At 37.6% G+C, this 123221-nt stretch overlaps 8 protein-coding genes and 1 pseudogene across 17 annotated transcripts in view; 4 read left to right on the forward strand and 5 right to left on the reverse strand.

Moving 5' to 3' along the window:
• Window positions 1-4990: 4990 nt before the first annotated feature.
• Window positions 4991-25989, reverse strand: flii (FLII actin remodeling protein). Its single transcript, XM_051716408.1, has 30 exons — window positions 25873-25989; window positions 24925-25035; window positions 24732-24803; window positions 23216-23296; window positions 22868-22953; window positions 20219-20380; window positions 19963-20066; window positions 19656-19831; window positions 19313-19470; window positions 18466-18550; window positions 18086-18233; window positions 16849-16985; window positions 16513-16725; window positions 15419-15598; window positions 15225-15307; window positions 15059-15133; window positions 14893-14976; window positions 14644-14815; window positions 14434-14538; window positions 12269-12460; window positions 11989-12177; window positions 11324-11463; window positions 11039-11246; window positions 7552-7706; window positions 7414-7474; window positions 7173-7301; window positions 6973-7079; window positions 6774-6879; window positions 6630-6695; window positions 4991-6537 (listed from the first exon to the last, which is right to left on the reverse strand). Exons 1-30 carry the CDS (start codon window positions 25933-25935, stop codon window positions 6403-6405), a joined length of 3783 nt encoding a protein of 1260 aa, XP_051572368.1. The 5' UTR covers window positions 25936-25989; the 3' UTR covers window positions 4991-6402.
• Window positions 25990-28624: 2635 nt separating this feature from the next.
• LOC127452246 (DNA topoisomerase 3-alpha-like) lies at window positions 28625-36300 on the reverse strand (annotated as a pseudogene).
• A 2699-nt stretch (window positions 36301-38999) lies between these two features.
• On the forward strand, window positions 39000-42981 carry LOC127451680 (guanine nucleotide exchange protein smcr8a-like). The gene is made up of 2 exons (XM_051716547.1): window positions 39000-41579; window positions 41766-42981. Exons 1-2 carry the CDS (start codon window positions 39418-39420, stop codon window positions 42214-42216), a joined length of 2613 nt encoding a protein of 870 aa, XP_051572507.1. The 5' UTR covers window positions 39000-39417; the 3' UTR covers window positions 42217-42981.
• A 138-nt stretch (window positions 42982-43119) lies between these two features.
• LOC127451681 (serine hydroxymethyltransferase, cytosolic-like) lies at window positions 43120-59719 on the reverse strand. 4 transcript variants are annotated; one of them, XM_051716552.1, is made up of 13 exons: window positions 59592-59610; window positions 58554-58920; window positions 54993-55089; window positions 54683-54828; window positions 54418-54533; window positions 54150-54310; window positions 49546-49627; window positions 48856-49068; window positions 48648-48761; window positions 46197-46319; window positions 45933-46049; window positions 45697-45807; window positions 43120-45302 (listed from the first exon to the last, which is right to left on the reverse strand). In XM_051716552.1, the coding sequence occupies exons 3-13, from the start codon at window positions 55077-55079 to the stop codon at window positions 45130-45132; spliced, it is 1443 nt and encodes a 480-aa protein (XP_051572512.1). In that variant the 5' UTR covers window positions 55080-55089; window positions 58554-58920; window positions 59592-59610; the 3' UTR covers window positions 43120-45129. The 4 variants fall into 4 exon arrangements, with proteins under 4 accessions (XP_051572512.1, XP_051572510.1, XP_051572511.1 ...); XM_051716550.1 differs by lacking the exon at window positions 58554-58920 and having other exon boundaries at window positions 54993-55132; window positions 59592-59719; XM_051716551.1 differs by lacking the exon at window positions 58554-58920 and having other exon boundaries at window positions 59592-59675.
• A 1150-nt stretch (window positions 59720-60869) lies between these two features.
• On the reverse strand, window positions 60870-66173 carry LOC127452035 (28 kDa heat- and acid-stable phosphoprotein-like). Its single transcript, XM_051717165.1, has 6 exons — window positions 65804-66173; window positions 65447-65538; window positions 62374-62463; window positions 61843-61961; window positions 61484-61635; window positions 60870-61394 (listed from the first exon to the last, which is right to left on the reverse strand). Exons 1-6 carry the CDS (start codon window positions 65814-65816, stop codon window positions 61330-61332), a joined length of 531 nt encoding a protein of 176 aa, XP_051573125.1. The 5' UTR covers window positions 65817-66173; the 3' UTR covers window positions 60870-61329.
• A 137-nt stretch (window positions 66174-66310) lies between these two features.
• LOC127452036 (protein BUD31 homolog) lies at window positions 66311-67932 on the forward strand. Its single transcript, XM_051717166.1, has 4 exons — window positions 66311-66520; window positions 66764-66886; window positions 67385-67551; window positions 67705-67932. The coding sequence occupies exons 1-4, from the start codon at window positions 66427-66429 to the stop codon at window positions 67753-67755; spliced, it is 435 nt and encodes a 144-aa protein (XP_051573126.1). The 5' UTR covers window positions 66311-66426; the 3' UTR covers window positions 67756-67932.
• Window positions 67933-70215: 2283 nt separating this feature from the next.
• On the forward strand, window positions 70216-75412 carry LOC127451947 (cleavage and polyadenylation specificity factor subunit 4-like). 2 transcript variants are annotated; one of them, XM_051717033.1, is made up of 8 exons: window positions 70216-70616; window positions 70725-70775; window positions 70878-71030; window positions 73158-73253; window positions 73421-73514; window positions 74036-74108; window positions 74196-74366; window positions 74459-75412. In XM_051717033.1, the coding sequence occupies exons 1-8, from the start codon at window positions 70514-70516 to the stop codon at window positions 74525-74527; spliced, it is 810 nt and encodes a 269-aa protein (XP_051572993.1). In that variant the 5' UTR covers window positions 70216-70513; the 3' UTR covers window positions 74528-75412. The 2 variants fall into 2 exon arrangements, with proteins under 2 accessions (XP_051572993.1, XP_051572995.1); XM_051717035.1 differs by having other exon boundaries at window positions 74199-74366.
• An 862-nt stretch (window positions 75413-76274) lies between these two features.
• Window positions 76275-77611, reverse strand: LOC127451948 (ATP synthase subunit f, mitochondrial-like). The gene is made up of 4 exons (XM_051717036.1): window positions 77529-77611; window positions 76779-76886; window positions 76524-76640; window positions 76275-76420 (listed from the first exon to the last, which is right to left on the reverse strand). The coding sequence occupies exons 1-4, from the start codon at window positions 77542-77544 to the stop codon at window positions 76392-76394; spliced, it is 270 nt and encodes an 89-aa protein (XP_051572996.1). The 5' UTR covers window positions 77545-77611; the 3' UTR covers window positions 76275-76391.
• A 13480-nt stretch (window positions 77612-91091) lies between these two features.
• The window catches only part of LOC127452032 (equilibrative nucleoside transporter 4-like), a 36343-nt gene continuing 4213 nt past the window's right edge, over window positions 91092-123221 (forward strand). Inside the window, exons 1-9 of one of the 6 annotated variants that reach the window (XM_051717158.1) lie at window positions 91092-91320; window positions 98008-98140; window positions 104790-105030; window positions 107018-107149; window positions 111459-111572; window positions 112811-112939; window positions 113083-113157; window positions 120039-120295; window positions 123180-123221. The exon at window positions 123180-123221 is cut by the window's right edge and continues 82 nt beyond it. In XM_051717158.1, the coding sequence (XP_051573118.1) occupies window positions 104868-105030; window positions 107018-107149; window positions 111459-111572; window positions 112811-112939; window positions 113083-113157; window positions 120039-120295; window positions 123180-123221 (912 nt within the window). In that variant the 5' untranslated portion in view covers window positions 91092-91320; window positions 98008-98140; window positions 104790-104867. Of the gene's footprint in view, window positions 91321-91439; window positions 91755-98007; window positions 98141-104789; window positions 105031-107017; window positions 107150-111458; window positions 111573-112810; window positions 112940-113082; window positions 113158-120038; window positions 120296-123179 lie in introns of those variants that run through there. The other 5 variants (XM_051717156.1, XM_051717161.1, XM_051717160.1 and 2 more) reach the window with 5 other exon arrangements.

A 123221-nucleotide genomic window follows, 5' to 3' on the forward strand; every position in this document is an offset into this window, starting at 1 on the left:
TCACAAAAATGTTTGCTGAACAGAACTGAAAATGGGAACGAAATCCCTTTCAGTTGTTCCAGAGTGAAAACATAATTTTTAAATGCTGTTAACTGGTTAAAAACTAGGTAATTTTGTTCAGATAATTTTTTCATGAAACCAAAGACAAAACGGTTTATTACAGTAAATTTTACAAGCCAGTGCTTTGATTCTGATGGAAACTGCTGGTTTAAAAACCAATGTTCAAAAAAATGTAAATGATTCTGCCAGCAAAAGATGACGTTTAGTCCAAACGCACCAATACAGTGTGCACATGCATGCAGGAGTGAGAGATTTAGGCTATTAATTGATCTTAGGACAAATGAATATTGTTAAGATTTGAAATATTTTTGGGGATATATTTCATATTAAGAATACATTTATTGAAAAGACATTACTTTATATAGGCTACTGTATACTATGCTTATGATTTCTGTCCTGAAAATTCCCCCACATGGAAAAAAATCAAATAGCTTATTTTTTCTTATTTTGGGTGAGGCCAGTCCCTTATTTTGAGCTTGTTTTTTAAAAACAGGTGCCTTGCTCCTCTTGAGATCTAGCAACACTGCAACTGAGTACTGTTATTTTATAAAGAACATTATTAACCGTTTTTTTTCCCAGTTCTAACTGGTTACAATTTGAAAAGGAGGCTGCAAAAAAATACAGTTTCTGCACAGAACACACTAAAAAGTAAATATTTAATTGTTGGTCCCTGGTAAATATAATACACATATCACTTGCATGCAATAACAGTAGTGAGTCTGCAACCCATTGACATCACCAAACTCTTGGTATCGTCCTTTGCCAAGCTTTTAATGCAGCCATTTTTAGCTGTTGCTTGTTTTGGGGAGTTTCTGCCTTTAGTCTCTTCTCATCATGCATGTTCAATAGGACTTAAATCAGGAGCCTAAAATCTTCAATTTTTTCCCTGATGAACTCCTTAGCTGCATTAGCAGTGTGTTTTTGGTCATTGTCCTGTTGCAGTATGAAGCACCACGCATGAGTCTGGTGGCATTTTCTTGTACACTGGTAATATGCTTCTGTACACTTCTCAAATAATTTTGCTCATGCCATTATTCATTACATCATCAATAAAGATGCATGAGCCTGTTCCAGTGGCAGCCATGCATGCCAATGCCATGACACTACCACCACCATGCTTTACAAATGTTCCTTTTTTTTTCTCCACATTTTTGCCTTCCCATCACTTTGATAAAGGTTAATCTTCATTTCATCTTTCTATAAAACTCTATTCCAAAACTGTACTGGCTCATCTCTTTACTTTTTTTGAGGATTCGAATCTTTCTGTTTTCTTTGCTGAGGTATACATCTTGCTGTTTTGCTTCTGTAATTCTACGGTCAAAGTCTCCTGCGAACAGTAGATTGTGAGACTATCACCGCAGCATTCTGGAGGTTGTTGGTGATTTCTCTGCCACTTATTTTAGGGTTCTTTTTCAAAGCTCTAGTCATTCATCTGTCATCGACTGCTGTTTTTCTCGGCTGACTTGGTTGCTGCTGATTGCTGAAGACACCAGTGGTTTCTTTCTTTTTCAGGACATTCAAGACTGTTGATTTGGCTATTCCCAACTTTTGTACTATAGTTCTGAGTTCCACTTTTCGTTTAGCATCCCTATCACTTGCTTTTCTTTCACATTCTGTTGCGCTTGCTTATGTCTACTGACACCAAATGCAGACCCCAAAAGCAAAATCAAAAGATAGAACTGAGACTACACATTCCCTACTATTTTATGTTTGAACAAGTTAATGCAACAGGAAACACCTGATCAGCTAATTATCCCAATACTTATGCTCACATTAAATGGGGGGCTGGAACTCAAATAGTGCTGTAATTTTTAGTTGGTAAAACATATACATGGTGGCCAAAAATATTGGCACCCTTGGTAAATATGAGCAAAGAAGGCTGTGAAAAAAAATCTGCATTGTTTATTTTGATCTTTCATTCAAAACAATCACAAAAATCTAACCTTTAATTGAAGTAAAACAGTTGAAAGAGGGGAAATATCTCATTATTAAATAAATATTTTTCTCCAAAACACGTTGGCCACAATTATTGGCATCCCTAGAAATTCTTATGAGTAAAATATATCTTAAGTATATTCCCATTCATATTTTACATTTTTTAGTAACCTGGGTGACAAGGAACATGAAATTGTTCAGCCATGACTTCTTGTTTCACAGGGGTATAAATATGAGGTAACACACAGGCCAAATTCCGTTAATCATCAATCACAGTGGGTTAGACTAAAAAGTATAGTTCTGATGTGCGGCAAAAGGTTGTTGAGCTTCACAAAATGGGAAATGGCTATAAGAAAATAGCTAAAGCATTGAAAACACCCATTTCCACTATCAGGGCAATAATTAACAAGTTCCAACCAACTGGAGTCAAATCGGCCTGGAAGAGGACATGTGTCTATATTGTCTCCATGCACAGTGAGGAGGATGGTTGAAGTGGCCAAAGAATCTCCAAGGATCACACCTGGAGAATTGCAGAAATTAGTTGGGTCTTGGGGTCAGAAAGTCTCCAAAACTACAATCAGACTTCACCTACATCACAACAAATTGTTTTGAGAGGATTTCAAGAAAAAAGCTTCTGCTCTCATCCAACAACAAACTCAAGCATCTTCAGTTTGCAACACTACTAGAACTTCAAATGCAACCGGGTTATGTGGTCAGATGAAACAAACAAACAAACAAAAAAAAGCTTTTTGGCAGCAAACACTAGAGATGGTTTTGGCGCACACAGAGATGAAGAAGTGCCCAATGCCCACGGTTAAATGTGGAGCTGGATCTTTAATGTTGTGGGGCTGTTTTTCTGCCAGGGGTTCTGGACATCTTGTTCGGATAAATAGCATCACAGACTCAAATATAGAAATCAAATATCAACTTATAAAAAAATCAAAACCTGACTGCCTCTGCCAGAAAGCTTACAGTGGGCCCTGGTTGGATCTTTCAGCAGGACAGTGATCCAAAACAAACATCAAAATCAACACAAAAATGGTTCACTGACCACAAAATCAAGGTTCTGCCATGGCCATCCCACTCCCCTGACCTGAACCTCATAGAAAACCTGTGGGGTGAACTGAAGAGGAGAGTTCACCAACATAGAGATCTGAATTTGAAGGATCTGGAGAGATTCTGTATGGATGAATGGTCTCAGATCCCTTGCCAGGTGTTCTCCAACCTCATTAGGCATTACAGGAGAAGACTCAGAGCTGTTATATTGGCAAAGGGAGGTTGCAAAAAGTATTGAATAAAAGGGTGCCAATAATTATGGCCAATGCGTTTTGGAAAAAAATATTTATTTAATAATTTCCTATTTCAATTGTTTTACTTCAATTAAAAGTTAGATTTTTGTGATTGTTTTGAATGAAAGATCAAAATAAACAATGCAGATTTTTTTTTTCACAGACTTCTTTGCTCATATTTACCAAGGGTGCCAATATTTTGGCCACAATTGTATGTATTGAAACAGCCAGAAAAAAAAAAAGGTGAAATTCTGTACTTTTGCCTCATTTTCATCTTTTAATCAAATTTACAGATGCCTTGAGTGTACAGCAAAAAGAACAATTTTGTCTTTACTGTTCCAATACATAGGAGGGTACAGTATTACTTAAAGAATTATAATTATATACTTAAAGGGATAGTTCACTCAAAATGAAAATTTTCTCTGATCATTTACTCACCCTCATGACATCTCAGTGTATGACTGACTTTCTTTTGCTGAACACAAACAAGATTTTTAGAAGAATATCTCAGCTCTGTTGGTCTATTCAATGCAAGTAAATGGTGGCCAGAACTTTGAAGGTCCAAAAAGCACATAAAGGCAGCATAAAATAATCCATAAGACTCCTGCGGTTTAATCCATATTTTCAGAACAGCAATATAATAGGTGTGAGTGAGAAACAAATCAATATTTAAGTCCTTTTTTATTATATTCACTTTAACATTGACTTTATGCTCTTACATTTTTGTTTTTGGTGATTCAGATTCTTTGTTCATATTGCCACCCACTGGGCAGAGAGGAGAATTTATAGTAAAAAAAAAAAAAAAAATAAGACTTAAATATTTATCTGTTTCTCACCCACACCTATTAAATCACTTCTGAAGATATAGATTTAACCAATGGAGTCGTATGGATTACTTGTATGCTGTCTTTATATGCTTTTTGGACCTTAAAAGTTCTGGCCACCATTCACTTGCATTGTAAGGACCTACAGAGCTGAGATATTCTTCTAAAAATTATTTTTGTTTAGCAGAAGAAAGTAATGCACATCTGGGATGACTCAAGGGTGAGTAAATGATGAGTGAATTTTCCTTTTTGCGTGAACTATCCCTTTAAATTTAGGCTTGTGCTGTAACTAAAGTGCCCTAAACTTGTTTATGTCACCTTTACATTGTTCACAATCTCTGAAAAGGTGTAATTTGAGCGTTTACACTAAATACTTTATAACAGTAATATATTTAGTAATGTAATAATTTAAAAGATTATTTTGCATGATCACTGGTGTACAAAATGTTTAGTATGCATAATACATTCTTTTGATAGTGACTGAAAATGAAAATCATTTAACACAATTAAAAATGAATATTTCAATGATTTGGCTCAGGCTTTACTGTTGCCAAATTCCATCTTGCAAACCTATAAACCTCTATGGTGAGATAAAGCTTAGCTCCACAAAACCATGAGTTTGGCCCCCCAAATATTTGACCCACCATACATCTTAGACCAGGAGCCGAGCCTGAAATTGATTCCTTTACCAAAATCAGCATATTGCTAAAATACCCTACACTGACTGCACAACCTATTAGTAGATACATTAAAATTAGGTTCAAATGCTTTTGCTTTCACAGTTCTCCTGAGACACTCAGGATATACCACAAAAAATAATAATAATAAAACAAAAGAAAATAGTTTGAGTGCAATTAAAAAAATACTCCCATGTAATCATACAGCGGTGCAATGAAACTTTATTCAATACAAAATACATAAATAGAGCATCTGCAGGTGAAATCGGTGGCAGAAAATATTTGTCCACATAGAAACACATTTATATATGCAGACAAAAAAGCTGCTATGACAAAAAGAAACGGAAAAAGGCAGCTCACTATAAACTGCGAATATGTATTATTCACCTCTATCAATCCCTTTTATGATAGCCATAAGAAATGGGACTAGCATAATTAAAACAACATTTCTTTCCTTTGCTAAACAAATTTCCCTATCCAAGATCAACAAAAATTCAGTATTCAAAAAAACTATGTAGTTCACACACAGGGGACTATAAACATTTTGATAAAACAGTGCCAGCTTTATAGCAGACATAAGCCCCGCTAAACCAAAAACCTATAGAAAATGCATGTGAAGTCTCTATAACAAATCATAGGGTGCACTGTTGTATTATTACTACTGGATTGCCATTCATTACAATTACAGATCAGCCCAGACTTGGACGTGTTGGGTAGTTTAAGGGCATGTAATTATCAAAGAACATCCCACAAAGACTGTGCAATTCTCTATTCCATCAGCGTTGGCATCAGAGTCAACATCCCAAAGGTAAAGCAATGAAACAGACATTCAAAGGCAACTAACAAATCTGATGTGAGTGGCACCAATTCAGATATTTTTTTAGATGAAATCTGAAACATTTACATGGGTGTTGTGCTTTCAATAGCTGAAAGTCTTTGCAGTCAATAGTTATGATATGCGTCTAGTGCATAAGCAAGTTTTGCTCAAACAAATTATATTAGGAGTCTTCTTTAAAATAACATATGCAAAGAAGATTGTAAAGAGATATAACAATTCACAACACTTGTGCAGCCAGATGGTTAAAAAGAAAAAACACACACATATATATATATAAACTCTCCCTTAGAACAGATATGTTCTTCCTAAAACCATCCCTTAAAGAATACAGCATTTTTATCTTACAAGGTAAGGCTTACCTAAATGCTGTATCATTAAAATGGATAGTTCACCTAAAAATTAAAATTCTTTCTTTCATGGAACACAAAAGGAGATGTTAGGTATAATGAATGCCGGAGTCATCATTCGCTTTAATTGTATGGAAAAAAAGACTATATGAAAATGAATAGTGACTATGGGTTGGTTTTGTTGTGTTTGGAATGACATGAGGGTGACAGATCAGGCTGCAGAATTTTCATTTTTGGGTGCACTATTCCTTTAAACTCTGATTTTAAACCTACACGTAAAGGTTTAAGATTAGCAATTATATTTGTGAGCTTTACAAAGAGTCGCAGTGCACAGTGATAATGGAGGGTCTGTTATGAGAGATGTAGTTTTCTGAACTCTAATGCATGTGGATGTGTTGCATTCAGACAGAATCTGTGAGGTGCAAGGCTAGTTTATGCAGGTGCAGTCTTGAAGGTGCTCCAGGCATGGAAACAACGTGTAAAACAGTGAGGCTCGTTGCCTTTGCGCACCAGGCGCAGTTTTCTTGGGTGCTCTGAATCCTTAGACCTCATGTGTTGAATATAGACCTAATTAAAGGGTAAAACAATGTTAAGCATGTACAGGAAATGCCACGGTGTTGATGTTTAATAAAACTGTCCTTCAGTCTGTCAATTATTACCTGACAAGCCTTCAGGCTCAGTTTGATCTCCACTTGGCTTGTCTGTGTGCCAACCCACATGTAAACCTGGAAATCAAGGTAAAGAACCTCAGTAACAAACTCACTGGCATGATATTGTGTTTGGCTGTAAGCACAAAGCTCTACCTCTTTTCCATTGTCCAGAAGCATGATATCATCATCGGCCAGGTCATCTTGACAGAAGTCAGAGCATTTCTCCGATACAGCAAAGTAACCTTTCTCATTAGAACACCTTACATAAGAGGACAGATCTATTATCTTCACATGCAACAATAACAGATAGAGAGACAAAATAAAAGTTGTTTTTCTGAAACTAAATCCTTACCTAAACAGTCTGGCATATTTCATGTACTCTGCATCTTCATCGTAAGGCTTCTGTGAGCCAATGCCAACCCAGAAGAAATTTTCTGGCTCCTCCCCTTCATTTATCACCTGAATAAAGGAGAAAAAAAATGTTCAGTATTACAAATAGGCTTCATATAAAGCTCACAGAACTTAATTTTGGCAAAAGAGTATGTACCATACCTGTTTGCTGTATGACTCATCAAACATGGTGTTCATGATGTCCTCTGACAGTTTAGCTTCATCTGGGTCTGCTGCTCTGCCAACCCACGTGTACACTATTCCCTGGTTATCTGTACTTTCAAATGGCACCTAAACAAATGAACATAATGTTAAGTGATTCACAGCTGATGAATAATAGCAAGTATAAATTTTGTTTCACTTATTATTTGATGGCTTATTTGAGTACACACTATCACTTTACCTTCAATATGAAGCAGAATTCAGAGTTGAGGTTACTGGAATCAGTGGCTATTTGAATAGTCCTAAAACAAAATAAAGAGAGTTATAACTTGTACATTTTTGCCATTAAGTTGAAAAAATACCATCTAGGCATTGTTACCTGGTGCACAGTGCACTTCCATTCGTCCTGATGTGGTATAAGCTTGGTTGCACACTGTCCACCTTTAGCTTCCTCTTGCCTTTGTGGATGATGAACTTCCTCTTAAAGTGTGACAAGAACTTGAGGTTCTCCTGTTGCTGGGTCATTCTCACAACCTGGAACAAATAGATGACAACATTTAAAGGAATACTCCAGATTCAATACAAGTTAAGCTAATTTCGACATCATTTGTGGCATAATGTTGATTACCACAAAAAATTATTGACTCGTCCGTCCTTTTCTTTAAAAAAAAACAAAAGTAATAGAAATGCATCCAGGACTGTCTATAAACTAAACGAGACACTATTTATCAGTTCAACATTAAGAAATTAATTAATTAATTAATGTTGTGATTTACAAGTATAATAATGTCACATTTATGACAAATTACATAGATACATATGATGATTACATAATTAACCCTTTAAGCTCTGAGGGTGTTTTTAAAGATCTCCTGTTTCAGTGGCATTACCAAAATTCAAGGTTTAAAACTCAACCAAAAAAAAAAAAAAAAAAAAAAAAAAACGAGGGTCAATTGTTTGGTATCATTTTAAAGAAAACTTTTACGTTTTTTTTTTTTTTAATGATATAGATTATGATAAATTCTGAGACTCTCTGCAATAAAAAAATAAAAAATAAAAAAAAAAAGATCCCAAAAATGTACTTTTCTTTTCTGATTTGACATTACATATCTCAGGGTGTAAATAAGGTTACTATGAAAAACTTTGTTCCCAATCATGTCACCTGTAACAGAGTAAAATTTTGTGTTGATATGATAAAGCAATGAAAAGTTATAGCATTACAAAAATAATTTATCCTAGTGTACAAAAGCCTCTCCAAACAAATAAAACAATAAATGTACATAAGAACAAATTACACAGCAATGAATAAAACATGCAGGCATGAGTAACGAGATATCATTCAGTTCCATTCTGTGTCATTTGAGCCATCATTGAGTCCGTGTCATGTACTTGGTGCCATCTCCTGGTGGCCAAATTAGAGTATAATTAGTATAATTAGAGTGAACTATCCTCTCTGCCCATATTTGGATGACTTCCACCTCTGGTTGCAGCGATCTAAATCCAAATACGATTGGTTTAACGTTCCATGATGCTGGAGAACATACTACATCATTTCCGATGAAGTGATTGAATCCAGGAAAGCTAACATGTTTTTAGCCATATAGCACATTATGTGCTGTGTACACATTGTGCTTCACGTGAATTATCTAATGATCTGTCCATCCAATTATGTTATGTGTGGGCTCATTTTAAAGAATCCCCTCCTCTAAGTAATGGTATGTGATATTTTATGTTCCGTTTACTTTTCGTAAAGTTATAGACGAAAACGCGGCATATTTGTAACACCAGTTTACATGTAACATGTACAGTTGAAGTCAGAAGTTTACATACACCTTAGCCAAAAACATTTAAACTCAGTTTTTCACAATTAATCGTAGAAAATATTGCCTGTCTTAGGCCAGTTAAGATCACTACTTTATTTTAAGAATGTGAAATGTCAGGATAATAGTAGAGAGAATTATTTATTTCAGCTTTTATTTCTTTCATCAGATTCCCAGTGGATCAGAAGTTTACATACACTTTGTTAGTATTTGGTAGCATTGCCTTTAAATTGTTTAACTTGGGTCAGACATTTTGTGTAGCCTTCCACAAGCTTCTCGCAATAAGTTGCTGGAATTTTGGCCCATTCCTCCAGACAGAACTGGTGTAACTGAGACAGGTTTGTTGGCCTCCTTGCTCACAAACGCTTTTTCAGTTCTGCCCACAAATTTTCTATCAGATTGAGGTCAGGGCTTTGTGATGGCCACTCCAATACCTTGACTTTGTTGTCCTTAAGCCATTTTGCCACAACTTGAGGAATGCTTGGGGTCATTGTCCATTTGGAAGACCCATTTGCAAACGAGCTTTAACTTCCTGGCTGATGTCTTGAGATGCTGCTTCAATATATCCACATAATTTTCTTTCCTCATGATGCCATCTATTTTGTGAAGTGCACCAGTCCCTCCTGCAGCAAAGCACCCCCACGACATGATGCTGCCACCCCCATGCTTCACGGTTGGGATGGTGTTCTTCGGCTTGCAAGCCTCACCCTTTTTCTTCCAAACATAACAATGGTCATTATGGCCAAACAGTTAAATTTTTGTTTCATCAGACAATGAGGACATTTCTCCAAAGAGTAAGATCTTTGTCTTATTGTGCACTTGCAAACTGTAGTCTGGCTTTTTTATGGCAGTTTAGGAGCAGTGGCTTCTTTCTTGCTGAGCAGCCTTTCAGGTTATGTCTATATAGGACTTGTTTCACTGTGGCTATAGATACTTGTCTACCTGTTTCCTCCAGCATCTTCACAAGGTCCTTTGCTGTTGTTCTGGGACTGATTTGCACTTTTTGCACCAAATTACGTTCATCTCTAGGAGACAGAATGCTTCTCCTTCCTGAGCGGTATGATGGCTGTATGGTCCCATGGTGTTTATACTTGCATACTATTGTTTGTACAGATGAACTTGGTACCTTCAGGCATTTGGAAATTGCTCCCAAGGATGAACCAGACATGTGGATGTCCACAATTTATTTTCTGAGGTCTTGGCTGATTTCTTTTGATTTTCCCATTATGTCAAGCAAAGAGGCACTGAGTTTGAAAGTAAGCTTTAAAATACATCCACAGGTACACCTCCAATTCAGTACACCTCCTATCAGAAGATAATTGTCTAAAGGCTTGAAATCATTTTCTGGAATTTTCCAAGCTGCTTAAAGGCACAGTTAACATAGTGTATGTAAACTTCTGACCCACTGGAATTGTGATATAGTCAATTAAAAGTGAAACAATCTGTCTGTAAACAATTGTTGGAAAAATTACTCATCATGCACAAAGTAGATGTCCTAAACGACTTGCCAAAACAATAGTTTGCTAATATGAAATCTGTGGAGTGATTAAAAAATTAGTTTTAATGATTTCAACCTAAGTGTATGTAAACTTCTGACTTCAACTGTATGTCAAATACAAGCTGTAAAATACAAGTACTTAGCTATGTATTCACTATATTTTTGTCTTTGAGTAAAACAAATAGGCTGGTTGCATTCTACTCATTGAGTGCTTTCTAATGACATAGGACACATGGCTGTTTGATATTTTTAACGATTACAATAAAATGTGCAGTGCAAAATTATTAATACATTCTAAAAATGGAGCACTTGTTCAGTTTTGGTCATACTGCCTACATGCATTGTAAAGTACAGCTTCTAAGCTTTAAAACGATACCTATTTTGTGTTGGTCAAGACTGTAGTTATTAATATTTTGATTAAAAAAAAAAGAAAAATCTCAGCGGGCTTGCCGGCAGGGGCCCATCTGAGCTTAAAGGGTTAAGGCAACATACATCACTGCAATTAAATGAAAATGAGATACATCACATTAACTCCAAGTATGCAGTACCTCTAGTTTGCCTGGGAACAAGCTCTCAAACTTCTTCTGCAAGCTGAAAGTGAAGGTCAGCCAGCCCATGTTGGAAGCCTCACGGCCTTGCCAGAAGTAAACCACACACTGGAAGTCTTCCTCAGTCTGTTTTTCTTCATCCTCTCCTCCTTCTGCTTTCACTTTGTCTTTCTCTTGATCATCCTCATATTCCACAGGCACCCAGTACCTGAGACAGATGCAACCATTCCATCAGAACATATGTTACAGAAGTATAAATGGAAATAGTAAAGGGCCTTGACCAACCTGCACAGAAATACATAGCAGTCCTGAGTGTGAAAGTGACCGAACTCCTCCTCTGGCAAACGGGCAAACTTCTTCCCCTCCAGAACAAATCCCTCCATGCCATCCAAGTCCTCATTCCACTCCTCCATCATCTGCTCCGCCTATCAGAATTACGACAAATCCAAAAAGACACAATGGATGAATTTACAGCATAGAATCAAAGATTCAGAATCATCTTTCTAAAGAGGGTAAGCAGATCAATTCAAACATGAAGATCTGACCATTTAAAAACATTACAAGGCCCTCATGACGTGCATTACAAAATACTGGTGGTACTTGTGCAGTGTAGAAACTAGGTTCTGATTAAATTGTGAGTGACTGGAAGTGATTTTTATGGCATTTCTACACAGTCGCTTATGTTTTCTCAGTGGCTGTTTAGTGGTCCAAGTCAGATTGTTTAGAAACACTTCTAGATAGCACCTCTCCTCAACAAGCCTTGAGGCAATTTGAGGCATCATATCATTAATATTCTTATGAGGTATCAAATGGTGCGGGAAGAGTTACGTGCCCAAGTTTATTTGAACTTAACCCCGAGTATGAGCAACAGTAATAGTGATGCTTGCCATAGGCACCACTAATTAAAAGATGTAATTAATTAGCTGTAATGCTGACAGCTGAGACCTCACCTCTGTGAGGGGCATGGGTGGCTGTCTAGGCAGAAACAGAGCTGTTAGATCAGCTTTCATCTGGTCCTTCTGCTCTGCATCCTTCTTCACCTTTCCAGACAAGCCCTCATTTTGCTTCACACTCTCTGCATTCCTTGTATAGTCCACCTTCAACACGTCATCCCAGTTCTTGAACTTGGATTTGAAGACCTGTTGAGTGCAACATCAAAAGGTGAAATTAGAGCAGAGGGCATCATGCCATTTAAAAGGTTAATTGTAAATTGAGGTCTAACATTTTTACCTGGCACTCAGTGCCCTCCAGATTACGGATGACCACGGCGTGTTTTGGTCGATGGAGCATACTGCACACCTCTTGGCCCAGTTTCAATGCAGCTGCCCTAACAAGACGTGGGGACTTGCGGCCAATCCAGATGAAGACGTCAGACCAGCAATCTAAGATGTAGACACCTTTAGTGTCCAAGAGACCTTGTACCTAAAATAAATAAAACACAAACACAATTTAGTACATTCAATTACAATGACTAATCCATATAAAAAAAAAAAAAAAATCGAATTAACATTCAACATTATAATGTAAAATTATTTATTTCCCACTGGTGTTTTTTTTCCTGATCTAAATGTTTTCAGATTTTTCCTCACAATGTTTATATTTCCTTACTGCTACCACTGATAATTTTGATGTAATTTCTGCGACACTAGCGCCACCGAACAGAATTTACAAAAATAAATGTTTTCAAAACAGCTTTCTGATTATGTCCCTCGCCTGCAGTTGTTCAAACAATCAGATAGTCCCGCCACCAACTCACACCACTGGTTGATTAACGTTAATGGGGCGAGTCTCTCAAAACAAACACAGGAATTTTTATAGCGCCACAGAGACACAGTGTTTAAAGTTTTTGTGAAAATTAACCTCTGAATGGCTTACTTAAAGTTGTCTCAGCATATTAAGCTAGGATAGAAGAAAGTCCTTTAAGGGTGCTTTCACACTTGGTTTGTTTGCTTGGGCCAAACCAGAGATCATTTCCTCCCCCTCCTGCTACCCCCGTTGGTCTCTGTTCACATCATATTATTTGGGTCCGAACCACGGTCCGATTACATCATCAACGTGAGTACAAGCGGCAGCTGTTTACCACTGTAACTAGGTAACAACTCAAGAAGACGTCAGCATCACTGTGTTAAGTGAAATGTATTAAGCCCCGTACAAACATGCAGCGACTTTATCACTTGATGTCGCTAGTCTCTATACTATAAAGTCGCTGGTGGGCATTCTTACTGCTGTCACTCTAACGTTATTGGTGGACTGCACGTCTGGCCATGTCTTTTGAAAATATGATCACAGATGATATGTACTGTCGGTAAAACTAAGATTTATTTCTAATTTGACAATGAATCGGTTTTCTTGTCCCTAAAATGCACATTCTGCAGGAGAGAGTGCTTTTATGAAATGAAGTAGTGCTCATTGCATCGTATCATTAATAAAAGATGAACGATCTATCAATGTACGAATCAAACTCACTCAGACTGCCAACAGTTTCTTTCCCACCCTTCATTTTTTATTATATCCATGTATGTTGTTACAAACAAATCATAGAACAGTGAAATCGCTTACAGAAACATTAAAACGCTGCTCTGTCTTGCCAGCACTCAACTCCTTTATCTCAAAGGAGACGGATGACATGAGCTCCACTGAACACACACTCTTCCCTCCTATTGGTTGTTGCTCCCGAAAGTTAAAGTTATCAAGTTAAACTTTTCTCAACTTTGTCGTTTTGCTTGCCACATCCACATCTAGTCACCAGAGGTTGCTGTCGCTCGTGTAGCTAGAAGTCACCACCTCTCATTGAAAATGAATGAGATGAGGTCGCTTTGTTGCTGGAAGTCGCTGCAAGCGTGTATGGGTCTTTAAAGTTAGTCCGTTTGGATTTACCACGAAAATTTGCCATGCACAGAACGACACGTGTTTGTCTCCCACGGATGCACTGAAAGTGCAATGATGTGATGAATATTAGCGTTTGTCTGCCATGAGCCCACGAATGTGAGCTGCTCTCTGAAGGGGATTTTTTGGAGACAAGCAGGTATGAGAAATGCATTATACCACAATAATTGTGATCGCAAGCCTGCTAAGATGCGAATTATATTGTGTTCATTTCACCAGCTTACCACCCCAGAGTTCGCATAAACTGTACCCCAGAATACCTTTCAAGCAGACACGGTTGCGTTTCGTGGGTGCGCTCTTGACTTTGGAAAAAAGCATTCACATTATCCAAACAAACTGAACTTTGACGTCATTCGACCCTGGGTGTGCACCAAATGTGCTAGTGTAAAAGCAACCCAACAAAGAAAAAGTTGTGGGGGGGGTATGTACTTTGTTTTGAACTGATTATTCAATAAGACAATTGTTCACCAAAACAAAACAAAAAAATCCAAGTCTAAACTTGGCATTACCAGTCTCTGCTCTGGAACCACATCAAGTTTGAGCTTATCTTTGTGCTCAACGGAGAGTTTGTAGTTGATCTGAGGAAGTTCAAGGTATCCCAAACCCAAGCCAACCTAACAAATCAAAAAAGTACAATATATTTTACACTACTGGTTTTTAGAACAAATGCACAACTTCATTCTTCAACTTCAAACAAATCATACACAATGTTCCCTGACCTTGTAGAGCTTGGGTCGAATAGGAGTAAAGTCATCTGGGACATGCTTCTTGATTTCCTCTGGCTGTCCCCCAAGAATTTCCCAGAATTCTGGAGGTTCGTGATTCTGCATCAACGTTGTGATCTCTGCTTTGCTTTTTCGCTCATTTTTGTTGATCTTTTCAGCAAATAACCTGTAAATGACACACTATTACAAATTTGAACCATGGGGGTGGGGGGCAAACATAGAGCTGAGTTATTTGTAAGCTACCTTGATTTGGTAGTAGCACCAAGAGTTGCATTGCCTCCTCTCCAAACAAATATTTCAAGACCAGCGTCCAGCAAAAAGACATATCTACAAAGAGAAAAGGAATCGGGGGTAAAACATGTGACCACTCCTTTCTAAATATGTAATAGAGCAGAGCAGGTGAACTCACCGTGGGTCAAGCGATGATCCTTTCACAGGCACAGATTCTAATCTGATGTTCTTTTTTCCATACACCCTGTACAGCCTGCCCAAAACATATAACAAACAAGATTAGAGTGAGTCAGATCAGGGACGAGCTTAAAAGATTGTCCTGCATGTTGTTTTTGGTGGGGCACCTGGTCGGGTATTGCGTGTCCTCTACTGTGAAAAATCCACTGACGGTACCACCCTCAATGTAAGAGATTGCATTGTCAAACACCTAAAATGACACAGTACAGAAAAAATTTAGCTAGACATCTATTATAATGCGGCAGGTTTAACTGACCTTACAAGGCATATTGTGCTGGTAAATGTTGTTTATTTTACTGACCGCAAGGAATTCTTCGCTTTCGTCTCCCATCTCCTCTCTGATCGTCCTGCCATCAGCACCCAAATAATTACGAAGATTGACAGCATGGATGGCAGAGCCTGCTTTCTTATCAAGGGTAGCTTCCTGCCCGATCCAGTAATAGATGTGCCAGTTCAAGGCTCCATTGTCATCCAAGAAAGTCTGTAAAAAAATATGGAACTTATAAGGCATTACATGGAAGAAGGGCTACATACTGGAAGCAAACATAGTAATTTAGAGAAAGGACTTATTAAGGCTATTGAGAAAAATAAATAAATAAAAATAGATTTTTAAATTTTCTCAATGTGAATGGTGCCTGTCTGCACAAATCATAGCTGCCATGATGTTGTAGTTGGACTGACTACGTTCCAGTATTTCCTGATCCATTTATCGCTTTCTAGGGCGCTACTTGGGTATTATTGGTGGTTACCAAAAGTGGTTTCTAGGGGCCTGGGTAGCTCAGCGAGTATTGACACTGACTACCACCCCTGGAGTCACGAGTTCGAATCCAGGGTGTGCTGAGTGACTCCAGCCAGGTCTCCTAAGCAACCAAATTGGCCCTGTTACTAGGGAGCGTAGAGTCACGATTAGTGGTTCTTGCTCCCAATGGGGCAATTGGTAAGTTGTGCATAGATCACGGAGTAGCATGAGCCTCCACATGCGGAGTCTCAGCGGTGTGCACAATGAGCCACGTGAGAAGATGCGTGGATTGGCGGTCTCAGAAGCGGAGGCAACTGAGACTTGATCCTCCACCACCCGGATTGAGGTGAGTAACTGCGCCACCATGAGGACCTACTAAGTAGTGGACATTAGGCATTCCAAATTGGGCGAAAAGGGGATAAAAAGTATAAAAAATAAAATAAAATGAAAAGTGGTTTCTAGGCGGATGTTTAATTCCCTGAGTCAAAAGAGCCATACCTAAAATCTCTATGAAATGCTGGTCACTAGATAGGTGTGTGGCCCATTTTCAATGCAAGTCTATGGGATTATTTTTCCATTCACTATATCATTTGGGCAAATGAACGATATCAAAAGAATATTCATCAGTGAAAATTAACAAAATTCACAGGGCTGACCTTAAGAACAATGTAACAGTCAGCCTCATAGAACTTTCCATGGAAGGCCTCGTCCACCTGCATCGGCACAAAGTTCTCTATCTGCCAAACTGTAACACCTGGAATCTGCCCCACATCCTCCATAAAGAACTCAGAGTAATCCAGCTGAGGTTTCTCCAGGTTTTTGTCCCAGCGCTTGGTTTTCAGGTCAGAGTATTTCAAGTCACCATTCTCCTGAAAGACAAGAGACACATGAATGCAAGAGATTATTGGAAATGTACTAATAACTTCATCTTCACTGGACCAGGTAAATAGATTCAAGAATGGATTCACAGTAAAACTCTGCTGTTCTCTTACCGCAATAGATTTGTTCTTCTCCTGAGCCACGTCTGACATTCCCTTCAGCACCTGTTTAGCCTGATCATCATCCTGAGACGAGTCCTTCCGTCTCCTCAGCCTCATTTTCCTGGCCATATGGTCTCTTGGGCTATTTCCTGTATAACATAAAAAGATTAATGCTTCACTTTGAGCTGCTTTACAATGTCATATTTTCAGGTAAATTTAACAAATGTTTAAAAGTCATTAGCTTGCATTGGTGATGGTGTGAGAGCTCAATCAGTCGCGGCTCTTCAGAGGAGGCAAAGGAGGTCGAGCCACCTCAAAAATGTTTTCAAAATGAACGCAACAATAAAAGTGATCAAATAATCAGTTGTTTCATTAATTAACCTACTCAGATGTATAACTCAGATGCCTTAAATTCAAAATATATATATAATAAATATTCTCTTTTATTTTTTCTTTCATGCACAGTTGCATGTGTGTTTTAATCACTGTATGAACTGGTATGAATGCCAGGAGGCTGATGGCATAAAGCCTCGTCGTTAGTAAACGGAACAATCAAAATGGATATTCAAATGATGCAACGTCATCTGCTTCCATCAAAAATGTAGTGAAAAAATGCAAAATGGATGCAAAATAAAATGTTTGTCCTTCCGCATTATCAAATGTAACCATTCAAGCCAATCAGCTTTCAGTATCCCATTAATCCGTCATTAAATCTGCTTGTGGTAAACGTGACGTGTAAAATTTGCCAATAAAATAAACGTTATTGGAGCATCTAAAACACATAAAACACTGAACAACAGGATCATATATAAATTCGACTCAATGAAGCAGTGGAAGATTGAGTTCCTCTGCACATCCTGTATTTGGTGAGTACTGTAGATTTTATTGTATAAGGAATTTGGCACTATTCATTTACAAATGTTTGCATTAATCGTAGTCTCTAAATGGAACTGTGCGATTTGTTCGACTTGTTTACTGAATTGACAAGTGTTGGGTTGGTGATCGGAAAGATTATAACACATTTGTAGTTACCAAGACTCTCTGAAGTTATCAGGGAGAGGAGATCATTGGTGCACGGGAACACAATTACCAGCAGAAAGATTTATATTTAAATCCACTGCAATCTTTTATTGGTTTGATCTTTTAATACTGATTTACGTATTTGCCTCCCAAGAAAATTTCCTCACAGACCGCCAATGCCCATAATACCAATGGTAACAACAAATATAATATATTTCATATATTCTACCTCCACCGGCTGCTGCCACAGTGGCCGGGGATGCACCAGCCAACCGTAGCTGGTTCTGCAAGGAGAAGTCTATGTTGTACCACTCAGCTGTCCTGTCTACTGGTTTAGGGGGCATGACCAGATTTGGATTCTCACGAACATCCAAAACCTAAGGGCAAAACATCACAGCATCATCTCATTACAGTATATAAATAACTGAACAGCCAATAAAGCCACATACTTCTACTCTTCTTAGAAGCTTTTCAAAAGGAGAGCTTACAACAACCTATTCAAATGTGCTTCTACTTTCCACCTGAAAAATTAACAGGTTGCATTCAAATAATAAATAAGCAATAGTTAATGCTCTTCCCAATAAGGTTTATTCCATGACCAGTTCTTACTTCCAATTCAGTCAGGAAATGGATGGCCTCTGGTAATGTCACCAGCCGGTTCTTGTTCAAGACCAGCTTCTTCAATTTCCCACACCTGAGGAAAACAAAGGCCAAACATTAAAAGAATAGTTCATCCAAGAATGCAAATTGTCTCATCATTTACTCACCCTCATGCCACCCCAGATGACTTTATTTCTTCTGCAGAACACAAAGATTTTTAGAAGAATATTTTAGCTCTGTAGTTCCATAAAATACAAGTCAACAGGGTCCAAAACTTTGAAGCTCAAAAAGCACATAAAGGTAGCATACAAGTAATCCATACGACTCCAGTGGTTAAATCTAAATTTTCATAAGCAATATGCTAGATGTTGTTGAGAAACATATCAATATTTAAGTCCGTTTTTACTATAGATTCCTGCAAAGTAGGTGGCGATTTGCACAAAGAATGTGAATCACCAAAACCAAAAGAACTCTTAGGAGAAAAGAGTGCTTAGGAGGGCTGTTTGAAAGTGGAGATTTATAGTAAAAAAGGACTCTCATCCACACCTATCATATCGCATCTGAAGATATAGATTTAACCAATGGAGTTGTATGGATTACATTTATGTGCATTTATGTGCTTTTTGAACATTCAAAGGTCTGCCCACCATAAACTTGCATTGTATGGACCTACAGAGCTGAAATATTCTTCTAAAAACCTTCATTTGTGTTCAGCAGAAGAAAGAAAGTCATACACATCTAGGATGGCATGAGGGAATTTTTATTTTTGGGTGAACTATTCCTTTAACATTAGATATAACATACATTAAGTCAGTCTTATATTAAATGTGTAACCACCAAGCATGTGGATTCTCACCTGCACAGTCCCTCTGGAACAAGCTCCAAATTATTATTTGCGGCCATGAATTCTACCAGGTTGGACAATTTTCCCACACCAGAGGGAAGTCCATCAAAATCAAGCTTGTTTGAGTTCACATACAGCTTCTTCAATTTGGACAGCTTGCAAATGGCAGACTAGACATCACATTAATCAAATGAGAATGAAGACTAGCTAGATTAGCATCAAGATTATCTCAATCCATAATTGTAACATTGGCAAAACTACTAATGTGATGAAGTATTATCTCATATGGTGCACAAAAGAACTTTTAGGGCCAGCTGCTATGTTAGTCTTTTTCACTCTAAGTGCCAATACTTACAGGCAGGGATGTGAGCTGGTTCCTAGAAAGGTTGAGAGTTTCGAGCTTGGTCCACTGGTCTATACACAATGATAGCTCTGTTATCTGATTGCTGCTCAGATTGAGCCGTTTTAGATTTGGCAGGGAATACAAGCACTCTGGCATCCGAGCCAGATCATTGCAGGACAGGTCCACGTCTACACAGAAACGTACAAGATGATGATCACTGATTACTTTTCAATTAAACAATAATTACAGCCACCAATAAAAGCTTTTACTGTTTGACCGAGAGAACTCTCGATGTGCAGAGAACCCTCTAGATCTCCACCTGCTAGATTGGCGAGACCCTCTAAACTTGTCGGCATATTATTCTGGGTACGCTGTGTGTTCCTTAAATGAAGGGTTTGAAGTGCCACCATAGCAGGTAACTGCCTGTTGCAAGAGGGGAAAAAGAAATTAACAGATTTAAGACAGGGTTTATTGGCTCAATGCCAATAACAAGATATCATCTGAATTGAATGTACGCCACTATATCAGGAGGAAAGTTAATGAATCTTGAGGTATAAATTACCTTACTGTCTTACCTCAGTTGTGCATGCATAAGTGGATTATTATTGAGTATTAGGGTCTGCAAATGGACCAAGCGTCTCATCTGTGGAGGCAGACTGTCCAAATTATTGTTACTAAGGTCCAAGTAGAGCAGATCGGTGAGGTTAATGAACAGCTGATTTGGTATGTTATCAATGCTGTGGGAAAGAATAAACAGGAGAGAACTGTATCAGATTACACATATCTTCACAGAAATTCACTGGCAACAGTTATGATAAAAAAATAAATAAAAATAAAATAACCTTGGGATGTACATTTTGGTGGAGTACTTCATAGATACATCACAGTACTTGGTGTAGTATGTGGCAATAGAGTTCAATTCAGTCTGTGCTATTTTTTGTGTCTGTTGGCTAGCGATACGAAAGAGATCACCACACATGCTCTGCCGCTCTCATCCAAAAAAACATCAGTAACACAAGAACACTTAAAAGTACTTTCCCCAACTCTGCGAATTATTAAATAGAATACCTGTTTCACCAGACTTGCGCTTGCCACGCAATGTCATTTTTAACTGGAAATGTTGTCTATATCGAGACATCAAATATACTATGTATGAGGGAAATTTAAACTAATATGATGGATAAAAGTAGACCATGATTGAAATTTTACAACTCAGTCTGTCAGATATTTGTTGTGCAACCTCTGTATGTGACCTGTAAAGCTGCCACTTGCGTGTCAATGGCAAAAAAGTCAGAAAATACAATGAACAAGAAAACAAGTGAGGCCATGTGAGGGGAGAACGAAGCCATGCATCTCTATTCATATACTATCCATACTAAATATTATGTAACAAGCACAAAACCTCAGCCAAAGGAGAGATTGTAATACACCTGGGCACAGCAGGAGAACTGAAAAGTGTGAAGTTTAGTTCATTTTTGTATTTATTTTTATATTTTATGGCCATTTTTACATGTATTAATCTTACAATTAATGTTAAATATGTCCTCTTTTTGGACAACCACAATATGGTCACACAAGTTTAAGCAAAAACCAATCGACACACTAACCAATGTGCACAAGTGTTGTGTGCATGACTAAGTTTTTACATGAAAAGCAGAGAATAATCGGATAAGTCTCACGTAAATGCAGTTTTCATGCATTCTGGATTTTTTTTTTTTTTTTAAATAAGCTGATTTTGGGTAGTTATTTTGTATTGGTGTACATGTAAAGACACTTACACTGGCGGCCAAAAGTTTGGAATAATGTACAGATTTTGCTCTTATGGAAAGAAATTGGTACTTTTATTCACCAAAGTGGCATTCAACTGATCACAATGTATAGTCAGGACATTAATAACGTGAAACATTATTATTACAATTAAAAAAAAAAAATAAAAAAAATTCAGAACTTCTTAAACTACTACAGAGTTCTCATCAAAAAATCCTCCATGTGCAGCAATGACAGCTTTGCAGATCCTTGACATTCTAGCTGTCAGTTTGTCCAGATACTCAGGTGACATTTCACCCCACACTTCCTGTAGCACTTGCCATAGATGTGGCTGTCTCGTCGGGCACTTCTCACGCACATTACAGTCTAGCTGATCCCCAAAAGCTCAATGGGGTTAAGATCCATAACACTCTTTTCCAATTATCTGTTGTTCAATGTCTGTTTCTTTGCCCACTCTAACCTATTCTTTGCAATTCTTCCGATAAGGCCTGCACCCCTGAGTCTTCTCTTTACTGTTGTACATGAAACTGGTGTTGAGCGAGTAGAATTCAATGAAGCTGTCAGCTGAGGACATGTGAGGTGTCTATTTCTCAAACAAGAGACTCTGATGTACTTATCCTCTTGTTTAGTTGTACATCTGGGCCTTCCACATCTCTTTCTGTCCTTGTTAGAGCCAGTTGTCCTTTGTCTTTGAAGACTGTAGTGTACACTTTTGTATGTAACCTTCAGTTTTTGGCAATTTCAAGAATTGTATAGCCTTCATTCCTCAAAACAATGATTGACTAATGAGTTTCAAAGCTGTTTCTTTTTTGCCATGTTTGACCTAATATTGACCTTAAGACATGCCAGTCTATTGCATACCGGGGAAACTCAAAAACAAACACAAAGACAATGTTAAGCTTCCTTTAATGAACCAATTAGCTTTCAACTGTGTTTGATGTAATTTCAAGTGATTTTCTAGCACCAAATTAGCAATTTAGCATGATTACTCATGGATAAGGTGTTGGAGTGATGGCTGCTGGAAATGGGGTCTGTCTAGATTTGATCAAAAATAACTTTTTATGAAATAGTGACGGTGCTGTTTTTTTTTCATCAGTAATGTCCTGACTATACTCTGTGATCAATTGAATGCCACTTCGTGAATTAAAGTACCAATTTCCTTCCAAAACTGCAAAAACTGTATATTATTCCAAACTTTTGGCCACCAGTGTAAGTGTCAAGTTAAAAATAGCAGCACATCTCAAGAGCCCTGTGTTCAGTTACATTCCATTCCATCAACAGTGCTTCATCTAGCTGTTATTGACCCACAAGATACCACCCAAAATGCCACTGTTACAAAAAAAAAAAAAAAAAAAAAAAAAAAAAAAAAACATGCAATAATTGTGTTGTCATGATCAATCACTGCTGTCACTTATGTAATCGTGTCCAACCCTACGCTCAAAACAAACAGACAGTACCTATTGTGACTGAGGTTTAAGACCAACATGTTCCTGGAGTTCTCCAAGTCCCTTGGAATCTCAGTTAGTTGGTTGTAGCTCAGGTCCTGGAGAGCAGAGGGAATTACATGTAAACATGGGTCCTTGAACATGTCTCTTTAACCATTTTAATGGCACATAGTCCAGTGTTTGTCATATTAAAATAGCTCCAATAAGAATAAATAAGATTTTCCAAGGAAGAAACATAACAGTTTATGTAAAATTCAACTATGCCTGTAATTTTGCACTTAACTAAGAAATATAACCCATCCTTTCAAAAGAGAGATAAACATTTAGACTACCAAAAGAGAAGAGTAATTCTCTACATACCAGCACAGAAAGATCGTCCAGCTGAAAAATGTCATCAGGAACTCCAGAGTTTTTTAGGTTGTTTGCTCTAGCCACAACTGCCTACGGCAAAACGACAAGGACATATTACACACTTTTCACAACATACAGTGGCAAGAAAAAGTATGTAAACCCTTTGGAATGACCTGCATTTGTGTATAAATTTGTCTTAAAATTTGGGTTGATCTTCATCTAAGTTACAATAATAAACAAACACAATCTGTTTTAACTAATAACACACAAAGTATTGCATTGTTCTTGTACATTTTGAATACATCATTCAAACATTCACAGTGTAGGTTGGAAAAAGTGTGTGAACCCCAAGGCTAATGATGTCAACAAAAGCTGATTAGAGTCAGGAGTTGGCACACCTGGCATCCAATTAATGAAACGAGATTGGAGGTGTGGGTTAGAGCTAGTTTGACTTATAAAAAAAGAACTCAAACATTTTGAGTTTGCTATTTACAAGAAGCATCTGCTGACATGGACCATACCTCACAAACAAGAGACCTCAGAAGACCTACGATCAAGAATGGTTGCTTTGCATAAAGCTGGAAAGGGTTACAAAGTTATTTCTAAGAGCTTAGATATTCATCTGTCCACAGTTAGTCAAATCGTTTATAAATGTTGTAGTACTGTGGCTACTCTCCTTAGAAGTGGCTGTCCAGCCAAGATGACTCAATGGGCACACAGCAGAATGCTCAATGAGGTAAAAAAACAACCCTAGAGTGACAGCTGAAGACTTGAAGGAATCACTGAAACAGGTTAACATCTCTGTTCATGAGTCTACTATACGAAAAACATTAAACAGGCATGGTGTCCATGGCAGGACACTACGAAGGAAGCCGCTGCTTGCCAACAAAAACCTTGCAGTGCGCCTGAAGTTTGCCTAAGACCACCTTGACATTTCCACAATGCTACTGGGAAAATTGTGGACCGATGAAACTTGGCTGGAAAAAAAGATGCTGTGGAAAGTCCCCCAAGAGAGCCGTTCACACCAGACATCCTAAAGGCCAAAGTATACTTTGCGGATACCTCCGCGCACAGTATGTGCGACACAAATTGCAGGCACGATCTGATCCGGAACACGCAAAATCTAAGTATACCTGGGTCTTAAGAATATGGCTAAGCTGAAGCAGTTCTGTAAGAAAGAATGGTCCAAAAGTCCCTCTGAACGTTGTGCAGGTCTAATCAGCAGCTACCGGAAACACTTTGTTGAGGTTATCCAAGAGTTCACTTACCTTTTCCACAGCACTGTGAATGTTTAATGGGATGTGTTCAATAAAGACATAGTTATAATTGTTTGTGTGTTGTTAGCTCAAGCACATTGTGTTTGTCTATACTTGTGACATTGATGAAGATGAGATCACATTTTATGACCAATAAATGCAGAAAACCAGCTAATTTCAAAGGGTTCACATAATTTTTCTTGTCACTGTATGAAAATAGCTACATATAAGTATGTGATGTATTTCACAAAACTGTTGATCATATTTACCCTCAGGTTGGGAAGACTTGACAATTCTCCATGCAGGGTTGTGAGGTTGTTGTGACTCACTGACAAATGTTCCTGATTTGATGTAAAAGAGGGAGAGTAAAAAAAGACCCCGGACAGAACATCAGTAATTTGACAATGTATGTAAAATACTAAACTGTGGCTTAGACAGTTATAATAGACAAAAATTCATCACCAGTTTCTGTAAGGAGGCCAATTCCTCTGGAAGATAGCAAAGCCCGGTTCTGTTCAGCTTGAGCCATCGCAAGCTGGTCATAGACTTGACATGCTCAGGAAAATAGCCCCCCTATTTAAAAACACAGAAGATAAACTGCAGGACTACAGCTAGAAATTAGCATGCATTTGACTGAGTTTTAATTCTGATTGCGAGTCATGTATTTACAGATAGAGTCTGCTACAGTGATGTAATTTAGTCTCAAATCTGAATTATGAGCAACACCAAGCTAAACTTGGTACAATGATGTCACTTCCCTTCCCAACGAGAAACAAAAACGCCTTGGAGATTATGGGGTGTGTGTTTGCTATGACAACAAGATGAGTGTGAAGCAGAAAGCTCCATGTTCTCACACAAGCAGGGTGATATGCATTTTAAAGATGAGTAGATCTGACTGAAGTGGGTTTAGATAAGAAAAAGATTTACCCAAGTACTTGTCAGCTAGAAAGGCCAAAGTGACTCATACCAAGTGAAAGACTTCTGTAACAAATCCCTCCTCTCCATTTCCATATTGTGTCTAAACATGTGGGAATTCTTATAGTTTACTCAGTCGTGGCTAAAAGAAGCTCCTTCCTAACTTGCATGCGTTGAGAGACACTGTGCTAACAACGCAGTTCTTTTACCGACACTAAAAACCTCACAACAAGCATTACAAAGTGGCCGCTAACAAACTTCTATTAATTTCCTCTCCCCGTCGCTTGATTGACCGCACCATATTTTGACAACTCGCGAGCTAACGCCCAGTGTTCCGCTCTGCTAACCCGCTAGCACTGCTAGCTCAACACCATCTCAACCTGCGCTGACAAACTAACCACCCTACTTCACCTTCTCCTCGCATGAGTGAAATATTTATTGACAGTTCACTAAGAATACTCCGTAGATATAGCGGTCCTGATGCAGAACGCTTACCTTAAAGTCATTCCCACTCAAGTCTACTCCCCTGATGAAGGGGAGAACTCCGGTCGCGGCCATGTCTAATTCAGGATATGACAGCAGTCGCAGCCTATTTTTGTTTGAGCTGAAGAATTTGACTCAAGCGGCCGATGGTGGAACACACAACACCCCCGCTCAGATGGTACAGCCCACTAACTGTAAAAGGGATAGTTCACCCAAAAATGGAAATTCATGCCATAACTGATGTGTGTGACTTTCTTTCTTCTGCTGAACACAAAGACATTTAGAAGAATATTTCAGCTCTGTAGATCCTTACAATGCAAGTGAATGGAGACCAGACCTTTGAAGCTCCAAAAATCACATAAAGTGGTTGTTGATGTAGAAAGCGGAGGCACGTGGAGACAAAAATGGAGGGGAAATTGTAACCAAGACAAAAAATGACCAAAACGGCAATTGCGAGTGGGGTGTCCAATTGGGTGGGCAGGCTTCGGGCCATGGTGGCCCGAAGCCTGCCATGGTGCCCCCCACCATAGCTCCGCCCTTGGGGCACAGACAGAGGCTACAAGAGTCCAGCATGGATAAAATCCCAGATTCATTTTATTGTCCAACCAAAATCCCAATGATAATTTGGTGCATTATGCTGGACTTTTAACTCTAAACAAGCCCAAAACACACAAGGGACTCTTATTTTGAAATGACAGAGACTGTGCTATGTTAAAATGCTCTGTTTTGAAGTATTTACCAAATTAATCTTTTTATCGCCTATATAGACTATTCACCAGATGAGGTTTAATGAGGAATAAGGTTTATTATTTTTCATAAGATATGAAGTTGGAGACACAATGTATGTGCTGATAGGGCACGCTTCCACGTAGTCACATATTTCTTTGCATGCCCTCGCTTCAATTTAAAACACTTGATTATCGAATCAAAACAGCTCCGTCCACAAAGGAATAATAAAAAACTATCGGTAACTATCGGCATAGATTTTGGCCGATAACAGATAGTTTCAAAAAGCAACTATCGGCACTGATTAATCGGTAAAACCGATATTTAAAGGCAGAAATGTGAAGCTTGTAATTTTACATTAATTCTTCTGTTAACACCTGTGTATTAATAGAGCTGCAAAGTTGTTTAAATCATTTTTACAGTCATTTATGTTTAATGTTATATGATCATGGCAACCAAGTAGTAAACTGTATATAACTTTACACAGAAAAGGTAAACAAGCAATTTTGTCACAGTAATATCATATTATTTACATCTTGTGGCTATACTTTTGAAACTGTGAGTATTTTAACATTTACAGATTGGCCCCATTCAGTTTCATTGTAAGTGCCTCAATGTAACCCAGATTTTCCCTATTTTTAAAATGTTGATTGAGCTTAAAGGAATATTCCGGGTTCATTAGAAGTTAAAGGCAATTGACAGCATTTGTGGCATAATGTTGATTACCACAAAAACTATTTTCAACTCGTCTCTCCTTTTCTTTAAAAAAAAAAGAAAAAGAAAAAAAGGAAAAATGGAGGTTACAGTGAGGCACTTACAATGGAAGTGAATGGGGCCAATTTTTGGAGGGTTTAAATACAGAAATGTGAAGCTTATAATTTTATAAAAGCACTTTCATTAATTCTTCTGTTTAAACTCATGTATTATTTGAGCTGTAAAGTTTAAATCATAAGCTTTACAGTTGTTTTAGGGTTTGTTGATATCGTCATGGCAACAAAATTGGCTATAACTTTACACAGAAGAGGTTAAAAAGTGATTTTATCACACCAAAATCATATTAACATGCATATTGTTTATGTCTTGTGGCTTTACTTTTGAAACAGTGAGTATTTTAACATTTACATATTGGCCCAATTCACTTCCATTGTAAGTATCTTACTGTAACCCAAACTTTTCTTTCTTTTTTTTCTTTTTTTTTTTTTAAAAAGGAGGGATATGTCAAAATTTATTTTTGTGGTAATCAACATTATGCCACAAATGCTGTCGATTGAGCTTAACTTGTATTGACCCTAGAACATTCCTTTAATTTAATTTAACCACAAAATGAATTGGCTGTTGAACCATCACCACTGGGTATGTGACAAAACAACCAGGAAACGGTTTTGCATGGTTATTTGGTTAAAGCTCTGATTTTTTATAGAAAGGTCAATACGTTGCAACCAGACTGTAGGGCATACAATAAGAACAAAACAATTTACTTATAAACCTTATTCACAGTAGTGCCATTTTTGAGGGGAATGAAAATGAGGCTGTGAGGGATAGACTTCCCAGTCTCTTAAATGACATGCACTGTATAAAAATATCAAACATCTAATTTTCCAAAACTCATGTTGTCTGGAGTTTTGTGTTTACTTAAGTTTCTTGGAAAGATAATTTTTAATGTTTCGTCAATGGAATGATCCAAAAACACTTTAAACAACTGAAACAACCAATTGAGGAGACTGTACATCTGTCCCTCACAGCCTCGTTGTCATCCCCATCAAAAATCAAAGATGGCACTGCTGTGAATAAGGTCAATTGGATAAATTACTTAACAAAAAAAAAAAATTACATTTAAAAACAACTTTATTTTACAAAAACATTTTATTCTATACAAAACTTTGCGTCTCTTAAGATAAAAAACTAATGATTATTTTTTTACAAATAAATAAATATATATATATATATATATATATATATATATATATATATATATATATATATATATATATATATATATATATATATATATAAATTCTAACACTTTTTTTTAGTGGCCCTGAGGACAGGTGACCCGGGTATGACCGGGCTCATGGCATATTCCACAAGTTCTCTGCCTTTTAGCAGCAGGAGGTTTATTTGAGGCGGCACTGGCCTTTTTGTTTCCACCAAGTTTACCACCATTTCCTTCAGAAAAACTGTGGCTGAAAAAGAGATCAAAAGGAAAATTAACAACAAAGACAATATTGAAGATAAAGTTCACAATAGTAATATCTACATATCTTTGAACCATCTGTATAAAACAATTTCTAGCTGCTCTTTCCCTCCTCTCACACAAACAAGGTCCTAACCAGGCACAACATTTTGAGTTTCCAGTGGCAAGTAATTTCTATCCACACTGAAAGCTAAAACATAGAGTGATGCAACATAATCAGAAGCATTGGCCAAATAACTTTGTGCCTGGTTAGGACATGAGGCTTACACAGGTCAAACTAGAATGCAAGAATGACCCTTTTCAAGATACTCTGATTTTATTTTCTGTTCACATGAATAACAGACTCTAGTGTACCTGGAGACACATTCTCGTTTGCCGACTGGAAGAACCTACACTGCTGATCACATGGTTTTCCACAGGTGTGGAACATTCAGCCCTTGTTTGGCCCATCTTTCATGACAGTCCTAGTAACTGCAGGCTCATTTCAGTTGCACATAATTTCCCCCTCATCAACCCCAGATCCTCTGCTGTTCTGCCTTTGCTGAGGTACATTTCACGCTGAGGCCGGCTGATCGCCCCATAGAAAGAACTTACAATCCCCTGTGTTACACTTGTAAAACTGCTAACAGTTAGAAGAACTGCATCCTGAACACAATTACACACAATGGCATCGGCCTGGTCTGAAGCTGGTGGTGGTACTGCCCATGGAGGTGACAGACTGGCTGGTGGCCTATTGCTGTCGTTTCGGTGTCGTGGTGCTGGAGTTCTGATGTTCTCCACCCTGGTTGGAGGTGCTGAAATGGTTCTAGGTACATGAGGCTGATGGGAAACTGAGTTGTTATTAGTCCGATAACCAGAATCTCAATCTCCTCCTCTGAGATGCTTAAAATCCTCCAATGCATCTGACAAATTCAAAGGGCATCATGGGTGGAAGACTTCCCATCTTAAATTTAAACTTCAGTCTGTCAAGGATTTAAGTAAAAACATCAGAATCAGAATCATCAGTCAACATTAAATAAAAATTTAAACCTGTTTAATTTCTTAATACCCATTCCTGGCACGATTAATCTGTACACTCACAAAAAAAGTTTGTCTTCGTAACCTTTTGCCAAAATGTAATTTCTCTGAATCTGAAATTACTTTCCTTTTCAGCTCCGTCACCAATCATACTTATGAATCAATCCCTACCTTAAACAACCTGGCTCGATTCTAGTATGTAATGCAATTATGGTATTGTAAGGGGGTTTAGAGGAAAGGAGGAGGCGAGAACCGGCTTGACAACTTAAATAATAATTTATTAACCAAAAACCCCAACCAAAAACACACAACTAAAAACACAGCACAGCTGTCTGTAATTCTCTCTCTCTCGAACTGTCGTCCCCGGCCGCCTTTATCCCTCGCGCGCCCCATCAGGCTGATTGGGGACCGGGTGTGTCTCATTCCAGCCCGGCCCCGCCCTCCTCGGCTCCACAGGTATGTTTTCGCAATTCAGTCCCACCCTATTTTTTTCTCATTGAACATCCTGTTTCACTCACATTGCAGAAATAAAATGGGTTGTGTGGCGGGGTGAGCAAGAGACAGACACAGTGTGTGTGTGTGTTGCGTCAAGCCTCGGAGAGGCATTTATTGGAAATAATAATAAAAATAACATGACCATAAAAGGGGAATAATACAGTGTCCAGGGGGAATAGTGTTCATAACAAAGGGGGAATCTGGCATCCTCGTGGTGAGACGGGGCTCCGTGAAGGGTGCAGTAGCGTCCATGGAATGGCCCAGGCATGAGCTGGGTCTGTCAGCCACACACACTCCCCTCCAGGGTCCACAGCACGAGGGGCGGCGGTGTCCTTGGCGGCCTGACTTCCCAGGCCCGTGGCAGGTGAGAGGGGAAGGTGGCCCAGCCTCTAGCCCGTCGGCCACGACGTGTGCAGTTCTCCCCCGGCAACTCATTTATTCCGTCCGGGGGTCCGCATCATCTCGTCCAAACCCTCCCAGCTCTGGTCCTGGGCGTGCAAGAATGCCAGTGTGAGCACACATGGAGATTTGAAGTCGGCTCCCGGAGAAGAGGTGCGCTCTGCGTTTTAAAGACAGCGATGAAGCATTATTCACATCAGGTGTGCTTCATTCACCACTGTCAGAATGAGGCTTATTAATTATGCACCTCTTCTTACTCTCCTGCCCAACTCCCATCGTGAGCCTGGCTGAAGGGCAGCCCTAAGAGATGGGGCGACGTCGACGAGCCGGAGGGGCGGATCATTCTGCCACAGTTGCGAATAATGGTTTTATGGTGACTTTATTTATTTTACTCTATTGTGACACAAGTGGTTCACAATATGAAAGTGATTACAAAGCTAAATAAGAACCACAATCCTTACATGTGCACAGGATGTGGACGGCACCTGGGACAGATGCTCTCCTCTCTGCTGACCAGTACTGTGTCTGGAAACCACACGGCTGCTTTGCAAGCAGGATATCTCAGACATGAGAGCAACATCCTGCAAAGAGTAATACAGGTAGAGAGGTTCAGAAAATGAGTTAATAAAATTAATGTCCACTTTAATTTCACATCGCTTCAACCTTGACCTTCCAAAGTATTAAACTGGCACATGGTGTTGACTCACCCTTTGCTGTCTTTCTTCTTCTTCAACAACATGTCACACTGTGGACACTTTCGAACTGGTAATGGTAACTCCATTTCTCCTTGCTCTTGTTCTGTAAACTCCTGAGCCAGACCCAAATAATTGGACAAAGCCTCATCCAATCTGCAGATAATGTAACATCTATAAAACTGAATTCAATTTGTAGGTTAAATTATTACAGCACCTACTAGTACACTAGTAAAACTGGAACAAACAAACAATAGAACTGTATTGATCTAATAGTCAGACGCCCTGTTAACACCTGGTATTAAGATGTGTTTTGGGCCATTACATTTGAAAAAGGATGACACTAAAGGAGTAAACAGGGTCCAAAACTTTTTGAGATTTGTCCACTTCAACCACATTTGGGTTTGTAGTGGAAATGCTCATCCTTTCAAACAACAGCAAAGCAGCACCCCTCATCTGTCAATCAACCGCTGTGTTAAAACGAGAGGTTAAAGGAATAGATCACACAAAAATGAAAATTCTCACTATTTACTCACCCTCATGACATCCCAGATGTGTATGACTTCTTTCTTCTGCTGAACACAAACAAAGATTTTTAGAAGAATATTTCAGCTCTGTAGGTCCATTCAATGCAAGTGAATGGTGACTAGAACTTTAAAGGTCCAAAAAGCACATACAGACAGTATAAAAGTAATCCATATGACTCCAGTGGTTAAAACCATTTCTTCAGAAGCGATATGATTGGTTTGGTTGAGTTCAATATTTAATTACTTTTTTAATATACAGTGCATTCAGAAAGTATTCAGACCCCTTCATTTTTTTCACATTTTGTTATGTTGCAGCCTTAGGCTAAAATGCTTTAACTTTGCAAATGTATTAAAAAGAAAAAACTTAATTATCACACTGACATCAATATTCAGATCCTTTGCTATGACAATTGAAATTTAGCTCAGGTGCATCCCATTTCTCTGGATCATGTTCGAGATGTTTCTACACTTTAATTTGAGTCCATCTATTGCAAATTCAATTGATTGGACATGATTTGGAAAGGCACACAACTTTCTATATAAGGTCTCACAGCTGAAAATGCACATCAGAGCAAAAACCAAGCCATGAGGTCAAAGGAACTGCCTGAAACATGATTGTGTCGAGGCACAGATCTGGGGAAGGCCACAAAAAAATATTTGGCAGCATTGAAAGTTCCCAGGAGTAGTGGTTTTCAACCTTTTTGACTCCAAGGCCCCTCACTGTCCAAGACAGTATTTGAAGGCCCCCTCGCCCGAAACTAGACGTGTCTGATTAAAATAATTAATCATGGATAATTTGATTCTATAAGTTTCAGAAAGAGTTTATACTTTGTAGGCATACATCTTAAAGTATTTTTTAGCATTTTAATTAAGTTGAATTATTTTAATTATTTTAATATTTCTTATTTTAAATTCATTTTAAGTCAACTTGAGGCCCCCTTGGAAGTGTGCTAAGGCCCACTAATGGGTCTAGGCACCCTGGTTGAGAACCACTGCCTAAGGGCACATAATTCTTAAATGGAAGAAGTTTGAAACAACCAGGACTCCTTCGAGCTGGCCGCCCGGCCAAACTGAGCAATCGGGGGAGAAGGCCCTTGGTAAGAGAGGTGACCAAGAACCCTATGGTCATTCTGGTTGAGCATGTGTGGAGATGGGAGAAACTTGCAGAAGGACAACCATCACTACAACACTCCACCGATCTGGTCTTTATGGCAGAGTGGCCAGACGGAAGCCTCTCCTCAGTGCAAGACACATAAAGCACCTAAAGGACTCTCAGACTGTGAGAAACAAGATTCTCTGGTCTGATGTAACAAACATTGAACTGTTTGGCCTCAATTCCAAGTGCATGTCTTGAGGAAACCAGGCACCGCTCATCACCTGCACAATACCATCCCAACGGTGAAGCATGGTGGTGGTAGCATCATACTGTGGGGGTGTTTTTCAACGGCAGGGACTGGAGGACTGGTCAGGGTTGAAGGAGAGCTGAACGCAGCAAAATACAGAGATATCCTTAATAAAAATCTAGTCTAGAGCACTCAGGACCTCAGACTGGGCCGAAGGTTTACCTTCCAACAGAACAATGACCCTAAGCACACAGCCAAGATAACACAAGAGTGGCTTATGGACATCTCTGTGAATGTCCTTGAGTGGCCCAGCCAGAGCCCGGACTTGAACACAATCGAATATCTCTGGAGAGACCTGAAAATGGCTGTCCACCGACGGTCCCCATCCAACATGACAGAGCTTAAGAGGATCTGCAGAGAAGAATGGCAGAAAATCCCCAAATCCAGGTGTGCAAAGCTTGTCGCATCATACCCAAAAAGACTTGTAAAGAGGCTGTAATCACTGCCAAAGGTGCTTCAACTAAGTACTTAGTTAAGAGTCTAAATTATTATGTCAGTGTGGTATTTCAGTTTTTCTTTTTAATAAATTTGCAAAGTTATCAAGAATCTGGTTTTTGCTTTGTCATTATGGGGTATGGAGTGTTGATTGAGGTAAAAAAAAAAAAAAATGTATTGCTGCAACATACAAAATGTCAAAAAAATGAAGGGATCTGAATACTTTCTGAATGCACTGTAAATTATCCTCCCTGCCCAACAGATGACGATATGCACAAAGAATGTGAAAATGCCAAAAATAAGTGGAGATTTACAGAAAACAATAGCTTAAACATGGATCTGTTTCTCATACACACTTATCATATCACTTCTAAAGACATAGATTAAGCCACTGGAGTCATATGGATTACTTTTATGCTGCATTTCTGTGCTTTTTGGAGCTTCAACGTTCTGTCAACCATTCACTAAAAATCTTAATTTGTGTTCAGCAGAAGACAGACAGACACATCTGGGATGGCATGAGGATGAATAAATTATGAGAGAATTTAAATTTTTGACCTATTCCTTTAAATTGTGCCAGTTACGTGTGACCTTCCTATCTGAAAAATTTTAAAAGTGCACACATATACATGCACAAGACTTCACAGAACTTCTTCAGTGTGCCTGATATCAACATGCAGTGACAAAGATGTGAGTAACACACATTGAAGCTCAGTTAATACAGGTATTCCACTAAAATTATTGTGAACTCTGCTCTAAACGTCATGTATTTGCTTAGATTAAATCCAAGTATAACTGGGAAAAACAGTGCAGCGATTTTTTTCCGTATTTCTTTTTCATCTTTTTTTCTCCTCAATTTGGAATGCCCAATTCCCAATTCGCTCTAAGTCCTCATGGTGGCGTAGTGACTCGCCTTAATCCGGGTGGCAGAGGACGAATCTCAGTTGCCTCCGCACATCTTATCACGTGGTTTGTTGAGCGCGTTACCGTGGAAACATAGCGCGTGTGGAGGCTTCACGCTATTCTCCATGGCATCCACGCACAACTCACCACGCACCCCACTGATAGCGAGAACCACACATTATAGCAACCACGAGGAGGTTACCCCATGTGACTCTACCCTCCCTAGCAACCGGGCCAATTTGGTTGCTTAGGAGACCTGGCTGGAGTCACTCAGCACACCCTGGATTCGAACTCGCAACACCAAGGGTGGTAGTCAGTGTCTTTACTCGCTGAGCTACCCAGACCCCTGTATTTCTTTTTCATCTTCGACTTTTTTGCACTTTATCACGCAGTAATACACTGAGTCCATTTACATGCACAGCCATACGCTGACAACTCCCAAAAATCAGCATTTTAAAAACAAAAACAAAGCAAGAATACTACGTATATAATCAAGTTATCCTCTGCTTTTTATGTGCATGTAAACGTGCTCATTGACGTAGTGATTGATGCATGTCATCATGAAATCAAAGACCATCCCCTGGAAATCCAAACATGAGTGGTCAAAAGAGACGCACATTACGAGCAAGCCTGAACAGTGAAGTGTCTTGCCTGTCCACTTGTGATCAGATCGCCCAACTGCTTAATACTGGTGTAAACAGGGCCTAACAGACCTGTGCAAAGTTATTCAAATTGAAATGAAGCTATGTTATGTTTAGACTCACTTCTTTGCCTTCCTCACAGACTCAATAAAGACAGCTTTGTATTTTGCCACATGATAAATAAGGACAGAAGCTTTGTCCTTCTGCCCCTCTGACAGAAGTTTAAGGTCTGCCTCCAGTTCTGCTCTCAGGTCTGGCTTTGACAACTCATACCCCATAGAGTTGTACCCTGAAACAAAGTGACACTCAGTGAAATAATGCACAAATATAGAAGACTCAAGTTACTAATATTAGGGATCTTGATACCTTCAATGAGACCCATGCTGAGCTCTCCAGGAAGGAACCTCTGGTCAGCAGTCAGCCCTACATATATGCAGCTCTTTATGGTCTCAATGTGTTCAACATGTGTTGTATCTGTACCTGCAAATATTACTTGGGTGAGCTTCTTAAAAATAACTCCAATCCAAAAATGATGTTCTTATTTAATACAAGGAATCACTTCACTAATTGAATTCACTACCTATGCCATGCTTTTCCATGAGAGAAATCAAATCAGCTTCTGTCAGAAGTTGTGGTGGACTGGTCTGTCCTTCCAACATCTCAATTGCTGTGGGCTGGAAGATTGTGTCAGGCCTATATAATGGAATAACCTAACAAAAATAATAATAATAATCAAAACAAAATGGTACATTAGCTGTTGAGTAACTGAAGTCTTTACAAATTTGAACACAATACATGCAACTATAAAATATTTGTTAGTACTCACCTTATTGTACCACTTGTCATAGGGGTACACCTCCAGATAATTCGTGCAATGACCGTCAGTCCACTAGTGGAGAATCTCTTCTCAGCAATTTCAATGGTCACCATTTGACCTTGAGCATCTTTGGAACAGCAGGCCAGAAAGTGACACACAATGAACTCATACAACCGTTTTTCATTTTTCATTTTCATTTTGAAAACTCAAATTTCACTGAAAGAGACTAAGCAAGATTTCTTTTGCAACTAGCTTATTAGTTCAAGTCATCATGGTTCTTGTAGAGAGGTTGCTCACCTGTAAACTGTTGGTATATTTGGTGGAATTAATGGGGGGATGGGCCTGGTCTGATTTGTATCCATTTCAAGGTGTCGGCCCACCGTTGTCCAAAATTCGCTGAGCAAAATTTCCCCATTCATTATCGTGTATATATATATACATACTGGCGGCCAAAAGTTTAGAATAATGTACATATTTTGCTGTTTCAGAAGGAAATTGGTAATTTAATTCACCAAAGTGGCATTCAACTGATCAAAGTATAGTCAGGACATTACTGATGTAAAAAAACAGCACCATCACTATTTCAAAAAAGTAATTTTTGATCAAATCTAGACATGCCCCGTTTCCAGCAGCCATCACTCCAACACCTCATCCTTGAGTAATCATGCTAAATTGCTAATTTGGTGCTAGAAAACCACTTGCCATTATATCAGTCACAGTTGAAAGCTCTTTGGTTTGTTAAATGAAGCTTAACATTGTCTTTGTGTTTGTTTTTGAGTTGCCACAGTATGCAATAGACTGGCATGTCTTAAGGTCAATATTAGGTCAAACATGGCAAAAAAGAAACAGCTTTCTCTAGAAACTCATCAGTCTATCATTGTTTTGAAGAATGAAGGCTATCCAGTGCTTGAAATTGTCAAAAAACCGAAGGTTACATACAAAGGTGTACACTGCAGTCTTCAAAGACAAAGGACAACTGGCTCTAACAAGGACAGAAAGAGATGTGGAAGGCCAGATGTACAACTAAACAAGAGGATAAGTACATCAGATTCTCTAGTTTGAGAAATAGACACCTCACATGTCCTCAGCTGACAGCTTCATTGAATTCTACCCGCTCAACACCAGTTTCGTACAACAGTAAAGAGAAGACTCAGGGGTGCAGGCCTTATGGGAAGAATTGCAAAGAAAAAGCCACTTTTGAATCAGAAAAACAAAAAGAAAAGGTTAGAGTGGACAAACAAACAGACATTGAACAACAGATAACTGGAAAAGAGTGTTATGGATCTTAACTCCATTGAGCTTTTGTGGGATCAGCTAGACTGTAAGGTGCGTGAGAAGTGCCCAACAAGACAGCCACATCTATGGCAAGTGCTACAGGAAGTGTGGGGTGAAATGTCACCTGAGTATCTGGACAAACTGACAACTAGAATGCCAAGGATCTGCAAAGCCGTCATTGCTGCACGTGGAGGATTTTTTGATGAGAACTCTGTAGTAGTTTAAGAAGTTCTGAAAAAAATAAAAATACAAAAAAAATAAAATAAAATAAAATTGTAATAGTAATTTTTCACGTTATTAATGTCCACTCTTTAACAAGCGCGAGCGCTTTGAGTGAGAAGGGAACAAAGTCCCTCTGGAAGAGAATGTATGAGGTACATTTTAGGAGAGTTATATAGATGTAAAGGGAAAAGAAAATAGATTTTACAGGTGTACTTTTAGTCTAATACTTTATTTGAATTATATATTAATATAATAATACATATGATATACTCTGCACCCATCTACTGAGGTACTTCAACTTGGGAATTAGCATTACTTGCGTTTGATCATCATATTTACGGGCAAATTGGCGTCATTTATTTTTTTTTTTAGACATTTCCTTTGAAGTAAAGTATTGTGGGTTGTGAGTGCCCACGAAGGATACACCTCATGCATCCTCTGAATTCCCATGAAAGAATGTAGCATTCGAAGGCTGCATTCGAAGTGTCCTAATCGCTTTTATGAAACGAGACAGTCTCGATGACGTATGCGGCCGAGAAATGCGACCTCCGGAGGATGCATCCTACCAAACGAGACACAGCCAAGGTTAGCATAGCAATGCATAAAGAGGCGGTCCCATAAACATTTTTTTAGGCGGTAATCTGGCGAGGACACAGAGGCCATTTTTTTTAATGAATGTCTTTGAAGGAGCTTCATAACGCTGAATAAACTCCTTTTGTGAGGAAACAGTTAATCAATTAATGAACTGGCCACCTGTGCTAATCTTCGACATGTTTTACAGTTAATAATCCCTTTGGAATGAACTATGTATTGAGTTTACTACTATAAAGTGGCTGTTTTATAAGAGAATACACGGACAATTTTGCGACAGGTAGCTGTCAGTTTACGGCTCTCCCCATTCATTTGTGTGGTATCCGCAAACGGGGACTTACTGTCGTAACACGATAGTTAACCGTTACGCTCTCTACAATGATAGTGGTTGTAGAAGATCTCTATCTGTATTTCCACTTTGGTATATCTCAACGAAACGTACTAAATGAACTATACAAATTATATATATATATATATATATATATATATATATATATATATATATATATATATATATATATATATATATATACTCTTTTTGTTTTTGTTTTTTATATATAAGAACGCTTTACAAGGATTGTAAAACGGCACGAATAACATGTCATTTTCCTTTTCGAGCGCGTCATAACAAACACACGTCTGCGTCACAAAACTGTGAGAGCTGCCTACCTAGACAGCATTTTGAGCATCAAATGTGTGTGAGTTGCAACGCTCCAATGAGGCTCTAACATGTTGTCTAGGAGGGCAGCTATTTCGGTTTTGAGCCACAGCCACTTCCTCATCAGACCAGTCACGTGGGAATGTTACGCTCGTTTAAATACGACTGCTGTTCTAGGATGTTGGTTTATTGAGCAGCTAGGCAACAGTGTAACAGCATAGATGTCCGATTATAAATTGTTTTACATGAGCGGCGGTCATCGACAGATGCATCAGACTGATGGCAGGTAACGTCATCGGTCTGTCAGGTTGGAGAACATGTAGATCAGAGCTCTTGTATATCATCAGATCGTGATTTGGCGCTTGTGTGGTTGAGTAACCAGTCCTGCTGCATTGAAACGCTCGGTGCTAAACGGATTTATGGTTCGTGCTTTCAGATACTTACAATAACAATGATCTGTCTGTGAAAGATGTGCATTATGTCTTCATCGGTGGAGGTACTGAGCATCAGATCAGGTACTTTTTGATATTTCTGCAGATGTCTCTTCATATATTTTCAAAACATGATTGGCTCACCAGATGTGGTGGCATTTACCAAAGAAGATGACTTTGGGGGTTTATTCTCTGATCCATGGTCGCTTCCAGAGGAGTTTTCGGTGCCTTTGTTTACCCATGCTGCCAATGCAAATCCCTGGACGAAGACATCCTATGCAAAATTCTCTAAAGATTTCGTTCTCATCTCTGAGTTTTCTGAGCAGGTGGGTCCACAGCCATTAATCACCATTCCCAATGACCCCAAAGTGTGTGGGGCATTTGACCTCAACTACTTCTCCCTCCGTATCATGTCTGTGGACTACCAGGCTTCTTTTGTTGGACACCCTCCTGGTAGTAACTACCCAAAACTAAATTTTGTGGAGGACTCAAAAGTCGTCCTTGGAGATTCCAAGGAAGGGGCGTTTGCCTACGTCCATCATCTGACCCTGTATGATTTGGAGGCCCGTGGGTTTGTACGCCCCTTTTGCATGGCCTACATTTCAACAGATGAGCGAAAGATCATGCAGCAGTTTCAAGAACTGTCATTGGAGTTCTCCAAGGCTTCAGAATGTCTCAAATCAGGAAACCGGAAAGCTTTTGCGAACGAACTGGAAAAGAAACTGAAAGATTTGGAGTACACCAGATCAGTGCTGCATAAAGAGGAAGAGCTGCAGAAAATGAACAACGGATGTTATTCAACACAAACTATCGAGAAGGCGAATGAATTGGCAAATGTTGAGAAGTCAATCTATGAACATAAAGACCTGCTGAGGCAAATCACATCTTATCCTTCAAGGAAAAGGAAAGACATAGATTTTGTGCAATATGATGCAAATATACCAGCTGACACCAGTGTATTGGATGATGATACACTAACTAGTAATCATTCCAAAAAAGCAGATAAGACTGTGGCGATAGAAAGTGATGGGCCTAGTAGGAAGTCTTCATATATGCCTCAGCTAATTAATGCTAAATCTGCCAAGTGCTTTGCTAAACGTTTGAAAACGCTTGAAGAGCTCTGCAATACACACTTTTTTAACCAAACTCTAGAGCAACTAAACTCAATTGAGAAGTCATTCCGAGGAGATCTCTGCTTCATTTACACCAGCCAGATTAACAGAGCTCTTCTGAACAAACAGAGAGTGTCTAGTTTTATTTTTGAAGCAGAACGAGACCGGGATGAAGAAGGACTCTCAAAAAGTTTCAATACGAGTACAAACAACCCTCTAGTCCCTGTTCTGAACTTTTCTGGCGAGCCACTCAGTCTTGATTCCTACACCACCTGCGTTGACGTAGATTTTCTGAAGCCAGGTGTGGAATTAATGGAAGGGTTTTCTGAGTCCAGTACATCTGACATCACACAGGAAACCTCTGAGGTGGTCGATATGGAGACCAAAGGGAGTTTTAGTAGTGACCAGAGCATTGAGGGGCTTTTAGGTGTTAGTCCTTCCATTCTGCAGCCCAATTACTTTGAAGGCCTTAAAAGAAATAGTAAGGCATCTTCATCTGAGGACCAAAACATGACCAACTCCATAGCAATTCCACATGGGACATCAGGGGGGAATTCTTTAGAGGTTTTTGAAACTGGAAATCTCATCGCAATGGACACGGCATGCTGTATCGGACAGGAGCGTTTTACTTATAAGGAACTGTTACCAGAACTTGCACAGGAATGTTGTGGGGACACAGTGGTGAACCAAGAACCCTTGTCCCTTCTTCAAGGAGATCCTGCTTTACACGTGGACTACATCTTAGAAGATTCAGCCCCCAGTGTGCAACTGCATTCTTCTGAGCTAAACACTAGTGCTCTCTCTGAAGAGGTGGTGAGAATTAACATTGGAGACGCCTCCGATTCTACTAGTTACATGAGTGCCTCTACCAGTTCTGATAGAGCAGCGTCTCCGTTCACCTACAGCAGTGCGTTAACTGTGAAGCAGAAGAAGAAGGCTGGTCATAGTGCTCTAAGATTCATCAGGCAATATCCATTCTCTCAGCAAGCCATTTTTTGCCTACTGAGTGGCCGAACACTAGTCATTTTTGGGGTGGATGAATGCACAGTGAGGAAGTTGGTCAGTGCTTTGTTAATTTTTGTGCCCAACCTAGGCAAATATGGCGAAACCGTCCAGCCGTGGCTGTCAATGCCATTTCAGCTTACCGACCTGCACAGATGGAAACTCATTGGATTGCAGAGGTATGTTGCAAGACGTTGACCTGTTAAATTGAGAATTGTGTTTGTGCACATCTGTTTGTCAAGTCGATCAATAATTTGAGTCACAGCCACATTTTGCTTGCAATGCTTTAAAATCAGTGCATCCCAAATGTGCAGAGTGTTCAATTTTGATGTTTCCTCCCTCCTTTTTTTTTTTTTTTTTTTCAGAGCTGCCTCTCCTGTGGGATACAGCATACTTCACTCTTTGAATCGATTCAGTCGTTACATAAGCATTTTGGACAGTGACAATAAGACCCTTCGATGTCCGCCATACAAAGGAACGCTAATAAGCCATATGGCAGACCACAGGACTCAAATTAAGCGTGGCAGCACCTACTTCCTCCATGTTCAGAGTATGTTGACTCAGCTCACAGCAAAGGCCTTCCTTTTCACATTCTGTCACCACATTCACCTTCCCATGGACATCAACGACCAGGGCTCAGTCATGTCACGCAGGACTAATTTCTTGTTGCAGCTTGGATACACTGTGGAAGAGAGCAAAATCGTCCAGTACCTGAGTGAGCTAATCAAGCAACATTATGTTCAGGGGCCCTCAAATGGGGTTAACCATTCATTCTTCTCTTTTAACTACACCACCAGCTATTTGTACAAAATCTGAATGTGAACATTTTATTACTGTTTAATGTTAAAGAAATAGTTCACTCAAAATTAAAAAGAAATTCTTAACAAGGTTTACTTGCCATACGATGTTATTAGTGACTCTGGTCTGTCAAGCTCAAAAAAGGACAGAAAAACACTATAAAACCACAGTAAAAGTAATTTATACAACTCATGCAGTATACTCCAAGTGTTTTGAAGGAATATGATAATTTTGTGATGAATAAATTAAATTCAAGTTGTTATTCACTGTCAAATCAATTCATATTAATAAAGCGCTTAAATCAAATATGGCGACTACACCGACAACATCAAACTTCATTGGTTCTCATCATGTTTTGTGACCAAACATGCAAAATTATGTCATTGCCTTTGGTCACAAGACACAATTAGAAAAAAATGAGGTGAATTTAGTTTTTTTTTTTGGGTCGTCTTGCAAGTCATTATTCACTTACAGTAAGGCGAGTAAACCCTAAGAAGACCTTTTTAAAAATGTATCCTTTGTGTTTCATGGAAGGACAAAATGTCATGTGGGTGTGGAGCTACATTAGGTTGAGTGAATTATGACAGTTTTCATTTTTGGGTGAACTGTTCCTTTCAGTCTCTAATTCCCATTAACCCCAGCTAAAATCAAGAGATCAATGTATTGAATGTAATTTTTGCTTATTTTTTTTGTGAAAATTCCCATGACATTCCGAGAAGTGGAGGGCTGAACGTCCGGTGTTACTAATGGGGTCTTGAATATTTGTTTAGTGGAGTGGTTACATATTTAAAGAGCCAAACAGACAAGGGCTGCATTTCCCAAAAGCATCACAAGTTTAAGTTGATCGTAGAGGCCATTTGCGGCAATGTCAGCTCTTTGTAAAATAATAAATGCAAGCACAAGACATACATAGAGTCGGAATGAGGGCATACAAAACATTTTTATTTTGCATCGTTTAAATACATATGATACTTTGTCATCATATAATCACCTTTATGTTGTTCCAAACCCATACAAGTTTCTTCCAATGAATGCAAAATGAGATTCATCAGAATGTTGACCTCAGTCACCTATTTTCTATTTGTATGCACAGGAACAACAGCTGGAGGAGAGTCACTAATCATGAATTAATTAATCTGATCCTTGTAGCCTGTTTAATTATTAACAATGCTCTTCTTATGCCTTCATAAGAGATGCAATGTTGCTGCATGAAAATCATAAGCAAATTTAAAATGGAACTAATTGCATCAACAGAACGGTATTTTGTAATACATCTCAATATGCTTCCATTTACATTTGCCCATTAGCCTTTATTAAACTGCTATTAGAATTAGGTCATTTTCTATGTGTTTAAATTATCAACAATTTGATGTTAATAGATGGATTGGTCAATGATGTTGGCCTTTTTATACTTGCATTCTAGGCTTGTGAAATAATTGAACTAAATTAATTAATACAGGGAAAACCTGCAAGTCATTCTGAGCTTTCTTCTTTTTCCATCCTTTTTACTGGAAATATATATCTGAGGTAAGATTTATTTTATAATACAAAGACCATGGTTAATTACATATATAAATAATGGTTCACAAGAGTTTGAGATTTTAAACAAAAATGAATTATCATCTGCCCTCTGTGTTTTAATGCATTTATGTGGTAAGGTGAAAGAATGTAATGCATGTAAAAACGTCACATCGTAGAGATCTGTTACACAACTGTCTGCATGTTTGGAGAATACAAAGATTTAATGGTGGCATTTATGGACACTTCCATTGTTTTTCACATGTTGTATCATTCTTGGATATTTAAAACTAATAAATTGTTGTAAGCAATGTCAGCATGAGTATCTGTTTGGATGAAATGGCACTTCATTCTTAAGGCAGTTGCAGTGACTGTGAAATAAAGACTCATAAATGGTGGCTGTTGCCCAAATACATGGAGTGTAATTGTTATTCCTACTACTGCATAAACAGTAGTCCAAAGTTACAGATCTTTTAATGGCCACCTGTGTCTGTTTCATCACAAGTGTGTCTTAAAATCGAGCTGCTTTAGTTAGTAATTATTGGCCTTTGTAAAGATTAGTCAGTGACCGATAATTGCATTTCAGTGCATGGTCTGTTGAATGTAAATTGAGAAAAAGCCATACCTATACACACAATATCTTCTAAGAAGGTTATTTTCTTTTTTTATTGTTTTCAACACTTTTATTTTTTTTTGCTGCATTTTTGTGTCTTAATCATACACTTTTGTTGCTACCTTACACAAATCTATTCTAAGACAGTATTGTGAGCTTGTTTGGGGTAAGGTGAGGTGTAATCTTCATGCTAAAATATTTATGAATTGTAAGTGCAGTAAATTGTGGGGGTCATCTGTGTGCTTTGAGTTGCTACCCACTGTGAAATTACTCTGCCTTCAGTTTTATTAAATTATTTAATAAAATGCTGTGTGGTGCTTTTAACTTGCAACACAATTAGTGACCTATTGTCTTCACCAAGAGCATACTTTAATGTATTATATAGTTCAAAGGCACTTTCTTGTTCTGAAAATGTAACTTATTACAGTAAATAGTATTCCACTCAGTTTTCAAGAAAAATGTCCTCAATCTATTCACATTTACAGTATTTAATGCACTTTAATGCATTGTTGCAGTTTGATATTTTTCTGTTGGTCTTATCTGGTAAGCATTTCAGTGTTCAATTCACTTTTCACAGAAAGAGCAGGTTAATCACAATAAAGTGGTTAGAGTGTAACCACAGAAAACAGGTAAAGAACAAAAGTGAGAGTTATCATTGGTTATATCCAAGACAGACAGTTCATTTGAATGATGGAAATCATCACATCAAGGTGCATGGTAATAGGAACAGACTGTTCTACTGCATTTAAACCTCAGTGCCCATCAAATGAAAATAAATATTTCTGGAAGACTAAAAAGGTTTATAATTCTGGCAACCCCGGCATGGGGAATTTTCCAGCAAAGGCTTCCACCTCCTCTCGGATTTCTTTGAGTTTCAGTTGATACTTCTCATTTTGAGCCAGTTCATCCTTAAACTCTTTCAAAGTTGCTTTAGGATTCATGTTTCTTTGGATCGCCAATGTCAACTCAATGCCTAAGGACAGATGCACAAATATTGTCAATCTGTGAGCTAGGTTATTACTATGAATAAGATCCTTTAAGGAATAGTTCACCCAAAAATGGCAATTCTCTCATTCTGTTTCTCACCCAGAATACATCGTATCACTTCAGAAGACATAGATTAAACAACTGGAGTCATATGGACTTTTTTTATGCTGACCTTTCTGGAGCTTGAAAGTTTTGGACCGCACTGACTTGCATTGTATGAAGAAACACACATCGTAGATCTATCAAAAAATCTTTGTGTTCCACGGAAGAAAGAAAGTCTTACGAGTTTGAGACGGCATACAGGAGAGTAAATGATGAGAGTGATAATTTTGCGGTAAACTATCCCTTTAATGTTATATTAGTGCGGAACATGAACTCACCCTGATGAATGAACTCGCCAACCTTGTGGAAATCATCCTCCAAAAGCCCTCGTGATGTAAGAGCCGGAGACCCTAAACGAAGGCCGCTGGGACGCAAGGCACTTTTATCACCTTCAACATGTAGTTTTTAGAGAAAAATAAATGATAAAATGTCCAAATCAGTAATCTAAGACCTCAAAACACTGTGCAAGAATTGGGCAGTTATATTACTATTATGAATTATTTATAAAAGGCACCTGGACAGGTATTCTTGTTGCAGGCAATGGCACAAGCCTCCAACACTTTCTCTGCCCTCCCTCCATCACTTCCATTTGGACGCAGATCAACCAAGATGAGATGATTATCAGAGCCACCTGAATTAAAACAAAAGATCAACAGATAAACATAGGAGTTTCCAAAGACGCAGCTCTATCACCCTCATCCAAAGGCTTCAAACACATCTCTATTCAATTATTTTTTTATGTATAGAGATACACATCTAAATATTCACTGAAACTCACCTGTAACAATCTTATAGCCCTTTTCCATAAGGGTGGATGCTAAAGCCTTGCAATTTGCCAGAACTTGCATTTGATAGGTCTTAAACTCTGGAGTCAGAGCCTGCTTCAAAGCAACAGCAACTCCTGCACATAACAAGCAAAAGAAATCCAATATGAGATAGAGCTAAAAGTTTGGTCATTTCAGTATTTGAACACCTACTTTTAATGACCCTGTCAAGAAAAAGAAATAATTATTGCAAAGTAGGCTACAATGATGCTAAAAACACACCTTAAGGAAAATTTGTATTTTTATTACATATTGATGGTGCAACATCATTTGTGTGAAAATAAATAAAAACGTAAGGTTGTTTTGATTAAGAATCTATTATTATTTTTTTTTAAAGGTGGTGAGGGAGCCTTTTACCCCACACTTGGTGTAAAAGGCCCCCAGATGGGTTACAGGGATACGTATAGATGTAGGAACACTAGTTATAGGGCAAAATGTGTCAACTTAGGTAACAACTTTTTTCCTCCCCTTTTCTCCCCAATTTGGAATGCCCAATGCGCTCTAGGTCCTCGTGGTGGCGTAGTGACTCGCCTCAATCCGGGTGGCGGAGGACGAATCTCAGTTGCCTCCGCGTCTGAGACCGTCAATCCGCGCATCTTATCACGTTGCTTGTTGAGCGCGTTATTGCGGAGACCTAGCGCATGTGGAGGCTTCACACTATTCTGCGCGGCATCCAGGCACAACTCACCACGTGCCCCACAGAGAGCGAGAACCACATTATAGTGACCACAAGGAGGTTACCCCATGTGACTCTACCCTTCCTAGCAACCGGGCCAATTTGGTTGCTTATGAGACCTGGCTGGAGTCACTCAGCACACACTGGATTTGAACTCGTGACTCCAGGGGTGGTAGTCAGCGTCAATACTCATTGAGCTACCCAGGCCCCCTAAGATGCTTCTTTGAGTAACAACATTTGACAAGGTTGTTACATTTACAAAATAACCACTTTAGCAAACGGTTAAACATTTTCTGTTAATTTTTAAAAACACATTTGGCATTTCATAACGTAAGTATTCTATAGACAAATTAATCTCCATTGTGACTGGATCAGTAAATATTAGCCCACTTTGAAAATTCTTCATAACAAATCTATTCCCACCACTAAAGAAAAACAATGTGTTTTACAGGGGGGCTTTTTACCCCAAATACTATCCTTTCAATTATTGGACAGTTAATAAAAACTTCTGATTAAATCACCTTGAACAAAACTGAAAAATGTAACTATTTTGTCACAAAACAATTGTTATAATTTCAGGGATTTTCATTGAAACATTTCACAAATTATTAAATATTAGATCAAATAACCTCAAAATTAAACTTTAGACACCACATGCAAAGATCTCATGGACCAGGAATATTTTGTTAGGGAAAGTACTGTTGTAGTTTTTGTTGCAGTTTAGTGTTTTTGGAGAAAATCAAATCAAATATATATTTATTCCGGGAGGCCTTTAGCCCTGTTGTACCCCAATACACAGTGGGGTTCAAACCACTGGTGAAAATGCTGTAATTTAGCATTTTTCTTGCAATTTAATACAGTTGTTTTTCATTACAATTTATATTATCAGTACAGCAATTTGAGTGAAAAAATTCAGATTAATTTGGTATGTCCCCCTTCTGCTTTAATAAAAGCATGCACTCAAGCTGGATGGACTCAAAGTTTGTGCAAAACCTGATGATCCATGTTTTCCCAGCATGATCTGAGTGTTTCAAAGAGCATTTTGTGAGCTTCAGTGAAAAGCAAGGAAATCTAACCTTTTGTACAATGAAGTTAACATTATCAATATCACAAATATACTTATTTGATTAGTGACCAAAAACAGTTCAGAATTTTAAATTAGAGGTTCACCAATACAACATTTTTAAGACAGATACAAGTACTTGTATCGGCCTATACAAGTAGTTTTGTATGTGTGTATGCATTCCACATTTGTAAATTTAGAAAAAATGGATATAGCCAATATTAGTGTTTTCAGTTAAAATGACAATTCAGGACCGTTTTACCAGGTTGTAGCTTACCTTTAAAAGTAACCCAGCTAAAATGTATAATATGTTATTCATGCTTTAACTTTAACACGGGCAATGCGGCATTAGTGTTGATTGATTGTTCTGGGTTGGATGTTCGATAACTTTATCTTGTGTTGTTGTTGTTGTTATCCCCTTATCCAGCGTCTTCTTTACATATATAATTTCACATATCATTTTGCGGTTTTTAGGACTACAGCGACCATCCGGCACGAGTCTGGTGAAAGCACGCACTTGCTCTCCCTCTCGCACGGAGAGAAAGATGGTGCATGTATCACATGAAGATGCATAAAATGAAAACTGATGCGCTAGTTTATAAAATGGTTTTATGTCCCAGATTTTACAATTTAATAGACAGTTATCAGATGGTTATCAGATCCTACCTGCAATGGCATGGTTGTGAGGGCCACCTTGAAGTCCAGGAAACACTGCCTGGTTAATCAGACTCTCAAGGTTATACAGGGTCTCCTTCCCTTTTGCATCAACACTGCGAACTCCTACAATTCAAGAGTGTAACATGACACTGTTATCAAGGGACTAAATTTAAAGGGTTGTATGTCAGGTCAATTCACACTGATTCATTGAATTTACCTTTTCTGAAGAAAATGACTCCTGCTCTGCAGCCCCTGAGGGTCTTGTGGGTAGTGGTGGAAACAATATCACAGTATTCAAATGGAGAAGGAACCACTCCTGCTGCAACCAGACCACTAATGTGAGCCATATCTGCCAGAAGATAGGCCCCATTCTCACTGGCTATCTTCCGCAGGCGACTGTAGTCCAGATTACGGGAATAGCAGCTGGTGCCTGAACAGTGACGGATGGAAATATTAAAGGTTAAGTCCATTCATTAGTAATCTAACAGATATAAGCATTAAACTTGCCGATAGGAGCATCTAAATATCCGGCATGCAAACTTCACCATTAAACTACTTTTCTTTGTGCTAAGCAGCATTTGACATTTTTACAAGGCTCCCACCCTTTCTGACCAATGACTTTTTCATGACCTTTCCCATCATTTGTGATTATTAGAAACAGATATTTTTTTGTTTAATCATTTAAGACCAAATTGATAATGAATCATTCCAACCTATTTGTGAACTGTTGACTTAAAAAAAAGAACAACAAAAAAAACAACTGGCTTACAAATAGGAAATTCCCTGATATTTTCAGGATAAGTTTTCCTTGACTGTGGCATTTTTTGTACATACTGTGGTACAACAATTTCAAAAGCTTTTCTAATATTTAAGTAAATACAAAATGCAACAACGAAACAGTGCTGACCTGCAATGATAAGTCTGGGGTGGAAGAGGCGAGCATTTTCCTCAAGTCTGTCATAATCAATATATCCAGATTCTGGGTTGACCTGGACAAATATAAAACACATTCACTAAAAATATAGGTACCTATCACTATGGGAGCATCAACAACAGGTATAATAAAACTGGCTTATCACACATATTTATCATAATAGAAAATGTGAGATGCTGTTGCTATGCTGTTGCTAAGGTGTTCTGAGTGGTTGTTTACTGGCCTAAATAAAAAGTATCTAAGGGTGCGTCTCAATTAGGCATGTGACAGTATCAAATTTTCACATCACAATTGCTGAAGCTTTCATCACTGTATACAGTTTTATCACTGTATTTAAATACATTACAAAACGAACCAGTGTTATTATAGTTTTGGATTTTTTATTTAGTTTTTATTTCTATTTTATATTCAATTTGTCATTCCAAATTAGTGTTAGTTTTCATTAGTTTTCTCAGTTTCAGTTTAGTTTGTTTTTATTTTAGTATTTTTTATGGCTGCCAATGCTGAACTTTCACTGTTGTAATTTAAAAAGTCTAACATCATTACATTTCTCAGGGCAGTCTTGTGTTACCTCTATCTAGTTGTATTATCATGTTTAATTTGGATTGTAAATGTTGCTAATGTTATAATACAGGGTGAATATGGGTAAAGTGACATTTAAACTTGATCCCCATTGTTTCCATATGAATTTCCTTAAATCAATATAAATCATTACTAAACTAATCTTTGGGAAGTAAACAATTAAAGGTATAGTTCACCCAAAAATGAAAATTCTCATCATTTACTCCCTCGTGCCATCCCAGATGTGTATGACTTTCTTTCTTCAGCAGAACACAAATTAACATTTTTAAAAGAATATTTCAGCACAATAGGTCCTCACAATGCAAGTGAATGGTGAGCAGAAATTTGAAGCTCAAATCCATACGACTCCAGTGGTTTAATCTATGTCTTTAGAAGCGATTTGATAGCTATGGGTGAGAAACATCAATATTTAAGTACTTTTTAACTATAAATCTTTACATCAGCAGTCTCCTTGGCGATCATGATTTCAAACTCGCACTCTGCCAACTCTACTAGGAAGTGTAATCGAGCTTGAAATAATGATTGTTCCTATAGACTGCAATTGCTAGATGTACAGTGAAAAAGGAGTTATACTTTGGTCTGTTCTCACCCAAAACCGATTAGATTACTTCAGAAGACATGGATTTAACCACTTATTGACTACTTTATGCTGCCTTTATGTGCTTTTTGGTACTTTAAAGCTTTGGACCCTGTTGACTTGTGTTGTATGGATCTACAGAGCGGAGATATACTTCTAATAACTTTCTTTGTGTTCAGCAGAAGAAGAAAGTCATACACATTTGGAATGGCATGAGGGTAAACTATCTCTTGATGATTTTACTTTGGGATGTGTGGCAGAGCTCATTTCATGACCACCGGTGGGAAAAGGAATGGTAAAGAAAATGACAAAAAAAAAAAAAAATTTGATATGTAATGCTTGTAAATGTTACATTATGATTTATGATGTAAACGTGTATAAGAAAATATAAAAACATTTTCCAAATACTTTTTTTACTTAATATTTTCTAGAAAATCATTTTTCATGTCCCACTTTACTGCTTAAAAAATCTGGGACTTGGTAAAAAGAGGGTCTTCAAAGGTTCCACTTCCCAGTATTAAGCATTTCTTCATTTTTGCTTTTGATTAAAGTTGAACACATCCTAAGCTTTCTTCAAAGGTATAATGTTCGGATATGTGACGTTAGGATCATAATTAACATTTCCAAAAGTGTTCCACTTTCCCCGTATTCACCTTAGTATATAAAAAACTAAAACGAATTTGAGACTATTTTTATTTTAGTTAGTTTTGGAGTTATGAAAAAGTATTTTAGTTTAGTTTCAGTTTTTTCAATAATTTTAGTTGTTATTTTTATTTTAGATAACGAAAATGTTTTTATTTAGTTTTAGTTTCAGTTTTCGTTAACTATAATAACACTGAAACAAACTTTATTGTTGTTCTTTTAATAACAAGTTTAATTACTTTTTAAAATACCAAAATGGCCTTTTAAATTAACAGATAACAAAGAACTTTGAAAAGAACCCTGAACATTTAAATAACTAATTGATAGGTCTGTCGATTTAACACATTAATTCAGTGCGATTAATTATATAAAAAATAATGTGTTTAAAAATTAAAGCAATTAATCATGTCCCCGGAACGTAATAAGGAATATTCCTGAGCAATTCAAGCTTGAAGTGCCACTTGTTTTCTCCAGGGGGCAGTAAGCGAAACTTGCTGTATAGGCAACAAGCAGCTTATACAGAGAACAAACAAACCCTTCATAAGATAGCACAACACTTATATGTCTATGGCACAACACAATGACGCGTTCTTGCTTTCAAAACACAGCTTGGAGTGCAAATCCAAGAACTACGTGTGACTTGACACAGCGACCTAAAAATGTCCGTCTGACGCAGATGTACATTGACGCGTCCTTAGACAAGCCCACATAATAAATCTCGGACTGATTAACAAATTCAATTGCAAAATGGAATGCTGTGAACTGCAGGCCCACGATTGGCTTATGTTCAATAATATGCAAATAAACAATACACTGTATTACTAATTGAACTTTTAAACATTTGCACACACAAAAAAAAAAAAATAAATAATACACAATAATAAAAAAGATGCAAATGTTACTGTTTAGCTAGCAGAGTTTTAGCTAACTACTCTTTGTCCACTTGAAAGCAAGCTACACATTATCTGCAAATGGCAACTTCTAAGTTCAATGTCAAGTTCAATTTCTTTGTCTTAGTTGTCTCAAAGTGTTGTCTCTCAGTTTTCAAAAACAGTTCGGAAATCTTGCTAAAATGCATGGGATTGTGCCACAGAAGAGCAAACCTGTTGGAGGTGTTCCTGTGTTTCACTGCCACTTTTCTGTCAAATGTTTTACACAAAAGGAAACAATCTTTGACCAACAATCCCTCTGCATATTTATAGAACCTAAAATACTTCCACACTTCCAACTTAACACTTTTAGAAGGTGGATATAAAGGGTCGGCTTCATTCCTCCTTCAGCCATGCTTCTCGTCCAAGTTGGTTTTGTTTACATCAGAGTGCACACGCAGTGTTGCGAATTTTGATTCGTTGATGAAACAAAAAAAAACTACTTTGCGATCAGAAGAACTTTATACAATTTGGCTAAAAGTTTATCTAGAATTATTTGTGGTATTTTGAGGAGCCCACAATAACAATATTGTGCACAAATATTAGAGTTGTTAAAAGTAGGTTTAAAATTCCCTCCTTTATATTTGTATTTCTTTATTTAATGTAATTTATCTTTCATAAAAACACTGCACGGTTGAATATCTTCAACGATAATGAAAGAATGTCATTTATACAGCGATGGTGCTGATTATTTACAGCTGCGCTTGAATGCGCAAGCTCATTATCGTGTCGCAGGTGTAATAAGTCATAAGTGTCCCAATGTTCAGTGGATGAACACCCTTGCTAGTGCCCGAATTCGTGTTCACAATGTACTGATTCACAACATAGGGAGCTAGGGAGCTGATTGAGACGCACCCAGAATATGATCAAGTCTTGATCATATTCTTTCAACAATTTTATTGTCCAGCTGCCAAAAAATAAATTGATCATTTAAAGTAATATCACACCTCTCCTTAACAAGCCTCATGATTTCAAATTTATAGGGACAAGTTACAGTACATGCTTAAGTTTCATATTTGAGGTTAGGGGTTTGTTCAAACCAATACAAGTATGAGCAATAGAGTGCAACAAGTAAAAATCCGGAAGTAAAAATCTCATAAATTTTTTCCATAAACTAATTGATTTTTCACGGTAATCTTTAAAGACAGACCTACCGTGAGCTCCAAGGTTGTTCATCAATGGTATATGCTTTCATTGAAGCCATCCACCTACATTATTTCAACTTCATTGTTTAAAAATCGTGTTAAATAGTGGAATTCTTGATGAACAACTACATTACCCATGTTACAGCAGAGAAAGATTCACCAATCAGAGAACCGTGGCCAACGAAGCCAACCAAAGTCCAGCAGCAAGCGCCATCTTCCATGATGCACTGTGATTGACGCAATCGAGTCGGCTTCCCTACACCCCCATATTACATATATATTTGTATGTATTGGAATATTTTGCAATAAACCTAAAATATATTGTTTCTATACTTATAATCAACAACCTAAAATCAATAGTTCTATATATTTCCATCTGTTTTTTATTTTATTTTATTCGATTTCGTCATTCGCAACGCTCAATTAGATTGTAGTTTGTGCAGCCGTGAAAGACGGCAAGTACACAGTCTTGTATCTTTATCTTTTTGTCGATTTTTAAATACGTTTTTGCTTTAAATCAAAGTTTGTAATGTTGTGATTCACCTTGGAGCTTGTTGGTTTGGTTCATGGCTTAGAACTCTTTATGAAGGATTTTATGAAAGGCCTATGGAAAAATACTTTGAACCAAGATGGCTGAAAAAGTGGGTGGGCACTGTTGCACTCTATAGTAACGGTGATGCTAACATCTATAATTAAGTTTACCTTATAAGGCATAGACTCAAAGAAAATGGAAGTGGCTGAGATTTTCTTTTTGTCAGTCATGAAGCCGTGGGTGAGATGGCCGCCATCAGGCAGATCAAGGCCCATGATCCGTCCATGAGGTTCCACTATGGCTGTGTACACAGCAAAGTTTGCAGGTGACCCTAGGAGAAAGCAACAATATTTAATATTTGTTTTGAGTTAATTTTTCACACGAGTTACATAATCTCTTAAAGCAACAACAGCCAAAAACACTGAGAAGCAAACCTACCAGAATACGGTTGAACATTCACTCCCCATTTCTCTGGGTCAAGCCCATAAACCTTCAAAGCTCTTTCCTGACACAAACGCTCTAATTCGTCCACATGCTCCGTGCCTCCGTAATACCTGAAAACATGGATCAAAGTTTAGCATCTTCAACATTTTAACCAATGGACTTAAAAAAGTCAATTTTAAAAACCTAAAGCTATTTATTGGCATGACAGCAACAGAAAACGACTTTCACAGGATGTGCAATGTAATTTAACAATAATCACCTCTGTCCAGGATAGCCCTCAGAGTACTTGTTATTCATGCAGGAGCCCAGAGCTTCCAAAACTGCTCGACTAGTGAAGTTCTCAGAGGCAATGAGCTCTAATCCATAAGTCTGCCTTTTCTTCTCCTTCTTTATAATGTCAAATACCTGTGTTTGAAAAAAAAAAAAAAACTGTAAACAACTTTTACGATATGGAACTATAAACAGATAATAGTCATGGCCACAATTTGATGGTCCAGATATGATGACCCTAATGTCACTCAGTGGCTCACTGCATGCGTTTACAATAATTCAGTTTCTGGAACAGTTACCTCAAGATCATTTGAGCTCAGAGGTTCCAGCATCATCTTGTTGTGAGATTCCCATCTACTATGATCATGGCCATTGACCTGAGCCATAGTTGTTGATCTGTAGAGGAAAATAGGTTGTGGTCAAACTTGAGAGAGAGCTCCTATATGCAAAAAAAAAAAAAAAAAAAAAAAAACTTCAGTGCAAAGCATCACTGTTATGAAGGACCAAAGTACTCCTAGTTCAATAAGGGTGTGTTCACACTTGGCAGGTTTGGTTTGATTAAAATGAACACTGGTGTGATTGCTCTGTTAGTGCGGTTCATTTGAACAAGTGTGAACGCTGCCGTCCGAACCTTGGTGCGCACCAAACATACGGACCGAGACCGTCTGAATAGTGGGTCTCGGTCCGCTTCCAAATGAACTCTGGTGCGGTTCGATTGATATATGAACGCAACATGGACCAAAGACATCTAAACGGACCAATAACAGGAAGTAATTTGCCTAATACTGACCTCAAGCATACCTGGTTCTTCTCATCATAGGAGCTATGTTGCCACTACAGTTCGGTACAGGCGTCGGAACCGCCATCAGCATATCTTCGTTTGTGTGTGCAACGGAGGAATTCCTGGCGCTGTTTTGACTCCTTTACACATTTTATTAGCTCTTCGTTTGTTCTCAGCTGGTAAAAATACCACCATCTATACATATATAAATCTAACGAGCGTATTTTGCCCAGCAGCCAGCACTGTTTTGGATGTTCGGCAAGTTCAGTCGCAAAATATACGTCATAAAAGCTGTCCAATCAGGTTGTGACTTTTTCCTGATGCCTTTTGTTTCGTATCTTTAGGTTCGGTGTGAATGCTAAGCGAACCAGGACTAAATGTATCATTTTCTTTTTTGGTCTAGACCAAGAGAACGGAACTACAAGTGTGAACACACCCTAAATCAATAAATGAGTCAATTTCTTGTTCTTATTATGAAATCAGGGTTTGGATACGAGCCGAAATTAAGTTGTTATTATTATGAAAAAATACTAATTGGTATTATGAAAAGAAAAATAGAAAAATACAGCACTAGTTTTGTAAATGTTATTATTGATTTCTTTTATGAATTACAGATTGAAGTATTTCTTTTTTGAGTACTTTGGAGCTCCATGACTGAACAAAGTTAAAGGAATATTCCGGGTTCAATACAAGTTAAGCTCAATCAACAGCATTTGTGGCATAATGTTGATTACCACAAAAATTAATTTCGACACGTCTGTCCTTTTCTTTAGAAACAAGCAAAAATCTGGGTTACAGTAAGATACTTACAATGGAAGTGAATGGGCTAATCCATATATGTTGAAATACTCACTGTTTCAAAAATATAGCCACAAGATGTAAATAATATGCATGTTAACATGATTTTAGTTTGATAAAATCACTTACTAATCTTTTCTGTGTAAAGTTAGCCAATGTGATGAATGTAATGTCAACAGTCCCCAAAACGACTAAAAATTACGATTTAAACAACTTTACTGCTCAAATAATACACAAGTTTTAACAGAAAAATTCATTTAAATTGGAATTGGAAAATTATAAGCTTCACATTTCTGCCTGTAAAGCCTCCAAAAAATGTCCCCTTTCACTATCGAAAGTGTCTCACTGTAACCTCGATTTTTTTTTTTTTTTTTAAAGAAAACAAGTCGAAATAATTTTTGTGGTAATCAATATTTTGCTACAAATGCTGTCGATTGAGCTGAATTTGTTTTGAACCCGGGATAATCTTTTATTTTCAAGCAGGTATATTCTAGCATCAAATGACAGAGCAAAATCTTCAAACACTCAGTTTAATGTTTTGTTGTTCTAATGTTCCATTGATAAAGATTACTGATATTTTTATTGATATTATTATTATTATTTGCTAAGATTAGACAGGAGTTTGGTGGGCTTCAGGCACAGCTGTCAGTCAAAATCAAAAAAGATATTAATTAAGCCACTTATGGATTATTTATGGTGCCTTTATGTGCTTTTTGGAGCTTCAAAGCTTTGGACCCTTTTGACTTGTGTTGTATGAAGCTGCATAATTGAGATATTTGTGTTCAGCAGAGGAAAGAAGGTCATAAACATCTGGTATGGCATGAGGGTGATTTGGGGAAATTATCTCTAACTTTTACACTGGGATGTGTGGCAGAGCTCATTTCATGAACACCGGTGGGAAAAGCAATATTTTTTATTTTTTTACTGGACTTTGAAGTGGAGTGTTTATAAATGTTACATAATTATTTATGATGTAACAGTGTATAAGACATTTTATTTCAAATACTTTGTAGATATTTTCTAGAGAATCGCTGTTCCTCTGGGATTTTGTGAAAAGAGGCTCTTCGAAAGTTTTACTTCTCAGTATTAAGATTTTTTTTTCATTTTTGTTTTTGCTTAAGGTAGAAGGCACCCTAAGCTTTCTATAAAGGTGTAATGTTATGTGTGTTTGGATCATAATTAAATGCATCAAAAAATATAAAATTTCCAAAAGTTTCTACTTGACCATATTCACCCAAGAGTATTAAAAACTAAAATTAATTCGAGATCATTTTTATTTTATTTTAGTTAGATTTGTGGTTATGAAAAATTAATTTAGTTTAGTTTTATTTTTTTCCAGTCATTTTAATTTTATTTTTATTTTAGTTCATGAGAATTGTTTTAGTTGGTTTTGGTTTTTGTTAACTGTAATAACACTGGTGCAATTAAATCTAAAGTTTTACATAGAAGATAAAGGAATGCAATACCACAACATATTTAATGACCATTGTTAATTAATGATTAAAGTTATGTAGTCAAAAAGTAAATTAATTTTTTAAAATCCAAATTGACCATTAGAAGTCAAGTGCGTGCCTATACCATCACTGTTCTACTAGCCATGATTTGTGTGTCAGTTGATAAAATGTGATTAATTTGACTTACATTCTCTATAATTTAATGTAGCCAATATCCAATTAGTACTAACGGTGGTGGAACTTTTCCGGCATATAAAAAGCGTTTCATGTCCTGACAGCCAAGGTCGAATTTCAATCGCAACATTACCTAAGACATATCTATATCTATATCTATATATATATATCATGTTTATCTTGTTCATAATGTAACAGTACATTGGCACTAGTGACATGAATGTGCTGCCTTCATTCAGAATCAAAAATCGTAGAAAGCATGCACATACAAAGATTGAATCCAGGTGCACGACCCAAAAATATATATCCATAAAAACTCACAACAAAGTCGGCGCACTGTTATTCCTACACTGTAAAAAAATACATCTACTTTAATTTAAAACTTAAGTTTAACTAATGCCTTAAAGTTTTAATTTAAATCAATGTGGATTTAAAAGTTATTTCAACTCATTATAAACTATAGACAGTTTTAAGACTAAATGTAAAATAATGCAATTTAGTTTTTGTAATTATTTTTGTAAAAATTATTTTTAAAACTACTTGTAAAGCTATGTTGATTTAACTTAAAACTTTAAGGCAGCAGTTAAATATATTTTTTTAAGTTGAATTGCATTTACATTTTTTTACAGTGTAAATAAATGTATTGAGCTCACCATATTTAGCCTGTTTTATTTGTCCTGATCTCCCCTAATGATAAAACAAAAAGCAGTATATGTAGAAAATAATATGCTTATAAGTTTTGCTGTATGTCACCATCTCTTGCTTTAATAAATCTCCTTAAAAAAATACTCATTTGTTGTTAATTTTGTATAAAAATGTATATAAAAAAATTGAATTTAAGTAAAAGAGAACATGCCAACTATTGATAGCCAATCAAATGAGTGAGCTGAATCAATAGGAGGATTGTACAATTTGCTGGCATATAGTCCTGTTTAGCTTGTATAGATGTCAGAAGATCTATGCTGCTACAAGGCAGACACCAGCAGTCATCCAAACCATTTTGGACTGCAACTTTTAACCCTTTAAAAGACAAAGAACACTTATTTAAAGATTAAGAAATGTATAAGCCGTCAACAAATATTTAAAACAGGACTAAAGATCGCAAGAGAGGTGCAAGTAACGAGTGAGAGCTGCCTGCGGCGGTGGCAGGTCTACGTGGCAGCTCTCCCTGCCACATTAAGATTTTACCCCCTCTCATGATGTAACTGCAGCTGCCAGCAGGCCACGCGTCTATGACTAATAACGAAACAAAACTAAAGTATGTTTTATTCAGGTTTGTTGAAAACTAGAGGGATATATTTAGTTGTGTTGTGTCCACAGCGACAGACAGACAGGTAAACCGGACCTGCTGTCTTTATGATTCTGCTAAATCATATTATATATATATATATATATATATATATATATATATATATATATATATATATATATATCAAGTATATTTAGTGTGGCTCATGCACAACTGGTTAATGTTTAACAAAACAAATTTTACAAAGCAATTTCCATGCACTTTTAATGCGCCGATTTACAGTGCACCAGCACAAGTTTATGTTCATCGACATAGAATATGGAGCACATGTGCAGTCACAAGGTTTTGATTTGTTCCACTACATCAAACTTCTTCAAGGTATCCATGCTTTAAATACACAATATAAAGACACGATATAACATGGAAAGATTCTGACACTTACCTTTACAAATGTGCTTAACGGTACGCAACGATTCACTTTCTGATATACGCAATTTCTTTGGGATTTCCATTTGCCAAAGTCCGCGAAATCTGGAGACCAATGAGCGCGCTGAGGGGTGTGACTGTGACCTATCGATCGCCTCCCACACAACCCCTTGATGCTGTGAGCATAATTTGACCTGATTCGGTTTTATTTTCATTGATTGATAGTTTCATCCTCCGAGACCCATCGAATGTGTTTGTTAATATATCTAAATTCATTCATGCCACTGTTTTAAAGGGATAGCTCACCCTAAAATTTAAATTCTCTCTTCATTTACTCACCCTCATGCCATCCCAGATGTGTATGACTTCCTTCTGCAGAACACAAACGAAAAATTTTAGAAGAATATTTCAGCTCTGTTGGTCCATACAATACAAGTGAATGGTGGCCAGAACTTTGAAGCTCCAAAAAGCACATAAAGGCAGCATAAAAGTAATCCATATGACTCCAGTGGTTAAATCAATGTCTTCAGAAGCGATATAATAAGTGTGGGTGAGAAACAGATCAATATTTAAGTTATTTTTTACTAGCAATCTCCACTTTCACTTTCTTCTTTTGTTTTTGGCAATTCACATTTTTTGTGCATATCGCCACTTAGTGGGCAGGGAGGAGAATTTATAGTAAAATAGACTTAAACATTAATCTGTTTTTCACCTAGACATATCACCTCGCTTCTGAAGATATTGATTTAAACACTTAAGTCATATGGATTACTTTTATACTGTCTTTATGTGCTTTTTGGAGCTTCAAAGTTCTGGCCACCATTCACTTGCATTGTATAGACCAACAGAGCTGAAATATTCTTCTAAAATTCTTCATTTGTGTTCTGCAGAAGAAAGTCATACACATCTGGGATGGCATGAGGGTGAGTAAATGATGAAAGAATATTCATTTTTGGGTGAACTATCCCTTTAAGTCTTGAGGACATCCTGGGCCCCATACAAATGTAAGGGGTTGTAACCAATATGTTAATACAAATGTAATAATATGAATCAAATACAATAAAAAAATAAAATAAAAACTTTGCAAAATGTTTCTTAAGCACTAAAAATGATATAAATAATCTCAATGGTGAAATTTTTCTTTGCTGGGTCTCTGAAGATTTTTTTTGTATTGTTAGTTCATATAACATCTACAATGCTACAAGTTTAACAAGTTCCTAACAGTTCTGCGGAAGGGCTTCAAAAAGAAAATTGAGATACAAAACAATTTACAACATGATACAAATATTTTTAAATAAAAGTTCTGACATTTTTATTGGTATTATGTTTTACATAACATTATTTCAAGAGGAGAATCCCATCAGAACATCATTCTACAATATACCAGGTCCTTTACAACTGAGGACAGATTAGTCTTTATTTAATTAATAATTCTTGAAACTGAGAAAGCAAAATCCACTCAGCTGCATATGGCAATATGTTAATATATTAATAAATATGTCTATATTTCTAATATCATTGAGTGAACATTACGAGTTAGCCACTTTGGTGAAAGCATCAGGGCTTTCGCAAAGGCATTGCCTGCTTTCAGGATTAAAGTACTCTGAAATGTTCCTCTTCAATGGAACATTGTGTTATAATGTCTTACATAGCATAACACATCATCAAGCTTTGTTTTCAAAAATAATAATGACAATATAGTTGTATACTGTCCACAAATACATCAAAACTTTTGAGAATCCACAATGTCTGGATTATTTGAGAGACATCGTATGTATTCCTTTAGCCACTGCTGCCGCTGACTGTGCTGCTTCTTTTGCTGTAAAGACAAAGATCAAAACACAAATAAATGTCTGATGCCCAAACATCGCATATGTTCCATGACATTCCAGAATTCTTCTGATTTACCTTTACGTTCCTCTTCTTTTTTCAGTGCAGCCTCCTCACGTTGCTTTTTAATAATGGCAAGCCGTGCAAGATCTGCTTTAGCTTGATCTGTCTTTCCTGCTAAATGCATTTTCATATACCTTTCCTTGGCCTTTTGCTTTTCAATCTCTTCTCTGAAATGTAAAAAAAAAAAAAATATATTATAATAAAAGAGGTGAGAAGGAAATATACATGTTGTTTATAACAGAAAGAAGTTGTCTTAAAGATTGTTACATATTAACATATCAAAAACACGTCCTATTTAGTGATATAAACAGCAACTTGAGGCACACAAAAAGATAGTGGGAGACATTTGCTTCACTCAACCCAGTGTCTTTTACCTTTCTCTTCTGGAAAGCTGTCTGGGTCCTTCAAGTACTAACTCTGTGACTTTCTTTGCTTTCTGGGCAACACGATTAGGATTTTCAATCTCTATCAAGCCCTCAACACCCTTCCTTTTCTGTGACAAAATGGAGAAAACAAGTAAATGTCAGTTTGTTTCCGGATTTCACACATCAACTCCTTCAGAAAGTGTTTGTAGTGAGTTGTAATGACACTGCCATGTTGAAGCATCACCAGCAAATTATCATCCATCAGAGGCGTGACTAGTATGACATTCCACAAACAGTATATAATGCCGACATTTCAAACACAGTGACTGAAAGACAAATCAAAGAGCAATGCTTTACAACTCCACCCAGTAAGATTCCACATTAATTAGACTGAGTATGAGTGTATCTGATACTTGCAACCACAACTGAATGTCTCCTTGCTGCCAAAGCAGGCTCTGATGAATATATCTGCAGATAGATCTATAAGGGTGGACTAATCTGCAGACACATTGGCAATCATAACCTTTCTAATTGATTTACCTGAGACCCCTCGTCATCACTGTCCTCTGAACCTGTCAGTTTGTCCTCACTTTGGGTGTCATTCACTGACGCGCCTTCTTCATCTTCAGTCTACGATGTAGAAAAAGAACGATTACTTTGACGTTGCTTTATTGCTTTACTGCTTGTAGAAAAGACTGTTTTGCACCAATAAGTTTGTTGTTGTGCTTTTGCTGGGCAGTTGTAGAAAGGCTTCTGCAGCCAATTTGACTTGCAGATGGGTAGTCTGAGGTGTCTTGATGATGATAGTAAGAAAATAATCTCTGTTTAGACCTTGTGTTAAACTCTGTAGAGAATGTGTCCATCTTACATGATGTTGAAATGACTAGTGGTCGACCAATATGGGTTTTGCACTGGCCCATGCCAATAACAATATCTAAAGAGCAGGGCGGCCGATGGCAGATGTATACATAATACAATTCAATAACAGCAAATGAGAGCTATGCAAAATTGCTGAAATGAAACTTTAAGTAAAGAATGACTGACGACAGAGTGTTGAATTATTGAAAAATAATAATGCGGCTTTCAAAATAAATTTAGGATATTATAGACATTTAGCTCATTTAAATGGCTTTCCTTTATCAGTTTAGGGTCACAAACCACTTAGGAATAAACTGATCGACACGGTTTTGCCCATCACCCCAATTTCATTCTTACTGGCTTATCCAATGTACGCACCTGTTGTGCGCATATGTCTCTTCACAGACTGACATCAAAAGCAGAGAATATCTCGATTATTTCAAATCTCATGTAAATGTGGTTTTATTGCTTTGCCTGATTTTTTTAATAAGCAGATTTTTGGGAGTTATCAACATATTGGTTTGCACGTAAACAGGCTCAATGTTTGTCATTCTTATCCGATTTACTTAACCAATGTCTTTGTTTTCTTTTTTTTATTTTGTTGTGGTAGCCTGTACAGCTCTTTAAAATAACTGAAATAATTTGTCAAAGTGATTTTGTGATTTGTCGAAGTTATGCGGTCAAGACCTGGAACTACTTCATAAGCATGCATTTACTGTAAAATAATTGAACGTCAGTCAATCAATCAGAATCAAACATTCAACTGACCCGTGGTGTCATTTTACACAATATCTATTTAAAATTCACTAAAATATTTATGAAAAAAAAAAGTTGCATTGCACTGCTAAGGTTGTCAGGCCTGTTTGATTCCAGAAATTTTAGAATCAACTCCGATTCCTGGTTTCGGAATAGATGGAATCAATTCCAAGAGTCGACTGCAGACTTATTTTCGCAAATTTTTCCTATATATAAAAAAATAAAAAAAAACGGGATGTGAAGTATAAATCTTAAAATAAGCATTCTTTGCACTATTTATGATAGCAAGAATAGGTCTATTCTAAAAATAAATATGGGCCTATAGATAAAAATGTAATGTTACCACTCAGCCGTAGTTCTTGTTTAGAAAGAGGTTTATAATAGCATGCAGTAGAGCTATTCAACAGAGTGACTTCAATTTGTAGGCGAACCCTCTGGATTTTTTATAATGGGGTTTTTGAACTTACGATAAAATAAGGTCTGTGGTAAACATTACTTGACAACACAAGGATGTTTTGTTCTACAACATAATTTATACACAGTCATACCTCAAACGTGAATTTTAAAGCTGGTGTGTGTTTAAAAAAAAAAAAATAATAATAATAATAATAATAATAATAATATGTAATTCAATACGGCTTCAAAATTCACGTTTGAGTTATGACTGTGTATAATTTATGTTGTAGAACAAAACATCCTTGTGTTGTCAAGTAATGTTTACCACAGACCTTATTTTATCGTAAATTCAAAAACCCCATTATAAAAAATCCAGAGGGAACCCATGGCGAATTAGACTTCCGTGTTTGTGGACTACAACTTGAACAGCTTTATTGTCTACTATCTTTTGTCACTGAATAAAATGTCCAAACAATGCACTTTAGTTTTATAAAAAATAAATAAATAAATAAATAAATAAAAACTGGTTCTTGTAAAACTGGATTATTTTATGCAATGTAAAAGTCTTTTTCATAGTGTGTATTTAAATGTAATTTGATTTCATTGAATCATTTGAATGTAAAATTGTAAAGTGTAGGCTTATGAAAGAAAATTAATACAAAAGTTTGAAATGTACTGTAAAAATGTCGATTGCATTGATGAATTAAAATGTAACCTCCTGATTTACTGATATGAACTGGGGGAGCTAACTCAGTTACTTGATCCTCCTCTGCCATCTCCTGGTTGCAGACAGGTGTTGTACCATTGATGAAGTTGTTATTCTATACCAATTTTCTGTCACAAATTTGGCATTTTACTTGATTATTAGTTTAATCGAAACTAAAATTCTGTCAGACTATATTGGTTTGGAAAGTATCTGTCTGATGTGTTGAAGGGTTTGTGCGATTGCTTCATACAGATGAATAAATGGAGTGAATTTACTGATGGCTGACTGACTACAAAATCAGTTGGGAAATTTTCATGGTTTAGCTGCAGGCATTTTATAATGCTTTTGTAATTTGAATTTGTGCTGTTTAGGCTTCTGGAAAAACACTCATATTGCACCCATGAGCCCAAAGCAGACTCGATTCCTGATTTTAACGTCTCGGAATCGAAGAATCGATTATTTTTGGAACTGATTCCCAGCCCTATATTTTGGAACTAACAGAAGATGGGGGTAAAATTTATGTTAATGAACCTACCGGACATGGTTATACTCTAAAAATGGCTAAATATATATATCTATAAAAAATAAATCTTAATACTGCTGATATATTGGCCAACCACTAGATATGACCCCTACTGAACTGTCAGTTTTATTATTTTGTATGGACAGTGGTTGTGTTTCAGACTTATTTTTTCAATGATTGTATCATGCTCAGAACTATGAACTAAGCTCTGCTTCTGCATAAAGAGTAAAGAGGAACTGCAGTGATTTGCCTACATGTCCTAATAAAAGTAATACATTTATCCAAATGATAAGACTTGTTTCTGTCAACCTCTTTATTGATATGTTCTCTGGACCAGAATATTGCTTTCTGAGATGACAATGTACGTAATTTACCTTCTTTCGTTCTTTTTCTGCTTTCATTTGAGCATCTATTTCTTCGGGACTTGTGTAGGTTCTCATCCGCCCTTTATGGCCACCTTTTTTTCCTAAAAACAAAACAAAAACATATCAGATTCATTTTCCAATATGTTTGTTCTCTGTATACACAATAATTAGTTTAAAATGAGTAAAACGCAAGATATACACAATCTCAATATTATGCAATCATAACAGATTAGGTAAACAGTGTGTATACAAGCACACATCAGGATCCCCCAGTCAGCTCCTGACTGACGTGTGCTGCTGGCTCAACGTGGTCAATCACTATGGATCAGCTTTTTGTGACAGTTATATGTCTATATGATAGCTTACCTCCTTTGGGCATGATGACGATTAAACCTGACTTGATCTAAAAAAAAAAAAAACTGACTCAAACACACTCCACACTCGACAAAAGAAAAGTTGTGAATACAGTTATGATTTCAGGTTGTCTCAGTTTCAAAGTCTCCTGGTTCAAAAGGGTTCGTAATCGACTGTAAATGGTTACAAAGTAAATAAAACAAATGTCAAATTATTAGGCAAAGTAGGCACAGTCATCGATTAACATACAGACAGCTGGTCCATGTTCCTATATTTACATTCAGACACACAACCGGACACCTAGCCTGATGCAATATGCCTGGACACAGAATAACAACACCGTAGTCACACTATAAAAAGATTTTGTAATGTCAAAATCTTGTGGTAATTTCATTATAATACATTAAAAAAAATAAAAATAATAATAATTAAAAAAAAGGCTAATAACAATGTATTTCATGTTTTTATGCTTAACAACAAAGACAGCTTGTTGACGTAACTTTCTTAACTCTAAAGACCTCAAATGACGCCATCAACTAGCGACAATTAGCACGAAGGTTCAGAAAGCAGAAGCTCGCTGTTGCCTACTAAACAAACAATCGAGACGGTAATTTCATTTTGTGTGAAATCAAAAAATGCCTAAAGTGAAAAGGAGTAGAAAACCACCTCCAGATGGTTGGGAGCTGATAGAGCCAACTCTTGACGAATTGGATCAGAAAATGCGCGAAGGTTCGTTCAACAGTTTACAAATTAGCCAGAATGCTAACTAGCCTCTCCTTTATTTTGAACTGTTTATTAATCAGATTGTACTTTTTAGCTTAATGAGACCGTCATATCCACATAGATATGATAAACTAATTTATTTAAAACGCTTGTTTGGGCGTTATTATAAAAGTCGAATACGGCATCGTGAATTCATTCAATATTTTCATGTTGCATGTAACAAAAAGTACTTTATATTGTGGTTCACAGCTGAAACCGAGCCTCATGAGGGCAAACGTAAAGTTGAGTCGCTATGGTCAATCTTCAGACTCCATCACCAACGCAGCCGTTACATATTCGACCTATTTTACAAAAGAAAGGCCATCAGTCGAGGTATGCTCATGTTACAATTTAGCACTTCTTAAAGGGGCACTCATTCATTTTTTCCTCAAAAGTGTTTAACTCCTAAAGACATGAATTGTAATTTTGCAGTATGTGTAGGAAATCATTACCACTCACATTAAAATGAAGACTCCAGTCATATCAGTAATCTTATAAAAGCTGTTTTATTGTACATGGAGAGGGTCCACACATGGGAGCTGCCATGTTAGAATCACATGACAAGCTGAATACTACTCGCTTAATCTCAGTAACCGTCCTGTTATTGGACACTTTCACTCATTGATTAAAGTAATCATGGCTGACTGAATACTAAATGTCCACAATGGCATCTGAAACTAAAAAAAAAAAAAAAAAAAATTGATTTTGCATCTAAGCCGCTAGGTGTCAGTGTAAGTCCAAGATGACATAAAGACTAAAGTTACTGACTGTACCTTTAAAATTGATTAGCTATACCAATATATGTTTTTAACATCTAGTTTTGTTTCCTAGAACTATACGAGTATTGCATCAAAGAAGGATATGCAGACAAGAATCTGATTGCCAAATGGAAGAAACAGGGCTATGAAAATCTGTGTTGTCTGCGGTGCATTCAGACGCGTGACACTAACTTTGGAACAAATTGCATATGCAGAGTGCCCAAGAGTAAGCTTGAAGTGGTAAGTTATGTCCAACCTCCCAGGTATTCAAAGAGAATATTCAAACCTTGCACTTGCCTGATGCACAGTTCTTTATTTATTACTGTTCACCTATTTGCAAGGCCTTTAAAGTCATTACTTGTAACAGTGTCCTTAATTTGTTATTTTTCTTAGGGTCGTATTATTGAATGCACTCACTGTGGATGCAGAGGATGCTCTGGATGAGTCAAGGAGGAAACAACTTTTGCATTGTGTTGAACATTAGGGCTTTTTACTTTTAAATATCCTTAATGGGTTGTTATTACCATGTCAGATGTGTGGTGAAATTAATTTGTTTATTAATTGATTATTGTTTGTGTATTCTTTGATTTATATTATTTTATTAAACTGCTGTATCTTAATCATGCTGTGTCATAGTGTCTAACCTCAATCATGTTAAGCATGTGGCTTACTATAAAATGTCTTGTATAGGTATGCTACGGTGAAAAGACAAAGGTAGGACAGTGATTCCCATTCAATTTAAATTCACACCAATCAAGATTCATTCAAAAAATCAAAAATTCATCCGCACTCTTATTTTAACTTTTTTTATTTTATTGCACAGAAGTCAGGGGACACATACATTTCGGCCTCACAGCCTTCTTCAGTGTGTGTCTGGTTTACTAGTGCAAACAATTTTATAGGAATAGTCCAATTATTCCCTGGTATTTGGCCGTTGCCTTAGAATTACAAGTAATTAGAACACTCAAACACAATCATCGAATTATTTACTTAACACATTCATTAATCAATCAGAACATCTCAGCAGATGTATGGGGTGATCTGACATGTCAGGCAACTAGTGCCGTTCACAAGTCCATATCAACACCTACAATCAAATAGAAAAGAAAAATTCATTTTTTCATATGCAATCATATAAGGCATAAACCCAGTTCATTTCCCCTACAATGTATGGACCAGAGAAACACTTAAATAGTAGATACATTTCTGTTTATAACAAATTTTGGAAAAGTATGTGGTGATCACATCAAGCCACCTATGCCGTTCATAAATCCATATTGTCACCTACTATCCAGTACAAAATCAAATCAAATCAATATTAGAGTGAAATGTACATGAATATAACTGTGTAACAATATAAAGAATAAGCATATTCCTTCAGAGTATGGGCTAGTGCATATACAGGAATGCTTGCAAGAAAGGGGAAAGGTTGCCAATCAAACATAAGCAATTTTCAAACACTAGTATCCTTCTCAAGATTCTCTCAGGTCTGTGATGTTGACAGCTAACATGTAGACAATCCCAACATAAAACATACTCAATATTACAGAGATTTATATATATTATATTTAATGATAGCAAGATTTCGTGAGTCAGTTCCTAGTAGAAAGATTTCTTAGGGAAATGAGGGTAATGTTTTGAATTTTTAGAAGTACATTCATAAGAATTCTTAGGGGAATAAGGGTGCCATGGTACATTTTCAGAAGATGTGGCCTCATCCATCCATAGTTTATACACACAAGTAGTAAGATGTGCATGCAAGCAAAGTAAGAACCATTATTTCTCAACCGTGAAGTATGTTGTTCTTTCATTATTAAAAATGCTGACATGCAGAAAAGTGCATGCTTAAAGGGATCGCTTACCCAAAAATGAAAATTCTCTCATCATTTACTCACCACCATGCCATCCCAGATGTGTATGACTTTCTTTTACTGAAAGCAAAAGAGTTTTAACAGTGAAAGTGGAGATTTATAGTAAAAAAAATAAAAAGGACTTAAATATTTATCTGTTTCTTACCCACATCTATTATGTCGCTTTTGAAGATATGGATTTAACAGCTGGAGTCGTATGGATTACTTTTATGCTGCTTTTATGTGCTTTTTAGAGCTTCAAAGTTCTGGTCACCATTCACTTGCATTTTATGGACATACAGAGCTGAACTATTCTTCTAAAAGTCTTCATTTGTGTTCTGCAGAAGAAAGAAAGTCATACACATCTGGGATGGCGTGAGGGTGAGTAAAATGATGCGAGAACTTTCATTTTTGGGTGAACTATTCCTTTAAATGTCTACCTACAACTCAGAACTTGACAAACATCACTGAAGAAAGCCATTTGAAATCATATGTGAGGTATAGGCACAAACTCGATTAGTCAAAGCAGGTTTAGTTATTTGTTTCCTGCATAGTAGGAGATAGTGTTTCGACTCAAAATCTATACTACACTGCATATCAAATCACAAAGGGGCCATCACTGCGGTTATGTTATGCCTACACTCCCCGTTTAAGTTTCTTGTAATTCAGTTATGATTTCAGATGTACGACGTGTACAAAACCGAGTACATGTTCCATAAAATGAGTTTCATAGATGCGGCATAGAGTGTATAGCCAATTGTTAGCAGTCCTTTAGCAGTTGTTTGGCGGGTGGTATGGCGTTTGAGGAATGACCGCAGACCTTTTAATCAATACCCAACACAGAATAAAATCCACATTCAATGAACTGTTCGTGGTTTATGTTTCTGACTCGCCGTTTCCTCCCAAAAATCAGTTAATTACAATTCTTCAATTATGTTTTATTTTTTACATTTAAATAGCAAGACTCTTAACAATTTTTTTTTTTTTATAAATGCGTTCACGCTTTCCCAGCTCGATGCTGTTGTAGTTGATTAGACGGTCTGTCTGCGGCAGAAGTTCGTGGGTCAGGGGTCACTCATGAGCAGCGCTCTGAATGTTCATGAATCAAATACCAGCTGTTTCTTTAGAATGTTTATCATCTTTACCGGTTCATTCATGCGCGATATTTAAAAAACTATTTGTCTGATTTATACATCTGACTATTTTTTCGCTATACTCTGTTTTCAGTATCAAATTAAACCTGAAAATAGCAAAGCGATAACTTGCTATCAAATATTCTTTTTAGTGTTCTGATCAAGTGGTTTCGTGAATAGTTTCCCTGGCTGGAGAAAGTGTACATCAATAATACAACAATGCAGGAATTAATCGCAACTGTCGATCACCTCAAGTTTGATCTAGAAATAGCTGTAGAACAGCAATTGGGTGCTCAACCACTGCCATTTCCAGGAATGGATAGTAAGTTATTAGGGATATACTGATATGACTAATTTTATATAGATATGTATTGTTTAGGGCATAATGATACCCAATAATGGCACACATATTTGTTTGTTTATCTTACAGAATCCGGCGCTGCTGTGTGCGAGTTCTTCATGAGAGCTGCATGTATGAAAGGCATGTTTTACAAAACAGCCCGTTGAAAGCTTACGTTTGTGTTTAAAATGTGAATAATGTTGTAAATCGTTGATCAGAAACTACAGCTTTCTGTTTATGCAGGTGGAATGTGTCCATTCAGACACATAAGTGGAGAAAAGACTGTGGTTTGCAAGCACTGGCTTAGAGGTTTATGCAAGAAAGGAGACCAGTGCGAGTTTTTACACGAGTATGATATGACGAAGATGCCTGAATGCTATTTCTACTCCAAATTTGGTTAGTATTTAATATCTATCTGTCTGTCTATCTATCTATCTATCTATCTATGGGTGGCAACACATATACAGTGGCAAGAAAAAGTATGTGAATCCCTTTGGAATTAGCTGTTTTTCTGGATTAATTGGTCATAAAATGTGATCTCATGTTCAAAGTCACAATTATAGACAAACACAATGTGCTTAAGCTAACAACATACAAACAGTTATAATCTTTCAGGTGTTTATTGAACATCCAATTAAACATTCACAGTGCTGTGGAAAAAGTAAGTGAACCCTTGGATTTAATAACTGGTCGATCCTCCTTTGGCATCAATAACCTCAACCAAGCTTTTCCGGTAGCTGCGGATTAGACCCGCACAACGTTCAGAAGGAATTTTGGACCATTCTTTCTTACAGAACTACTTCAGCTCAGCCATATTCTCAGGATGTATGGTGTGAATGGCTCTCTTGAGGTCATTGCACAGCATCTCTATTGAGTTAAGGTCTGGGCTCTGACAGGGCCACTCCAAAAGGTGGATTTTCTTTTTTTTGAAGCCATTCTGTAGTGGATTTACTTTGATGTTTATTGTCATTGTCCTGCTGCATCACCCAACTTCTAGTGAGCTTTATTCGGCACACAGCCTCCCTGACATTATCCTGTAGGATATCTTGATAATCTTGGAATGAATTTTTCCATTGATGATTGCAAGTTGTCCAGGCCCAGAAGCAGAAAAGCAGCCCCATACTTCACCATTGGGATGATGTTTTCATGTTGGTATGCGGTGCCCTTTTTATGCCATACGCGGTGCTGCGTGTTCTTCCAAAACAATCCAGCCTTAGTTTCATTAGTTCACAAAACATTTTCCCAGTAGCACTGTGGAGTGTTAAGGTGGTCTTTAGCAAACTTAAGGGGCGCAGCAATGTTTTTCTTGGAAAACAGCAGCTTTCTACGAGGTATCCTGCCATGCACACCAAGCCTGTTTAATGTTTTCCGTATAGTAGACTCATGAACAGAGATGTTAACCAGTTCCAATGATTACTTCAAGTTGGGCTGAACAATTAACTGAAATAAAATCGAAATCGCAATAAGACCCAGTGCAATTTTCAAACCGTGAGGGCTGCGATTTAATTAAATGGTGTCAACGTGCTGCCCACTGTGCTGCGTCTGTGTGCACGGCTGTTTTGTCTGTAATGTGTAGTGCTTTCTTAAATACATGTAAACGGGATTGTTGTATTACACATGTGGTTTCAGAGTGGTTCTGTGCTCCATACACACAAACTTTGAAAAAAAGGCTTGAGGGTTTACTGGGACTGCATAGTAATTTAAGAAATGATTAAAGAAATAAATTACTATTAAATAATAATAAATTATTAGAGTAATAATGATAATTATTATTATTATACAATATATTTCTATAACTATTTCTTAACCGCTTGACAGCGCTTCCCTGTCAGTGATAAAATGATGGAGAAAGGAGCTCTTAGTGCTATTCGATGTACAAAACAAGCCCAGATGGGACTTGTGACAGAAATCAAGTATTTTCCAGCCTTTTTAAGGTGCATGGTGAGTTCAAAGCGGCGCTCGACGCTGGTGTTGCCACCCTGATGCAAATCATGAATGCAGCTTCATGATTGCTGTAGGAAAGCGGATAGCCACAGTCTACCGGCAGATTAATATTGTGGATGATGAGAGTTCAAGAGATTTAATGCCCATTGCAATGAATATGCAACCTATGTGGAGGACTAGTTCTTTCAATTAGTCAAACTTAGACTTTGGAAAACATTTAATGTTACTTGAATTGGTGATATGTTAGTGCATTTCTATGTTTATATTGTGGAAGGCTTTGTTTGGGAAATGTTAATAAAGCATTATATTGTCACATTGTTTTGTTCCTAAGATGGAAATAAATACATTTTGACAAGAAAAGAAGTATATATAGTGTAAAATTTCAGCACTTTCAAAATCTGTGATTAAGCACGATTAACTGCAAAAAGTATGCGATTAATCGCAATTTTAAAAAAATTATCGACTGACAGCACTAAAACGTATACATTAATGCAGGTAATTCCAAAGGGTTCACATACTTTTTCTTGCCACTGTAATATCTATAATAGTGTTAATAATTTTTTTGTATTTATTTTGTAGGAGAGTGCAGTAACAAAGAGTGTCCATTCTTGCACATTGACCCAGAATCTAAGATTAAAGATTGCCCATGGTATGATAGGGGATTTTGTAAGCATGGTAAGTCTTATGTAGTGATGACTTTCTGATATTTTCACAGCTTGGTTTTCCCCCAATTTAATAAAATGTTGTGGAAACCAAGCCAGGAAAGTTCCGTTACAGATATTCCAGTGTTAACTGTAATGGCAAATAAATATTTCTACTTTTATTTTCTTTCATCCCTTGAGGTCCGGATTGCAGGCACAGACACACAAGAAGAGTCATTTGTGTTAATTACCTTGTCGGCTTCTGTCCAGAGGGCAAGTCATGCAAATTCATGCAGTGAGTTCAAATCAGATGTTGCAATTCATGCTTTTAAGTAGTTATGTATGTGATTGACACATTTATGCATTAATACTAACCATTTTGGGGCCTGGGTAGCTCAGCGAGTAAAGACGCTGACTACCATCCCTGGAGTCACGAGTTCGAATCCAGGGCGTGCTGAGCGACTCCAGTCAGGTCTCCTAAGCAACAAAATTGGCCCGGTTGCTAGGGAGGGTTGAGTCACATGGGGTAACCTCCTCGTGGTAGCTATAATGTGGGGAGTTGTGCGTGGATGCCGTGGAGAATAGCGTGAAGCTTCCACATGTGCTATGTCTCCACGGTAACGCGCTCAACAAGCCACATGATAAGATGTGCGGATTGACGGTCTCAGGCGCGGAGGCAACTGAGATTCGTCCTCCGCCACCCGGATTGAGGCAAGTCACAATGCCACCACGAGGACTTGGAGCACATTGGGAATTGGGGAGAAAAAGGGGATAAAAAAAATACTAACCATTTGAAAAATATTTTGTAACCACTAGCCCAAGATTTGAACTCCCTATGGGTGCGACTGAACAGCCACCACTGCCTCAGCAAGCACAGTCTCAGCAAAAGGTATTGTTCAACGTAGTTAACTCTTAAAAAGTTTAGTTGACCCCAAAGAGGAAAATTCTTCCAATCGTGTCTAATCTGTTTCCTCAGCAGCAAAACATGCAGCCCATAAACAGGTCATCACAGTCACTCATTCAGTTAACCAACCCCAATGTAAACAACAATATGAGAATACCAAATGCTGTTGGAATAGTGCATCCTCATAGCAACATGGGTGGACCTCGCGGTCCTCGTCCACTGGACCAAGTTACATGTTACAAGGTGGGACTGCTATTTTATTTTATGCATGAAATCGATTATCCTTGCACAGTACTTTAAAAACGCACATACATATTATGTCTGTTTGCTTCCAGTGTGGCGAGAAGGGCCATTATGCCAATAAATGCACAAAAGGACATCTGGCTTTCCTGAGTGGACAGTAATGGTTTTCTACAAAAAAGGATCTCTCATAATTGTGGCTGTCAGTTGCAGATTAAGACACTTGATTCCTGGTATATTAACCTTACACTGCAAAGGTTATAGTTGACTGACGAACATGTGGCTCTGCCTCACTGTCCATGTGCCAAGCACTCTCGTGGGTGAGAGTGCATCACAGCCAGTATGTTTTCAACAGGTAGAATGAATGGCCAGCAACATCTTTTTTTTTCTAAATATATTTTCTTTCCGATGAAACCTTGCCTGCCTCACTTTCATACTTTGAAATGTGAATATTTTCTATTGAAGCTACAAGCTCTTGATTACTGAATCCTAAAGCACTGCTGACATTAGAGGAAAATATATTAAGCATTCTTTAGAGAGGACATTGCGTCTCATTTGAACAATGATTTTAGAAGCCATGTTCTCTGTAATGTTTTATGAAGAATGTAACTATAATAGATTTAATTTTCATTGAGGATCAACTGTTTGTTACATACTTCTGGAGTAGCATAAAACAAACTGCTCTTGCTTTTTCAGTGTTTGAGTAGTCTTTTATGACTGAATATTCCCTTGCAGTGATACTTTTGTACTTCCCTTAACTTTGGCAATACAGTAAATTTAAATAAGCACTCCAGTGTAAATGGGTAGTTGACATGTCAGGCAGTGACAGCCTGTAATGTGATATGCTATACATTATTTGGAACTTATAACCTCACATTATCTGAAATATTTGTACTTTTAAAAATTTTGTCTGCAGGACTGTTTTAAGTGAACTGAAAAACAAACAAACAAAAAAAAAAACTTATGGTGACAAGTCACAGCACCTTAAATATAAACTTGCCCTCACAGATTAACCTAAAATCTTGATGATTAAAAAATTCTAAGTCATTTGTCAACTGTTTTTCAATGGCCCAAGCTGCAAAGTTACATATCTTGTTTACTGAATACTGAATTTATATTTATCAGGTAAACTACCTTGAAAATGAAAATTCTCATCATTTACTCACCCTCATGCCATCCCAGATATGCTTGACATTCTTTCTTCTGCAGAACACAAAGATTTTTAGAAGAATTTTTCAGCTCTGTAGGTCCATACAATGAATGAACGGTGACCAGAACTTTGAAGGTCCAAAAATCCAATAAAGGCAGCATAAAAATAATCCATATGACTCCAGTGGTTTAATCCATTTCTTTAGAAGTAATATGATAGGTGTGGGTGAGAAACAGATCAATATATGTCCTTTTGTACTCCACTTTATTTTTTTGCAATTCTTTGTGCATATCACCTCCTTCTTATAGTAAAAAAAAAAAAAAAAAAACCTCACCAACACATCACATCTCTTCTGAAGATTTGGATTTAACCACTGGAGTCATGTGGAGTAAGTAGTTTTATGCTGCTTTTATGTGCATTCTGGAGCTTTTAAGTTCTGGTCACCATTCACTTGCATTGAATGGATCTTAAGAGCTGAAATATACTTCTAAAAATCTTCATTTGTGTTCAGAAGAAAGTCATAGACATCTGGGATGGCATGAGGGCGAGTAAATGAGAGAATTTTTTATTTTTTGGGTGAACTATCCCTTCAGCTCTAACAATATAGTAGTGACTCTTAATATTGCTTAAAAAAACCACACTAGACCACAACCTTGTAAATACATATTAAATTCATCACCACAATAACTGTGAATAATAATCAACCTTCTATAAATACAGCCAACAAGTTTGTAAGCTTTCAATAAAAGTTTAAGTCCAAGTTAAATAAGTTTAATTTTATTCTTTGTCACAACAATCACAAACAGAGAAAGCTGAGAGGTGTGGCAATCACACAGTGGCAGACAAAAGATTTCAGTGGTCTGCTGGTCCATTGGGTTTCAGTGGTACTTCCTCCACCTGTCGTGCTCTATTAGGGGCAAGAAAACACTACATTTAGATAACAGCACAATAGTGAAGGGCACATTAGTACCAGTGTTGATTCTTCAGTACTAGGTTTGGTTTGTACTTACTGATGTGATCATACTCCCAAAGGTAGCTCAGGGCAACATAACCAGCAATGAACATGGCAACACCACCAATACCACCCTTCCTCACATTGATGTATTTGTTGTAATATCGCTCATATCCTAAGACAAGACGTTATCATGAATACAACGGGCCTGTTCTCAGAGAAATTATATTGTAACTAAACCACATAAACAGAAATACCTATATTGATAAATACATAGTTTCTTTCCAAGTTTAAGGGATATATTAGTGATTACCTCTGCGAACTCCACCAAGAAGTCCATTTGGGGTGAAGTCTCTTGTTCCAAGCCATGATGGCACTTGCCCAAGCTTGACATCCAAAAGCCTTTTCTCAGCCAGTGCCACTGGGAAAGCACAAACACCGTATGTAGAGAACACATTTCACAGACAGTCTAACAAGACTAAGCAAACACTAACAAAAAATTGTATCATTGCAATACCTTGTTTTTGGGACATGTACTACATTAGTACCATGCAAAAAAAAATTATGCATTAATTAGGTCATCATTCTATACCATGGTACCACAGTACTTTATTATAAGAAGTTAAGTACCAAGCCAGAAATATTAAATGTAAGCTAATAAACAGTTTAGTCACACCAATGACACGTTCTATAGGTATGCACTGACTAGCCGAATCATTGACCGTCTTCAGCTATCAACTATCGAGGATGTGAGGCAAACAGTGCAAAATCACTTCATGATCTATAATGAGTACTGATTCGGCATGGTATTTAATTTGCACTGATACGGGGCAGATATTGTACCGGGTCAGTATGAGCCAATGTTACAGAAAGTCCTTGACATGACTCGCGTCTGCCTACATCGAGACCTTCAATGTAAAAGAAACTTGCGCATGCGAGATAACCAATACTCATTGCAATCATGCCTTCAGACGCAGAGCTAAATTAAAGAGCACAAAATACTTTACGTCGTCCAAACAATCAATGAAATACATTCATATATGCATGTTTCATTCAGTCATACCTGGTTTGTCCGCCATCTTAATCTGAACTTCAAGATGATGGCTGCTGCGTTACGTGCGTGCTTGGGGAAAAAACGTATTTACGTCACAGTTGAAAATATGGGGCGGGGCTTACACGTTTTCCGTCTTTTAAATTAGTTAGGGGTGTTCGATTTTCGAGTTTTTCGGAGTCGACTCCGATTCCCGACTCCAGCCATTTATTTTCAATCAGGATGGTTTCAAAATTCAGGGCCTCACCAGAGATGACAATTAATGGGCAGTGCCTTCCCAAGTGACACATTTTCACCCCCCAAAATTTTATTTTCTCTGGTATATAGCTCAGCTCTCTCAATCCACTGTTTATTGCGTCCGATTGTCGCTCCGTGATAAAGCTGAAGTTTTTCTGACTGTCTGTTGATCAGTTTCTCCTACTGAAGTTTACATAATCTAGATGGCTTCTATGCCGATGGAAAAACAAATCGCATGTTTTCTTGCTCGATTCACTTCAATAACTATTAATAGGCATATTATGGAGATGTAATAAAAGAAAAAAAATTAATTAATTTATACCATTGTTTTTAAATGGAACGTAAAACTTTTTGTTGATTTTTTTAATTTAATTTGATTTTTTAAATCAGAATCAGAATTAGCTTTATTGCCAAGTATACTTATACACACAAGGAATTTTTTATGGTGACAGAAGCTTCCAGTGCAAGAGAATGCAACGTATATACATACATACAAACATATACATTTAAACATATATACATACAGTGACATAAAAAAAAAAAAAAATAAAAAAATAAGATATAGCAGATTAAAAATATACAATAGCGCAATAATGTTGTTAGAATATTTTGTATACAGATACAGTTATGTGCAGGTGATGTAATGTATTAAAAATATAAATAAAATATGGATATAAGTAGGAATGGATGGATTGAATAATGCACATGGTTGTATTGACCAAAGGAAAGTATCTGGGTGCAGTTTTAACTGTTCATGAGGTAGATGGCCTGAGGGAAAAACTGTTCCTGTGCCTGGCTGTTCTGGTGCTCAGAGCTCTGTTGCGCCGTCCAGAGGATAACAGTTCGAAAAGGAAATGTGCTGGGTGAATGGGGTCAAGAGTGACTTTACCAGCCCTTTTTGTTACTCTGGATGTGTACAGTTTCAGCAGGGTGGATAGGGGAGCGCCAATAATCCTCTCAGCAGTCCGAACTATCCTTTGAAGTCTTCTGATGTCTGACTTGGTAGCTGAACCAAACCAGACAGTTACTGAAGTGCAGAGGACAGACTCAATGGCTGTGTTTCATATGGAAGGCTGCGTCCTCCGGAGGTTGCATTTGTCAGCCGCATACGTCACCGAAGCTGTCTCGTTTCAGAAAAGCAAGTAGGACACTTCGAATGCAGCCTTCAAATGCGACCTTCTTTCATGGGAATTCAGAGGATGCATGAGGTTTATCCTTCGTGGGCACTCACAACCCACATTTCTTTGCTTCAACGGAAATGTCTAAAAAAAATAATGCCAATTTGCCCGTAAATATGATGTTCAAACACAAGTAATTTTAATTTCCAAGTTGAAGTACCTCAGTAGATGGGTGCAGAGTATATAATATGTATAATTATATTGATATATAATTAAAATAAAGTATTAGACTAAAAGTACACCTGTAAAATCTATTTTCTTTTCCCTTTACATCTATATAACTCTCCTAAAATTTACCTCATACATTCCCTTCCAAAGGGACTTCATTCCCTTCTCACTCAAAGCGCTTGCGCTTGTTAAAGAATGGCGTGCTGTCATAGCAACCATGTTACATTCCGTTTCCGTTTGTCCTATGAAGGCCATCTCGTTTAAACGAGACTTGTTTAAAGAAGGACACTCGGTATACTGTAGCCTTCAAAGGACGCATTCTACCTAGCACGCTGCCTTCGAAACGAGACACAGCCAATGACTGTTGAGTAGAACTGGATTAGCAGTGCCTATGGCACGTTGAACTTCCTCAACTGGCGAAGGAAGTACAACCTCGGCTGGGCCTTTTTCAAAAGTGAGTCTATGTGCGTCTCCCACTTCAGGTCCTGTGAGATGGTTGTGCCCAGAAACCTGAATGACTCTACTGCTGCCACAGTGCTGTTCAGAATGGTGAGTGGGGTTAATGTTGGGGTGTTCCTCTTTGCACTAGATTGCACTAGACTGCCAGCTGTTCAACCTCCCCTCTCTATGCAGACTCATTGTCATCTTGGATGAGGCTGATGACTGTAGTGTCATCTGCAAACTTCAGGAGCTTGACAGAGGGTCCTTGGCACTGCAGTCATTTGTGTAGAGGGAGAAGAGTAGTGGGGAGAGCACACATCCCTGGGGAGCACCAGTGTTGAATGTGCATCTGCTGGAGGTGAATTTCCCCTGTCTCACAAGCTGCTGCCTGTCTGTCAGAAAGCTGGTCATCCACTGACAGACAGAGCTGGGAACAGAGAGCTGGGAACAGAGAGCTAGGTTAATTTAGTCCATAAGAGAGCGGGGTTGATGGTGTTAAAAGCCGAACTGAAGTCAACAAATAGTATCCTTGCATAAGTCCCTTGTCTGTTTAGATGTTGATGTATGTAATGCAGTCCCATATTGACAGCATCATCCACAGACCTGTTTGCTCTGTAAGCAAATTCAAGGGGATCCAGAAAGGGTTCGGTGATGTTCTTCAGGTGGGCCAACACCAGTCTCTCAAATGATTTCATGACCACAGCCGTTAGAGCGACGGGTCTGTAGTCATTAAGTCCTTTGGTCTAAGGTTTCTTTGGAACGGGATAATTGTGGAGCGTTTGAAGCAGCAGGGAACTTCACACTGCTCCAGTGATCTGATGAAGATCTGTGTGAAGATGGGGGCCAGCTGGTCAGCACAGGATTTTAGACAAGTGGGCGAAACACCATCCTTGTGTTTTTCTTGTCTTCTGTTTCCGGAAGACCTGGCACACATCATCTTCACAGATCTTAAGTGCATGTTGAGTAGCAGGAGAGAGGAGGAGGGTGGTGGCTGGAGGTGTAAATGTTTGTGTGCTGTGAAGGTCAGAGCAGGTGTAGGTTATGTAACTGGGCTTTTCAAATCTACAGTAAAACACATTCAGTTTGTTAGCCAATTGTTGATTCCCTACAGTGTTGTGGGATGGTGTCTTGTACTTGGTAAAGTCTTTCAGGCCTCTCCACACTGATGCAGGGTTATGGAACGTATGGTGGAAAGTTTAACAGTTTTACAGAAATGTACAGAAACAGCAGTTACAGAAATACTCAAACCAGCCTGTCTGGCACCAACAATCATGCCACGGTCTATATCACTGAGATCAAATTTTTCCCCCATTCTGACGGTTGATGTGAACATTAACTGAAGCTCTTGACCCATATCTGCATGATTTTATACATTACACTGCTGCCACACAATTGGCTGATTAGATAATCGAATGAATATGTAGATCTATAGGTGTACCTAATAAAGTGGCCGGTGAGTGTATATTAAAGGTAAAATTTTTATTGATTTCAATTAGCAAAATAATAGTAATAATAATTCTTATTAATAATAATAATTAAAAATAATAGCATATCACAGGTCATTCTCACAATTTTACCAAAATCTCATATATGTTAGTCAGGTATGATGTCACCTTGGAGACACATTTAAGGGATAGTTCAATCAAAAATGAAAATTCTCTCATCGTTAACACCCTCATGCCATCCCAGATGTGTATGTAAACAAATGTGTATAGTAAAAAAAGTACTTAAATATTTATCTGTTTCTCACAAACACTTATCATATCGCTAATGAAGACATGGATTTAACCACTGGAGTCTTGTGGATTACATTTATGCTGCCTTTATGTGCATTTTGGAGCTTTTATTCACTTGCGTTGTTAGGATCTACAGGGCTGAGACATTCTTCTAAAAATCTTCTTTTGTGTTCTACAAAAGAAAGAAAGTCATACACATCTGGGATGGCATGAGGGTTAATGATGAGAGAATTTTCATTTTTGGGTTAACTATCCCTTTAACTGGACAAACTATGCAACGTTATTTAAAAAATATATAGAAAAGATGTTTTATGTTACATTTACCACTGGAGGGAGACATTTACTTCATGTCAAGGGACTTCTTGACAGGCTTACAAATCAAAACACAGTGTTTTTTTTTAGAGTCACATAACTGTCCAGAGAGTGGAACCTTGTGAAACCTATAAAAGTGACTGGATACCACTATGTAGTAGCAGTCAGAAATAGCACAGACCTAACATGGTCCATCTGCTACATCATTTTGGTGATAAAGCATTGTCCAAATAAGACCAGAGCTCAGAACCATGCTATTATGTGAGCTCTTACTTGTGTCTTTGCTTTGAAACTGCATGCAGATATTTTTTGTTTCAACACCTCCTCTCTGAGCAACAAAAGAACTTAATATTTTCAACTTTTGTATTCGTTGTTGCTCTCTGCAATTAAAAATGGGCGTTTTGAATTTTTTTTTTGTAATCATTTTAGATATTTTATAGACAATTGCATTCAAGTGTGATAAGATTTGTTGAAATTACAAAATGTGATGATTCAGCATGTTGAATTAATGTAGGCTCATCTGAATCTTACTCAAGTTTTCAAAGTCATACAGTACAGAACACAAAAACATCTGCAGTATTTATTGCCTCTTACGTTGATTGAAGGACTAGAGTAAACCTTAATCCAAATCTTTTTTACTGCCATTTTCATTTAGATACGCATACATCTTCTCATGCCAGAATCCCAAAAGCTCTCTTTGTAGCTGAAAGCCTTTGAATGGATACATCTTAGAAATATGCCTTTATTTAAGGAGTATGTACTATAAATTGTATACACACACACACACACACACACACACTATATATATATATATATATATATATATATATATATATATATAATATGCAATATGTTTTTTTTTTTTTTTCATTTTAGTAAACTTACTCTGTAGGATGATTTAAACAGTCAGTTTAAAGTGCATTCATCAGGAGAAATTATTGCCAGACAGTGTGCAATAAATTAATTAACAGATACCTGCTTGAAAAGTGTCTTTAATTCACTGTGGTTTTGCACTAGCTACATTCAATAAATGAAAGAGGACAGAGATTGTCATAGTGACCTAAACATCTCATTAGCATATATGAGAGACACACAACTTCTTGATTCACTTTGTTAGGTGCATTAGACCAGAGGTGCCCAAACAAATAAAAACAAGAAGCAATAGTACAGTTCAAGTTTTTGATATCACAACAGGAAAACAGTTTTAATGTCAAATAAAAGGAAGTAGGCTAAATGCATTAACTACACAAAAACATTTTACAGCATGTTTAAATAAATAATCCTTTTACATGTGGCAGTCCCAATAAATAGTTATACTGGGTGAAATCCAGGACAATGTGTAGCCTATGTCTATGATAAGAAATATCTTTACTATCTATTATTATTATTATTATTAATGATCTATCACAAAATAATATCCTAATTGATAGCATTACATCATGCCATTGTATCTTCATCTCTTCCAAACTGCACAGAAATTCCATGTGTTCAATGTGAGAGGCGCTGTTCTTAAAGAGACAGTAACCATATTTTAAGGGTGTGTTCACACTTGGCAGGTTTGGTTTGATTAAAATGAACACTGGTGCGATTGCTCTGTTAGTGAGGTTCATTTGAACAAGTGTGAACGCTGCCATCCGAACCTTGGTGCGCCTCAAAAAACGGACTGAGACCACCTGAATAGTGGGTCTCGGGCTGCTTCCAAACGAGCTCTGGTGCGGTTCGATTGATATATGAATGCAACATGGACCAAAGACATCTAAACGGACCAATAACAGGAAGTAATTTGCCTAATACTGACCTCATGCATACCTGGTTCTTCTCATCATAGGAGCTATGTTGTCCATTACAGCATATCTTCATTTGTGTGTACAACGGAGGAATTCCTGTCTCTGTTTTGACTCCTTTACACATTTTATTAGCTCTTCGTATGCTCTCAGCTGGTATAAATACCACCATATATGCATAAATCCAACAAGCGCATTTCGCCCAGCAGCCAGCATTTTTTTGGATGTTCGGCAAGTTCCGTCGCAAAATATACTTCATAAAAGCTGTCCAATCAGGATGTGACCTTATCCTTATGCCTTTTGTTTCGTATCTTTAGGTTCGGTGTGAATGCTAAACGAACCAGGACTAAATGTATCATTTTCTTTTTTGGTCCGGATCAAGAGAACCAAGAGAACCGAACTACAAGTGTGAACACACCCTAAGAGATGCTTACATTTAGTCGTTTAGCAGACATCAAAGTGACTCACAAATGAAAAGAGACACAACATCCATAAAAAAATTATATTGAAATCAATTACTGTATGTGCATTGTGCAAGTATAGGACACTTGATTATTTACATTTTAGAGTTCTGTGCGTTTTGCAGTGTTAATATTTAATTTTAAAATAATACAGTTTGACATATGCAATGTTTACTTTTGGCCCACTGCCCTCAGTCAAGTTTGATTTTTGGCCCTTCATAGGAAAAAGTTTGGGCACCTCTGCATTAGACAGTAGGTCAAAGGCATAAGTGCCATTCATTACTCTGCTTTGTAATAAAAATCCCAGGCAGGATAATAAATTATAGATTTTAATTAAGATGGTGCAAGAGGCCCCCCCCCCCCCCCAATATTTATGTATTAATACAATTAAAAACCTGAAGTGTGTCCAAGCAACTGTTCCTCATTGCATGTTGCTGTCAAGCTAATTGCTTTTGAAGATGTATCAAAAATCTGTCTTGCAGAGAAGAGAGGATATTATGCTTTGTATTAGATATTCAGCCTGGGCACACAGCAATAAATGACACAATGGGAATTAACCTGTACATATAGCATAAACATTCATATTTTAAAATATTCAGTCTGATTGTATTAATATGCAATACTGCAAATGTTATATTCAAATGGCCTTCAGGACAGTAAATGAGACACCCTTCCTATTTACTCCTCACCCTCTGCTCAAAAATTATATCATAGGATAACACCTAATTCCAATTCTAGGAAAATGTTTTAAATTCACCCAATGTTGTAATTCCCTTCAGTGTTTACATTGTTCTGTTAAAGTCAAATTGCACTTTATCCTTTGTACCTTGCCTCTGTTCAGATCTACTTTACCATATTTGCACTGTAATATTTCTTGGGATTTGTGTGTGTGTGTGTGTGTGTGTGTGATATGTATTGTGTTTATAAATTATCGGTGTCCTGTCTGTAATTGTACTATGGACCTGAAGACCCATTATGTAGCTCCACTGTATACTTATATATGGCTGGAATTACAAATATCTTGAAAACTGAACTTCAAACCTCATAACATATTGCTTTGTTATAGGAGTGGTTATGTTACATGTTGTGAGAATATTTTTCCCATTTTGTCAAAGATGTCATAAGCTATAAACCAGTAGATATGATTAATAATGCGCAGTGTTCCAGTGAGGCACTTACAATGGAAGTAATTGTTAAAACACTATGTGTGTAACAATATGTGTGTAACATGATTTCTTTGTGATAAATTTGCTTACTAACCTTTTCTGTGTAAATTTATAGCCAATTTTACAAGTTCGTTGCCATAACGATGTAATGTCAACAAACTCTAAAACTCCCAAATTACCTTAAAAATGACGATTTAAACAACTTTACAGCTCAAATAATACATTTGTTTTAACAGAAGAATTTGTGTTAGTGCCTTTTTTAAATTATAAGCTTCACATTTCTGCCTTTAAACCCTCCAGAAATTGGCACCATTCACTTCCATTGCAAGTGTCTCACTGTAACCTCGATTTTTGCATTTTTAAAGAAAAGTATGGACAAGTCGAAATTATTTTTTGTGGTAATTAACATTATGACACAAATGCTGTTGATTAAGCTTAACCTGTATTGAACCCGGAATATTCCTTTAAGGAGCAATATCTACCTAATAATAACTTTTGTTGGTGTCACCTAATGTATTTATGTTTATTCAGTGATATTATATTAAAAATTAATATTTTTGATAAGAATCAAACCAGTTAATTTCGATGTTTCCACATGAAGCAAATTTTTAGGTTACCTTTTTTCAGTGTACACTATGAGATCATTTCAAACTCTAAAAGTGTTATTTTCTACCCAGAATAACTTGCTACTGTTTTAACATGCTTTGCTCAAATGCCTTTTGATGTTAACATTGCAGCTCCATGCTATTAAAAACGAATAACCGGTTGACTAACAAAACTGCATAATTTATTTAGGATTTTAATGGATACCTTTATAAACATTCTTATGCTAGGCCAGTGAATTGATAGAAAAGTCAGATTCCAATCTGTTAAATTAGGTTAAAGACATGCTGGTTAAAGACATTGCCAATTGTCTCAAAATATACTAAATGCCTTTGAAGTATTTTATAACCTCACACAGCAAAACAGAGCAGAAGATATAAAACAGGAAATAAAACAGCCCAGTCAGCTTTGTGAATAAGCACAAACACAGGGGCCTTCTTGGGAAATGATACTGGATAGGAAATTAGATTCTCACTGGGTAAATGGAACATCCAAACTAAGAACGGACTCATTTAAATAATGTAAAAAGGATTAATTTCCCAAGTTCCTTAAACTTAAATTATCTACACTGATTGTGAAAGCAAAAGGAGGATATAGATTCACTGATTGAATGATATTGATTTGTCTCACTAATATTAACCAGCTATTAAGAACGAACAAGCAGAGCAAATGCCATATGTAATATTTATATATTTGATAAAGTACACAGAATCAATTGCTATGCAGCGAGAGAGAGAATGTTTTCCCACACAATAATCTGGCTTTTGGTGAGATGAAACTGTTTAGTGCCGTTTTAAATTTTTTATTTCACAGCTTTTACCACATCTGTCTGGCCCTGAAGAAACATAGATATGTAAAAGCCAATCTTCTTTAAGGCCCACACCCTGAGTACATGAATGCAATTATATGTGGACAGGGCTGCAACTAACGATTATTTTGATAATCGACTAATCTAATGATTATTGGAATGATTATTCTACTATTCTGGCGATCACTGCAACGATTAATCATTAGCTCTAAACCGACTATTCAGCTTGTGCCCGACTTAAAAGGTTGTATTAAATGTGCTTACTAACAATAAAGAGGACAAAATCATCTTTTAAAAATACTTTTAAATGACATTCACTTAATTAAATGGAAAAAATACTTTAATTCAGTAAAGTAATTCACTGCAAAAAAATCCTATTGTTATCAAGTGTATTTGTCTTTTTTTCCAATTAAAATCGTCTAAAAATCCTTAAAACAAGATACATTTACTTGAGAAGCAACATATAAGATATTTAGACTTGCCTTCAGAGAATGTGTCTTAAATATAAGTGTATTTTGTATATAAGAGCTTTTCACTTGGTTCTACTTCTGTGAGTGCAGTAAAGACAAAATATACTTATTCAAGAACTATTCTCTAAAAGCAAGTTTAAATATCTTTTATGCTGCTTCTCAGGGGAATGCATCTATTTTAAAAGGATTTTTAGATATTTTAAAATATTTTTATTTTTAATATTGTATTCAACATTCTCAGATAAAAACAAAAAACAAAATTCTTCTGCAGTATAGCTGCTAAAGTAAATGTACGTTGCTTTAAAGGAGTTTTAGATATTTATATTGGAAAACAAGCCAAAACAAAAACAAATAAAGAATGTATTTTTTTGCAGTATATAATGGGGCGAAGACTACCCTCTCTCACCTTTGTTCACTTCAATCCATCTTTAACTCACAAAAAAAAAAAAACAACAACTCTCTCTTAATAAAGCTGCGTTTTGCCAATTTTCTTTACGATAAGAAATGCACAGTGACATATATTATGATTCAATAAGTTGCCATCACATTATAATCTAGCTGCATTACGCGCGTGCTCGAGTATAAGTGTCCCCGCGACAGTGTGTGCATCAGATGTTCTATGGTCTCAGGTCAATTTTCAGTCGTCTGTTGTTCCAGTTTTGTTCATGTTGCTAATAACCATCTTTTATCTGAAGTTTGCAGCTTAAACCTAATCAAGTGGATCAAAAAAACAAAAAAAACAAAAAAATCTCTTCAGAACGTACATAGTTATCATGTCACACAGCCTCATGATGCACAATACCACCAAATAAACTCTGAAAAAGCTGTGAACTTATCATTGCTGTGGTAGGCCTACAGTATACTGTATAAGGTGTTGTTAACATTAGTGTAACATGGTTATTTAGAGAGAGTAGGGTGTTAGGATCCAAACACAGTATTTATTAAACAAAGATAGCAAAGATGCAACAACACAGTGAACTACACCAAAACAGAGAACAATAACTTAAACCAATAATATGGCCATAAATGGACAAAACCAGACAAGCAACACGGGAAACATGAGGGCTTAAATAGACTTGAAGCCAATAACAAACTAGATGCACATGGGCAAGGAAATTACAGAAAACAGGAACAAGGGAACCAGGAATCACAAGACTATCAAAATTAGTGTCCATATAACAAAAGCTCAATCATACAATAGTCACGATATACATTACAGAGACCCTCTAAAAGGTGGCTCCTGGTGCCCAAAAGAGAGTTCTATAACAGACAGGGCAGATTTAATGCAAAAGATTAGAAACCCAGAGGGGTGCCGTCGGCATATGACCAGGGGGGAACCGGCGGAGCAGGAGACGGCAGAGACCAGGGTGGAGCCAGCGGTGGTTCTGGAGACCACAGGGGAGCAAGCGGACAAGCTGTAGACCACATGGGATCCAACGGATGACCTGAAGACCAAAGGGGATCTGGCAGACAACCAGGAGACCAGCGTGGAGACAGCGGATGACAAGGAGACCAGAGTGGTGTCTGGTCCTGGTGCGTGGAGATCTGGGTGGTGGCACCAAAGGACCAGAGGAATCAGACGAGGTCAAGGCAGCTGGGTACTTAGGCGAGGTTAAGGCAGCTGGGGACTTAGGCGAGGTCAAGGCAGCTGGGGACTTAGGTGAGGACAAGGCAGCTGGAAACCTAGACAAGGTCAAGGCAGTTGAGAACCTAGGTGAGGTCAACTCTACAGAGGACTCTTGTGAGGCTGTGACCAAGGCAACAAGAGACTGAGGCAAGGTCAAGACAGCTGGGAAACTCTTGAATGACCTCCATGGTCTTGGCATGAAACTCAGGAAAATCTTCAACAAACTCTGTGGTCATGACATAAAACTTAGGCATGACAGGGAACACAAGAACTCTTGAACAACCTCAGTGGTCGTGACATTAAATTCAGATAAACTCAGAGACAGCCCCTTTGGCTGTGCCTGGGCCAGATGAGGTGCGGTCCTCTCCCTTATCTTCCTAGCATGGCAAGATGGTACAACTGTGTCTGGGGAGCTGAACTCTTGAAGACGTGGATAGTTGAGGCAGGGACCGCCAGGATCACCGAAGCAGGGACCACCAAACCAGAGTCCTCTATACCAGGAACCACTGGTACCATCGAAGCTGGGACCACTAAAGCTGGGACCACCAAACCAGGAACCTCTGGGACCACCGAAGCTGGGACCACTGGGGCCACCAAACCTGGGACCACCTGGACCACCAAACCAGGAACCTCTGGGACCACCAAAGCTAAAACCACCAAACCAGGAACCTCTGTGGCCACCGAAGCTGCAACCACCAAACCTGGAACCTATGGGACCACCAAAGCTGGGACCACCAGGACCACCGAGCTGGAAACAGAGGGGCCTCCACTGTAGATATCTCCAGGACCACCGGAGCAGTGAACGGAGGGGCCTCTATTGTGGGGACCGCCATTCTCCTCCTCAAAAAACACATGGAATTTTGTAATGGTTGTAGAAGTCAAAGTCTTCTACACAGCCCTCAACTTAAGCCATTTAACTGCTGATTTGAAATGTGTTCTTTGATCGTAATCTTAACCAATTGTTTTGGAGATTTCAGTCTTTCCCCATTTAAGTAGATAGGAGCTGTACTTTTATACCGCTTGTATCCATAGAAAATATCTTCCAGGGAGCGTTCCATAGATGGCAGCCAAGTCGACTGACTTGACTTGAAAGAGACTTTGGCATGCAGTCTTGCATTTAGGTCTTAAATTAGACTGATCTAAGTTTTTGTACTACTGACTGAAAAAGTTAAGACAAGTCCTTAATGAAAATTTTAGATAATTAATACTACTCTAAAACAGATTTATTCAACTGGCCCCTGACCAACGATACAGCCATAAATGGACAAAACCAGATGGGGCATGGGAACCATGCATACACTTGAAGCTAATGACAAACTAGACACAGCTGGGCTAGGTCATGACAGTAAACAGTAACAAGGTAATGAGGAAAAATAAGACTCAAAATAAACGTCCATAACAAAAGTTCAGTCACACAAAAGACATGGTAAATGGTAAATATATTTTACAATTAGTTAATGCATTAGGTATCATTAACTAACAATGAATGATGATTTTTTAAAGCACTTGGTTGATGTTAATTTATCAAAATACTATTGTTCATTGTTTGTTTGTGTTGCATTGACTAATGTTAACATAAAACTTCAAAATGTATTAGTATATGTAGAAATTATCATTAACCAAGTTTAACAAATTCTGTAAAAGTTCATTTATTGTTAGTTCATCTTAACTTTTGCGTTGATAAAAAAATGCAACTTTATTGTAAAGTGTTACCCTTATGCCTTTGCCTCAGTTCTTTTTTTCTTTATAAAACACCTAAAGAGGATTTGACTTTTTTATGATCATTCTCTTTATTTGTGTGGGTCATTGGTTCTAGGGTCTTGTAGAAGACTGATCACCTTTAAAGATGTGTGTAAAATATGTGTAATCTTACAATTATTATCATTATTATATTATTGTACAATCGTTATTACAATTATATAACCTATGAATCCTATGTAGCCATTTTGTAATATTAAAATTCCTAAATAACAATTTATGACCAGTTCCTGTAGTGTGTTTCATATTGATTCGTTTTGCATGTAAATAAGTTAAAAATCCATAATCGACGGGCAAACTCATGGCAAATGGAAATAAGGGAACACTGTAAAAAGTGGTAACCTGCAATTTAACCCTTAAAATTAGTTTTGTTGGTGTAACCTGTCAAATGTATTCAGGCTGATTCAGTGATGTTAATAAAGGTGTTGCCACATGAAGCCTTTTCTAGGTTAAAGCTAGGGTGTGCATCTTTTCCAGATTTTTTTTTATTGCTATACTGGTTGAAAGTCTCTTCACATCCTGATAGCAATCAATAATTTAAGTGGTCTAAATGTAATAATAAAAAAAAAAAAAAAAAAAAAAAAAAAAATATATATATATATATATATATATATATATATATATATATATATATATATATATATATATATATCTTCTGTGGAAGGGACAGGACTAAAAAATGATCGACCAATCATTGCATTCGGTCCGAATGTAATGATAGGATGTCCTTCCTGTCTGTCAATCTATATTTGCATACCGCCGAGCAACTTGTTGGCGCAGACAATCACACGTCATCAGCGCGGGTTCCTTGACGCTGTGCAGAGCGAGCGCGAGAATGAAAGGCGAACCGCAACTACCTTATGTTCCTCCTGAACCACCAGTAAAAACAAGAATAGAAAGACCGTGTTAGAAACTTCTACAACGAAAAAACGTTTGGATCAAGAGCGTGCTAAAAGCAGAATTAACATTGGCGTTGCTTTTCCACGGTGGAGGCAACTGCGAGACTCAGAGGGTCTGAGAAATGACGCCATGGTTTCTGCTTTTCTTTTGGACAGGTAATTACATAGTTTGATTTGTTTTTGATATATTTTGTTAATGTAATGAAGTATTCAGAGGAGGCGTGGCTTTGAGACACCTCTGAAGCGAGGGCGGGCTCTATGCTTTCAAAGCTAGCTTGCCAACCGCTAGCCTTTCTGGATTACACATCCTAGCTTTAAGACCATGAAGTACAGGAGAGCAGGTTTCCTTTAAAAACGATCATGAAAGCAGTTGTCTTGGCAGACTGCTGTAGGCATACAGACTGTTGATGTGTGGGAGGGAGGATGACAGCGGCTCGCTGTGGCAGTTCACCGCAGTGGAGAGGGATATTTCCACCGGAGAATCTAAACAAAACACTTGTGATGAAAATTATTTACCTGTAAAATATGGCTGTCGTTCAAAGGAGTAACATGCGAGCAAGGGAGGACAGAGAGATCTAATTATTTTAAAGGTAAGATTTAACCTGTTGTCTTTGTGGTGTTTAAAAGAGCTGTGTTGGTTTCGTCTCTTCAATAATTATGTATGTGCTCTGCGAGATGAAGAACAGAAATATATTCTGCCTTATGATTGTGTGACTATAACAAGTCCTATTAGAGTAACAACGCACGTGAATCTAAACAGAAATATCAACCGATAACTAAAACAGAAATTATGCTACATTTTCTCGCAGGGTGGAATTAACCGTGGATGTAGCTATAAAAAAAAAAAAAAAAAAAAAAATTAATTGAAATAAAATTAGAAGGCGTGGGTGACATTTACAACTGGTTTTTGGTTTTGTGCTAATTCAGTTTAATAGCAATTTGTGTAGTAGCTACACAAGCTGTTTGTTTATGTTTTCGTATCATACGAAGTTTTCATATTCCATTTAGATTTCGACTCATGGCTTGTAGCCTGCTTCTTTAATTAAACATTTCAGATCAATTCAGAATTGATAATAAAAAAATTATTTATGAGCTTACTGGAGCTGATCATTAGGTTATTTATATAAGGGTCATTGACAAAAAAGTGATAAAGGTGATAAAAATGAGAAATCTTTTAAAAAGCTGGTTTAAAATTCGTCATTAGTAGACATGTAATCTTTGAGTTCATGTTGTTTTTACAAATTGTTTGAAAAAAATTTATAGCAATTTTGTTTTACAAATATATATATATATATATATATTATTTTTTTTTTCATGACTTTAAACATGTCATGTGGTGCAACCTTCAAGTAAAAGGTATTAAAATAGTTTTCTTGCACCTTGAATACATGAGTGTACACAACATAATCATTAATTTCAAAAACGTTTTCAAACATATGTTTCTAGGTGAAAAATATATTTTTTTTTTTACAAATTTTTAAGTCAAGAATATCAAGAAGTTTTCTCATTGTTGCACCAAATGACCTGAACCAAATGTGCCTTTTCATATAAATGTCAAAATATTGATATTTAATTATATGACAAAATAATGTTTTGTTTTAAAATCTTCATACACAGTCTTGTGGGTCTAAAGAGATTTTCTGTTTTATGATTTTTGCACCACTCACCGGAAAGACCTGATTTGCATTAAGAAGATAGATTTTGTCGATCTGTTTGCTATTCCTTCCTAAATTAGACCACATAGGGATGCTGTATATTCTTAGACAATATATTTGTAATGATGTACATCATGTAAATATGAAAGAATGTTAATTACTTTGCACAAAGGAATACAGCATAGCTAAAAGTGAAATGTCAAATAACATGGCTGACATAGCATAAAGTGGCTTGAGGCTGCTCTTCACATGCTTTTATTACACTACACTGTTCAGTTGCTAGAGCTAATTTGACATCACAGACCCCTTTCATTTCTGTGAACTAGAATAATATAAGGACCTTTAAATCAGCACAAAAGTAATTATCCATATCAATGTATGCGTTGGACACTGTTTGAATCAGAAAATCATGCTAATTGAAAACACTAAAAGATTGGAACCATCTTTAAATACTGTATATCATTTAGGGATGTCACGTATATATGTTAATTAGATTGTTGTTATTGTATACACATACAGTATACACACACACACACACACAGCTGTACTCAAAAGTTTTCATACCCTGGCATAAATTGTGAAATTTTGTCATTGATTTTGAAAATATGACTGATCATGCAAACAAAACTGTCTTTTATTTAAGGATAGTGATCATATGAAGCCATTTATCATCACATAGTTGTTTGGCTCCTTTTTAAATCATAATGATAACAGATATCACCCAAATGGCCCTGATCAAAAGTTTACATACCCTTGAATGTTTGGCCTTGTTACAGACACACAAGGTGACACACACAGGTTTAAATGGCAATTAAAGGTTAATTTCCCACACCTGTGGCTTTTTAAATTGCAATTAGTATCTATGTATAAATAGTCAATGAGTTTGTTAGCTCTCACATGGATGCACTGAGCAGGCTAGATACTGAGCCACAGGGAGCAGAAAAGAACTGTCAAAAGACCTGCGTAACAAGATAATGGAAATTTATAAAGATGGAAAAGGATATAAAAATATATCCAAAGCCTTGAAAATGCCAGTCAGTACTGATCAATTACTTATTAAGAAGTGGAAAATTCGGGGATCTCCTGATACCAAGCCAAGGTCAGGTAGACCAAGAAAGATTTTGGCGACAACTGCCAGAAGAATTGTTCAGGATACAAAGAAAAACCCACAGGTAACCTCAGGAGAAATACAGGCTGCTTTGGAAAAAGACGATGTGGCTGTTTAGTGGCCATGGTAGATTTGGAGCGTGTCTGGGAAAAGTTGGAGGATATGGAAAATAGTAGTCGGCAGAATAACGTCCGGATTGTTGGAATTCCTGAGGCCGGAGAAGGTCAGGATATGGTGAAGACATGTCCCCAACAAGCGATGTCTTTCATAAAGTCAATGGACTGAGTACGTTATTTTGTGGTTGACGCTCTTTTTTTTCTTCTTCTTTTTTTTTTGTTTTTTTTTGTTTTGTTTTTGTTTTTGTTTGTCCAGATCTATTAAATTATATAAAAAAAAATACATAAATTCATAAACAAAATGCATTTCACACAAAACAATTTCTTGAATAAACCTCTTCTATGATGAGCATATTTTCAGTTTTCTGAGTTTAATGTCATTTCGATAATTTTTCTGGGGCTTAAAGTAAAAAATGGCATGTGGTGTAACCGTCCAGAGACAGTTAAAAAAAAAAAAAGAAAAAAGCTAAAATTCTTAAAAAGAAATGTTGGCATGAGTAGTGCAGTATAATCTTGAAAACAAAAATTAGTTTTAAAATATGATTAATATTTGAAAAACGGTAATCCACCAAATCAGTCATGAGGTGTAACCACATTTAGGTAGCCATATTGTTGTTTATGTTGAATAAAACCATAAAATAGAAAATAACACCTTTAGTAGTGTTCTTACCATAGAGTGAAGTGTCAAAAAGATATCCGATATTTTGACATATTTAAGAAAAGGCATATTTTGTTCAGGTCATATGGTGTAACCCTGACAAAACGTCTTGATATTCTTGACTCAAAAATTCATCAAATTTGAAAAAATATTTTTTATCTTGAAAAATGTGTTTGAATTTTTTTTTTTTTTTTTAATTAATGATTTTTTTTTTTTTTTAAATTAACATTTTTATTAAATCAAAACTGAGAACTTGGAAAAGGAATTAATAATTCTGTGGAGGCAAGGCATAGATCTAGTAGGTTCAGAGACAAATAATAAAATATCATCTGCGTAAAGCAGAAGCTTATGCGGCACACCTCCCGCCACCACCCCTGTAAAATCATCCTCCTTTCTTATCGTGACTGCTAATGGTTCCAGGGCAAGACAGAACAATAATGGGGAAAGAGGGCAACCCTGCTGGGTGCCCCAATCCAGAGTAAAGCAACCTGAAATTAATCCATTTGTTTGTACCGCTGCTACAGGATGTCTATAAAGTAACTTAATCCAACCAATAAATGTACTCCTGAACCCATACATTTCCAAAATCTACCATATCAAACGCCTTTTCAGCATCAAGTGAGATGGCAGTGATCGGAGAACGATCATTCGCTACTGACCACATGATATTGATGAGACGCCTGATGTTATCAGAAGAGCTGCGGCCCCAAATAAATCCCACCTGATCTATATGTATAAGTGATGGCATAACTTAATCGATTAGCCAAAATGTTTGACAATATTTTTACATCTAGTTGGATCAGGGAAATTGGACGGTAACTTTTACACTCGCTTGGATCTTTGTCCTTTTTAAGAATCCGACTGATCCGGGCTTGTGTCATGGTTGGAGGAAGTTTTCCCTTCTTTAATGATTCAGTATAAACTTCTAACAAAAGTGGAGCCAGTTCTGTAGCATAGGATCTAAAAAATTATGCAGCAAAACCATCTGGCCCCGGAGTTTTGCCAGTAGGTAGGGACTTAATTACCTTGTCAAGCTCCTCCAAGGTTATCTCAGAATCAAGAGAGTTTTTTTTGCTCAGTCGTCAGTTTAGGAAGATCTAATGGTTCCACAAAGTTTCTAATATCTTCATCAGTAGACGAAGACGTGGAACTATAGAGATCAAGATAGAATTCTTTAAAGGCATTATTAATATCAATGGCTGAAGTAAAAATTTCATCACCAGCAGATTTCACTGAGGGAATGGTAGAAAAAGACTCTCTCTGCTTTATATATCTAGCCAAAAGCTTCCCTGCTTTGTCACCTGACTCAAAGTATGACTGTCTTGCCCTGAATAACCAAAACTCCACTTTCCGCGACAAAATAATATTATATCTATATTTCAATTGGGTCAATTCTCTGAGGCCATCAGCTGACATACGGCGCTTCAGCTCTACCTCGGCACTTTTAATATTTCCTTCCAACTCCATAAGTTCTTGTGCTTTGGATTTTTTGATGAATGAGCAATCGACAACAGATGAAATGAGGGCTTTGCATATCAAAAAAAAAAAAATCTATTCTAGAATATTTGTTATGGACTGTTGAAAAAAATGTATAGTCCCTACCAGATGGGTTCAAATGTCTCCAAATTTCTGCAAGACCAAGATTTTTACACATCCTGTGAAGCGTCAATGCTCTAGGCGGCTTGCACACTTTTGCTTCACTATGATCAAGGACTGAGTCCATCAAAGGATTAAAGTCTCCTCCCAATATTATATCATGAGGGGTGCCAGCGGCTAGCAACATCCCTTCAAGATCTATAAAAAAGCCCTGATCAGCGTTAGGTGCGTAAATATTAGCCAAAATCAACCTTTGTCCTTGAATTTCAGTTAAAACAATAATTACTCTTCCTAATTTATCTTTAGTCTGTTTGAGAAATTTTAATTGTAGATGTTCATTTACCAATTTGTGAGGCAAAATGACATAACAGAAAATACTTTGTAAAATAAACCCAGCAAACAGGAAGAATGAACACAAAAAATATGTAGATTCATCCACAGAACTTTCTCAAAGGTGTGATCTTCCACAAAACAAATTCCAGCTGATATAAAACCGTTCAGATTCCTCGAACAGACAAATGAATGTTCAGCGAGCCAGCTGTTATGAGTTCAACGGATGGTGTATTCATTCCAATGTCCCGTAAAAAAAACTCAACAAAACAAACTACAGCCAGCAGGAGGAATAAGCACGAAGAATGAACAGATTAATCCACAGCTGTTCCAAAGGAGTGTTATTCAATAGAACAAGCTCCAGCCGCTAGGCGGAGCCAATACAAAAAGAAACAAAACCGGCATCCCGGTTCCCCGGATGGTCAAGTCAATTCACTCGGAGGCCGCATAAATGTATATACCATGACTTACACAATCCGTCAACTTTATAAAAGGCATCCTTTGTGTGAGCATGTAGATATTTTGCGGTCATCCGTAGTGTCCACTCTCAAACTTGCCGGGAACTTCAATGCAAAATTTCTTTAAGGAAAACTGTTATTCACAAAACAAGCTCTGGCCGCTAGGCGGAGCCAACGCAAAACGTAAAAAGAAACCAAAATGACACCCAGCTTCCTCAAGAGGAAGTACAGCGAGTCGGCCCACTCACATGAGAAACATCCAATGGTTTACTCAGACATTGATTCAATAAAAGACATTGCCTGATTTGGACATGTAAATACTTTGCGACCGTTTTTCGTTTCTATTCTCAGTTTGGCCGGAAACATCAGAGCAAACGAGATCTTTTTCTGATGTAAGAGTTTCTTACATTCCTTGAACCGATCGCGTTTCTCTCTTGTCGAACTCGCAAAGTCCGGGAACAAGAAAACATTATGGTTCTTCCAAGAAAGCTTCCCTTTGCTCCTCGCCTGGTGCAACACAAGATCTTTATCGGATGATCTCAGAAATCTGGCCAGAATCGATCGGGGCCTTTCTCCCTCAGCAGATCTGTGAGCAGGGTCTCTGTGAGCTCGCTCGATTTCCAACTTGTGGCCTGTTATGTCGAGGAGGCTCGGGAAAAGCTCGTCTAGGAATTTCACCATATCTCTGCCCTCCTCATGCTCAGGAATTCCAACAATTTGAACGTTATTCCTGCGGCTTCTATTCTCAAGATCTGCAAGCTTTTCAAGAATACGTTCCAGATCAACTTTGGTCGCGGGCAGATTAGCGGTTAATTCCCTCTCCGAAGATTCAAAAAATCTATTCGTTTTTCAACATCAGTCACTCTTGTAACTAACTCAGAGAATTTTGTTTCCATCGCCATAATCAATCGATGTATTACAGCGAGATCCTCCAAGTCATCAAGAACTTTCGTCATCATCACCAACATGTTGGACAACTGATGCTGGATCTCCTCTCCCGCCGCGCCATCCAAATCGAGTCCCCGGTCTGTAGGCCTGTCTTTCATCCTGAACACGTAAGTGTCTTTTAATTTCTCCAGAGCCTGAGGATTCTGACTTCTTTGCTATGTTTTGCATCAAAGAGCAAATGTGTAACTGGGTGTATCAAAATTCACCAGATTATAACATGAAAATAATTAAAAATTTAGCAAAGCTAAATCTTGCATGGCGTCATGTGACCTCCTAAATTAATGATTAAGTAGTGTACACTTTTCAAGGTGCAAAGAAAATATTTTAATACATTTGATAGTTACACCACATGACATTTTAAAAGCCATGATTTTTTTATTTTTATAAAATGCAATATATGTTTTAAAAAATATAGCCAATTTGGTCAAAGATTACATTTCTGCGAACTTGACACATGTTTTAAACAAGATTTCTAAATTTTAACACCTCGGACAAGCTTATTTGTCAATGACCCACTCACGTTGCAGCCAAGTGAGCCTGACTCACTGAACATTCACTTGACCGTCCGAGGAAACTGGGTGCCTTTTTCGTTTCTTTTTATGCTGGTTCTGCCTAGCGACTGGAGTTTGTTTTGTGAAGTAACACTCCTTCAGGACAGTATTGTGGATGAATCTGCATGTTCTTTGTGCTTATGCCTCCTGTTGGTTGGCGTTTGTTTTGTGGAGTATTTCTTGCAAAGACATTGGAGTGATTAGGTCATTTGTTGCACTCATGTAACAGCCGAATGGGCTGGCTCACTGAACATTCGTTTGACTGTCCGAGGAAACTGAACGGCCTTTTTTAAAATATTATTAAATATATATAAATTTAATTCATTTATTTATAAAAAAAAATATTTTATATGTTTTTTTTTGCTTTGCTGGTTCCGCTAGCGGCTGGAGTTTGTTTTGTGGAGGAACACACCTTTGGGACAGCTATGTGGATGGATCTACACCAGGGTTCCCCAATTAGTTTTCACTAAGGGCCATATTCTGTCAACAATACAAAGCCAAGGGCCACTGCCCTCGATGTTATGAAAAAGTGTTTGTGCTGCTGCTGCTGTTATTATTATTATTATTATTACTATTGTTATTTTGATTGTTTTTGTTAAGAGTCGTGACCTAAATATCCTGTCGTTTTCTCAGTATTAGTAGTCTGTTGTATTTATTCAAACAATTATGTATAAAGAAAAACAAAACTACACAACTTTGCCTGTTGAAAAAAGTGAAATAATAAAAACTGAATGAAACAATGAAAAATGAAAAATTTTAATGAACAATCTGGATCTCCACATTCTCCATGGACCATGAGCCAGTGATTTCTTATTTTTATACTGTACTATACATGTTATTCTTAATGTGCACTATTGTGCATGTGTATTTGTATCACAGAACCTTGTGTTATATTATCCAGGCATTAATCCAGACATTATAAAAAGAGTAGTTGGGTTCGGGAGTCCGTTTACTCGTAGCAAAATACATGTTCAAATATAAACAGGATGATATTTATGCAACATGCGTCAACACCATGGAAAAAACATAATGAAACAGTTATGCCAAAATAGGTAAATAAATGCCTTAACAGCGTTCATCTAGCATTCACAGCTGGGCAGCGCAGGAGAACATTTTTGTAGAACAGCAACAACGCCGCCTACTGTATGAGGGTGAAATTGTTTTTGGTTTTTCTTTTTCACGGACTCTGTGTGTTTTTTCGGAGGTTCATCTCGCAAAATCGACACAGATTTGGTGTGAACAGGCCTTTGGCGTGGGCCAAACAGCAGGCCGCCTATTGAGGAACCCTGATCTACACATTCATTGTGTTTATTCTGCCTATTGGCTGGAGTTTGCTTTATAGATTATATAGGTTATGTAATTCTGTCTCACAAAATTTGCATTGAAACACCGGACTTGAGCAATCCGATGGCAAAGTTGTCACAGGGGGAAGTTCGGGGTTTGATTGTTGCACTATTGTTGGAATGTGGTCTTTATAATTCTAGTTTTGACACACAATCTATTTTTTCTAATATGTCAAAATGTCAAATGTTAATTTGAGTGGATTGTCTCTCTCCATGTGGAATGTGAATGGGTTGGGGCACCCCATAAAAAGAAGGAAGGCTATTTCTCTTCTGAAACGTAAGAAATATGATTTAGTGTTTCTTAAGAAATGCATCTTTCCCCGCAGGAAGCTGAAAAATTTGGGAAGATATGGGGTGGACATTTTTTCCTTAGTGCTGGCTCAAGTAAGAGCAGGGGAGTCATTACACTAAGTAAGCATCTGCAATTCAAATATCTCAAACAGATTAAAGATAAATTAGGAAGAGTATTGTTTTAGCAGAAATTCAGGGGCAAAGTCTTATTTAGGCTAATATTTACGCACCTAACGTTGATGAACAGGGCTTTTTTATAGATCTTGAAGAGATGTTGCAAACCGCTGGCATCCCTCATGATATAATATTGGGAGGAGACTTTAATCTTTTGATGGACTCAGTCCTTGATCATACTGAAGCAAAAGTGTGCAAGCCCCCTAGAGCAACATTGACGCTTCACAGAATGTGTAAAAATCTCGGTCTTACAAATATTTGGAGACTTTTGAACCCATCTAGTAGGGACTATAAATTGTTTTTCATCAGTCCATAAGATTTATTCTAGAATAGATTTATTTATATATATATATGTATATATCTAAGTCCCTCATTTCATCTGTTGTTGATTGCTCAGTTGGAGACATTTTAGTCTGAGATCACACCATGATGAGTTTAGAGGTAATCATATAGTTGGCGCTTTAAATGTGCTATATATAATATTTTTACTGTACTAAATCATCAAATGACCATAATATGTCATTAGAGAATTAGGAAACATGCTAAGTTGAAATACTGGCTTTTCCGATAACAATGCTACAGCCAGTATATTCTGCTTTGAAGTTTCCATTCCAGGCCAGAATTTCTGTTTATGTTTTGGCCTGTGTGATCCCGCCCACTACCCACTCACCAATAGTATTTCGACACCGCCAGGTTGCCAGATTTGAACATGTTTTCAGGAAAACAACACTGCATGCTGCAGCCATGGAAGCCAGCAAACGAACTGGATCAGAGATAACAGATTCCACCTGACCTAAAAAGCCTCGCCATCCATCTGAATACCACCATGACCAGAGGCGCAGTAAAACAAGGATAAATATTGGAGATGCCTTTGGAAGATGGAGATGGCTTAAAGCCCAGAAATCCTTTAAAACGGATGCTGAGTTGGCAAAATTTTTCAGTATTCAGTCAGTATTCTGGCAACATGCATGAGCTTCGAGTCTGGGGCCAATATTTTGAGTTTGGACTGAAGTACCCATTTCAAACGTTTATTGTTAATCTTACATATAGCACCTTTAATATATCCCTTTTGCAAAATCCTGAATTCCAATGTTAAAGGCTGAAATCAGTGTTTATATGGAGAACAACTGGTCCTCAGTGTCCTCTGTGGGTGTGGCTTGGGAGGCACTTAAAGCGGTTCTTAGGGGCCGGATCATACAGTATGCCCCATTTACCAAAAAATCCAAAGCACGTGAACTTTTGTTGGAAGGGAATATTAAAATTGCAGAGGCAGAGCTGAAGCGCCAAATGTTGTCTGCTGGCCTCAGAGAATTGACCCGATTGAAATACAGATGTAAAACTTTTGTCGCGGAAGGTGGAGTTTTGGCTATTCAGGGCAAGACAGTCATACTTTGACTTGGGAGACAAAGCAGGAAAACTTCTGGCTAGAATTATAAAACAGAGAGAGTCTTTTTCTACCATTCCCTCAGTGAAATCTGATGGTGGTGAAATATTTACATTTATGCATTTGGCAGATGCTTTTATCCAAAGCGACTTACAGTGCCCTTATTACAGGGACAATCCCCCTGGAGCAACCTGGAGTTAAGTGCCTTGCTCAAGGACACAATGGTGGTGGCTGTGGGGATTGAACCAACAACCTTTTGCTTACCAGTTCAGTGCGTTAGTCCACTACGCCACCACCACTCCACATCCATTGATATTAATGCTTTTAAAGAATTCTATCTTGATCTCTATAGGTCCACGTCTTCATCTGCTGATGAAGATATTAGAAACTTTATGGAACCATTAGAACTCCCTAAACTGGCGAATGAGCATAACAATTCTCTTGATTCTGAGATAAACTTGGAGGAGCTTAGCAAGTCTCCAGGACCAGATGGCTTTGCCGCTGAGTTTTTTTTAGATCTTATGCTACAGAATTGGCTCCAATTTTGCTAGAAGTTTATATGGAATCATTAAAGAATGGAAAGCCAACCATGATGCAAGCCCGGATCATTCTGATTCTTAAAAAGGACAAAGATCCAAGCGAGTGTAAGAGTTACCGTCCAATTTCCCTGATCCAGCTAGATGTTAAATTATTGTCAAATTTTGGCTAACCGATTAAGTTATGACACCTCTTATACACGTAGATCAGGTGGGGTTTATTCGGAGCCATAGCTCTTCTGATAACATTAGGCATTTCATCAATATCATGTGGTCAGTGGCGAATGATCAGACTCCGGTCGCTGCCCTCTCACTTGATGCCAAAAAGGCGTTTGATATGGTAGAATGGGATTAACTTTTTAAGATTCTGGAAATGTACGGGTTTGGGAATACTTTTATTGGATGGATTAAGTTACTTTATAGACACCCGGTAGCGGCGGTACAAACAAATGGATTAATTTCAGGTTGCTTTACTCTGGATAGGGGCACCCGGCAGGGTTGTCCTCTTTCCCCATTATTGTTCTGTCTTGCCCTGGAACCATTAGCAGCCGCAATAAGAAAGGAGGATGATTTTCCAGGGGTGATGGCGGGAGGTGTGGCGCATAAGCTTTTGCTTTACACAGATGATATTTTATTATTCGTCTCTGACCCTACTAGATCTATGTATGCCTGCACAGAATTATTAATTCCTTTTCTAAATTCTCAGGATACAGAGTTAATTGGTCTAAATCCGAAGCTTTGGCTCTGACAGCGTACTGCCCGGTAACGGCTTTTGAACCGGGCGCCTTTCAGTGGCCCAAACAGGGCATTAAGTAATTGGGTATTTTATTCCCAGCAAATTTGTGTGATTTATTTGAGTTAATTTAATAAAAAGTTTTTCGAGTGATGTGGGCAGGTGGGCTTCATTACATTTATCGATGATTGGGAAGGTTAATGTTATTAAAATTAATTGTATTCCAAAATTCAACTACCTGCTACAGTCTTTCACTATAGATGTCCCCCTCTCTTATTTCAAGCCATTTGATACCATAGCGAAGTCCTTCATTTGGAATGGTAAACATCCCAGATTGCATTTCAGTAAGCTGTATAGGCCAATTGACAAAAGTGGGCTAGGCCTACCCAAGATTTTGTTTTATTATTATGTGTTCGGTCTCAGACATTTGGCTCATTGGTCGCATCCACCCGAGAGAGCCCCTCCCTGGTTTTGTATTGAACAGGAAGTTCTTGCCCCTATTTCGCCATTGCAAAGCCTTTCTATCAAACTAATCAGAGAAGTTAAGTTACACCCCGTTATCTCGCATTTGCACTCTGTATGGACAAAAGTGTCCAGAGTGTTTAATTCGGACATTTATTTAAATGTTGCCTCGGGCATATGGCTGAACTCAAAATTATGTATTAATAAGTCCCCTTTCTGCTGGTCAGAGTGAATTGTGAGGGGGGTTACTACACTTGGTGACCTATATGAGAGCGGAGTGATGAGATCCTTTTTAAATTTGGTTCAACATTTTGGGATTCCCAGATTCTCAGTTCTTTAGGTATTTACAGCTGCGTAACCTGCTCTGTACTATTTTTGGGAGTAGCATACACCCCCCTAGAGCGGCAGACACTTTGGGAGGGATGATTACTGCTTTTAGAAAAGGTCACGAGGCATCAGTGTATTACTCCCTGCTAATTCAGAGTCTGGGGGACGGAGCTTTAACTTCTATCAAGAGATTATGAGAGAAAGATTTAAACTTGCTCTTGGAGGAGGGGTGTGGGCTAGGATTCTAAAAAACATCAAGTCTGCATCTAGAGATGCAAGGGTGCGCCTTATGCAATTCAGTATTTTACATCGATTCTATTGGACCCCCTCTAGATTGTATAGGCTTGATCTTAAAGATACACCACCTGCTGGCGATGCCAATCAGAGGATGGAGACACAACCCATGTCTTTTGGGGGGGTGTTAAGATCCAAGAATTTTGGTTAAAGGTTCAGAGTTTTGTGTGTGAGGTATTGGGCACTCGGGTTTCATTTTGCCCCAGACTCTATATTTTGGGCGATGGGGCGGTCATCGATGTAGAGAATAGACACATCAGTTGTGTCCTAACCAGTGTCATGATTGCCAGACAGATAGTTTTAAGGGGATGGAGGTCGACTGGAGCACCCTCATTTCAGGAGTGGTGCTCGGAGATGGGGAGAGTGGTGGCTTTTAAAGAAGGGTCATTTAGAAAACTGGGGAAATTGGACTTGTTTGTGGGGAAGTTAGGCGGATATCTGGCGTTTCTGGAGGACTCTCGGGTGGAGCAGTGGAGAGAGAGGTGTAGTTGTCAATTGTGTGTGTGTGTGTGTGTGTGTGTGTGTGTGTATATATATATATATATATATATATATATATATATGTATATATATTGGTCGACCACTACTTTTACAGTGAAACTGTTCATGTTTATCGTACTTTTTATATATGAAGTAAATAATAATATAATTCCTCTCACAGAGTACATCATATTATAGAGCACACTGACTCTGTTAAAGGAGGCCTAATTGTAAGAGTTCCCAGTCCAAGAGAGGGACTATGGGTTCAAAAGGAGCAGAGAGGCGTAAACAGACCACCCCTGGTCAGACCCCAGAGGGCAATGTGGTGATGAGCTTCAGTTTTGAGAGCTACCAGCTGGAGGAAGAGGACTGTCATGTTAAAGATATCTCAGACAAAGGGGTGCTGGCCCTTTCAGAACCTGGTGAGTCTCTGCTGCATATAGATTACAATTCTAGCCTCACTATGACCATAGAATGTATTTGTGGATGTAGAAAATGTAGTAATTTTTTATCTTGGCTATTTACATAATACTGTATATGTGAATGTACATATTGTATGTATAGGCAAGGATAAAGACCCACCTTGGTTGTAGAGGTTACATTACTTGGCATGTTATAGCAAGGTCTAATCATGTTAGGTGGAGAGCATGCTGCAGCATTCTGTCTCCTCATGTTGCCTGGATACAAAGGTCACACTTATTAAATCAGTGGAGTAGGAGAACATGTTACTCCTTAATCTTTAGCGTTAGAAATGCTCTGGAGTGGTATGCACTTCTAGCATACAGAATATAAGCATACCGTTATATTCTATATTAATATAATTTTTCATTTTTAACATTACACTGAAAAACATTACTAGTAAGATTTACTTAATTTTATTCTGCAAGTTTTTGCAAAATCGTATAAAAGTAAAATCTACTTAACTTTATGACATAATATTGAATAAAGTGAGTATATTTAACTTAAAAACTTTAGTAAATTCAGTAATTTTTACTTACAACTATGATATACATGGTTCTTAAACTTAGTAAAATTTGAATAAACATTTTATTAGAACATGTCACATTTAGAATTTTCCTGACAAATATATGTTTATTCATTAATAACATGACATACAGAAGCCATAGGGAAGCTGAATGCATACTTTGTAGTCTATAAGACAACATCACCTTGCATTATTGACAATAGAAACAAGATACAGAGCTGCGCATGCAGACCTCAACACTTGGTGCACAAAACACCATGATGGTAACAATAAACAGATTCTTTTTTTTATCATGAACAGGTAATTTTTGAGTAGAAAATAAAAATGGTGTAAATAAACGTGCAAACAGTGAAACAGTCCAATAAAATTTAAGCCCAGCGCATGCAGGGACCACCAGCTTTGAAAAGTTAAGTAAAATGTACTTATTTTATTTACCAGTGAAATTTACACAAATTAGCAAATAAATATGACAAGGTTTTGTACTTAAGGATTAATACATGATGACATATTGTAAAAATAACAAACAATCATAAATATTTACTTAAAAGCTAGATAAATAATTTTTACATGTTGAATGTAGACTTTCTTTTTTAATTAGTATTTTTATTTTATCCCCTTTTCTCCCCAATTTGGAATGCCCAGTTCCCACTACTTAGTAGGTCCTTGTGGTGGCGCGGTTACTCGACTCAATCTGGGTGGTGGAGGACAAGTCTCAGTTGCCCCCGCTTCTGAGACCGTCAATCCACGCATCTTATCACGTGGCTCATTGTGCATGACACCACGGAGACTCCCAGCATGTGGAGGCTCATGCTACTCTTCGCAATCCATGCACAACTTACCACGCACCACATTGAGAGCGAGAACCACTAATCGCGACCACAAGGAGGTTACCCCATGTTACTCTACCCTCCCTAGCAACTGGGCCAATTTGGTTGCTTAGGAGACCTGGCTGGAGTCATGCAGCACGCCCTGGATTCGAACTGACAACTCCAGGGGTGGTAGTCAGCGTCAATACTCGCTGAGCTACCTAGGCCCCCTGAATGTAGAATTTTTGTAATATTTCCAAGTTAACGCTTGAACTAACTTTTTCAATGTAGAAAGTGCTTAATCGTTTCTGCTAAATTTACTTCACCACAAAATAATTTTTTTCAGTGTACTTCACTTCTTCCATCTCTTAAATTTGGCATGTTGTGCTAAAGTGCTTCCATTAATAATTTCAGAGAGAGAGAGAGAGAGAGCAGAATGTCAAATGTCTCATACATATGCGTAAATGTACTTCAAAGAGACAGCACACAAACTATGAGACAAATATTTAAAGCACACATTTTTTTAAATGTCATCCAAATGCAAACTTAGACAGGACTTCTGTTTGTACCTCTCAATATTTCTTTGTGGATACAAATGGGTGTGTTTTCTGTGCTTAGCCTTTGAAGAAACCATCCCAGATGATCGCTACCACGGGATCTATTTTGCCATGCTCCTGGCTGGAGTGGGCTTCCTGCTGCCTTACAATAGCTTCATTACAGATGTGGACTACCTGCATCATAAGTTTGAGGGTACACCATTACATGTTTGTGTCTTATTTGTGGTTCATAGCTAGCATTTTAAGTCAACTTATATAATGTGACATACTGTATTTCTGAATGAAACAGGAAATTCAACGAGAAAAAATCGGATGGGATTTATCATTAGGAAATTGATTGGATAGTGAAAAGTAGGAGTTTCATACCAAAATGGACCCACAACTGAATGCAAGTTTGCCAAATTATGGCCCAATTATTTGGCTATTCAGGGGCCCCCTATATTTCATTGCAACCCATCAATTGTTTTTTCATAAATATGATATTTTTTAATAAATGTAAGCATAAGCTTACTTGCACACTGAATAAGAACCACATAAATAAAATGTAAGTTTGTATAGCTTATTGAAATAACAGGCTAAATGTTGCATTTAATAGAACACATACAGGCCTATATATTAGAATGTTTGATCATGTAACTTTAGTTAGAACTGTGCTTCTACTGGAAATGTGGGCTTTTTATATTTTTAATGTTGATTTTACACACAAAAAATATCTCTTAGTCTGAACTTCAGTCGTGAGCAGTGGTTCTACATGTTTCAAATTAGTTTTCTTAGCTTAACATTACTATGTAATCTCAACACAAATCTATTTAGAAATAACCCAGTTAAATTGGGTAAACCCAACAAAGTTAGACATGTCAATGTATCTCAAATATATCTCTTATTACTTTACGTATTAACTAGTGAAAGTGAATTAAATACATGCTGGTTGGAAGCACAACAGAGTGTAGTTTAGTAACTATGCCATAGGTAGCACAGCATTTGCTCAACAAAGCAAGTAATCAATGTCATGTGTGACATCTACCTGTCCTCAGCGTTATCTCAAGCTGCACTCTTCACCATAATGTCCAAGCCAAGTCATTTTTATTTGTATAGCCCTTTTCACAACTCAAATAATTTCAAAGCAGCTTTACAGGAAATCTTGCATTTAAAAAAAAAAAAATAAAAAAAATCTGTAATCTCTATAAAGTCTTAAAGTGATCATTGTGTAGTTTGATTAAATATGATTGTAAATTTTGTATAAAAATTAAATAATTCAATAATAATTGTATTTAGAACCCCAGTGAGCAAGCTGAAGGCGACTGTGGCAAGGAACACAAAACTCCATAAGATGTTGGTTAATGGAGAAAAATAACCTTGGGAGAAACCAGGGTCACTGTGGGGCCAGTTCCCCTCTGGCTAAACAACATGAATATAATGCCAATATTAGTTATTTGTGTGCAGTGCATGTCATGGTTTAAAATTTGTAAATTAAGTAAGTGTTAAGGTCCAGCAGACTCTGTCTAGCTGTTTGAAACACTCGCCTGCTGTATATGCGTTGCTTCAGCACATTGAGTCCACTGCCACACGTGCCGGGTGTGTGTGTGTCCCCAAATGTTCGCTCTTGTGAGGAAAGCCGCGATGCTCTGTATTGTTGTTGCTGTGATTCATGAAGCGTTCCATTCAACTCGGAGAGTCTTAATTTCCACCTTTCAGCTGGTGAAAGTGTATGTAACGGAATGACACTTAATATTGGACATCTAACTTGGAAACTCCCATTTCGTCGAGATGCAGGTGCGTGTTACTTCACGTAGGGCAGGGAGGTTTTCAGTCAGTGACAAACATTTACTTTTATTAAATAATATCCATTAACAAGTCAAAATTCTTACATGAAATGATAATAAAACGTGTTTAGCAAACGTTTTGCAGAGACAGGTGTTCAAAACACAGTTAATTACGCTCTCTTTTGATTATCGTAACGATAGCATTGCAGTGTTGTATCAGTTTGGTTGCTATGAGACGTTTCTGACAATCAGTGTACCCCTCAAAACCACAACGTAATCAAACTCAAAATTAAAAATAAGCTTCCTCTTTGTTTGTGTTTAGTTGTCAGGTAATTGTCACTGGATTTCGAATTAAGTGAAAAGTCACATCATGCGTGATCCCTTTTGATCATCGTTTTCATGATCGATCATTGCTGCCATGTCCGAGTACCTGAGTACTCGTGCTCATCCCTAGACTGAATATATGGTTCAATTGAGGCTTATTCCTAACCAATTTAGCCACAGTACTGAATAAACACATAGGATTGTTGTGGCCTTCCTTCCTTCCTTCAGTCCTTCCTTTTTTAGTCCTTGGTTGATCACATGCCTGATTAATTTAGTCCCAACTTAGATTGTAGTAAACTTCAATTTTACAAATTTAAATGGATAGAACACAATGAAATCATGTTTTAGAATTGTGTCAGTTTAGTTCATTTTAATTAAGTGAATTGAACATTTTATATATATATATATATATATATATATATATATATATATATATATATATATATATATATATATATATATATATATACTTTATATATCTTGGAATATATGAAGGTAAACAAAAACAAATTTTCTCTCTATACAATCAGAGAGCAACAGAACAGAACAGATACACATGAGGAATACTTTTCTGACCCCGAACGAATAGGAACTCATTCGACGCATGCGCACTACAACTGCTTTGTGACAGCTTTTACCCTGCGTTCCAAACACCCAAAGTATACTTTGGCCTTTAGAATAGTCCCAACTAATAGTACACTCCCCCCCCACACACACACACACACACACACACGGACAGTGCTAAAATAGTGTCACAAAGCAGTCATAGTGCGCATGCTTCAAACACGTCCTTATGGACACACATACCAGAGTGACATCAGCAGAAAATTAAGCAAGTTATTAAGTTTTGATTAAAGATTACAGATTTATTTGGAATAACGTGCACAGAAGAATCATTCACAATAAGACCAAGAACATGAATTACGAAAGTAAGCTGGGTCAATTTAGATTATATGTTATGACTTTAAAACCAATGATAACAAGGACACTTTTCAAAGAAAGTTTACAGTTGCAATTTCTTTTGTTTATCGTTTCTTAATATTAAAATGTGGCATACGTCTCTGCTCATACTTATTTTTCCTTTACAATAATAAAAGGAATTACACTATATTGCCAAAAGTATTCGCTCACCCATCCAAATAATTGAATTCAGGTGTTCCCATCACTTCCATGGCCACAGGTGTATAAAATGAAGCACCTAGGCATGCAGACTGCTTCTACAAACATTTGTGAAAGAATGGGCCGCTCTCAGGAGCTCAGTGAATTCCAGCGTGGTACTGTGATAGGATGCCACCTGTGCAACAAGTCCAGTTGTGAAATTTCCTCACTACTAAATATTCCACAGTCAACTGTCAGTGGTATTATAACAAAGTGGAAGCGATTGGGAATGACAGCAACTCAGCCACGAAGTGGTAGGCCACGTAAAATGACAGAGCGGGGTCAGCGGATGCTGGGGCGCATAGTGCGCAGAGGTCGTCAACTTTCTGTAGAGTCAATCGCTACAGACCTCCAAAGTTCATGTGGCCTTCAGATTAGCTCAAGAACAGTGCGTAGAGAGCTTCATGGAATGGGTTTCCATGGCTGAGCAGCTGCATCCAAGCCATACATCACCAAGTGCAATGCAAAGTGTCGGATGCAGTGGTGTAAAGCAGGCCGCCACTGGACTCTAGAGCAGTGGAGACACGTTCTCTGGAGTGACGACTCACGCTTCTCCATCTGGCAATCTGATGGACGAGTCTGGGTTTGGTGGTTGCCAGGAGAACGGTACTTGTCTGACTGCATTGTGCCAACTGTGAAGTTTGGTGGAGGGGGGATTATGGTGTGGGGTTGTTTTTCAGGAGCTGGGCTTGGCCCCTTAGTTCCAGTGAAAGGAACTCTGAATGCTTCAGCTTACCAAGAGATTTTGGACAATTCCATGCTCCCAACTTTGTGGGAACAGTTTGGGGATGGCCCCTTCCTGTTCCAACGTGACTGCGCACCAGTGCACAAAGCAAGGTCCATAAAGACATGGATGAGCGAGTTTTGTGTGGAAGAACTTGACTGGCCTGCACAGAGTCCTGACCTCAACCCGATAGAGCACCTTTGGGATGAATTAGAGCGAAGACTGCGAGCCAGGCCTTCTCGTCCAACATCAGTGTCTGACCTCACAAATACGCTTCTGGAAGAATGGTCAAAAATTCCCATAAACACACTCCTAAACCTTGTGGAAAGCCTTCCCAGAAGAGCTGAAGCTGTTATAGCTGCAAAGGGTGGGCCAACGTCATATTAAACCCTATGGATTAAGAATGGGATGTCACTTAAGTTCATATGCGTCTAAAGGCAGGTGAGCGAATACTTTTGGCAATATAGTGTATGTCATGAACATTCAGATGAATTTCGAGGTCATCTTCTCTTTGTCTTCCGGATGTCTTTCAGGAACATCTATCGTGTTTGACATGGGTTTAACCTACATTCTTGTGGCCCTTGTGGCCGTGATCTTGAACAATGTCCTGGTGGAGATGCTGAGCCTGCATACCAGGATCACTGTGGGTGAGTCTGTTTATTCAGAAAAGACACACACACACACACACACACACACACACACACACACACACACACACACAGACACAGTAAGCACAAAAGAGTGGTTGTGAAGGCAGTTGATTGACCTGAGTGAGCGGCTGGCCTAAAGGGAAGAGGGAGGAGGGGCAACAGTCTGGCAGCTGCATCACTCATCTGAACCTGAAGAATAACAATTGCACAATACTGTTAAATAAGCAAAATGTTAAATGGATTGAGAGGCTGGTTAGGTAATGCTGGAAACTAACAAGCAAAAATAGATAAACATGTATGGATTTTAGAACAACAATGTTCCTTTTTTCAAAGTAGAATACAAAGATCAATAAGACATGTCTAACCACACCATCAACTTATTCTGAATGCATTGTCTTCAAATTAAAGTTAATTTGGCACATGAATGTCAAAAACATATCAAATGCAGCTGCTTTTGTATGATAAAATTACAATGTTATAAGCAATATTTTTTTGTGACTAAGCAGTATATGCCACCCAAAAAGAAAAGAAAGACAAGGAAACAAAATGGCATAATTATCAGAGTCTGTGGTTTTGAAGAATTCTTCAATCTTCTTTCAGAACTACTGTAATACAGTAATACTACTGTAAATGTTCACAGAGTTAGTCAAATCCATAGGAAAGAAAAATCTCTTTAATATCTCAATGGTTTCTTCCAGACTGCAATGAGAAGAAATTGAGACTTTTGCTGAAGTCTCCTGCTTGTCATATTTTTATCCTGAGAAACAGACCCCAGAAATCTCACATATCTCCTTTAGAGTATTAAAATATATCTCAAATCTGAAGTCCAAATTTCAGTATGAGCTCAAACATTTCTCATTAAAGGCCAAATTATCTGAGCTATACTATCCACATAAATTTTATAGCTATATGCTCTTAGTATGACAACAACGGTCCCATTTGCGTCTTGTTATATCTCCTAAGGAATTTTAGAAAACACATGAAACATAAATTAGACCATCAAATCTCATGAGCTCTGAAAGTGCAGTGATTTTCCACTGGATATAAATGTGGAATATGAATTGTACAAAGAATAAATCCATAAGGCATGTGGTATCAAATAAAAAATGAATTGTTTCAACAGACGGAAAAATAGTTAGATTGACCAAAATTTGAGTTATTTTATGGTGTGCTATCTCAGCTTCGCTGGACTCTCTGGGCTTATATCTGATTGCGGTAAATGTCATCTTTTGCAGGTTACTTTTTTGCACTTGGACCTCTGCTTTTTGTCACCATCTTTGATGTGTGGCTGGAGAAGTTCACCACAAAACAGGCATATGTCATCAATCTGATTTCAGTGGGTATTGTGGCATTTGGATGCACAGGTATTTGGTCATACTTGATTTTTCAAACTCGTTTCTATTGTAGAAGCGTTGGGAGTCATTGCTTTTCTTTTAGGCTCAGAACATTGTGTTCTCTCTCAACCATGATTTTTCCAGCAATAACACTTATTTACCTGTGTCTCCAGTGCAGCAGTCTAGTTTCTATGGATACATGGGGATGCTTCCCAAACACTACACACAGGGAGTGATGACTGGAGAGAGTAAGATGTTATTTACCATCAAATGTGGTAATGTTAGAGTAGTGGTTTGGGGACATGCCCTAAATAAACTTCCAAGGGAGCTGCAAAAAGACTTAAATTATTTAGAATAGATTATATTAAAATAATCAAACTTACTTAAAATGCTAAAACCCGCTGGTATATTAAAGGAATAGTTCACCCAAAAAATAAAATTCTCTCATCATTTACTCACCCTCATCCCAGATGTGTATGACTTTCTTTCTTTCTTCTGCTGAAAACAAAGATTTTTAGAAGAATGTCTCAGCTTTGTTGGTCCATACAATGCAAGTGAATTGTGGCCAGAACTTTGAAGGTCCAAAAAGCTTATGAAGGCTCCTAAAAGTAATCCATATGGCTCCATTGGTTAAATCTATATCTTCAGAAGAAATATGATAGATGTGTGTTAGAAACAGATTAATAGTTCAGTCCTTTTTTACTATAAATTCTTCTCCCTGTCCAGTAGGTGGCAATATTCACAAAGAATAAGAATCACCAAAAACAAAAGAAGAACTCTTAGGAGAGAAGAGTGCTTAGGAGGGCTGTTTAAATGTGGACATTAATACAAAAAAAAAATAACTTAAATATTTATCTGTTTCTCACCCACACCTATCATATCGCTTCTGAAGACACTGATTTAACTACTGGAATCGTATGGATAACTTTAATGCTGCCTTAATGTGGAGTAACGTGTGAGCAACGAGCTCTACGCACTTTGCAAAATGTTTAATTATTTTTATATAACCTGGCGAAATTCGATACAGTCAGTTACACATTTGCTCTTTTAGGTCAAATATGGCAAAGAAGTCAAAATCCTTGGGCTCTGGAGACATTAAAAGATACTTACGTGCTCAGGATGAAAGCCCTGTCAGGCCTACAGACCGGGGACTTGATTTTGTTGGTGGGACGGGAGAGGAGATCCAGCGTCAACTGTCCAACATATCGGTGTTGCTTACGAAAATTCGTGCTGACTTGGAGGATCTCGCTGTTATACGTTAATCGATTACGGCGATGGAAACAAAATTCTCAGAGTTAGTCACAAGAGTGACGGATGTTGAGAAACGAATCGATTATCTTGAGTCATCGGAGAGGGAATTATCCGCTAATCCACCTGCGACCAAAGTTGATTTGGAAAGTGTTCTTGGAAAAATTGAAAATCTTGAGAATAGAAATCACAGGAATAATGTCCGAATTGTTGGAATTCCTGAGCATGAGGAGGTTAGAGATATGGTGAAATTCTTGGATGAACTCTTCCCGAGTCTGCTCGACATAACAGGCCACAAGCTGGAAATCAAGTGAGCTCACGGAGTTCCGGCTGGTAGATCTACTGAAGGAAACAGGCCCCGATCAATTTTGGTCAAATTTCTGAGATCATCCGATAAAGATCTTGTGTTGCGCCAGGCGAGGAACAAAAGAAAGCTTTCTTGGAAGAATCACAATATTTTCTTTTTCCCAGACTTTGCGAATTCGATGAGAGAAATGCGAGCAATTCAAGGAGTGTTAGAAACTCTTGCATCAAAGAAATATCGTTTTTGCACTGATGTTTCCGGCCAGACTGAGAATAGAGACGAAGGATGGTCGCAAAGTATTCACGTATCCGAAACAAGCACTGTCTTTTATACAATCTATGAGTGAGTAAACCATTGAGGTTTTTCTCATGTAAGTGGATCGACTCGCTGTTCATTGACTCTGCTGTTGGAGGAAGTTGGGCGTCATTTTTGTTTCTTTTTGCGTTGACTCCGCCTGGCGGCTGGAGTCTATTTGGTGGAATAACACTTTTCCTTAAAGAATCTTTTGCATTGACGGAAGATCGCTTCTGCACTGAAGTTCCCGGCCAGATTGAGATTAGACACTATGGATTACCGCTAAATGTTTCCATGCTCACACAAAGGATGTCTTTTTTACAGTTGGCGGTCTGAGTAAGTCATGGTGTATTCTTTTCATGTGTCCTTCGAGTGAACTTGACTCTTGATCACCCGTGGAACCGGGATTCCTGTTTTGCTGCTGTTTATGATGTTCCGCCTAACGGCTGGAGTTTGCTCTGTGGAGTAACACTGCTTTGGGACAGTTTTGTGGATGAATCTGCACGTTCTTTGTTCTTATGCCTCCTGTTGGTTAAGGTTTGATTTGCAGAGTTTTTCTGCGGGACATCGGAGTGATGTCATCTGCTGCATTCATAAGCATCCGGTTCACCGTTCATCTGTTTGACTGTTCGAGGACACTGAACAGTTTATAGAGGCTGGAATTTTGTTTTGTGGAAGAACACATCTTTGAGTCAGTTCTGTGAATGAATCTACACGTTCTGTGTGTTCATTCTTCCTATTGGCTGGGGCCAATGTGAGGCAAAATTGAGCAATCTGATGGCAAAGTTGTCACGGGGGCTCTTGCAGGCATACATGGACCTTTTGAGTTTGGAGGGATTGACGGCGGTTGGCGCTCTCGTGCGCGGGGTTAATGCGCACGTTTTCTTTTTTTCTTTTTTTTTTTGGATCGGGGGGGGAGTTCGGGGTTTGATTGTTGCACTAATTGGGATTGTGGTCTGTATAATCTTGTATTTGACACACAATTAATTTCAATCGTTAATATGAATGGATTATCCCTCTCCACATGGAATGTGAATGGGTTGGGGCACCCCATAAAAAGAAGAAAGGTTGTTACTTTTCTTAAGTGTAAGAAATATGATATAGTGATTCTTCAAGAAACAGATCTTTCCCCACAGGAAGCTGAAAAATGTGGGTGCTGGCTCAAGTAAGAGCAGGGGAGTTATTATATTGGTAAATAAACATCTACAATTCAAATATCTCAAACAGATTAAGGATAAATTAGGGAGAGTCATTATTGTTTTAGTTTAAATTCAGGGACAAAGGTTGATTTTGGCTAATATTTATGCACCTAATGTGATGACCAGGGCTTTTTCATAGATCTTGAAGGGATGTTGCAATTCTCTGGCACCCCTTATGATATAATATTGGGAGGAGACTTTAATCTTTTGATGGACTCAGTCCTTGATCATAGTGAAGTGAAAGTGTGTAAGCCCCCTAGAGCAACAGTGACACTTCACAGGATGTGTAAAAATCTTGGTCTTGCAGATATCTGGTGACTTTTGAACCCATCTGGTAGGGACTATAATTTTTTTTTCATCAGTTCATAAAATCTATTCTAGAATAGATTTTTTTTATTTTTTTATATCAAAGTCCCTCACTTCATCTGTAGTCGATTGCTCAATTGGAAACATCTTAGTCTCAGATCACACCCTGGTAAATTTAGAGATGTTGCCGCATAAGGAGAAAAAGAAATCATATAGTTGTCGCTTTAATGTATCACTTTTGCAAAATCCTGATTTCCAACAAATGTTAAAGGCTGAAATCAGAGTTTATATGGAGACCAACTGGTCCTCAGTATCCTCTGTGGCTTGGGAAGCACTTAAGGCGGTTCTTAGGGGTCAGATCATACAGTATGCCTCATTCCTCAAAAAATCCAAAGCATAAGAACTTGTGAAATTGGAAGGGAATATTAAAAGGGCAGAGGCAGAGCTGAAGTGTCGTATGTTGTCTGATGGCCTCAGAGAATTGACCCGATTGAAATATAGATATAATGCTATTTTGTCACGGAAAGTGGAGTTTTGGTTATTCAGGGCAAGACAGTCATACTTTGAGTCGGGGGACAAAGCAGGGAAGCATTTAGCTAGATATATAAAGCAGAGAGAGTCTTTTTCTACCATTCCCTCGGTAAAATCTTCTGCCGGTGAAATATTTACCTCGGCAGTGATATTAATGATGCTTTTAAGGAATTCTATTTTGATCTCTATAGTTCCACGTCTTCATCTACTGATGAAGATATTGGAAAATTTGTGGATCCATTAGAACTCCCTAAACTGACGACCAAGCAAAAAAACTCTCTTGATTCTGAGATAACCTTGGAGGAGCTTGACGAGGTAATTAAGTCCCTGCCTACAGGCAAAGCTCCGGGGCCAGATGGATTTGCCGCTGAATTTTTTAGATCTTGTGCAACAGAATTGGCTCCACTTTTGCTAGAAGTTTATACGGAATCATTAAAGAATGGAAAGCTTCCCCCAACCATTACTCAAGCCTGGATCAGTCTGATTCTTAAAAAGGACAAAGATTCAAGTGAGTGTAAAAGTTACCGTCCAGTTTGATCCAGCTAGATGTAAAAATTTTGTCAAAAATTCTGGCTAACCGATTAAGTAAAGTTATGACATCTCTTATACATGAAGATCAGGTGGGGTTTATTCTGGGCCGTAGCTCTTCTGATAACATTAGGCGTTTCAGCAATATCATGTGGTCAGTGGCGAATGATCAGACTCCGGTCGCTGCCATCTCACTCGACGCCGAAAAGGCATTTGATATGGTTGAATGGGATTATCTTTTTAAGATTTTGGAAATGTATGGGTTCGGAAGTACATATATTGTTTGGATTAAGTTACTTTATAGACACCCTGTAGCGGCAGTACAAACAAACAGATTAATTTCAGATTATTTTACTCTGAATAGGGGCACCCGGCAGGGTTGCCCTCTTTCCCCATTATTGTTCTGTCTTCCCCTGGAACCATTAGCAGCCGTGATGAGAAAGGAGGATGATTTTCCAGGGGTGATTGCGGGAGGTGTGGCGCATAAGCTTTTGTTTTATGTAGATGTTATTTTATTATTTGTCTCCGACCCTTCTAGATCTATGCCTTGCCTCCACAGAAATATTAATTCCTTTTCCAAGTTCTCAGGATACAATGTCAATTGGTCTAAATCCGAAGCTCTTGCTTTGACAGCATATTGTCCAGTACTGGCTTTCCAGCCAGGTGCCTTCCAGTGGCCCAAACAGGGCATTAAATATTTGGATATTTTATTTCCACCAAATTTGTCTGACTTAGAGTTAATTTTGACCCTCTAATAAAAAGATTTTCGAGCGATGTGGACAGGGTTGGCTTCACTACATTTATCGATGATTGCGAAGGTCAATGTAATTCAAATGAATTATATTCCAAAATTCAACTACCTGCTACAGTCACTCCCTGTAGATGTCCCCCTCTCTTATTTCAAGCAATTTGAAAGTATAGCGAAGTCCTTCATTTGGAATGGTAAGTGTCCCAGATTGCACTTCAATAAATTACATAGGCCGATTGACAAAGGTGGACGAGGCCTACCCAAGATTTTTTTTTATTATTATGCTTTCGGTCTTAGACATTTGGCTCATTGGTCGCATCCACCTGAAAGGGCCCCTCCTTGGTTTTGTATTGAACAAGAAGTTCTTGCCCCTATTTCGCCATTGCAGGGCCTGTCTATCAAACTAACTGGTGAAGTTAAGTTACACCCCATCATCTCGCATTTGAACTCGGTATAGACAAAAGTGTCCAGAGTGTTTAATTCAGACATTTATTTGAATGCTGCTTTGAGCATATGGTTGAACCCAAAATTATGTATTGATAAGTCCCCCTTCTGCTTGTCAGAGTGGATTGTCAGGGGGGTTGCTGCACTCGGTGATCTATATGAGAACGGAGTGTTGAGATTCTTTGATAATTTGACTCAACATTTTGGGATTCCCAGATCTCAGTTCTTTAGGTACTTACAGCTGCGCCACCTGCTCTGTACTATTTTTGGGAGTAGCGTACACCCCCCTAAAGCGGCAGATACTTTGGGAGAGGTGCTTGCTGCTTTTGGTAAAGGACATGAAGCATCAGTGTATTACACTTTGCTAATTCTGAGTTTGGGGGATGGAGCTTTAACTTTTATTAAGGGATTATGGGAGAAAGATTTTAATTTGGTGTTGGAGGATGGGGTGTGGGCTGGGATTTTAAAAAAACATCAAGTCTGCATCTTGAGATGCAAGGGCTGCGCCTTATGCAATTTAAGATTTTGCATCGATTTTATTGGACCCGCTCTAGAATGTATAGGCTTGGTCTTAAAGACACACCCACCTGCTGGAGATGACAATCGGAAGACAGGGACACATCCCATGTTTTTTGGGGATGTGTTAGGATACAAGAGTTTTGGTTGAATGTACAGAGTTTCGTATGTGAAGTGGTCAACACACGGTTTTCGTTTTGCCCCAGATTGTGTGTTTTGGGGGATGGAGCGGTCCTGCATGTGGGTGATAAATACGTGGAGAGTTGGGTCCTGACAGGCGTGATGATTGGCAGGTGGTTAATTCTCAGGGGATGGAAGTCATCTGATGCACCCTCGTTTCGTGAGTGGTGTGTTGAGCTGGGTAGGGTGGCGGCGTTTGAGGAGATGGTGTACAGAAGGCTGGATAACATGGGGCGGTTTGTGGAGAGGGATTTTTTTATTTTATTTTTTATGTCTAAATATTTCCTGTTTTATTGTCTATTTGTGTGTCTTTGTCAGTTGACTTCCGATCACTAGAGTGCTTGTTTATGTCTGGTGGGGTGGAGGGATTATTGTTTGGGGAGGAAAAAAAAAAGTTTTGATTTCATGTGGTTTGAGGTTGTATTTTCTATTATGTCTGTGTGATTTGCTGCATGAATCAATAAAAATTTGTTAATTGAATGCTGCCTTAATGTGATTTTTGGAGCTTCAAAATTTTGGTCACCGTTCACTTGCATTGTGAGGACCTACAAAGCTGAAATATTCTTCTAAAAATCTTCATTTTTGTTCAGCAGAAGAAAGAAAGTCATACACATCTGGGATGGCATGAGGGTAAGTAATTGATGAGAGAATTTAAATGTTTGGGTGAACTATCCCTTTAACACCTAGTTTCTGTGGAAAGGGGGTTTTGAATATTGTCTTTGACAAATAGGGGGCCTTGGAGTCTAAAATGTTGAGAACCACTGGTTTAGATGTAATAGCATACAGTAAATAGATTCCCATATGTAACAACTTGCTTTTTTCTCTGTACAGGCACGGCAGGAGTAATTATTTCACTTAGTCGAATCTTCACCAAACTAATGATCAAAAACGAGAGAAAAAACACCATCATCTTCTTCCTCATTTCCATCTGTATGGTGTTGAAGTGCTTCATCCTGCACATGCTGGTGCAAAGGACACGTTTTGTCCAGTATTACACTAGTCTGACACGCCAGGGCCTCTCTCATTCCAAAGACCATGGAACCCAGTACCTGGTGCACCATGATGTCATCACAGAAGAAGTAAGATTTGTAAGTTTTACATGTCAAACATGAGAATGACATAAAGATGGACCTATTTTTGCTTTCTACTTTCTAAGAGTGATACAGTTGCTGGAAAAAGTTTGTGAACCCTTGGATTTACTATGGATTTCTGCTTAAATTGGTCAAAAAATATTATCTGATCTTCAACAATAGACAAACAATGCTTGAACATATAACATGCAAACAATGTTTTTATATGAAATGTCTTTTATTGAACACACAGTGTAAACATTTACAGTGCAGAGTTCTTTTTCCAGCAACTGTATATATGAGCAACTCTAAGATGTTTTGTGTGTGTCTACAATGACGGTTGTGGCGTAGGTCAGGGGTTTTCAAATTTCTTGAAATAGTATTAATGTCAAATTTGGGAAATGTAAACTTTTTATATATATATAAAAAAATATGTATGCCTTTTTTCTCTTAAATTTTCTGTGGACCCGCTAGCACCCTCTTGCGACCCTCTGAAGGTCCGTGAACCTCAGTTTGATGTAGGTGTCTAATACTGCTGCATAAGGTTTGCTTCTGAAATAAAAAGTGCTGTGTAAATTAAACAGCACATGGTAACACGTGTTTTCTTTCTCTTTATATGTATGGTTTAGAAAATGTTTTGGATTTAAATAAATCAGTGGAGTTATGCTGCTCTGGTGATGGGAAAGTTGAATTGTTAAGCTCTCTTTGATTAAGTTAAGACTGAAAAGTTAGTTTGGCATACTTAGCAGTGTTTTTTTGTAAAATGTCCCATAACTTCATTCTGTTTGTGCCGGACAGTGCTCTCTGTAAATGTGCACTCGAGCATGATTTAAGTGCTCACTCAGACACTGACAGTTCAGTTAGGGTAATATATGAAATCACTTAAGAGTAACTTAACTTCATGTCTTTCCTCTGGGTGACAGGCTGAGCACTCAGCTGTTTCTCCACTCAACATTTCTTCATCTTTAGCCTGCAATTGGCCAGCAGTTGTGGCTTATTGTTAATGTGGCAAGGGTAAAATACACCTATAATTACATATAAATGAGGCTCTTTTGTAGCTTAAAGAGTGTTAATGTTATTTGTTGCGCCTTATATATTTATATAAAGGTTAAGTGTGTCGTTTTTGCGCCTCTAGTGGCACCATACAGAATAGTAGAAATATTTTTTTATGGAATGTTATGCAGAAAAGATTCATCCTCCCTGAAAGCTATCACTGAATTAAGTGTCGTGAGATATCTCACCAGTCTCTGTGACAGCACTAGACAGTTGAACTAGCAAACAAAAATATGGCCACTGTCAAATTCTTTAATAAGCCACTCAAAAGACTTTGATGCACTTACAGCCTGTTAATCTTTTAGTAGGAAGCTGAGAGTGTAGTAGAAGTGGATCCTTTAGGTTTAACGCCATATTCAGATTCATGACAGTTGTCAGTTCAGGGTGCTATTTATTTTAGAAAATTATCTAATCATTTACTCACCCTCATGCCATTCCAGATGTGTATAACTTTCTTCTGCAGAACACAGACAAAGATTTTGTGAAGAATATTTCAGCTCTGTTGGTCCTTACAATGCAAGTGAATGGGTGGCAACATTTTGACGCTTAAAAAAGCACATAAAGGCAGAATAAAAGTAATACATAAGACTCCAGTGGTTAAATCCATATATTCTGAAGTGATATGATAGGTGTGGGTGAGAAACAGATCAGTATTTAAGTAAATTTTTCTAGAAATTCTTCTCCCTGCCTAGTAGGGGGCGTATGCATGAAGAATGTGAATCACCAAAAACAAAAGAAGAAGAATGTGAAAGTGAAAGTTAAAGTGGAGATTGAGCAGGGAGGAGAACTTTTAGTAAAAATGTACTTAAATATTGATCTGTTTCTCACCCACACCTGTTATATCATTTCTGGAGACATTGATTTAACCACTGGAGTCATATGGATTACTTTTATGCTGATACATTTTTGGAGCTTCAACATTTTGTTACCCATTCACTTGCATTGTATGGACCTACAGAGCTGAAATATTCTTTTGTGTTCTGCTGAAGAAAGAAAGTCATACACATCTGGGATGGCATAGGGGTGAGTAAATGATGAGAGAATTTAAATTTTTGGGTGAATTATTCCTTTAACTGTCTCTTTGGAAGGCAGGGTTTTGTAAAGAGGGGGCGTCTAAATCGGTTCGACTGAAGTTCCAGAACGGCTAACATTGCTTACAGCACCTTTAACGCATGTCTCCTGAAAACTCCTTCCATCTGCCATTGGTCGGTAAAAAGTCCAGCACCTAACACACACCATTGTTGCTGAGGCTGGTCGGGATGCTCAAACAAACAGGGCAATGTTTTGATAGTGCCACAGAGCCATAGTGTTTGCATTTTTCAAGGAAATTAACCTACCAATGGATTACTTCTAGTTGTCTCTCCATATTAAGATGGGAAAACCTGTTTTATATATATATATATATATATATATATATATATATATATATATATATAAATTATAGGTATTCTGAGAAGGTATTTCTCTGGAGCAGTTCCATTGTGCTCACCCTGTCTCTGTTGCAGTGGGACCTTAGAGCTGTTTTTTTACCTCAACAAATTAAAGAGAGTGGTTTTACTAGTTCAGCCTGACACTTAATCAAGTAATGGTCCTCCTCACATCTCCCCTGCAGAAATTCATGAAAAGCATTATAATATGAATTCATTGCATGCTCTTACAAAGTTGCAATGACCTGCTTGATACGGTCATTGATTTTGATGTGTTATTTCATCGTTAAATTATTATGTTTTAGTGAAGGCAAGGTGTTTTTACAATATAAAGAAGAGAATGAGTGTTGGATTGATAGTCAGTCCTCTGTGGATGTAAGGTATTCAGTAAGAATTGGTCAGATGTCCTCTCTGTTTCTAAGGGCAATGGTGCAGTGGGCGCTTCTCCAGCTGAAGATGGCTGC

Source organism: Myxocyprinus asiaticus, chromosome 14, assembly GCF_019703515.2.
Source record: "Myxocyprinus asiaticus isolate MX2 ecotype Aquarium Trade chromosome 14, UBuf_Myxa_2, whole genome shotgun sequence".
NCBI lineage: Eukaryota > Metazoa > Chordata > Actinopteri > Cypriniformes > Catostomidae > Myxocyprinus > Myxocyprinus asiaticus.

Excerpts from the sequence above, each read along its gene's own strand:
- flii (XM_051716408.1), bottom strand. The coding sequence starts at position 25,935 with ATGGCCGCGACCGGAGTTCTCCCCTTCATCAGGGGAGTAGACTTGAGT. Across the intron at positions 24,804-24,924 it reads TGGCCTCCTTACAGAAACTG|GAACATTTGTCAGTGAGTCA; the intron begins GTGATGAATTTT and ends ACATCAAATCAG. Across the intron at positions 15,134-15,224 it reads GACACGCAATACCCGACCAG|GCTGTACAGGGTGTATGGAA; the intron begins GTGCCCCACCAA and ends TGTTTTGGGCAG.
- LOC127451680 (XM_051716547.1), top strand. The coding sequence starts at position 39,418 with ATGATTGGCTCACCAGATGTGGTGGCATTTACCAAAGAAGATGACTTT. Across the intron at positions 41,580-41,765 it reads AAACTCATTGGATTGCAGAG|AGCTGCCTCTCCTGTGGGAT; the intron begins GTATGTTGCAAG and ends TTTTTTTTTCAG.
- LOC127451681 (XM_051716550.1), bottom strand. The coding sequence starts at position 55,079 with ATGGCTCAGGTCAATGGCCATGATCATAGTAGATGGGAATCTCACAAC. Across the intron at positions 54,311-54,417 it reads GAATGTTCAACCGTATTCTG|GGTCACCTGCAAACTTTGCT; the intron begins GTAGGTTTGCTT and ends GCTTTCTCCTAG. Across the intron at positions 46,050-46,196 it reads GGGCTATAAGATTGTTACAG|GTGGCTCTGATAATCATCTC; the intron begins GTGAGTTTCAGT and ends GTTTTAATTCAG.
- LOC127452035 (XM_051717165.1), bottom strand. Across the intron at positions 62,464-65,446 it reads CAGAAAAAGAACGAAAGAAG|ACTGAAGATGAAGAAGGCGC; the intron begins GTAAATTACGTA and ends TCTACATCGTAG. Across the intron at positions 61,395-61,483 it reads AAAAGAAGAGGAACGTAAAG|CAAAAGAAGCAGCACAGTCA; the intron begins GTAAATCAGAAG and ends TTGTCTTTACAG.
- LOC127452036 (XM_051717166.1), top strand. The coding sequence starts at position 66,427 with ATGCCTAAAGTGAAAAGGAGTAGAAAACCACCTCCAGATGGTTGGGAG. Across the intron at positions 66,887-67,384 it reads AAGAAAGGCCATCAGTCGAG|AACTATACGAGTATTGCATC; the intron begins GTATGCTCATGT and ends TTTGTTTCCTAG. Across the intron at positions 67,552-67,704 it reads CCAAGAGTAAGCTTGAAGTG|GGTCGTATTATTGAATGCAC; the intron begins GTAAGTTATGTC and ends TATTTTTCTTAG.
- LOC127451947 (XM_051717033.1), top strand. The coding sequence starts at position 70,514 with ATGCAGGAATTAATCGCAACTGTCGATCACCTCAAGTTTGATCTAGAA. Across the intron at positions 70,776-70,877 it reads GAGAGCTGCATGTATGAAAG|GTGGAATGTGTCCATTCAGA; the intron begins GCATGTTTTACA and ends CTGTTTATGCAG. Across the intron at positions 74,367-74,458 it reads ACCAAGTTACATGTTACAAG|TGTGGCGAGAAGGGCCATTA; the intron begins GTGGGACTGCTA and ends GTTTGCTTCCAG.
- LOC127451948 (XM_051717036.1), bottom strand. Across the intron at positions 76,641-76,778 it reads TCTTGGTGGAGTTCGCAGAG|GATATGAGCGATATTACAAC; the intron begins GTAATCACTAAT and ends GTCTTGTCTTAG. Across the intron at positions 76,421-76,523 it reads TTGGGAGTATGATCACATCA|AGCACGACAGGTGGAGGAAG; the intron begins GTAAGTACAAAC and ends TGCCCCTAATAG.